The following is a 121,896-nucleotide window of genomic DNA, read 5'->3' as shown; positions in this document are numbered from 1 at the left end:
AACCCCGCATTTATATAATAAACCGAACCGGTCATCTGGTCAGCTGCAGGTGAACAGAGAAACGCTGACATCTCGCCAATCTGTGAAGACAGGAGAGTACAAATTCATCATATTATATTCACAAAGATGCCATTTAATAGACACAAACACTGCAATTTCTTTTTGATCGGTACATCATGGACACCCAACCCTGGAGAACTTTACCTTTCAAGTATAAAGTACTCTTGGTGACATTAATACACAACATGCAAACTCACTATATTGATTGTTGTGTAGTGAACACAGTTTCTGCCTCTTAACCGGAAGTGAATACTACAAAACAAATGTTGTGCTAAATAGGAACCTGTGGAAAAGAAGGGAACTGTTTTATGCTAAAGTGATCTCCATGGGATTTGACATTTGACGCGTACAGTTTTCATTGTTACATTTCAGCTGTAAGGCAACTCCACAAGAGGGTTATCTTACCTGATCAAGTTCAATCAGTTGATCAGAAGGGTTAAACGTCGCCAGTGTCCTTTTCTTGAATAAAAAAGAGAAAAAAATAGGTACCTTTTAATACGTAATGGTTAGAACACAAATTTAATGTCATGTCTAATCTTTAAACATTGAATACCATTCTTCAGCTTATTTTATATTGAATACCCTGATCGTTTCTATCTTCTCAAGTTTCGTGAAACATCAAATAAGAAACTATCACAGATCATCACAGACACAGTGAAAAGGAACAATTAAATAGGCATTTCTGTTTTATAAGTAATTTTTTGAAATTTATGATGTCTTCTTGTAAACGTTATACATTTTTACCAATATCTTTTTATACATAAGTGAATGATGAATTCGCAGACAATAATCAGTGGTAATTGTGATGGGAAATGTGTTAACTTTCCATCATAATTTGTCTACTTTAATTTCATGACAATCGTGTGACAGGCAGTCTAGCTGGACTCTTTTGAATCACCATTGGGAGTTTATTAAGGGAATACACTCATTGTTGCTCCAAAATCCCATTCTTACGTTCTCTTCCTGGCACTGACCAAAACAAATAGAAATGAGGAATGTAGTGTTCTAGTGGTTTAAAAACTCAGTCAATATTGTGAAATAGTAATTTGAACACATGTTTACCTTGACTTGACCTTTATGCATCTCCATTTGGACATATGTGGTGTTATCATCCAAGGGGAGCAATCTATACTATTACGTAACACACAGTCAACGTATCAATATTTCTTCAAAATATGCCATGATAAAAGTCTCTACAACACAATCTATTTATATGAAGTTATTTTAATAGTTGCTACCTTTGCTTCTTCTAAAGATACACCCCATTTTGCAGCCCTTGTTTTGATCACTTCTCGAACCACTATCAAAAAATTAAATAAACCAAAGTTAGTTCATATAAATAAGAAGATGCATTAAAATAATTGGATGATTGTCCCCTGCTTCCAAACAATAAGTCACTGAGTTAAGACAAGTCGCGTCTAATCATTTTGTCCATTGGCATTACAACTTTAAACATTAAAAAACTTCTGATATAGAATGGTGGTTATGTTGATTTTTGCACTTGAGAGTCTTTAAATATCTATAGAGCATTGCCAGGGTTAGTCATGTATACAACGATCATATCTCCACGTTTTTGGATGTACCCACCAAAAAGTATATTATCCATTCAAATATTTGGTTTACTTCTAAAGACAACTGCTATAAAACGATTGCTGCAGCTGGTAAATAAACATATTTCTGAATCAGTGAGTCAAATAAGTAAATAACACACGAAATTCTAAACTACACTATACTAAAAGTGGTAAAGCGTATTTTGGTATTGTCAATGTTTGCTGACGCCTAAGATGCACATTCATGGATTTTCCTTGTTGAACATAAACCTATAAATACATTGGATGAAATATTTTTTGGATGAAGGTTGGAAATATTACAAATAATGTACACTTATACTCTATTTCCATTCATTTTCAATTATCCATGATGCTAAACTAGTTCCATAATTGTAAAGGCTATGTTATGTGATGCCTCTCTAAATCATTCAAGTTGCAATTTGCCTTCACCGATCCGAGGGCGCTACTATTACTCACTTGCAGTTTCTGCCAAAGCAGGAGCTATGGAATTACAAGTCACTCCACTGCCAAGGGTTTCAAGTGCAGCCACCTGTGGGAAGAAAAGAAATATATGTCTATCTCATGGAAAGAAGATATTAGTAAAATGGGATGAAGTAGTTATATTTTGTGAACTGACGCTCGTTGTTGAAATACAATTGTTATTGTCGGAGAAAAAATGTCAAATTACTACAAAAATATTATCATTTGTTAAAAGAGGTAAGATGAAGCATTTAAGTGAAACTAATATTTTCAAACGGTACTTTTGCCATTCTGTACCCTCGACTCTATTACTTTCTGTGCTATTCCTATCCGGTAGTATAACACATCGTTTTCAGGCAACCTTCAGTGCTTGGCTTAGATCGCCTCTCACATGGTATGGTTTAGTATACACATGTTGACTGATGGCGAGGACACCAGCACACGTCAGTTTGTAGGTCACCCAAACACAAACTTTTGAGGGCGAAGCCTCAAAGGAAAATGTCTGTGTTGGGTTGACCCACAGGCACGAGGGAAACTGACGTATGTTGCACGAACATGATCAGTGAACATGTGTTTTGTAACACACCTATACTACATTCTCACTCTCTCAGTACAGTGTTCTGCACGTACGGTTAACACAAGACGACAGTTACAATAGTTCAGAAAACAACACAGGAACATGGAAAACAGAAGTTCTTTAATAATTACGAATTCGCAATTGTGTTTATTCCCAATCCTTTTCTGGCACAAGGATGGCAAGTTTGGCTTCAGAAATTTGTAAAAGAAAACATGAACCAACATTAAGAAGACGCCACGTTCGTTTGATTTGAAAGCATATACGCATGCACGTACATGGCATCATCAGTCAACAGCTGCTAGTGCTGCTGGCCAAACAGGCAACAGCGCTAGAAGTATTGACCAGCAAACGTCATTGGCAGTCAACAGGGCAAAAACTCTACATTCCACATGACCACGTATTCGTGAATCGGAACAAAGAAAGTCAGTGTGGTAGGTGTGTTACAATGAGCCATAGTGACCTCATTTTGCATGGAGTGGGCACTATCCATGTTCTATGTTATGGGCCTTTGACAACGCACAGAAGTCTATCGGCGATTTGCGATTTGCTGTGCCTATGAAAATAATATATTCCTGTGAATATGATGTATTATAAAACAATTATTTCCAGGCCTTATTCGAGCATTAGTATACCCCTCACTATATATATGTAACAACTGTTTCCCTTAACTTCCAGCCCCGGGAAATTGTTGCTACATAACAGCCCTGAGGGTAATAGATGTCTACTGATGCTCTCATACCCTGGGAGTAAGTGTAGATTATTCGTTATTACACCTCGACATTCTTACACAAGCTGTCATTGGTCAGAATCGAATCACATGATCTTCTTTAAATAGACTATTGCCCACGCATGCAAAGACTAATGCCCGGCACTATTGCGCGCTGAAGTTATTTCGACTGTTGCGCTTCACTTATGCACATGTTTTCCAGTGTTCCGCGTTTGAGGTGACAAAGTAACTAGGTGACAAAAGGAGGTGACAAAGGGAGATACAAAAGCTTATTTCTTGCAGAAATGTTAATAAATATAATTACAGATTAGCTGTGGGGACACTCGATCTCCTACAAATAATGCAGGCCACGTCCATATTAGATGCTTATATGTAAGTTCAATTTCGAAATGCATCATCAAAGAGAATAGTTTCTTCTATCGAATACGAGTGATGATGAATGAAGAGTAGCTATGTGAATGACTGGACCAAGTGTACAGTGTAATAAAATTAATAACACATGCGCTCGGACAATATCACAATTAGTGCCTGTCCTCGGGCTGGCACTTTTTACCAAAATTTTGGTAAAGAGTGCCAACCCTTGTGCATGCACTAAATTGTGATATTGCCCTCGCTGGCATGTATTATTATTTAAATCGAATTCTGGTCGGCACACAAAAGAATTTTGTATATCCCGATATCAAACTATTAACAGGAGTTTTGCCTAAAGTTGCAGAAGTTGGCTACTAGAAAATCACGACTTGTAGCACTTGTTGTGGACAATTCATGATCGAAATTAGCATCATCAATAACTGTTACTGCTATATTCATGCACACACCCCTATAAACAAACCAAACCAAAACAAAACAATAACGTCACATACCCATGGCACATAAAGTGCGTTAACTAAATTCAACACGTTGTGGTAAACTCACTAATTAATGACTATAAATGATGTGTACGTCATTAAATTATACTAGACTTAGAATAACAAACCTTTGTTAGACCATTTATTCCATGTTTGGTTGAACAATACGAAGCATATTGAAGAGTTGCCATTGAACCACACACCGAACTCATGTTGAGTATTCTTCCCCACCCTATATATAAATGCAAACATGTTGAAATAAATATTGATTAACTGTAATTGCTCCCATATTATCAAATAATTATTTTGAGTCTTAGACGATCGATGTCTGTAGTTTAGACTGTGACTGTGCCACCTTTCTGTAGTACGTAAAGGTTACTTGAAAGGTCTGGAGGTGCGTTTATATCTCTTCTTGTATGGGTATCGCTCGCTTTCATTAACTACCGACTTCTTTCTTTAAAAAGATGCACATTCCTAAAGTGGTCCTATGTATGAAGAACTATATTTATTCACTACCAAACCAGAAAGAGTACGTTTGCAGTTAGGCGCCATTAGGTTTTTTACATCCCACACAACGGTCTTTGTTACGAATTAAACACGATTGATTCAAATTTACTTGTTGAGTAACTTTATACTGAGAAATTGGGAGCAGTTTTGAATTGAGACGGACAGTGCGTCGACCAAATCGTGGATATATAATTGCTTAAAAGGTGTACTGGTGATATATAAATGTTTTAGACTACAATGCAAAGCGAATATTCGAAGCAATCCAAGATCTACCAAGTACTTACTGCAGAACGATTGACAGGGGTATCAGGTTTATAACATTTAATTATGTTCCCAACGACGATGAAAATCCTCTTCCTTTGAACTAACAAAGGCAAAACAGTAAGGACTGCATCTGTGTGTGTGTGTGTGTGTGTGTGTGTGTGTGTGTGTGTGTGTGTGTGTGTGTGTGTGTGTGTGTGTGTGTGTTTTCGCGACATTACACATGTTTGACAACTCGGTCAAAATTTTCAGATTTCAACATTTTACACGACGTAAAGTAGTTGTCAAACATGACTGTGTACTACGAATCCGACACAAGATCTGGTAATTGAAATTGTAAAATGCTTTGCAAAGTACAATTGAAATTGTAAAATGCTTTATAAAGTACAATTCTACGAAATTTTGGTTTGCATGCATCTGTACTTAGAGGTATGTCCAGATATCATTTGGCTACGTCCAGAGATAATATAACGACCGTACCAACAGGTTGTAAAGTTCGAGGCAGGATGGCAGAAAGCAGATAAGTCGATAGTGTATATTGTTTCTCTGCTCCTGATCGAATGGTAGTTGTACGTATCATTCCATTCCAACACATCGCCCTAGTTTACGATTTCTCTCTAAAGTAGCAACATTTGCAACTGTTGTTCTAAAACTATGCTCTGTTTGTACGGCGAAACACATGGAATTTTACACTTCAATAAACAGTTCAAGATAGTTATCAAACAACACACAGATAATGTGAGGGCTGGGGAGAGATGCATGTATGGTTGTGAGAGACTGCATCATATAACCAGAAGTGACATAAATGAAAAGTGATTGGACGACTGTATGCAAATGACTCCTACCTTTACGTTTCATATCTGGTAAACATAGTTTAGTGAGATAGAATGGAGCAGTCAGATTAACTCGAAGGTCTCTTTCCCAGGTTTCCAGTGGGAACTCTTCCATTGCATGAACACCAAGAATACCTGATAATTAGGAACGAGATAACCTCTCTGAATTTATTATGTTTTCTTTGTGTTCAAAATCATCCATATATCATTCATAAATATTCCATTTTTGTCAACCATGCAGTTAAATTATTTAAGGAGGGAGAAATCGAGATATTGTTTCAGTCACATTTGGGGGGAAAAGATATATGTATAAAAAGAGCATAATTTATGTAAACAAAAGCAGATGATTACGGTACATCACACATTCACGATGACATCATTATTCTCCCCATGATTTCAAGAATTCATGGTCTGCACTTAAAGGCGCACTTTGGATTAGGATCTTAACCTACGTGCGGAAAAGGTTGTTTAATACAGCAAAAGAACGACGTTGGTCCTTAACTAATGACCTAAATCTATGTAATCCTCATAACTCCACTGATAAGATATTTCTGAAAATTGGACTGTATAATGGGCCTTTAAGATTTGTCAGAGTCTTTAAATATGTCTGTGTTACGTATTAAAAGTGGTGTAATAATTTACCTGCATTATTGACAAGTATGTCCAATCCTTCAGCATATATATGCTTGACGTTGTCGTATAGTGTATTGATTGCAGCAAGAACGTTCAAATCAGCTTTGATGTAATGAGCTGGAACTTCATATTGTCTGAGAAGACATGTTGAAGGAAAGGATTCTAAGAAAATATTCTTTAGAATGCATATCTATCTCTTTTCAATTTCTTTTTAAATTCAATGCAAGAGTTGTGAATCGACTCTATCAAAATAGAGAAAGTTAGGCATGCAGCTAGCTTGCTCTTTCTGAACGAATACTAAGATACGTCCCACTTTTGAAATATACTTAATTATTTTGGTCAATAATGTTAGCATACTTCTCGTTACAGGGACATGGACCAATGTGTTACACGGTTTTATCTAGATTTGGAATATTTCCTTAAAACTCATCTTGTATATTATAGATATCGCTTTTTGCCACAGAGGAGCGCAATACACCTTCCATATATAACAATTACAGGTTTGGGCATGTGTGTTTTTTCTACGATCTTGAGGTAAGTGGTACTTGTTGAGTGCATCCAAAAAGTACCTGATTGAAGCATTCCATTAGTTTTCCTAAACGTTATGCTACAGACCTCAATGTTACTGGTTTTGATTACACATGTTTCAGTAATTATGATAAAGTGTGTAGCTCTCCATGTGAAACAAAAGTATATTGCAGAGAAAAATGGTAAGATCTGACCCATACCCCTTCATTTAGTTGCAATATAACACACCTCGGTAAACCACATACATGTACTACATTACAGTCAACCTCCAAAATACTTGCCTACAAATCCACTTACCCTTCTAATTCTTTCCTAAGAGATTCCACTTTATCGCTGTCTCGACTACCACTTAGGATAATACTACATCCCCTCTTTGCCAGACTCCTAGCTATAGCGAAGCCAATGCCCCCAGTGTCACTTGAACCGGTGATTAAGGCTACTTTGCCATAATGAATGCGAGATAAATCGTCCGTCTGTTGAGATGTCAATAAAGATAACAATACCACAACGATGGTGAACATGGCATATTCGTTGCTTGTGACAATGTATTATACAGGAAGTGACGCACCTCGTGAACTCTCCAGCCACAATGAATGTAAAATGCGTTGACGTCTAGCGTCAGTTTGGTAGCTATCAACAAGGGTACTATGTCCCGAATTGTGTCTTACATATGTGGATTGATGTCCATCACGTTGTCGCAATAAGTCACTTCCTTACCCTCTCGTCGGTTTGTTTCTATTTGGCTTATAGCTTTGGTCTATGTATTGGTAGCAACCTCGACATATTGCAAATATGTGTCATTCGTGAAGTACTTACCTTCGAACTAACCGTCCTGTTTGTCACGGACAGGCTTCGCAATACCATTAACGAGCTTATACGCCTCATGAGATACATTTTGACTTAATCAAGAAAGCTTGACGAAGTGGATATGCAGAGCTTATGTATGTTTGTATATATGTATGTATGTCCTACTTATGGCCTCAATCAGAACGCGCATAATCTCGTAATTTAATCAGTTGACCTTTTGCACAATGCAGTAGGGAGGGACGCCATATAAAGAGTCAAACGCTTTATATGGCTTTATCTAACGCTTTTATTTGCAATAAAGAGTCTAACCACCCTGATACTTGACTAATAGAATGCGAAAAGTGTGAAAAATGGGTATGTATTGACTGCTCACGTCTGTCTGAAGAAACGTCTGCAATCATCAGTAAAGAGGAATCGATTATACATAGGTATTGCTCTGAGTGTAACGCAGAAGCAGAGTCAGGCGTCATAACATCTCAGCGTATCAAAACAGATACTGTTGATGTATGCTTCATCACTGGCTTTTCTTATCAAGTTGTGTTTACCATTCTCCCAATAGTAACTCTAGATCTGAAAACAACTTGTTAGAATATTTTCATCAACGTCTGCTACTCATGTCATGATTGTTGGTGATTTCAACACTCCAGGAATAAATTGGAATGATTGTACTGTACAACCAGGCTCCAACACTAACGTATCACTATTACTTGAAAGAGCAAGAGACTGCATTATCGACCAGCATGTGAAAGAACTCACACATTTCAGACCAAACACTCAACCAAATATACTGGACTTAGTCCTTACCAATGAAGATGATATGGTAAATAGCCTTGAATTTATTTCACCATTGGGTAAGAGCCATCATGTAATCATCAAATTTTCCTTGAAATGTTATCCATCCAATGCAACAAGAAGATATGGTAATTTTATGTGTGATAAAGGACATTATTATGCAATGCGTCAGCATCTAGAACAACTTCCATGGGAGGAAGTTATTAATGGCAATGATACAGATGAAGCATGGCATACTTTTATGGACAAAATGGAACAATACTATTGATTCCTACATTCCCAAATCTACGTATACAGCATCATCCAACCATAGGAAGTCAGTGCAGTTTAACAGTATTGATAACACCAAGGAGAAAGAAAAACATAAAACATTTAATATATACAGTCAAGGGAAGAGATAGACTCTACACCATGGCAAGGAACCAACGTAAAGCTACATGGACATGCGAAGAGCAATAAGGGACTTTAAGAGACAAATATAGCAAAAGAAACAAAAGTCAACCCAAACTCATTCTACAAGGATGAAAACAGTCAATTACAGCACGTGATAGTATCAGTGATTTAAAGACCGATGATGGAATGGTTACTTATGATCATGAGAAAGCCTAAATACTGAACAATTTCATAAGCAGCGTTTTCACCAATTAAGATATCTCCACTATCCAATGTTTCCCACCCCGCCCAGTGCTATCCACATTGACTGGTATATTTTTTCAGCAAAGAGGGTATATCCAAGGAACTGTATGTTACAACTTAAGTGTAAGTCAGCTGGCCCTGATGCTCTACATCCCAGGATTCCCGGGGAGTTGGCTGGAGTAATTTGTGTTCCCCGCAGATCATTTTAGTGGTTCACTGACAAGCCTGGAGGGAGGCACACGTGACTCCCGTTTTTAAGAAAGGTCGGAAATATGAGGCCAGCAACTACAGACCAGTTCGTCATAAGAGTGTCATTTATAAGCTTATGGAAAAACTCACCCATGAAAACATTATCAAGAATATGGACACCAACAATTTGCTTTCAGTACATCAACATGGTTTTGTTTGTGGTCGTTCATGTACTTCAAATTTATTAGCTGCACTTGACCACTAGAGTCAAGCTTCTAATACCAACACCTCAACTGATATTGTGTATCTTGACTTTGCAAAACCATTTGACATTGTTCCCCATGTGAGATTAGTTACCAAACTCAAGGCGTATGGCATTGATGGTTACGCACTTTCATGGATACAGAACTGTTTATCTAATCGTCGCCAGAGAGCTTCTTTGAATGGAACACTATTGGTCTGGGCATCAGTAATAAGTGGTATCCCTCAGGGAAGTGTCCTCGGTCAGATTATGTTCATTTCTTTTATTAATGACTTACCTCACTCTGTTATCAATAGTTTCTGTTTAATGTTTGGTGATGACATCAAAATGTATACATCAGTACCAACCCCAGGTGACGTGCTAAGTTGCAGAATGGTATTGATAATTTGACAAACTGGTCTAACAAGTGGCTGAAGTTCAATGCTACGAAATGCAAAGTCATGCATCTTGGTCATAACAATACTACACCCCGAACGCAATGTATAGCAGCAATTTACAAATGCCACTACAAACCAATGAACTTGAGTAGGATCTTGGAGTAAACGTTGATACAGAACTGAAATTTACAAAGTACATTGAAAAAATAGGTCAACAAGGCAAAACCAGATTCTTGGATTGATAAGAACATCTTACACCCATCTTGAAAAATGACTCTCTGAAAAGATTATTTATTGTACCTGTACGTCCCTATTTGGAATATGCCAATCTTGTTTTATCACCTCGGTTTACTAAAGATACTAACTTAATTGAAAAAGTTTCAAGGAGAGCCACCAAGCAACTTGGAGAACTAAGTGACTTAAGTTATGAGGACCGGCTAGTACATCTGGAAATCCCAAGTATGTTGTATAGGAGAAAAAGAGGGGATGTGATTGAAATGTGGAAATATCTAAATGAAAAATATAATGTTAACCAGTATCTCCTACATAGCCCGACATATACAAAGTGTCACCAGAGGTCATTCACTGCTACTAGTACTGTACCTTGTATTGTACTCTAAAAGTAATTACTATGTTGAACTCTGCAAACAAACATGGACTTTGTGATGGACAATCGGACCATGAATAATTTACACACACACTTTGTTAAATGTTTTGGTGATTGTTTCTGGACAATTTGACACCGATCAGCTCATAGGTTATTAGCCTGTTTTAGCTGTAATTTGATATGATATGATATGATATGATACGATACGATACGATATACACGGTTAAGTCGAAAGAGTTATTTTCACTGTGGTCCAAAAGCAAATTAAAATTTAATATGCAATCAATTTGTTTAGTCTACCTTTCACAGTTGAAAGGCAGGGAACTCACTTTTGTTATAGTTCCTGTAGTCTATATACTGTTCCTTTTCCCTAACATGCACGCTCTCAGCATTACACTTTCATGAGTAAAATACTTGAATACTACAGTGAGTGGGAAGTTGATGATCAGTGACTCTGTATGTATATTCTCTGTTCTGAGAAAACATCACTGTCATTGCTTTTATATCTGAATCAAGTAATCAATGTTTGTTTTTGTTATACATCGTTTACTTAATATTGTTTTCTCAGTGTCTCAGGGTTCACCTTTGAAAAAAGAATGCTTTGTTTTACATTTGAGAGGAATTGCATGTAGAATATTGAGTCTTATCAGCATTTTTCGAGCATTTATTATACGTGGAATGGATAGCCTTTGAAGTCTCAAAACATTTATAACAATTACACGCATCATTTGCAATAATTAATGTTTTACACTTATGCATCTATGCTTTGAGGATTGTTTCATACATCCTAATACAAGTTCGCCTTGATTGAAATACATAGCTACATCAAGGCATTATTTTCTGGAACAGTTTGTGAAAAAATCATCTACTACAACGACCTCTACGGTCACTAGAGAAAAAATTGTTCTCTACCAAGTCAAAATGAATTAAAATCTTAGGAGAGGCATTCGGTTTGTATCTGGTTTAAACCAGCCTCACCAAGTGACCTTCAATAAAGAAAATATAGTTTGAAAAATAGTCTTTCTAAATCCCTCAAGTAAGGTACAATACAGCATGCAAATGATTGGTTCTCGACAATTGGTTTTTCATACTCGAATAACAGGCTATTCACCATGATTCTCATTGCACACCTCTATGATACTTTACCGCGCACTTAACCCCGCATCTATAGAATAAACCGAACCGGTCATCTGGTCAGCTGCAGGTGAACACAGGAACGCTGACAACTCGCCAATCTGTGAAAGCAGAAGACAGGACAGCAAAAATTCATCATATTATATTCACAATAGATGTCAATAAATAGACACAAACGCTGCAATTTCTTTTTGACAGTACATCACGGACACCCACCTCCGGACAGTTTTGCCTCTCAAGTATTAATTAACCTTGACACACAACATGCAGACTGATCATATTGATTACTGTGTAGTGAACACAGTTTCTGCTTCTTAACCAGAAGTGACTACTACAAGAACATGTTGTACTATTAAATACGAACCTGTGATAAAGAAGATTACTATTTTACGCTAAAGTGACCTCCATAGGGTTTGACATAAGACGCGTTGTCAATGTTACTTTTCAGCTGCAAAACAAACTCCCATTCAAGGGTTATCTTACCTGATCGAGTCCAACCATTTGACCAGAAGGGTTATACATCTCCAGGGACTTTTTCTTGAATTAAGAAGAGAAGTCAAAAAAGGTACCAATAATTAATGGCTAGAGAAAACGTGGTATTTAATCTTTAACTATGACAAATCATCACAGTGGAAAGGAACAATAAATAGGCATTTCTGGTTTATAAGGAATTGTTTGAAATTTATGTAAACGTTATACATTTTCTAACAATACGTTTTTATACATAAATGTATGACGAATTCACAGACAATAATCAGTGGTAATTGTGATGGGAAATGTGTTAACTTTCCATCATAATTTGTCTACTTTATAATTAATTTTACGACAATCGTGTGACAAGCAGTCTAGCTGGACTCTTTTGAATCACCATAGAGCGTTTATTAAGGGAATACACTTCTTGTCGCACCAAAATCCCATTCTCATGTTCTCTTCCTGGCACTGACCAAAACAAATGTGATGGTAAAGCATAGAAATGAGGAATGTAGTGGGCTAGTTGTTTAAAAACTCAGTTAATATTGTGAAATAGTAATTTGAACACGTGTTGACCTTGAACTTGATCGTTATGCATCTCCATTGGGTGCATATGTGGTGTTATCATCCAAGTGGAGCAACTTCTAATATTACACAGTCAAAGTATGAACATTTCTTCAAAATATGCCATGCTACAAGTCTCTTCATCACAATCTATTAGTAACATGAAGTTATTTTAATAGTTGCTACCTTTGCTTCTTCAAAAGATACGCCCCATTTTTTAGCCTTAGTTTCGATCATTTCTCGAACCACTATCAAAATATAAATAAACCAAAGTTAGTTCATACACATTAAAAGATGCATTAAAATAATTGGTTTTCGGAAAAAGAGGATTGTTCCCCAGCTTCCAAACAATAAGTCACTACGTTAAGACAAGTCGCGTGTAATCATTTTGTCTATTAACATTACAGCTTTAAAGATTTATATACAACTTATATAGAATGGTGTTTACGTGCAAAAGTGTTTAAATGTCTATAGCATTGACAGGGTTAGGCATGAGTACTTTTTATCACGATCCCGACGTCAATGCCACTTTTTGGTGTACTCAACGAAGTATAATATCCATTCAGATATTTGGTTTACTTCTAAAGCTAACTGCTATGCAGCAGATCTTACGATTACTGCAACTGGTAAATAAACACATTTCTGAATCAGTGATTCAAATGAGTAAATAACACATGAAATTCTAAAAAAAAAGAAGTGGTAATGCTTAGTTTGGTATTAATGTTTGTTGACGCCTCAAATGCACATGCATGGATTTTCCTTGTTGAAAACAAGATATAAATACATAGCACGAAATATTGTGTGTATGACAACACAGAAAATATTGTAAATATTACAAATAATGTATACTTTTACTCTATGTCCATTCATTTTGAAATACCCATGACGCTACAACTCGTTTCATTATTGTAAAGGCTATGTTATATGATGGCTCTGCAATCACGCAAAGTTGCAATTTGCCCTCACTGTATGCGCTACTATTACTCACATACAGTATCCGCCATAGCAGGAGCTATGGAGTTACAAGTCACTCCACTGCCAAGGGTTTCTAATGCAGTCACCTGTGAGAGGAAATTATAACAAATATATATCTATCTCACGGAAATAAGATATTAGTAAAATGAAGTAGTTATATATTTGTGAAGAGACCCTCGTTGTTGAAACACACTTGTCATTGTTGGAGTACAAAATATAAAATTAAATAAAACTCGTAAGATTGAGCATTTAAGTGAAACTACTATTGTCAAGTTCAACCCCTACTTTTGTACTCTCAACCCAGTATTACTTTCTGTGCTATTACTAAGCCTCGAGGGAAACAGTCTGTGTTGGGGTAACCCACAGGCACGAGGAAAACTGACGTATGATGTTGCACGAACATGATCAGTGAGCATGTGTTTTGTAACACACCTACACTACATTCTCACTCTCTCACTGTCTCAGTACAGTGTTCTGTACGTACATGAGGAAGTGACACTAATGACACTAGAGTGGGCATTATCCATGTTCTATTTTACGGGACTTGGACAATATTCATGTAGCACAGAAGTCTATCCGACTAGCGATTTGCCGTGCCTATGAAAAGAATGTGTGTCTGTTAATATGATGCGTTATAAAACAATAATTTCCAGGCCTTATTCGAGCACAATTATACCCCTCGTAATATATATGTAGCAACTGTTTTCCTTTTAGCTTCCAGCCTCGGGAAATTGTTGCAACATAACAGCCCTGAGGGTAATAGACGTATACTTGTGCCCCCATAGCCGGGTAATGAGAGTCTATTATTCTATGAAATTCTGGTCGGCACACAAAAGAATTTTGTTAATTTTATCTCGATATCAAACCATTCACAGGATATTTGCCTTGCAGATGCATATTAAGTTGGCTGGACATTTCTTAAATAAATTGTAAGTCGAAATTAGTATCATCAATAATTGTTACTGCTATATGCATGCACAATCCCCCATAAACAAACAAACAAACAAACAAACAAACAAACAAACAAACAAACAAACAAAACAAAAAACAAAACAGAACAATAAAGTGACATATCCATGTCACATAAAGAGAGATAACTAACCGCAATACAAATGGGTAAACTCATGCGTCTATATTTATGTTGTAATTAACGGCTACACATAGTTTGTATATCATTAAATTAGACTTTAGAATAACAAACCTTTGTTAGACCATTTATTCCATGTTTGGTTGAACAATACGAAGCATATTGAACACTTGCCATTGATCCACAACCCGAACTCATGTTTAGTATTCTTCCCCACCCTACATATAAAATCAAACATGTTGAAATGAATATTGATTAACTGTAATTGCCCTCATATTATCAAAGAGTTATTTTTATTTCTGTACTATGCAAAGGTTACATGAAGGGTGGAGAGGTGCTTTTATATATTTTCTTTCATGGGTATTGCTCGCTTTCATTAACTACTTATTTCTGTCTTTAAAAAAGCTATATATGAGGAATTATATTACTGCCAAACCAGAAAGAGTACGTTTGCAGTTAGGCACTATTAGGTTTTTTACATCCCACACAACGGTGACAGCAAATGACATAAATGACGTGTGATTGGACGACTGTATGCAAATGACTCCCACCTTTACGTTTCATATCTGGTAAACATAGTTTAGTGAGATAGAAAGGAGCAGTCAGATTAACTCGAAGGTCTCTTTCCCAGGTTTCCAGTGGGAACTCTTCCGTTGGATGAATACCAAGAATACCTGATAATTAGGAACGAGATAACCTGTCTGAATTTTGTTTTTCTTTTGTTCTAAATCATCTATCTATCATTCATAAATATTCCACTTTTTTGTCAACCATACAATTAAATTATATAAGGAGGGAGAAATCGAGATATTGTTTCAGTCACATTTGGGAAAAAAAGATACACGTATAAAAAGAGCATAATTTATGTAAACAAAAGCAGATGATTACGGTACATCACACATTCACGATGACATCATTATTCTCCACATGATTTCAAGTATTCATGCCCTGTACTTAAAGACACACTTTGGATTAGGATTTTAACCTACGTGCGAAAAAGGTTGTTTGATACAGCAAAAGAACGACGTTGGTCCTTAAAAAATGACCTACATGTATGTAATCCTCATAAATCCACTGATAAGAAATTTGTGAACATTGGACTGTATCATGGCCCTTTAAGATTTGTCAGCGTCTTTAAATATGTCTATGTATTACATATTAAAAGTGGTGTACTAATTTACCTGCATTATTGACAAGTATGTCCAACCCTTCAGCATATATATGTTTGACGTCGTCGTATAGTGTATTGATTGCAGCAAGAACGTTCAAATCAGCTTTGATGTAATGAATTGGAACTTCATATTGTCTGAGAAGACATGTTGAAGGAAAGGATTCTAAAAATAAATATTTTTTAGCATGCATATCTATCTCTTTTCAATTTCTTTTTTTAAATCCAATGCAAGAATCGTGAATCTACTCCATCAAAATGGAGGAAGTTAGGCATGCAGCTAACTTGCTGTTTCTGAACGAATACTAAGTTACGTCCCACTTTTGAAATATACTTCATTTTATTGGACAATACAGTTAGCATACTTCTCCGTGTTACAAGGACATGGAACAACTTGGTACACGGTTTTTATCTAAATTTGGAATATTTCCATAAAACTCATCTTGTATAATATAGATATCGATTTTCGCCATAGAGGAGCGCAATTCCATATATAACAATTACAGGTTTGGGCATGTGTGTTTTTTATACGATTTTGAGGTAATTGGTACTTGTTGAGTGCATCCAAAAAGTACCTGATTGAAGCATTCCATTAGTTTTCCTAACTGTTATGCTACATACCTCAAGGTTACTGGTTTTGATTAAACATGTTTCAGTAATCATGATAAAGTGTGTAACTCTCCATGTGAAACAAAAGTATATTGCAGAGGGAATGGTAAGATCTGACCCATACCCCTTCATTCAGTTGTAATATAACACACCTAGGTAAACCACATATATGTACTACATTACAGTCAACCTCCAAAATACTTGCCTACAAATTCCACTTACCCTTCTAATTCTTTCCTAAGAGATTCCACTTTATCGCTGTCTCGACCACCACTTAGGATAATACTACATCCCCTCTTTGCCAGACTCCTAGCTATAGCGAAGCCAATGCCTCCAGTGTCACTTGAACCGGTGACTAAGGCAACCTTGCCGTTGTGAATTCGGGATACATCGCCCGTCTGTTTGGATGTCAATAAAGATGTTCATGTCTCAACGGTGGTAAACATGTATGCAGATGTGTGTAACATACATATAACTATCTGATGGCATGATCGTTGCTCATGACAATATATGTTTAGGAAATGATGACGCCCAGCTTGATCTCTCCAGCCACAAAGAATATAATAATGCCTTGAAGTCTATCATCAGTTTTTTTAGCTATCACCAAGTGTACTATGTCCTAAATTGTATCAACGAGTAACTGATGTCAAATGTTTTCACTCATACATGGATTGATGTGCGTCACTTTCAATTACATATGTGGATTGATGTGCATCACGTTGTCGTTATAAGCCACTTCCTTACCCTCTCATAGGTTTGTACCTGTCTCACCCCATTATATGTTGGCTTATAGCTTTGGACTATATATATGTAACAACCTCAACATATTGCAAATATATGTCATTCGTGAAGTGCTTACCTTCGAACTCACCGTTCTGCTGGTCACTGACAGGCTTCGCAATACCGTTAACGAACTCATGCGTCTCATGAGATACATTTGACCTTAATCTACGCGTGACGAAGTGAAAATGATTTGGATATACAGAGCTTATTTACGTCTCTGTGTACTACAGTTGACCTAAGTCCAAAGTCGTAAACCTTGCTATTTTATCAGTTGACCTTTTGGACAATGCAGTAGGAAGGGGTGTCATATACACGATAAAGTCAAAAGATGTATTTCCACTGTGGTTCAAAAGCAAAGCAAAAGATTAATACGTAACCAATTTGATTAGAGTACCTGTCACGGCTGAAGGGTAGGGAACTCGGGTAGTGATTGATACTGCCTCAGAGGTGACTATAATTTCAGAGAAATTCTACGACCAATTTAATGCTACCCCCTCTCTGTTAAGCCTATCATTAATGCAACTACAGGACGCGGAATAGAAGAGAAATGTTTCTTAGTGGGTCCGATTGGCTTTAGATTGGGAGTGGGAGTTACAATATCAACAGCAAGTCTATGTTGCCCCAATTTCAGATCACACGTTGTTAGGATTAGATTTTCCAAAATCGAATAGGGCTAACTTAGATACTTTTGAAAGTATACTTCAGATAGAAGTTCAGAAATTGCAAATGACTAACCAGTCTGAGGGGGGCCTCTCAAAGTCACTAAGGTAACCATGGTAACTCAACCCAACAAATTATCCTGTAATTCTTAGAAATGGCAAAGTTATATCCCAAGCCACTGAGTCAACTGCAATGACAATGTCAACAGTACTGTTGGGGACTAACGTAATGTAAGTACGACGAGTCAAACTGCCATTGACACTTCAAGCTCCCCAGGGGATGTGGACAGGGCTAAGGACAATTTGAAACATCATTAGGTAATGGATAGCGATAACCTACCTGCATACTTAATTGATTTATCCGAAAGATTCAGTGTCAATTTAAATGAACATGACATTACACAAGTGAGAGAACTCCTTTTTCAATAACAAAATGTGTTTGCGAAAACTGAATAATTATGATCTTGGTGACTTAATAATTGAACACGACATGAATACGTCCAATTAAACAACGGGCAAAGAGAACCCCTATTCACTTTACAAATGAAGAGAAGACTTACTTAAAGAAAATGCTAGATGTAGGTGTTCTTGGGCCATTTGCTTCTGATTGGGCTGCTGCTCCAGTTCTCATTCGAAAAGGAGATGGCAGTGGGTGATTAACTTGGTATTTAGAAAGCTAACCTGGAACACAATGCTAGTATTTATTGATGACATACTTGTTCTGAAAACTAATTTGAAGATCAATCACACAATCTAAGAACTGTCTTTGATAGACTAACAAGACAAAACTAAATTAAATCTACGAAAATGTGATCTTTTCCAAAACACTAGTCCTTTTAGGACGCACTACTGTTGAATAATGATGAAGTTAGAGGAAGACTCTATACATGCAGCAGTGCACTGGTCATTTCCCCTAAATTAGCTAGGCCTCTGTACCAAGTTATTGAGAAAAATCCTTCAACTGGTGAGACGAACTGCAGCATGCATTTGATACCATTAAACATGCAACACCTAAAACAGTATTGACTTTACCTAACAAATCCGATTCCTTTATCTTAGTCACAGATGCACCCGGCTTCGCCATTGGTGCAGGGCTGTCTTCAGTTGTCTTCATTGAAGTGGCAATTAATGTAGGGAGAGTTACTTTTTTGTTTTCCCTTTCATCTACAGACTGAATTGGATGGAAAAACATGAAAAGAAAATTGACTCGGTGGGGGGGGGGGGGGTATTTAAGTGATGCGTGCTGACCAGAAACAATTCTTTTTTTTGGCCTTTAAAACTCTTTCCACGGTGAATGCTATGCTACAACGTTCTATAAAGCTTCACATTACATGTTCTGGTTGGCCTGGAGATTGTTACAGCAAGGGGCAAGCAGCAATCAATGAGAACATGTAACTTATTGCATATGTTCTGTTGTATTCCAAAAATTGTCTGGAGGAACGAGAATCCCAAAACTTTGCCCTTACGGAAGGCATTCAGTTTAAATCAGGTACATATATGCTTTGGTGATTATTTATATCTTCATGTACGGATATTTTTATGTACGTATACACCATGATTGAAATACTCTAGCTACATCAAGGCATGGTTTGTGAAATAAAATCATATAATCATATATAATACAACGATTTGTACTGTCACTAGAGAAACGCTGGTTCTCTTCTTAGTCAACAAGAATTAAAGCCTTATGAGATGCTTTCAGTTTGCATCTGGGATTAAACCGGTCTTACCATGAGACCCTCAATAAACAAATACGGTATGGAAAATAATCTTTCTAAATCCCACAAGTAAGGTACAATACAGTATACAAATAATTGTTTTGGGGGAAATTGAGCCTTCATACTCGAATAACAGACTGATCACCATGTTTTGAATTGCGCAGCTCTGCGATACTTTACTGCGCAGTGAACCCCGCATCTATATAATAAACCGATCCGGTCATCTGGTCAGCTGCAGGTGAACACAGGAACGCCGACAACTCGCCAATCTATGAAGACAGAAGAGTACAAATTCATCATATTATATTCAAAATAGATGTCATTAAATAGACACAAACGCGCTGCAATTTCTTTTTGACCTGTATAACACGGACATCCAACTCTGGATAATTTTACCTCTCGAGGATTAAGTACCCTTGTATTGATGACATTAATACACAACATGCGAACTCACCATAGTGATTATTGTGTAGTGTAAACAGTTTCTGGTCTTTAAGTAGGGGTGGCTATATGGTTATCTTACCTGATCGAGTTCAACCATTTGACCAGAAGGGTTAAACGTCTCCAGTGACCTTTTCTTTAATAAAGCAGAAATTAAAGAAAACGAGCACACTGAAATTATTGATGGTTGGAACTCAAATATAATATTTGGTCTTCAATATGGAAATCATGTGACTACATGTATGTCTCAGCTTATTTTGTATTGAATACCCTGAATGTTTATTTTAATTGTTATCCTCTCATGAAACGTCAAATAAAAAACATATTACCTTTATCACAGTATATAAGAATACTTCACACGATCAGAGGCGTTTTAATTCTATAAGTTGATTGTTTTTATTCTGTCTCCTTGTAAAGAATTTACTATTTTCCACTAATACGGTTTGTATATAAATGAATAATGAACTAATAGTAAACTATATGACTGTATAAATGATATTTATAATGGGGAGTGTCCATGATGTGTCATCACCTTTCACTGTAAACGAAAAACCGTGATAGCACCTTTGCTGAAATCTCATGAACAGTGTGTGAAATGATCTTCCTAAACACCTAAGAACATTATTATAATCAAGCTACAGGCATTCTAGCTAGACTGTTTTGAAACAATATCAGGAGTTTATAAAAGGGAAAACCTTCTTATCACAACATAGGGTCTATGGTCACACCAACATCACATTCTCACTTTGACTTTCAGGGACCCACGGGTTAGTGGTTAAAAACTTATTCATATTTCGGAAAGGATCATTTGAATACATTGAACTTGACATTTTGTGCATCTTCCCCTAAAGGCTTACGTAAATATGTGCTGCTATAATCCAAGGTAAGCGATCTCTTATATATATTACATACAGTCAAGGTATGAATATTTCTTCAAATATCCCCATGCCAAAATTCTCTTCAAAACTATCAAAAGATGTTGTTCTTACCTTTGCCTCTTCTAAAGATACGCCCCAGTTTTTAGCATTGGTTTGGATCATTTCTCGAACCACTAGTTACAAATAGCAAAACAATATGAATCAAAGTCAGTTCATATATACATTAAAAGATGCATGATTAAAAGAATTTGGTTCCGGGAAAAGACGATTATTTCCCTGCTTCCAAACAATAACAGTGCCCAAGTTATAAGACAAGTCGCGTCCAATCATTTTGGATCTAGACATTATGGGGATATAGATCAACTTGAGGAACCAATGTAATCTAACTTTAATAATTTGCATTCAACTCATATAAAATGGTATTGATGTTGATTATTTTTATACTCAAACGTGTCAAAATATCAATGGAGCCTTGACAGGCTTATTCATGCCACATATGCATGTTTTATCACGATCCCAACATCAATGTCACTTTTTGCGGTGTACCCAACAATTTGGAAGTACATCATCTACTCAAATATTTGGTTTACTTAGCAAACTGCTATGCAACATATCCCTTGGTTACAGCTGGTAAATAAACACGTCTCAGTACTATGTCAAATAAGTAAACAGCATGCGAAATTCATAATTTTGAACAAGTATTCAATTGCAAAAAGACACGTTTAGATCTGTCCTTTAATTTTAGAGGAAAATATGCTAGAAGTGGTAATTCAAAAGACAGTAAAATTAGTGTATTTTTGATATTGTAAATGTTTGTTGACGCCTAAGATGCACATTCATGGACGCTCCTGGTTGAACACAAACTATAAGTACATTACATACATGCTTCTATCTGCAATCACGTAAGTTGCAATTTGCCTTCACTGAGGGCCCTAAGGCACTACTATTACTCACTAACAGTATCTGTTATAGCAGGAGCTATGGCGTTACTAGTCACTCCACTGCCAAGAGCTTCTAGTGCAGTCACCTGTGGGAAGGAATTAAAACAGATATTTTATCTCATAGAAATAAGATATTATCGAATAAAAGTTGTAGTTTTATATCTGAACAGATCTTCGGTGGTTAAAACACACTTGTCATTGTCGGAGTACAAATGTCAAAATACTACAATTTGAAAAATCTTAAACTTTGTTGAATGACACTTGTAAGATCATGGCATTAAAGTTTACAGGCGTCTACTAGTATCCTCGTAGCCATGTAGTACGTGATACATTATTCTATAAAATTCTTATCGACACGCAAAAGAATTTCATATATCCCGATGTCAAACTATTCACAGGCTTTTTTGCATAGGTTGGCTACTAGGAAACCACTACTTGTAGCATATGTTTTGAACATTTCATAAAAAAATTGACATATCAAAATTGATATTATCAGTGATTGCAACTGTTGTGATAATATTCATACACCCCCCTCCCCCCAAAATAAAGAAAGAAAGAAAGAAAAACAGCCGTCGCATATCCATGTCACATTAAGTGCGATAACTGACCTCAATACAAAGGGTGCAAATCCATGGGTCTGTATTTATGTTTAAAGTGCCGAGCTAGTTAATTACTAGAAATGGTTTATAGTTCATCAAAACATTAATTATAGAGTTAGAATAACAAACCTTTGTTAGACCATTTAATCCATGTTTAGCTGAAGCATACGAAGCAAGATGAACAGATCCCCGTACACCACACAATGAGCTAATGTTGACGATTCTTCCCCACCCTATAAATAAATGCAAAGATGTTGAAGTGTAAATATTGATTTACTGTGATTACCATCATATCACAGGATCAAGCAGGAATGGATATTATATTTTTTTCTTGATTGTCCGGATTTCTAATATTATTGTGTTATTTTTCTCGGTCCTTATTTCAAATAAAAGTTTTCAAATATTACCATCAAAACTATCATTTCCTTTGAGACACAGTATCACATGACTAGAAGTGGCATACATGTAAATGAAGTGAAATGTGATTTGACGACTATACGCAAAGGATGCTCACCTTTCCGTTTCATATCTGGTAAACTTAGTTTAGTGAGATAAAATGGAGCAGTCAGATTGACTCGAAGGTCTCTTTCCCAGGTTTCCAATGGTATCTCTTCCATTCGATGAATACTAAGAATACCTGATAATTAGGAACGAGATAACCTATCTGAATTTGTTCTTGTTATTGTTGTTGTTGTTGCTGTTGTTGTTGTTGTTGTTGTTTTTGTTCGAAATCATCGATCTATCATTCATTAATATTTCGTTTTGTCAACGCTAACCGTGCAGTTAGATTGCATAAATAAGCAAGGAAGCATAAATCGATCGTGCGAGATATTGTTTCAACCACATTTGAAGACAAAAAAAGACGACACCTTTAAAAGAAGCATGACTGTGTAAACATAGTTCTAAAACAATTGTGGTACATCACACATTCATGACGACGTCATCATGCTCCCCATGATTTCAAGAATTCATGCCCAGAATTTAAAGATCCTCTCCGGATTACAATTAAAACCAAGGTGAGAAAAAACCGTTGTTTGGTAGAGCAAAAGAGAAAGCGCTGGTCCTGAACAAATGACATGTATGTAATCGTCATAACTCCATTGATAAGATATTTCTGAAAATTGGACTGTATAATGGGCCTTTAAGATTTGTCAGAGTCTTTCAATATGTCTGTGTTACGTATTAAAAGTGGTGTAATAATTTACCTGCATTATTGACAAGTATGTCCACTCCTTCAGCATATATATGCTTGATGTCGTCGTATAGTGTATTGATTGCAGCAAGAACGTTCAAATCAGCTTTGATGTAATGAGCTGGAACTTCATATTGTCTAGAAAAGACATGTTGAAGGAAAGGATTTTAAAATTCTTAAGCCTGTGTATCTATTTCTTTTCAATTCTGTTTTCAACTCAAACGGACGATCGTGAATTAATTGTAATGTTACATACGGTAATACATCTCAGCAAACTACAGGTACCGTATTACACAGTTCAAAGTACATACATTCCACTTACCCTTCCAGTTCTTTCCTAAGAGAGTCCGCTTTATCGCTGTCTCTACTACCACTTAGAATTATGCTACATCCCCTCTTTGCCAGACTCCTTGCTATAGCGAAGCCAATACCTCCAGTGTCACTTGAACCGGTGACTAAGGCAACTTTGCCCTGGTGAATGCGGGATACATCGCGTGTCTGTTGTATTAATGTCAATAAAGATGTCCATGTACAATTTAGGTTATTGACTACAGTGTGCATGGTTAAGGTTGACGTGTGTGTCGATATGTGTAACCGATATATTACTGTCTTGTATAGCATAATTGTTGCTCGTGACAATGAACATGTACATGTAGGAAGTGACGTCCCATGTGACCTCTCCAGCCATAAGAATGTAACAATGCGTTGACGTCTAGCGTCAGTTTGGTAGCTATCAACAGGGTACCAACTCTCAAATTGTGGCAGCGCTTAACACATGTTAATGTTTCCAATCTGTCTTACATATGTGCATTGATGTGCGTCATTTTGTCATTACCTTCTCAGGCATCGGGTTGTCTCTATTTGTCCGACTGCAATTTTCATTATCTGGTCTGCATATATGGCTAACGGCCATGACACATTAATGTTAACCGGTCGTTCGTGAACATAAAAGTGGAGTGCTTACCTTTGAACTAGCCCCTCTGTTTCTCACAAACAAAGTTCGCAAAACCGTTGACGAGCTTATACGTCTCATGGAATACATTTTGACTTAATCTAGAAAACGTAAAGAAGTGAAAATAATTTGGATATGCCGAGCTTATTTAGGTGTCTATATGTCTTACCCTTGACCTCAATCCACAGACGTGTCATGGCATATCCTTAAGACTTAATCAGTTGACCTTCTGTACAATGTAATAGGGAGGGGTGCAATATACACGGTAAAGTCGAAAGATTTATTTCCACAAGTGTCAAAAGCAAAGCAACACATTATGCAAAACAAGTTTACATATCAATGTTATATGTATACAGACATACAAACAGGTAGACTGTAAAATATACGCTACAGATATGCGCTCTCAGCCTTTCTAATAAAATAATGCAGATATGAGGATGTTTGTTTACCTTGGTTTTCAAGCTCCTATGTCATGTATATTACAAGGCAAAACATTCCGTAATTTACTTCTAGAACACTAGAAGCCTAATTGATATGTCTTGGCTCGGCTTGATGACTTACTCAACCTAACACATTAAATATGTTGTCTCGTGGGTTTTGACGATGACGGATGAGAAGGAAGTTGACCATGCATAATTTCATACATGAAATTAATTTAAAATATGCAACCATCCCAGTCGTTCAATTGTCTGTAAGAACAACAACAACCTCAAAACTTTGCCCTTACGGACGGCATTCAGTTTAAATCAGGTACATTTAAGCATCTATGCTTTGGTGATTATTTCACATATCTTTATGTACGTATACGCCATGATTGAAATACTCTAGCTACATCAAGGCATGATTTGTGAAATAAAATCATATATAGTACAACGATTTGTACTGTCACCGTGAGATCCTCAATAAACAAATACTGTATGGAAAACAATATTCCTACATCCCTCAAGTAAGGTACAATACAGTATACAAATAATTGTTTTCGGAGTTGGTCCTTCACACTCGATTAACAGACTGATCACCATGTTTTGAATTGCACAGCTCTGCGATACTTTACTGCGCAGTGAACCCCGCATCTATAGAATAAACCGAACCGGTCATCTGGTCAGCTGCAGGTGAACACAGGAACGCTGACAACTCGCCAATCTGTGAAAGCAGAAGATAGGACAGCAAAAATTCATCATATTATATTCACAATAGATGTCATTAAATAGACACAAACGCTGCAATTTCTGTTTGACCTGTAATTGTAACAAATTGGGGGGTTACCTCTACTCTTAAGGTAACCCTCCTCCATGTTACTCTCTCTCTCTCTCTCTCTCTCTCTCTCTCTCTCTCTCTCTCTCTCTCTCTCTCTCTCTCTCTCGCTCTCTCTCTCCACTCTGTACACGGGATCGACTAGGACTTTTAGGGAATTAGCTCAGACTAAACACAATGTTCATGGTTAACCTGGATCATTCAGAAGTGGCCACGGAGCAGATCGAAGCTCCTGACCTCAAACCGTCTCTTCCAAAAGAATGAATCCATAATTTATTTCATTAAATTCTTATAAACAATGTGATCACGTCATTGTTCTTCCAACTGTCTGTAATTAGTCATTATTTGACATCAACGATCGTTTAATAACTTAATGTTGTCATCTTAGAAGAATACTATTCGCGAAATGCAAACATTTGTTCTAAGTATTAATTCATGACAGCTGAGAGTTCACGGTGACCTCGCAAAACATCAAAACTTAGCGAATATTAAAATGTTGTATTCTCTCATCCGTAACAATATCACGGACATCCAACTCTGGATAATTTTACCTCTCAAGGATTAAGTACCCTTGTATTGATGACATTAATACACATCATGCAAACTCACCATATTGATTGTCGTGTAGTGTAAACAGTTTATGGTCTTTAAGTAGAAGAGTGGCTATATGGTTATCTTACCTGATCGACTTCAACCAGTTGACCAGAAAGGCTATAGGTCTCCACTGACCTTTTCTTTAATAAATCAGAAAGTAAAGAAAACGAGCACACTGAAATTATTGATGGTTTAAACTCAAATATGATATTTGGTCTGTAATATTGAAATCATGTGACTATGTCTCAGCTTATTTTGTATTGAACCTTAATGTTAATTGTTCTCCTTTCAAGTTTCAAGAAACGTCAAATAAAGAAAATATGCCTTTATCACAGTATATAAGAATACTTCACACGATCAGAGGCGTTTATATTCTATGAATATATATTTGTTATTCTGTCTCCTATATGACTGTATAAGTGATAATTATAATGGGAAGTGTCCATGAACTTTCCATAATGTGTCATCACCTTTCATTGTGTACTGGCTGTAAACGTGTACTGGCGATAGCACCTTTGCTGAAAACACATCAATGAATAATGAACTAATAGTAAACTATATGACTCCATAAATGATAATTATAATGGGAAGTTTACATGATGTGTCATCGTAAACAAAAAAACCGTGATAGCACCTTTGCTGAAAACACTTGAATAGTGTGTGAAATGATCTTCCCAAACACCTAAGAACATTATTATAATCAAGCTACAGGCAGTCTAGCTAGACTGTTTTGAAACAACACCAGGACTTCATAAAAGGGAAAACCTTCTTTTTACACCATGAGATTAATGGTCACACCAACATCACATTCTCTATATATATTACGTACAGTCAAGGTATAAGTATTTCTTCAATTTTAATATCCCCATGCCACAATTCTCTTCAAAACTATCAAAAGAGGAAGTTATTTTATGTTGTTCTTACCTTTGCCTCTTCTAAAGATACGCCCCAGTTTTCAGCATTGGTTTGGATCATTTCTCGAACCACTAGTTACAAAAAGCAAAAAAATATAACTAAAGTCATATATACATTAAAAGATGCACGATTAAATGAACTTGGTTCCGGGAAAAATACGATTATTTCCCTTTTTCCAAACAATAACAGTCCCTAAGTTATAAGACAAGTCGCGTCCAATCATTTTGGATTTAGACATTAAGGGGGTACGGGCCAACTTGAGAAACCAATGTAATCTAACTTTAATAATTTGCATTCAACTCATATAAAATGGTATTTTTAATGTTGATTTTTATACTTAAACGTGTTGAAATATCTATAGAGCCTTGACAGGCTTATTCATGACACATATGCATGTTTTATCACGATACCAACATCAATGCCACATTTTGGGATGTTCCCAACAAAGTACACCATCTACTCAAATATTTGATTTTCTTAGCTAACTGCTATGCAACAGATCTCTTGGTTACTGCTGGTAAATAAACACGTCTCAGTACTATGTCAAATAAGTAAACAACATGCGAAATTCTTCATTTTGAACAAGTATTGCATGTAAACACATATCTAAACACATGTTCATATCTGTCCTTTAATTTGGAGGGAAATATGCTCATTTAAAAGTGTATTTTTGATATTGCAAATGTTTGTTGACGACTAAGATGCACATTCTTGGATGTTGCTGGTTGAACTATACGTACATTATATGATGCTGCTATCTGCAGTCACGTAAGTTGCACTTTGCCTTCACTGAGGGACCTAAGGAGCTACTATTACTCACTAACAGTATCTGTCAATCCAGGGGCTATGGCGTTACTAGTCACTCCACTGCCAAGGGTTTCTAGTGCAGTCACCTGTGGGAAGGAATTAAAACAGATATTCTATCTCATGGAAATAAGATATTATCAAATAAAAGTTGTAGTTTTATATCTGAACAGATCCTCGGTGGTTAAAACACACTTGTCATTGTCGGATTACAAATGTCAAAATACTACAATTTGAAAAATCTTAAACTTTTGAATGACACTTGTAAGATCATAGCATTTAAAGTTTACGGGCGTCTACTAGTATCCTCGTAGCCAGGTAGTAAGTGGTACATTATTCTATAAAATTCTTATCGGCACGCAAAAGAATTTCAAAGATCTCGATGTCAAACTATTCACAGGATGTTTCGCCTGAAGTTGTATAGGTTGGCTACTAGGAAACTAGTACTTGTAGCATGTGTTTTGGACATTTCATCAAAAGAATTGATATCTCAAAATTGATATTATCAGTGATTGCAACTGTTGTGATAATATGCATACACCCCCCAAAAAAACAAAGAAAGAAAGAAAGAAAAACAGCCGTCGCATATCCATGTCACATTAAGTGGGATAACTAACCTCAATACAAAGGGGATAAATCCATGGGTCTGTATTTATGTTTAAAGTGCCAAGCTAATTAATTACTAGAAATGGTTTATAGTTCATCAAAACATTAATTATAGAGTTAGAATAACAAACCTTTGTTAGACCATGTAATCCGTGTTTAGCTGAACAATAGGACGCAAGTTGAACAGATCCCCGTACACCACACAATGAGCTAATGTTGACGATTCTTCCCCACCCTATACATAAATGCAAAGATGTTGAGGTAAATGTTGATTAACTGTGATTGCCATCATATCACAGGGTCAAGCAGGAATAAAAAAAATGTTTCGTGATTTTCCGGATTTCTAATATTATTGTGTTATTTTTCTCGGTCCTTATTTCAAATAAAAGTTTTAAATATTACCATCAAAAATGTCATTTCCTTTGAGACACAGTATCACATGACTAGAAGTGACATACATGTAAATGAAGTGAAATGTGATTTGGCGACTATACGCAAAGGATACTCACCTTTCCGTTTCATATTTGGTAAACATAGTTTAGTGAGATAAAATGGAGCAGTCAAATTGACTCGAAGGTCTCTTTCCCAGGTTTCCAGTGGGAACTCTTCCATTGGATGAATACTAAGAATAGCTGATAATTAGGAACGAGATAACCTATCTGAATTTGTTACTGTTACTGTGGCAGTTGTTGTTGTTGTTGTTGTTGTTGTTGTTGTTGTTGTTGTTATTGTTGTTTTTGTTTTTGTTCGAAATCATCGATCTATCATTCATTAATATTTCGTTGTGTCAACGTTAACCGTGCAGTTATTAGATTACACAAATAAGCAAGGAAGGATAAATCGAGATATTGTTTCAACCAAATTTGAAGACAAAAAAAAGACGATGCACGTTTAAAAAGAGCATGACTGTGTAAACATAGTTCTAAAACAAATGTTGGCGATTGTGGTACATCACACATTCATGATGACGTCATTATTCTCCCCATGATTTCAAGAATTTAAATTAAACATCCACTCCACATTAGGATAGAAAAAACATGTTTGGTAGAGCAAAAGAGAAAGCGCTGGTCCTGAACTAATGACCTAAATCTATGTAATCCTCATAACTCCACTATTAAGATATTTATGAACACTGGACTGTATAATGGGCCTTTAAGATTTGTCAGAGTCTGTAAATATGTCTGTGTGTTACATATTAAAAGTGGTGTAATAATTTACCTGCATTATTGACAAGTATGTCCACTCCTTCAGCATATATATGCCTGACGTTGTCGTATAATGTATTGATTGCAGCAAGAACGTTCAAATCAGCTTTGATATAATGAGCTGGAACTTCATATTGTCTGAGAAGACATGTTGAAGGAAAGGGTTCTAAAATTCTTAAGCCTGTGTATCTATTTCTTTTCAATTCTGTTTTCAATGCAAACGGACGACCGTGAATTAATTGTAACGTTACATACGGTAATACATCTAATATAAGCAAACTACAAGTACCGTATTACTCAGTTCAAAATACATACCTATACATTCCACTTACCCTTCTAGTTCTGTCCTAAGAGAGTCCATTTCATCGCTGTCTCTAATACCACTTAGAATTATACTACATCCCCTCTTTGCCAGACTCCTTGCTATAGCGAAGCCAATACCTCCAGTGTCACTTGAACCGGTGACTAAGGCAACTTTGCCCTGGTGAATGCGGGATACATCGCCCGTCTGTTGTATTAATATCAAATAAAGATGTCCGTATACAATTTAGGTTAATGCCTACAGTGTGCATGGTCGACGTGTATGTCGATATGTGTAACCGATATATTACTGTCTTATAGTATTATTGTTGCTCGTGACAATGTATTACATGTACATATAGGAAGTGACGCCCCATGAGACCTGTCCAACCACAAGTATGTAATAATGAGTTGACGTCTAGCATCAGCTTTGTAGTTATCAACATAGTACAAAGTCCCAAATTGTGGCAGCGTTTAACACACGTTGAATGTTTCCAATCTGTCTTACATATGTGCATTGATGTGCGTCATTTTGTCGTTACCTTCTCAGGCATCGGATTGTCTCTATCTGTCGTACTGCAATTTTCATTATCTGGTCTGTATATTGCTAACGCCCGTGACACATTGCAAATGTTAACCTGTCATTCCTGAACTTACGAGTGGAGTGCTTACCTTCGAACGAGCCCCTCTGTTTGTCATAAACAAAGTTCGCAAAACCGTTGACGAGCTTATACGTCTCATGGAATACATTTTGACTTATACCTAGAAAACTTCATGAAGTGAAAATAATGTGGAAACACAGATCTTATTTACGTGTCTGTATGTCTTGCCGCTGACCTCAACTCACAAACGTGTCATGGCATATCCTTACAATTTAATCAGTTGAACTTTTGTACACTGCGTTCTGTGCTCATGTATTGATTTCTTTGAAGTACGCAGGAATCTGGCGGCTGGGCCTATTGTAATGTAGTACGCACAACATATATCCGAAAGAGCATTGCAATAGTTTACGTCTGACAGACAGACAGACAGACAGACAGACAGACAGACACGCATCATATCTATATTATGAATTAGAAAATCCATTTAGCCTACGGGTTGCAAGGTTTTTCTTTGCTGTATATTTCAATTGTTTATTGCAATTATGTACGCAAGACTTTATAGAGTTTTGCGTAATTCTGTTCAATTTTGGCCACCGATGACAGGGTACCTCGATATAAGAGTAACGGTGGACGTGGGCTCGAATGAAACAATGACAAGGTGTTTCAATGTACTGAACATAAATGGACTATGTACTGAAATAAAGTGCAACGCCACAGATGTTTCAATGTTTTACGAATACGATAAATACTGGATTCGCCAAGTAAATTGTTATCATTCCACTGAAATACTAATTGAAAGTATTATAATATACATTCAAAGGGGTCACCTTTACAAATTCAACACTCTCCTTACCTCTCCAGTCCCAAATAATGCAACATTGCGCTACAGTCTAATGTTACCTTGATAGTTGTTTACAGGGGCACGGCTTCACAAAGTCGAAATTGTTTTTAAAACGTGTCCACACTTATATATCAGTGGCTTATTACGTGTGTCACTATAAACCACCTCTTACCCTCTCTCATCGGGTTGTCTCCATATATCGTTTTCACCCCCATTCTTATTTAAGCTTATAACGCCGGGCTGTGGCTATAATAACAACTTTGACGTATTATAAGCGTTCATGAGCCCATCATAAACATATATCTTACGAGTAGAACACTTACCGTAGAAGTAACCCCTCGTTTAGTCACGAAAAGGCTTTGTGAAACTTTTACCGAGCGTATGTGTCTCGAGAGAAACATCTTGATTCGGGTATACGCATAACGTATCTGCTCATGCGTACTTCCAACTGTCGCCGCCAGTCCAAAGTTTAACCTTGCAATTAGTTACGGGTACTTGACTTCTTGCACGACGCAGCACTAGGTCAGAAAGTTTCCTTCTCCTGGCTGAGAATTGAAACATAACTGACATAACTACCACACAGGTTTTCTTCATCTCACTCATAAGTTTTCTCTCGTAATGAATCAACTCAAATAAATTTAGGTTTAAACTACATTTCAAGATATATCTAATCAAGAAAATAGGGGGGGGGGGGGTCACAAAAGTTGTGACAAATGCTCATTTTCAATGTTTCGATTGGACCAACCTTATCTATTATTTTGCCAAACCATACATTTTTCCTCGTCCGATTTCATGATTTCAACTATTATTATCATCATCATATAATAAATATTCTTAAGCAATTTATTGCCAAGAAATGATGGAAATCAACAGTTATCAAAGTTATGTATAAAGCAGGGCTTCCGTATAATCTTTCCTTTATCAAAACTTCACCGACGTTTTGGTCTCACATAAGAGACCTTCTCCAGGGATCTAGGAATGATACGACGAAACCAATGACCAGTACTGCCCTGAACTTTACGTCCCTGAAAGTGTGTTATACAAATGAATTCCGTATGTATATGTTCTACATATATGTATAAGGACGAAAATCTGCACCATCATTCTTTCACAGTGCCCTTCGTCAGGTATATAGATCTGGTGCCCTACTGGATAATGTGCTCTTAGACCTTTTGAATAAACTAATATAAAATATACATTTGTATGATGGAAATTTGCTTGTTTGTATCAAAGGAATTCGGAAATCGTAATAATTTCGTTGTAGTTTTTACTTGCCAATTTGTGGCCTATGTATTGGTATATTGCACGGCAACCCTTTGAAATGTTACTCAAATCAAAATTAGCAAATTGTCTTAATTTCTCTACAGGCTGAAGAAAGCCGAAAAGAGACAGCGCGAACAGAAACAGAAAATTTAAAGACAGAGACGGGGGCACGGGAAGAAGAAACACAGACAGCGAATGGGACACAGAAATCGGAAGAAGAGACAGAGACACAGAAAGAGGTAGAGAAAGGGCCAGGGAAAGAGGCAGATTCAGATATCGAGAAAGGGAAGGAGACAGTGAAAGAGACAGAGAAAATGACAGAAACAGAGAAAGAGAACGAGAAAGTGACAGGACAGGACAGGGAAAGGAACAGAGACTCGAGAATCAGGGACAGTAAGGACAAGACAGAGAAAGAGTCATGGAAGGAGAAGCAAAGGTCAAAAGTAACAGAGTAATAATTCTTGATAATGTCATTGAACTGCATGGTACCATTATTTGTCATAATATACCAAAAGCTCTTAACATATACTAATTAGAAGTTCAAAATTTAAGGCTGTAGTCATGTAAATGCAAGCAAGTAATGTAAAAATGGCAAATGACGATTCAAAAGGAGTATCATAGTTATATAATAATAGTTCAAATCGATAAATGATATACATTTTTGCAAATATTCAAACTGCAAATATTCATTATGCAAGAGCTTGTATACATAAAATGCATTATACATTTCTGTGCAGACCCCTTATTTCTTTAAACTGACTTTAGGTTGGAGTTGTCTTAAACAAAGTAACAGTGTCAGTTTAAAACTTTTATTTCCAAGATATTGGGAACACTATTAAATAGCGCAATATGCCACCAGGGGGCGCTATTCACATGTTACTATATTAGAAAACATTTACATACAAAAGATATACAAGCATGCTAAATTTCAAAATTCAACTATCTAACTGGGTGATTTTTAAACGTAATCTGGGGGAAGGTAAATTACTGAAATGGTGAACAGTATCCATTATTAAACAGAAACCTACAAATATATAGAAAGAGGAAGAATTCAACTGAAAATCTGAAATTGTCCAACTTGCAAATAAAATATGATGAAATGGGAAAGATATCATGAATATTTAAGTTTTCAAAGTGATAATAATTTTCCTTTTGGAACTCAGGTACAAATGTTTGGGAATTCGAGATATAATATACTTACAAAAAAAGGGCAAAATACAAAAACACTGTTGCTAAACGTTTTGTCCAGACACAAAAACTCTCAAAAGACTTTATATCACTATGGAAAAACGAAATTTGATTGTTTGTAATTCCTCAGAAAGGTAAAACTCCAATATACAAACTTTTATATTAAAAATACAACGTGTAAATTACCATCTAAAAGATGTATATTTTATGTCACTTAGTTCATGTTTAGAAATTATAGAATATAGTTCCAGAAAATATGTACATCACAAATAATCATTTGTGGTGACATTAAGGAATCATTTCAATAAACTTTTACATGCAAGACTTTTACACATAGATATTTACAAAATGTTATTTGTATAAGTCATTTACAAACTCCCATCCTTACAGCTTTTACAGAATAAAATAAATATTTGTATGATATATATGGGGTTTGAAAACTGTCCATTCTATTATCTCTGTATGTTTTCAAAAGGATCAATGCACCATGGCCAAATCAATCTGTCAATCCATCAATCTATTTATCTATCTATCTATCTATCCATCATCCATCCATCCATCAAACCTCCCATCTACCTATCTCTCAAAGTGAGTATCTATCTATCTGTCCGTCCGTCCATCCATCCATCCATCTACCAACCTCTGTATCTGTACTATTTATGTTTATTTATGAATAAATCAGTTGCTGTAATATGTTAATACTTGTCACTCATCATATGTAGCGTATCAGGTGACACACACAGTACATGATAGTTTTCATTTTGATCTAAGTTCTCAGGGAATCATGCATAGAGTGTTCTATGGGTACAGAGCATTGGTCAAGCGAGTCCAGACACTTCAATAAAGAGTGTGTGATCTTTATAACTTGGTATACAAAACCTGTAACTCCTTACAATACATATTACATGTACACTACACTCATACATTGTAATATTTGGCTACAGAAGATTCTTCACACAATTTTATTTGCTAAAAAAGAGTTGTCATTTATTTCCAAGGTTGTCATGGATATTTTTCTCAAGAATGATTTAGAAAGCAGAGACAGACTTTCAGGATGAGTCCAATACAAAAGTACATGACAACATATATCTACAGAAGATGAATACAAAAATGACTTGAATGTTCAACTAACTATGATGAAAATATAATCTATAGAACAATGACATGTGGTATAGTATATGTGATACAAAGCTAGTCTGTGTTAGAGCATCTAACTTTAGCAAATATCTAGCCTTGTAAGGTTAGGGTTCTAATTTTTCCCTCACATTTCTGATCTTTTTACAGAATAAAATTTGACATCTCAAGAGTGTTTGCCAAAATCCCAACTTGCAAGCCATGAAAGGTTGGCATTTAAGGTTCCGTATACATGACACTCACACAATGGACTTGCAGTGAATCCAGAACTGTTGCAATTCTGTTGTGTGACCATGTATATGGAACCGAAAATGCCACCCTTGCATGTAGTGGTGATGGCCTTGTATAAGTGCTCTCCTGCAGTAGACCACCATAACTGTTTTATTTTCTATTTGAAACAGTAACTTAAATTATAACAACAGAAACTTAAGAGGTAAAATAAAGCTTCTACAAAATAGTTACTTCTTTCAAATGGTTGGTCCACAAGACTAGTCTACCCCCCCCCCCTCCCCCCTTCATCCAACATGTATCATTGACAGTTTCCGCATGTAAAGTATCTAGTTAAAGGGGAACACCACTTCAGGAAATAAACTTTGGTTTCTGGAGACTCATTTTATGATTTTACATCACATAAACATCACTTAATTGATTCCCGAGAAACACAAAATTGAAACTCATTTTCATCTCTGTCATTTCATTGGTGATACATGTACTATAGAGCCTAATCGACGCCAAATGTCGAACTCGTCAATTAGTAGGTCAGGAATATCAATTGATAAGTCAGGTCCGTCAAATGACAAGTCAGGAATGTCATAACTTCTAAGTGTTTATATCCTTCAGAAAATTTAGTCATGAATGTGCATTATTATGTGATGTGAAATCATGAGAAATGACTTTCCAGAACCCAAAGTTTATGAAATACCTTTATTTCCTAAAATGATGTTTTGATATAATAATATATTTTCAATGTTCATACATGTATAAAGTCATGACAATAAAGACTGCTTTATTTTATCCCTTAGATTCAAATTCTATATTTTCACTTGATTCATTTTGCACTGTATATGAATTGAGTTGGTCATCTGTTGTTTCCTCCTCTATGGAATCATCACTGTCATCTGATGACGATATGTCGTCTTCGTAGCCAAAGTTATCTCCAAAGTCACTCGTTTGGTCCAATTTGAGGAACGATTTGATCAGGTCACATAATGTCACGTGTGAACTAGAATTGAGAATGTTTGCAAACCTAAATTAATTAAAGGCTAAATAACAATAACTGTGCTTGGTGAAGTCGGTGATTAGAAAAGTACCACAAGAGGGTGCTATTGATTAGAAAAATGTATTCTCTTCACCTTTTATCATCTAAAGAACAAGTCAGTGATTGAAAAGTGTACCACTAGAGGGTGCTATTCTTTAGATAGTATGTTATTCTTGCCTTGTTTTCATTAACAAATACAAGCTGTTGTCGGTGCCTACAATATGTACCACTAGAGGGCGCTATTTGTTAGAAAGGTTTATTGTTTTAACCTTTTATTATCTTCAGAGCTTGAGTCAGTGATTGGAAAGTGTACTAGTGGGTGCTATTCATTAGAAATGTATGTATTCTAAGCTTTCATCACCAAGAAACAAAGGAGTCAGTAATTTAAAACTATACCACTAGGTGGCGCTATACATTAGAAAGGTATATTTGTCTTACCTTTTATCACCAACAAAGCAGGAGTCAGTGATTGGAAGAACAAAACCAGACTCGCATACCAAAACAATAAAGAATCCTTTGCCAGTATATTTTACCTCTTCTTCCTTCACTTTGACACTGACAATCTCAGACAAACCTACCACCACTGTAATGTAATTATCAAACATAAAAGTGGTACATAGACACATATTTTCTCTTTCATTTTGCTTTCCTTCCTTGGACAGAAGTCTTTTCAGAATAATAACTCTTTTTGTAAAATGGACACACCTTTTTCATTTAGCCACTTCCTAAAAAGTGGTTCAAACTGTAAATAGTCCCAGTTACCCAGTCTCAGAGGCTACACTCACTTAGCAGGTGTAGCCCACAATGATGAAAGGCTGGGTAACTGAGATGAGACAATAAAGTGAGTTAAAATATTGTGTTCAAAGTTAAAATGAGAAAAATACATGACTACTGACTAGTCTACCATGCAACATAAAATGTCGATTTGACCACAAAACAAAGAAATTATTAGAGAGAAAAAACAGGTGCTAATGACACTGTAGCACAAGTACTGAATCTAGTTTAAATGTTATTATCATCTGTGTGACCACAACACCAAGAAAACAACTCTGTTGAACCCTAGTTCAGCCATGCTAAAAAATGCAATCACCAGTGTATATTGTGTCTTTTCGAATAGGAAGTTTCATTGCAGACAAACCTAATGAAATTTTATCATTTCTGTATGTCGATCTTTCCTGAAAAGTCTATCAATTCTAAACAATAGTATATTCTACTCTGGCCAGTGGTGGCACTCTAACAAATGAATCACAGATTTCTTACCTTGTCTTTGTTCTCTAAATGGCAACAATATTTTATGCATAAGATTAAATTTCTTCATTCTGGCTTCCTGTTTGTCCTTGTCAAAAATGCAATCCTGTGAAACGAAAGTGGCATTTTATTTCAGAAAAATGCTAAAGATAAAGTGAACATCTGTGTCTTGTTATTATTATTATTGAATAGGTTATCACTGTTGAAATAGCAATTTTTACAGTAATAAAGGTGAGGAGACATTTTTTATATGATACATACCTGGAGTCAGAGTGAAATTAAAACATAACTTTTGTGGACTTTTTTTGGCAAATTTCTCATAATTTCATTATTAATGAACGAGTATAAAATTGATACATCATGATCTGTAGTCAGATTAAACTTTGTGTTATTTTTTCTGAACAATTAATATTTGCATCAGAAAACCGAATAGAAAGTTATACCCACTGAAGATAGAACATAAATCACATTTTGTGTTACAAATCATCTTTTTTTTTGTTCATAACATTTCCTTAAATAAAAGCCTACCAAATAGAAAAAATTAATAACAATGCTGACATCCAATAGCTTAGATATGCAATCTGCTTCTGATTATGACACCAACTTTTAAATGAACATATTTTAAAATTTGGCATTACAATCAGAATCAGATTGAAGGTCACAGCGAAACAAATCCTGATAGGCTGGCATCATATCTGACATAGATGTTTTTGTGATTGTGGATTCAGGTTATCAGAATTTTCAAGATCATGATGCTCCAATGATCAGATGTTGTATATCGCAAGTAAAATCTGACTCTCTTTTGAAACCTTAGACCTTCAATATACTTGAATGTTGACAAATTTAGTAACAGCCATTGAAGGAGTACTAGCCAAGAGAGTTAGTTGTCTTGGTGTCACCTACAAGCTGTAGGTGGTAATTTCAAATTAAGAATAGCTTCCTGAGTTTGCGAAAGGCAAAAGCCTTGCCTTGGTGTAGGAAGCTTCTTGAGATAGTTGTAACACCAAGACAAGTCTCTGGGCTGGAGAGCTTCTTGGGATAGAAACACTGGGGTAACACCAAGACTAGTCTCAGGGCAACTAAATATGCACCAAGTCAATAATATCACTACTGTAATACATCAGCTGTCTAGCACAATAGTGTACCATAACCCGTCACTTCCAAAATTGTGGGTCAGGTCCAAAAAATGTGTGTCAAATGAACCAAAAAAAACCTCTGGCTGCAACACTGTATATGTGCTGATACAAAACATTTTCTAATACTTGGTATGTGTAGGGAACAAGACTGATTTGTTTACTTACTTCCCATTCTTCTAGGTTTGTAGCAGCGATAATTAAACAGCCGACAATGTAGCTTAAACTCCACAGAAAACTATCAACACTGAAATAAGCTGCTCCTAGGCCGACTGATAAAATACCTATAAAGGAGAAGACAGTCATAATCACTTGCTGGATTGGATATAAATGTCTGTCTTCTGACCAAATTAGTAACAAATATTACAACAAATTTCATTGGTCTAGAACTTTCACTTGGTTGATCTTGACTATACATGTGTCCTAGACAGACAAGGAAGAAACTGTGGTTGAGACCACCAATATGAGGTCAGGTCTTATATTACAGCTTCCAGCACACCCAGTTTCACTTACTTATAAGTTATATAACTTCTGCAAATTTCGTTGTATGATTGAATTCCGAGGACTTTTATCTGGTATCCACTGATACGACTACGAGGATTTTGGTACAAGACTGTTGGCAACCATGTTGACATGGATTAATTTTTTTCAAAAAAGAGAAATATCAGGAAAAACTAGTATAAATTGAGAACATAAATGTCCAGTTTTGCAGCTCACAGACACTGTTCCGTGACACATAATAAATGCGACCTAAACAATACAACTTAATATTGAAATGACATTCTTACCCACGAAAATACTCCATGATCTTACACTTGGTTCTCTCGCAAGGTGTAAAATTCTGTCATTCTTCGTCACAACTTTCATGTAAGTCATCTCCAATTCGTATAGTATTTCACTTCTACTCCAGAGAGAAGTCTTTTCAGCCACTTCCTTTTAATCAATGGTCTCTTTCGTTCCATGAATATATTACAAAACGCGGAAGAAGAAAAATGAAAATAGGCGGCTCATCCAACTAGAACGCTTATTGGTTCATTTCGTGACCCACGGTCAAAGGTTAAAGTTTATAAACATGGCGTCACATTTTAGTGGAGCTCTACAGATCACCGATTTAGACGATTTTATTACCCCTTCTCAGGTGAGAATCGTAATTATTTTGTGGATGTAAACAATTTATATTCACAAGTTTTTCCTGTAAAATTATTATATAATTTAGAGAAGATTTTGATGATAAAACGTCGATACAAATAAAATGTGGAGTAATCGACCCTTGGCACACGTTACAATGTTACATGCACGCTCTTGTATGTTATATACTTTTGTATTGCGAACACTTGAACGTACGGATCACCAATCTAGCTTTTATGTATTATATCATGTATATTATGTTTTATGTTATATATGACTTTTTATCAGATGGAGTTAGCTATATATACTAGAACTATCAATATCAATGTTGATGTCATGATATGTCCAGTCACATTTTTACAACATAACGTGTAGATCATACTAGATCATGTATGTAAAATTATGAAAATTATTGTGATATTGATAATGTAAATGTGTGTTGTTTTAATGCAAATTATTATGATTTATTATTATTAAATACACAACAGGAATGCATCAAGCCAGTGAAAGTGGAAAGGAAAGCTGGAGGTATTGCAAAAATTAAGATAGAAGATGATGGGAGTTACTTTCAAATATCAGGGGTAAAAACAGTTTGAATTTCATTTGTCAATTATTTTCATCTCATACGTGTTAATTTTTCTTACTGTGATTGCATTCAATGTATCATTAGTTCATTTCAAAACACTTCTTGGGTTATAAGTTTGAAAGTCAATGATATCAGCCAGTCTTGCAAAATGCACAAGACCAATGTATTAACCTTTTTATGAAGATTGTTAAAAAAAAAAATATCTGGGAAATTCAAATAGAGATTTTTTTTTTTTACTTTAACCCTTTGAAGCCTGGCACCGTATATTTAGGGTGTAACAATTACATAAACTTACAGAAACCAAGTCATTAGAGTGTTTCACCTAATGAGGGTTTGTTTTCACTGCACTTATACATGTATTAATTCATATGTGTGAAATATTCATGACACGTGTTTACTATAAGCTTTCATCACAAAACATGAAAACTGTTTTTATATTATCTATCACTTATCAGGATGGCAGTGCGACTAAACTGGAGAAAGCCAAGATAACATTAGATGACTGTCTTGCTTGTAGTGGATGCATTACATCAGCTGAGAGTGTTCTGATAACTCAACAAAGTCAGGATGAGTTGTATAAGGTACTGGTAGAAAACAAAACACAGGTTCAGGTGAGAACTACTGCTATAGTTCAAGAACGGGGTCTGAGGGCATAAGAAGAAAATATACAAATCAAAGTGACACAGAAGCTGCTTTTTTATTTGGTTGATAATACTTAGTACCTGGAACCTCAATTAATGTAATATGGCATTAATCATGTCAGTGTGTACCTTTAGTGAGCATTGAAAATCGTCTTCTGGCATTGTTGGTACTATTGATGGCATAGTAGGGGTTTCTTTGAAATTTTAATCATAACCTGTAAAAAAATTTCAATATAAAATTGAAATGATAAGGTCAGCAGCCATACATTTGTAGGATAATATCCTGAAAGGAACACCAAAAATTAAACATGTATTAGTATACATACATACATACATGCATTTGTAAACTGGAAATGCACATACAGTAAAAATTGAAAACTTTGTGATTGGTGATTAGTGAAAGTGATTCGTAATTTGTGAATTTATGAATATGGTTTTATCATGATTTGTTTTGTTTTTAAAATTAAATGTAACATAAATGAAAGTTATTTTCATACTCTGAAAATCACTGATATGTTAGCTTTTAGCTCTTTGATTGGAGTTGTGCCTGATATATAAGTAAATAGTTACAAATTCTGTGTTGAATGCTTCATGTCATTTACAGAATGGAAATCCAGAGAAACAAAAATTAGTTGTTGTGTCGGTTTCACCACAGTCAAGGGCATCACTAGCTGCAAAATATAAATTGTCAATCCAAGATGCTGCTGAGAAACTTACAGGGTTCTTGAAGAAACTTGGTAAGACAAGATCTTTAAGAAACAAAAGATGTATGTGTCATATTTATAGACTTGGTTTCAATTCTTCTTCAACTCTGACAAGGAGGAATTTTTGTAATTTCTGACATTTGTCTCTGTATGTATGTATGTATGTATGTATGTATGTATGTATGTATGTATGTATGTATGTATGTATGTATGTATGTATGTATGTATGTATGTATGTATGTATGTATGTATGTATGTATGTATGTATGTATGTATGTATGTATGTATGTATGTATGTATGTGTGTGTGTGTGTGTGTGTATGTTTGTTTGTTTGTTTGTTCGGTTGTTTGGTTGTTTGTCTGTTTGACCATCTGTCTGTTCAAGAAACAGTTTTAAAGTTTTTGATAAAAACTACAATTTGGTGACTTTAAAAGCTGGTCTAAAAAGGATTTTTTTTTCTTACATTTTAAAAAAAGCCATCATGCATTTTCTTGATTTTGTAGATGTGCATTATGTCTTTGATACAACATTTTCAAGAGATTTTAGCCTTATGGAAAGTGGTAGAGAATTTGTAAGAAGATACAAGAATAGTTCACAGAAAGGCAGTTTTCCAATGTTGGCATCTGCATGTCCAGGTAAGTTATAAAAATTAATACTCAAAGTTTGAGTTTTAGAATGGTACATTGAAGGGCGCCCTCTAGTGTTCTATGGTATGTTTCTTCTGAGGTGAACCTGTGTCAAGCTCCGAACTACCACTGATTAATATGTTCATGTAAATTTTTATTTGTTTGTAATGAATTTGAATAGTTTAGGCATGATATGAAATAAACAATGGTAAGAATTTCACACTCCTTGAAATAATGCCCATTTAAATGCTGTGAGAACCAAAAGAAACTCCTAATATTGCTCATTTCCCATAATGCCTCACCCACAGATTTGCCAATTTTTATAAGTGTATTTTAGAAAGATCACGTGATGTAGAATTGATGAAAATTACTTTCCTGGGTCGATAAGCATGATAAAGAAATATACCTTGGATAAAATCATCCTTGCCTTTATTCCATCTCAGGTTGGATCTGTTATGCTGAAAAGACCCATGGAAGTTACATACTACCATACATCAGTACCACCAAGTCTCCACAACAAATCATGGGATCTCTAGTCAAAGATTACTTTGCTAAACAACACAACAAGACAGGTGATCAAATCTACCATGTTGCTGTCATGCCGTGTTATGATAAGAAGTTAGAAGCATCACGTCAAGATTTCTATGACGATATTTACAGTACTAGAGATGTGGATTGTGTTATTACCTCAGGTTTGTATTGTCATAACAAGAATTTTTTTAGGACAAAATGATGATTGATTTCTCAGTTGTTATAGAATTGTAGTAATATGACAGGACTCCTTGATGCATGAATGCAAGTTTCAGAATAGTTGCACAAGTTCTTGCCATGTTCTGTATCGTCGTACTTTCACAAGCGTAGCCAGTGAAAATGCAGCAGAAAACACTAAAAGCCTGAATGCATATACCCCTGAAAACCACACTGGCACTTAAATGGCCTTGGGTTCTCTGTTATCATTACATATATTTAACAAAAACAGTAAATTTCTGTTAAAATCTTATTGTGTGATCAAGCAAAGTGCAAGGAATGATCATATCCTTATTTGCATATCATTTACATGTAGGTATACAATAGTGGTGTTTTTTTCGGTATTGCACTGCAATGTAAATACCACTAGAATGCCCATTCACCAGTTCAAGTGAAGTAATCACCGGTACATGTTCAATAATTAATTTTCTTCTATTTATTGCAGGGGAAATTGAAGTCATGTTACAGAAAGAGGGCATTTCATTGGCTGACGTGGAGTCACATGATCTAGATTCAGTGTAAGTTCTTAAATCATCACCAGTCATTATCATCTTGGATAATAATGATTAAATAGATATATACCAATTTATTTTAGCTGAATTGAACTATGTAATGTGAATTGGAAGAGAGTTCCAAATCAAAGCTGCCTTGCATCATAAAGGGACAATGAGTGTGGATGCAGATGATCACAAATGAAAGTGGATGGCAGATAAAGCAAATTTTGTTTAGAAAACTGTTCTTGCAGTATAAAGTAAGATGAAATTATAATAATGTGATGTTTGTGTTTTGCCTTAGATTTACAAGTTTGTCAGGAGGTCAGATTGTTAGTCACAGTGGAACCGGATCAGGTGGATATATAGAGTATGTACTGAAATATGCTGCCAAGGAACTCTACGGTCATAATGTTGAAGGTATTCAGTACAAAACACTTAGGTGAGTTGAGGTGTGTGTGTGTGTGTGTGGGGGGGGGGGGGGGGTTGATTAGGCCATAGACCCACCACCCACGTGGGTGGAGGGTCAATGTTTAGACAGGGGTAATGTAAGATGGGTTGTAGTTGTTGGTAATGATTTGTGATACTGGATGCTGTACTTTAATAGTGTATATACTGAAATATGCTGTCAATGAATTGTGTGGTCATAGTGTAGACAGTATTTAGTACAAGACATTTAGTTGAGTTGAAGGGGAGTGGTGGTGGTGGTGGTGGTGGTGGTGGTGGTGGTGGTGGTGGTGGTGGTAATGTATTAAGTAAGGGTAGTGAGTTGTTGGTAATGATCACGATATTGGATGTTGTGGCGAAATAGTTTACATACTGAAATATACGGCCAAGGAATTATGTGATCAGAATAAAGGAAACATAGATATTTTTATGAGTTGAGGAGAATGACAGGGGTTATCAGTTAGGGACATTATGTGAAGGGCAGTCTTGGTAGCATGATACAAATAGTAAGTTTGACATGATTCAACAGGGGCACGTACTTTGGGTAGCGTGAGAGGGGGTTGTTTGATGTGGTTGTTTAGTAATGTGATGTGATGTATCTCTTTACATTGTGATGTATATAGTACAGAGTTCCTTGAAACTAATTGAGTACACTTCAGTAAAAAAAGACTTGCACAGAAAACTTGACAATGTATACATGCAGATATTTTGAGCCAAGTCTGTAGATTTAGGAACTTTGTTGTTTTGCTTGACATCAAATTATTCAAAACAATATTTTTGTTTACAGGAATAAAGATTTCAAAGAAGTCACTTTAGAAATAAACGGGAAACCCGAATTGAAATTTGCAATTGCCAACGGATTTAGAAACATACAGAATCTTGTACAGAAAGTGAAGAGAGGAAAAAGTCCATATCATTTTGTAGAAGTTATGGCATGCCCTGCAGGTATAGATAGACTATTTGACTAGTACATACACACATCATATAGAGCCTGCAAGCTGACTTTGGTGTCACACATTTAGTAGTTATTGCTGGTTGTAGCAGACACCTCTCTGGGTTAATGACCAGTTGATGTAATGGAAACTACGAACTGTTACATGATAAATGCTTTACCTGATGATTAAATGTGATACTTACATGTCAATGTAAAGTTTGTAATCTCCTGGGAATTATCAATTAGGGGTGAAAGTTACTGCCTGATGTACTGTTATGGTCAAGATCAAAGACATAATAAACTCAATAGGATGCTTTAATTCTACAATTAATATAGTAGTTATTTATACAACTATGGTTACTCTATGTAGATTTTTAAAAAGTTGCCTAGGTCTACAATGCAAATGCTATGGCAAGCTTGCCAGCTGTGTGCATTTTTGGGCATGAATGTAGCACAAGTGGACCAACTGTGCAAAGACACTTATTTGTATCAAGCTAGGGAGTCAGAATTGGTTATCAGAGATTCTGTATTTCTCATCTCGAAATCCATGCTATGTTTTGATTATTTTCATTTCATCTCAGTTATGCATGCAATCCCAACATCATCCCCCATCTTAAAATCTCACAGCTTGAGTTCTCCGCAGAAGGTACACAGTATTTCAGTCTGATATCTTCAGTAATTTTGATACATTTGTTTTTCTCATCAAAGTACCACTAACTTTAATTTTGCTGGATTTCATCTTTCAGGGTGTGTAAATGGAGGTGGCCAGATCAAGGCTGAGGATGGCGAAAATGCAAAAGATCTCCTTGTCAGGGTGGAAGAGTTGTACCACTGTGTACAGCATAGAGAACCACAGGACAATACACTAGTCAGGCAACTGTATACTGAATGGCTAGAGGGGGAGGACTCTGATAAAGCCAGGACTATGTTACACACACAGTACCATGAGATTGAGAAAATATCAACGGCATTAAATATCAAATGGTAGACAATACAAATGAGGAACAAGTCTGCAGAATGCAAGATAATGTATGTCATTGCCCAATATCAACCTTTGCATTTGCGGATGGGATAGTAATATCCCGACGTGATGCCACAAACATGTACCAAAAATTAGGCCTGTAATATTTCATTACATACCAAGTCACTGTTTATATGTATATGTTGGGTAATGTATAATGATTTTGTAATTGTGATTTTCATTCATCCAAAATCGCAAATGACAAATCTTTGTGAGATACTTCTTTCAATTTTGTCTCATGTTGTCCATGGGCAATATGAGCTTCACCTGTCTGATAAGTTTCTCTGGTGTTTCTATTTGGAATAATGACAAGGTTGCATGTGTTTATAGAGGCATGGCCATGTATGTAATAACAGTTAGAAGGGACTCTATGCTTTCTAGGTGGATTCATGGATTTTAGTGAAAGGAAGAGCGATATTAGCTAGGTTTATGGTTAGGCAAAGAGACACAGGATATATGTAGAACAATATTTACTCATTGCCAACAATATACACCAACTATATATTAGGAGGTCTCTTCCCATTTCTATTGCTAACCTAACCCAAACTCTAACTCCCTAGCTTGGCATCAAATATAAATCTCCCGGTGACTGTACAATAGCCTACATTTTTCCAACCCAGATGTAACTTTGTGATCTTTCAGATTTGTTTCACCAGTGACAAAATCAGCCAATTCATCTCCAGAAACCTCAACTCCTTTCTAAGATGCTCTCTCCTTTCAGAAATACTGTGATATTCTCCAAGTGCTGATAATAAATGTAAATGAATAAAAATGTTCTGTAAAGTCTTGTTTTGTACCCTTTTTTATGGACGAGGGGTGAGTGAGTGTCCACCATGTGAAATCATCACAAATGTATATCAGTGAGATCTTTAGCCTTACAAACCAAAGTTTTTTCTTAGTGCCAGAAACTGCAAACCCCCCACACCTACACTTCCAACCAAAAAGAAGAAAGACACCCTAGGTCCATAATGAGAAAAAAATAAAGATGTGGAATCGCTCTACAAGTCTGCATGGAAATTTACAAGAATCTAAAACATCAAAAGTGTGTAACTACAGATTGAATAGAAAATTCTTTTAATGTATGAATTACTATTATTCTGCAATTTCTTGACGAATCAGAGAGTTCCTTTTATAGTAGTAGCATCCAGCACTATTTTGAAGTTGTAACGACACATACATGACAACTACCTTGAATCAAAGTGTGAGTACCAAATCACCATATTAGGCAATATGTTATAGATTTGCTTAGGGGTGGATTGGCTTAGGGATGTGCTACTGCTTTCAGTGTTTTTTTCAAAGGTTGAGAATGACTTGCAACATACAGAGAGGAAAGCCTTCATAATACAAGATCTAGCTAGTTTGCCCAACTCATTATGTCTGCATTCAAAATATCATCTCCTGTTTCAATTATGAGTGGTTATAATGAAGGTTGCTATGAGCAAATTCATTAATAACAAACAACAAAGTTTCATGACCATGGTGTTTTAAATCAGGGCTGTCTCGGTTTATAGTGACCATTACTGGTGCAGAGGTGAACCAAATAGCGCCCCCTAGTGTCCAAATGTACAAACTCCTCAAATAATAACGACGTTAAATTTGAAATTTCCATACTGTGCTGAGAGTATTTTATAGGGACTATGGCGCAAATAAAATAAACCATTGCAACTACTATCGTCATTATTTTTATTACATATTTTCAAGGTGTATTGTATTGTATAAGTTCAAGTGGACATTACAGAGAGATAGACAAGTGATCAACAAGAATAAATTGTTTTGGTTTATAATTACTAACAATACAGTAATCAGCTTTACTGAAGTAAACTTTACCATCACTTGCCATTGGCAGAACTAACACCTGGTAAGCAGACATAATATGTAAACGATTTGCTGACATAATTTAATATATGTACATGTATATTAAAATGGCGAGAAAATGATACCAAGTGACATGCTAAGAAAAGATTACTGCCATTGAAGGTACATGTATGTATCCACAATAATGACACATGTAATACAAGAATAACTTAATCTAAGTTTTATGCGAGTCTTCTCACTCGACTGAAACAATACAAATGAAGTTTGTACCACTTTGATATCATCGCACATACAGGTACTTATACTTGGGCCATAATTACCACACTCCATGATAAACAAATAACAACAGACGCCTGATATTTGTGTACATTTCACAGGGAAAATTCACACTGATGTCTTTTCAAAGGAAATGTCAGGTTAGCCATATTTTTTTTCGATAGATTATCTGAAATATATCAAACATGTATCACTGTTTAAAAGCTAGCCTCCAAATGCATGCCATTGACATCTTTAAAGTGACGCAAAATGGCATATTGGCAGTTTTTCCTTTAAAAAAAATATATTGACACCCCTAATTCAGTGTGTAATTTTGCAACTGACATGACAAAATCCTTAACCTGACATGTAAATGTACAACACAGAATTTGTCCCTGATTTTTGTAGCGTTGTGGGTTCAACTATGATTTACTGAAAACAAAGGTGGATTAATAAACACAATATAATGTTCATTCTTGTTATGTACATTTCACATAACTCGGTCCTGAATTTTTGATAATACAATAACATCACAATACACTTTCATAAAAACAATAGGTGTATGTGGGCTTTGGTGTCGGAAGTTGACTAAAACCTATGTTGAATAATCACCTGCCTATTGAGATGTGGCAGAATTTCCATGCTTACCAATTGTACATTGACATTGCTTAGTGATGTCTTGTGCTTATCATAAAAATTATATTCAAAAACGTGCATGATACATGACATACATATATGATTTAGAAACAAATTCTTAATCAAATATTTCTCTACTGATATGCAACAATCCATTAGCCATTTTATGTTCAATTCTATACTCTACACCCAAACATTATATAATGGACGAGAATGACTGTTCATGACATGAGATAAATTTGAGTGATACAGCTGTAAAATCAATGAATACACGTGGGCTTTGATGTGAGAAATTGATTTAAACTGACAACAGGCACAGCAGATAAATGATATGGTGAATGTCAAAATCCTGGATCAGATGAACTGCATAGATGTAGAGTAAGGAAAGGAATAGACAGCAATCAAAGGGAACCACAATGTAAATTGAGATGGTGGTGTCTAGATCCAAGCTGTATCACTTCAAATCATTTCATGAGACACGCAATGACAGACACTTTTGTAGTACATCTTTGACAATGCTGATGAGATGACAGCTAAAATCCTTGAGATTCATTACAAAAATTTGGACTCTGTGAGTAGAACTGTTCAATTTATTATTTAATTTATTATGACAGAAGTTTCAGCAAATTTCACTGAAAGTTTAGTTGTACCCCCATTACTTTGTTTTCCCCTATACACAATGTGTTATCCAATTGGATCAATCTCAACTCATGGGGCAGAAGTCTGTAGGCAAATCCAAACAAAGTGGCAATCACATGACTTGTGGAGGACACAAACCCTGCTGATAAATACCAGACCTACAGTGATCGCATACACATCTCTCCTTCTACAATGGTCCAACTTGTATTTACTGATAACTTTACCAACTTTTTTGACTTTGACATTTTCTGGACATAATTGACAGATAAAATTCAATACCAAAAGATACTTTTGGTAGTCAGTCAAACGTTTAAAATAATCTATCTTTTTCAGCTGCCATGTATGTCACACACTGATAGTTCTAAAAATATTGAATCCATCATGTGCAGTGCTGATGATAAGTCCAGGAATCTGTGAATGCCAGTGAACCTCTTTAATATCAGTTTGACCCTGGTGAATAAACAAAAGTTGTGGAGGTACGTCCGGCTGTGCTGAATTTCCTTGTTCTGGGCGAGATGTTTCCTCGTCTTTCTCAACTGCTAAGTCCCACAGTGTGATTTGGTTGTCGGCACCTGACGCTGCAAACACTGTGCTGTCTTTGTGGTTCCATGCCACTGATGTGATGGGTGCCGTGTGATGTTTGAACTTGGCAACAGCTTGACCCTTCTGGAATTCAAAGGAGAATGATGGGTGTTTTTGTGAGTGAAGGTTTGGTAGTTCAATCAGACATCAATAAAGGCAACAGACATCCACACGGATAGCCAGACAGCAAGAAAGAGACAGACAGACATAGGGATTGACAGCCAAAGAGTAAATCAGACAGAGGCAGACAGATAGACAGACAGACAGACAGACAGAGACACACATATAGACAGACAGACAGACAGGTAGATGTATTTGAAACATGTCTGGTGTTCGATTTGGTATGGAAGAAATTGCATGCATATAAATTGTGTGATTATGGAACGTACATGCTATTACAAAGAAATATTTCAATTTAAAAATTCAGTTCTCCAAATTTGCTCTGATTTCATATATTTGCATATTTGAGAGGATATACTAAAATTGCAGGTGAAAAAGTATTTCAATGATGATTTCATTTTAGTAGGAAAAAGAGAAAGTGAAACTGATGAAATGAAAATGTCTAAAATTTGGGTACTCCATGGTATTTCACAGTCACTACATAAAACTTGCCTGGAACTGTCTAAGGTCCCACACTTTCAACATGCCATCATCCCCACCAGATACAATGAATGGTTCGTTCCTATTCCAGCTGATGACATTCACATCACTGTCATGCGCTGTGGTTGTCAACATACAGGCTTTACTTGGTGCTGCTCTGCTGTCCCAGACACGAACAGTTTTGTCCACCGAACATGATGCAAAGACCTAGGAGATCAAGTACACAAATTCATATTATTAGTAAACTATGAAGGGACTTAGTCACTAGGTATTTCTGCCTGGGTTTACACCTGATAAAACAAGATTATTTTCATAAGTCGAAACATGGCTAAAAGTTATCTAAGATTTGCATCTGGTAAAACATAGGTAAGACATGTACATGTATAGTATTTTCACTGGGTGAACATAGGTAAAAATTATCTTACGTTTACACCAGGTAATGCAAATACGGCAGTATTTTCCTTGGGAGAAAGTTAGACCTCTGCTTAGAGAAACCTTATGCGTACACCTGGAAACTCAGGTGAACATTAGGGAAGCAGAGCTTAGAATCTTTAGTTTACACCTGGTAACACAGGTGTACAAAACTTTCAGTATTTGCATTGGAGGACTCTTCGTTTACACCTGGTAACACAGGTGTACAAAAATTTACAGTATTCTCATTGGAGGACTCTACATTTACACCTGTTAACACAGGTGTACAAAACTTTTCAATATTTTCTTTGGAGGACTCTACGTTTACACCTGGTAACACAGGTGTACAAAACTTACAGTATTTTCATTGGGTGACCATTGTATATCTTCTACAGACTCTGTATGTGCTGTGTAAGGTCTCTGGTCTACATGCCAATCACCACCTTCCTTCATATTCCAAAGGTGAATATTCTTTTTACAGTCTCCTGTCGCTAGTCTTCCTAAAATATCAAAATAATAACGTACTAAAATAAGAAATCAATTTTTGAAGAAATGCTACATATGGTAAAATCTGAGTAAGTGCTACTGCACTCAATAAGGGCACACATCTTCATCTCTGCTATACAAGCCAAGATGTAGTCCCCCCCCCCCCTATTACTAACAAACAAATAATATTTTGTCGTTGGTTCTGACAATAAACAATATCAGAATACCCTGTAAATAATCACTTTCAAGTACATTTCTCACGATCTAACCTGTAAACTTTTCAACTAAAACTTTTTCATTTTCCATGAAATAATTTGCTCTGTTTGAATCTGAATGTCATCCAAACAATCGAATTTACATATAATTGAACATTTGAGTTTCAAAGGAAATCATTTCCAACACCCCAATCTCATTCTAACGATGTCATGGCAACAAAGTTTGCATGCCTATATATGGGGAAAAAGAAGCACTGACCAATCACAGTAGGTGACCAGTCTACAGCATAGCCTTCTGATTGGTGGCCACTGAATGTAAACAATGGTTTGGTCTTGTCTTGTTTGGCTAGTCTGGCTAGTGCTGCACTGTCTTCCAGGGCGTCTACATGTTGTTTCAAATCCCAGATGTGCACACTTCCTTTTTCTGACCAAGTAGCAACTAAGTGTCGTTCATTTATCACTGTACTCTATGATAGAAAACACAATGACAGTATACAGATTACGGGTGAATGTTGGCGGCAAAACTAATTACAGTCTGCAGTAAATGAATGCAAAAATACCTTGAATCTCTTATACCATAGTGGGACATTTTTGAGAAAGCAATAACAGGCTAGCATGAACAAGTGGTAATTGTGGCAAACAGGAATAATTAACGAATGAATTTGATTGATAACGCCTAGTACATGTACAACATGCTGGAAGTACAGAGACAATAATCCATCATTTGATAAGAACACTTTTATGGCCTCTTTTCACTATAGCTCACATTCACAAACAAATCTCAAGTTCCCCTGACAATTCATGTACATGTAAAGAGGTCATAAATCTGTTCGTATCAAACTATGAAATGTAATCTTTCATTTACAATTCTCCTAGTTCCCACATACATGTATATTAGCATGAACCAACAGAGATATCTCAATGCTCCAATTGATAACAAGGCAATGTTCTGCATTTGTGTGACCCATACCAGGAGAATTATAAGGGAGAAGTCAGAAAGTCCCTCTTGTCTTGAGATTAGTACACCCAAATACATCCCTTGTTTTCATACCTACCCTAATCCTATTGATAGATCCATTGTGTTTAATCATTGATGTTTCTAACTCTGCTTTCTCATCTTCATTTTCTTCACTACTATCATCATCATCATCATCTTCCTTCTCCTCCTCTTCCTCATCTTTTTTGGTTTTGTAGAGATTACTCATTTTCATTACAATGATGTTGTTGAGGTGTGTTTTCTCTGCCTGTGTTCCAGCCACAAGGTAGCATGTATGTGGATACTCTACACGATTCTCACCTAGATTATCCTTCAAGATGTCAAAACTCAAACAAGGTGCTCCTGAAATAAAATTAATAATAATAATTAAAAAAAATGAACAATTTTTTTTTTAAATCTCTGTAGCTCAACTTGCTCACTTTCATTTTGCCAGCAGACAGTAAGATGCATAATGACATTTTGCAGGCAATATTTGCCAGTGCATGTACACTGTAACTTGTTCCAAACAAACTGTCATGGAACACTGAATGAGTATACATATATCTCTAAAAAAACCAAAAAACCATTCTCACATGACTCTTCTAATTGATGACTAGCTATATCAACCATACAATCATTTTTCACAGAATTACAATACAAGTTATTTTGTGAATTTCATAAATATTGCTTAAAAGTGTGTAATAAAAAGTTTAATCATTTGTAATATCATTACTGTATCAAGAGTTGTTCGTTTACAGATGGGGTAAAAACCTTGGGTTCATATGTAGATTATATTGTGAAACATGTAGTTGGCAAGATGCCAACAGACAATGCTGTGATAATTAGCTAATGAAAGTCTCAGGTGGCATCTACAGGCCATCGATCTACACATGAGCTTGATAGATAGGCCTTTTACTAATGAAAGTAGAAAAAAAACTTATCTCCTCCCATGGCCTTTTGTATATGTTTATCACACCACAGATAAGTTGTATCACATAAAAGATGCATTAGTTAAAATATTAGATTTACATTTTAATATATTAAATTAATGTAAACAGTCCCTCTATACATGTACAGGGACCATTGTGATTGTACTTTCATGATAAATTACCACTTGCAAAATTTATCATGCTTATTCATGCTTGTAGTGACACAAAACATTAATAATGCAAGCATGTTGATATGCGATTCATTGACACCACTGCAGTATTGTCTCTTTTTTTCACGAATGATCGATCACTGCAAGAAACAAAGGACAGTTCAGTCCTTACTTCTGACAAAGTTACCCAAATTCTATTACGTTTACACTTTCAACATTTTCTTATTGCTACCAAAGCAAAGAGTATGTGGTGCAACGTTGCAAGATGCAAGTCTTCTCCACTCACCTGTTTGTGCCTGATGGTACATATGATAAGCCGATTCATCTCTCACTAGTTCCTCATCGTCCCCCATTTGTTCCCCAGGAAGAAAAGCCTTCGCCTCCCCCTTTTCCTCTTCCATTTCTTCCTCCTCGCCATCACTCTCTTCAGCTTCAATTACTTCCATTTCCTCCCCGGAAGAGTTACCTTCTATCTCCGCCATTTTCGCACATGTGTTTCACGAAATTAAAAAGGTCAGAGGTGGGCCACCTGTACAGCGCCCTCAAACATCCTTAAAGCAATTAATCGTTGCCTTTGTTTGTTTATTTGATCGCGCTCACTGATATACAAAGCTTTATTCACCTAATACTTTTGACAATAAATTTCTATCGATTTCTTTTTTCCTTAAAATTTTCTCATCTTTTAGCACTGCTAATTTGAATACTTTGTGTGACTATCCAGCAGCTGTATGTGTCAAACTAACGGGTTATCACCCCCTGACAAACCTTTTTATAGTACATGTATTTCCATATACTTTTCGCGGTTAATTCTTTAAAGTCATGCTGCATATTAGCACATGACCATGATCATATAATTATTTCATTATTTGAATGAGATATTTAGTCAGTTTATGGAAAAGTATTCTCTTTTGGTTCGAATTCAGGTATCGTAACTTTTGAACTCTCATTCAATATGAACTCCTGTGATCGATCGCGAATCGACATATCTTTAAAAGTTACAAGAGGCCTGCTAGGTGCCGTGTATGCGAATACTTAATTCTCATCTTACACGCCTTCATATTGAACTTACAATATTTTCCCTAGAGTAGTGATAAAATGAAAAAAGAAACAATATATGATCTACGACGCACGCAGTAAGTAACGTAGTAAACATAGTTAAAAACTGTTTATAAATTTTCCAAGAATTTCACCAGGTTACATTTTGTTGACACTGATAGGGACGAGGTTAATAAAAAAAATAAACTTCGCCTCCTTATGAGGCCTTTAACATGTTTAATAATGTTTTCAACTTGAAATGTATTCCGTCATATGTCGTTCACCATGCATGGTAGATAAAGATAGATAGATTTGCAATTTCTCTGCTTTTTTCTGCATATTCTATACGTGTACGTCGTATTTTTGGTATCAATAATATTTTAACTAGGTCTCTTTATAAGAAAGTATAAAACATTCCATTTGTAATTCATTTATTTTGAAAATTGACTATTTTTTATCAACTTGAATTTCACTGGTATCGTTCATACGCGCCTTTCATTGAATAGCCAATGAATTCAGCTTAACGTGTCCACCTGATTAATTGGACCAATCAGAATAAAGTATGTTACCTCGATACGAGATACACACACAACTGCACAAATGGACCATGACATCCTGACACCGCGAGATGGACTTCAGGTAGGATCCTGGAATTTTTCAAAAAATATCTCACCTTTTACAAAAATCAACGGTACTGTACAATTTAGATAGACCTGTGTTATAAATGCGCCACACAAAGAATACCGCCGCGATTTATATGGCTCCTGAATTTATTTTTATTGAGTACGGTGTTTGTTGGTATTTGGCCAATGCATTCATACAGTTTATTTGCCGAAGAATGACCTAGGCCAGACGTCATATTTTCTGTAAATCATGCCATTACTATACCCTAGTTCAATTTAACATTCCTTACGTCGAATAGTTTATAGAAACTGATTCACCCTTCACAACGTCACCGATATGGCGGTGGTATAACCATTGAGTTGTACAAAACATCGACGGCGAACGTTGTCAACTGGGGTTTCTACTTTCTTCGCTTGCTTGGTGGAGGTTGAAAACTCCTCCGAGGCATATTTTTATCTCGTCTTACCGATAACCCTTGCTCCCGTAGCAACAACCAAGCAGAAACCCTGATTATATATAGTCGGGCTGTCAGTTACACTGTTTGTTCACATATAATCAAAACAAAATGTCATTTTGAACTCTAAATCAAAGCAACATACGCTCTGTTCCGGGTGCTACTGACGAGTACGAGTAACGTTACAGTACAGGTAGGCTGAGGTCACGCTCTTATCGACAACACCTCTCGTGTGTTTGTGTTTGCGTGTGTCTCATGTGGTTTTTGTAAGCCGTGCATTCACGTTTAAAAGAGCTGAAAATACTTGCCAAATGACAAATTAGTCCGAATTAATACTAATTACAACGCCAGTTAATTTATAATTGTTCAGCCAGATTCAAGTTTAATTTTAACAAATTACAATTTTTATATGGAAAATGAAGTGCGGCATCATGAGAGCATAGCACATGTACAAAATGAAGTACGTGTATCGGTAGGTTAGTAACCATGGTAATTCTACATTGTAACAGAAGCCAAGTTGTAAAGTCTCTCAAGTGACGAGTTATAAAGAATTGTTATTAAAAAAAGACAATTCTAGAAGAAGAAGAAAGCCAATTGTTGTGGTTATATTATTAAATCATGTAACTCTGCCCAATCATCCTTAGTTTATTCCATATTGAGTGAATTATATTGTTAAACGTTTTTCATATTTTTTGCATTTTTTTTTCTAGTCATTGCGTACTTTCACAGACCATGATTATAGAACTAGTGTTATTTTGTTGAAAATTTACTTTATAATTCTGAATCAGATATAAAATGTACCATATGCGCATATTCATTTGTAGAGCAGCATTTGGTAAAGATTGAATATTTCGGAATAAATTCATTTTTTATTAAATTTGTATTTCAACAGGCAGAATCATGTTACCGAAATATTAGATATTTCTGTGATATGAAATTATTATAGATGATTTCATGTGGATTGTATTTAATACCTTTATCAGATTATTCCAGAAAATTACACCTGATTTTGAAAATAACATACCTTTTGGCTCAGTCATTGAAAGTAAAGTTTCTAATAAACACAAAATCAGTGCACAGCTGTGATGGGTACTGGCAATAGCATGCACAGATAACAAACTGAAAACATTTTTACTCAAAAACACTGATGACAACTCACATAATAAATGTTCAACTCTCAATTATATAAAAGTGATTGGACCGTCATTTGTAATGTCAAATTTAGGACTATTTGTAATATTATTTTGAATGCATTCTTGTGTTACGAATTACTTACTTTTAAAGTTGAAAGGCTGTATTAAATGCACAAATCAATATTTTGTTGTTGTCTCTGATTGGACAAATACAATAGTGTATTGTACTATTGTAGACAGGAAGGATATTCAGGTCATGCTGTAGAGGGTCAAAGAGTGGACACTGGTTAGAAATCAATAACAACAAATTAGGAACTACATAGTTTTTGTATATTTGTTTGTTTACTTTTACGGGATACTTCAGATGGTTCAAGTTGTTTTTTTGCTCTGGAGAATGACCAGCTATAGGCATTTGATGATTTGTGGACCTGATGTTGGCAAAAATAATTGTTGGCTGTGAAGTAAACTACATTATGTTGGTTGAAATCCATATTGTATTGTAAATATGACTGTTTTCCTACAATGTCACCCAAAATTGCCGATGTGTGACACCTCATTTCTACAATTTGTGTCAAACTGGAAACTCAATGAAACTTCACTAAGGCTGGCTAGGTGTTCAAATTTATATTTTCAGTTTTGTGATAACCAGCAAAATTCCAGTCAGTTTCAATTTATTTACAAATAATCCTGTTGCATGTAGTTGATTATACTATGTAGTTTCAGATTTTGATACAATGTACTTTCAGATTGCTTTCACTTCAGAAAATACAGCGCTCAATGAACTTAATTAATTTAATTTAAAACGTACAGACGGTGAATTCTCTGGGAATTTCACTGTGTTGTAACTTGTATTGTAACCAGACTACATTTGTACCTGCTTGAGGAAGCACAGGGGGAAATATAATACATTGTTTAAAATATCCAGTAGAGTTGGACTGTTTATTACTACATGTACCTAGGCATTCAAATTGATCTATAGAATATACAAATTTACACTGCCCGAAAATCGCCACATCCCTCTTTGCCGTTTCAATATAACTATGAACCAACATCCATATATCATATATCAGTGTCTATGGATGTCAAGTAGATACAATAAAAATCTGTCAAAGTTCCTCAGGTATTTTACTAACTCAGAAGTTTGGACTTCTTGCCAATTATAGCATAGAAAGGTAAATTTTACCAGAGATTTTACCCCAGCCCAGATGTACCATGGTTCCAAATTGTCATCCCTTAGCAAAACAAAAAACATTTAAAAAACTGGTCATGGCACATAAATTTTACATTTCACAACCCATTTATTTCTCAACAAGTGGCAAAAAGAAATGTAGAGTTATTTATGAGTTTTTGAGCGCTTGCCCTTTAATATAAAGCATACCTGTGATGCAGTGATCACAAAAAATGTAGCATACAATCATGAAATGGATTGAAATGAACGGTGGCATTCCATGAACACCTGAACAAGCATTCCTGGTATACAGGTACATTTTGCCGTAACTCACATACATGTGTGTACTTGTAGAAAAGAAAAGAGATCAAGATAGAATCCACTATAAGTCATTGTGCAGAGTTTGTTTTCTGTGCATGCAATGAATAAATTGTAGTGTCCAAGTTAGTAATTTGAAAATACAGACAGTTCTAATAATAACACATACTGCTAGGATGGTAAATACAAACGTACAATCTAGTATTGTGTATGAGCGTTGGAAAAACAGTCCCCATGCATAGTACCGATAATTCGTAAATACAGACTTTCTGAGTAACAAACACTTTAATTCATCAATGATAATATGTATACAGTATTACATATATGTATAACAAAAGTTCTCATTTCTATTCTAATGCTATCTAGCTAAAGTATACCGGTAATACATTGATGAGCAGTTTTGTGCGAACATCTGTATTTACTTATTAATAAAGCCTGAGGACCCTTTTCACCACTTCTCACATTCAATTACAATTGTACTCCATTTTAGCTAATTAATACAAATTTATCGTAGTTTGTTTTTGTAAAATACTTGTACATATTTACAATGTACAAGTATGTGTATGACTTTTAGTACTTTTTCAATGTATTACAATGCTGAAAACAAGTTTTCAGATGTCAAATTATCACAATGTTTTGTATCAAATTTGAAAAGAAAGTAAACACATAATGTATGTTGAGAAAACATTGCCCTGAATGTACATTTATAATATTATATAATACAATGTACATATGTATTTCAGTAGATTAGACAAACCATCAGGTTATACATACATGTACATTCTCTACTTCCATCTTGGCATACATTGATAATTGATTAATTGTGATACAGTTAGCAAAAGATAATTAAGAGGCCAGCGTTTTGACATTCATTTTAAATTAATCATTGTAGTTCCCAAAGCATTTGTTATGACAGGTAGGACTAAGCATGCCATGTCATGATTGATTAACAGAAGTACTTCAGACTCTTACATTTAATTGAAAAGTTAGCAGAATAATTGAGCTGTAATAATAGTTCGCAGCTGATGAAAACTTGCAACAGTACTGATAAAATGGTTTCCCTGAGGACAGAAATACTCACTGAAAACTTGAAATTCATCACCTTGGACATGTCATATGGGTGAGGATTTGGGTGAGGATTTTATTTTGGATTGAAACAATTTTATAACAGCTTCCTTCTTGAAAAATGAATGTCAAACATACACATTGACCAAGTCTGTGTTTGTAATGTAACTCAGTACATTGCAAAAAAGCTAAAAAAAAAAAAAAAAATTAAACGTTTGTTATTGTATTATTGTAATGTATTATGTACAATAACAAACATTTTACACATTTATTAATCTATTGCCGTGAGTTACAAACAAGGTCTTGACATATGTTGTTTCACATTGATTTTCAAGTAGGAAGTCAGGATAAAATTGTTTTATTTAACCAAAAAATCCAAAATCATCATCCATATTGCCACTTTAATAAAGGTATCACAGCACTTTTAAGATAGCCTCATTTGCCAAATGTTTTGTTCCTACTGGAATTTGTATGGCATGAACAGTTCACTTACCAAACATTGACCCTGCTTTTTGCTTGCATTGCATAGTAGGGAATTGATAAAATACACACAAACAATACCCTGTCTCATGTTTCTTGTACATTATATGTAAACTGCCTCAGTTTCATTTTGGCTACTCATGAAATTCTGTACATTCCATGGTTAGCACAACACAAGTTTTCATGAGTGAGTATCTTTTTGGAGACCTGTGTTGGTAATTTTGAGGAAAGTTATTAGTGGCAGTATGTACATGTAGTTTATAATTTGGATGTATGAAATAGAGGAACTATAAATATAGTCTAGTTTTATTTTCAATTTTTGGACAGAAAAGGTGTAATAGAGAAGAACCAAAGGAAAAGAAAATCAAAACTATACTAAAGACATACCAAAGATACATGTACATAACATAAAAAGAAATGACTTCTGCCTGTCTCTTATACCATCAGTGTCTAAGATCATCATTTTGGGACCTGTTATCATTTCAACTCATGCCTTGTGGTTTCCGAGTAGTAGTAAGAGTAGTATTTTGAAATACTTATACTACTTGCCAATACCGTTGTACTGTACAGTGTTATACCCTAAGTGTAAATTAATTTAATATAGATTTTTTAAAATGGAATTTAAAAAAACCCAAGCTGTAGAAAATCCATGACAGGTTCAGTGTGAATTCCTAATATTGATTGTAACATGTTTCCAATGTAAATATTAAGTTTGGGTTGAAAATAATTGTATACACTATTACAAAATGTACCTGAAAGATGGCAATAAATGTAGATCTTATTTCCCTATAATTTTCTTTATTCAACCAAGGAAAATATGAATGGCCTAAGGGGCCTTGTCAATAAGAGTTGCTAGACAGGTAGTGACAAACCGTTAACAAATCACTTGTATCTTCCAGCTGAATGAAGACAAATATTGGGGGAATAATATAACATGAATTCTAAAGCATAAGTTAAGAAAAAATTGGGGGGTGGGGGGGGGTGGAGATTTAGAACGTTTTGACTCATAATTTGAGCATCGCAGAATCAGTGACATACATACATGTACATGTAAGCACAGATATTCATGATGATAGAATGACCAGGGTATATAAATCCATATTTTAAGTTCAAAAACAATAACTAGGCTTGTGCATTGTATAATATGGCATGTTGCCAGTAAATGTTTAAGCACTGTGTTAAGTAAAATGTGTTTTAAAATACATGTATGTTGATGAAGAAGTGAAACATTTAGGTACATGTACATCATGTATAGTGTCATAATTTTGACCACACTACATTTGTACATGTAGATACCAATTCAGTCTGAAAAGTGTCTGTCAGTTTTGATTTATTCAGCAAGACCATTTTTTGAATGTCGCTGTGTTCCCAACAAGCACTTAAAATACATCAGTAAATTCTGAATATGACGAAATGATGGCGGTTTTGAAAATTGTTCATCATATCTCACAATAGATGCAATAAATTAAGGCAAGTAGACATTACTGTACTAATTACAGATGATTTATAAACTTGAATGTCTATTAAAATTCTGAGAGGCCCTCATTACCACAAATCATGCTGTTACTAATTTGACCCAGTTTGACCTTTATGGGGTCATTACCATGGCAGCAGCTATCAACATTCAACCAGTTTCATGGCACGAATTTCCGACAACTAAGCTGGCTTTTTTCAAGTAAGCTGTAGAAATGGTGATTACACCTGACACTTTAGCAAATGTAATTGAAATGTATTAGTTGTTGATCCTACGTAATTACAAATATGCCACATTTCAACGTCATTTGCAACACCCAATAAACACACCCGTACATAAGAATTATGTTTTACTACCGGAAACTCATACCTGGCAACTGTGTATAATTTCCAATGTTCTGCCATAAAAAATTAAGCGAAACAGTGACAAATTGTTTCCTTTGTACCCTTGCTCACTGTTAGTTCAGCTGCCAGTGTGAAAAGTACAATGTACATTTTAATAAGAAAAGCAGGTGAGTGGTAGTATTCTCATGGGAATTCATTTTTTTGAGAATTAGATTGGAACTTTGCATTCTGAATGCATGTCACCCTCTAACATGTAATGGATGTTGCATGTAAAGTTTACCTAATGTTTTAAAAACAGTCTTTCAAGTAGACAATGTAAATAAATATACATGTACAATATAAATGGACTGATTTAACTCAGTCTAGTTCCTATACAGTATCGTTACCATGTACACCTCCACTTGTGGTTCTAACTAAACCATGTTGGCATCCAGACTACATGTAGGTTTTTTAAACTTAATTGTCCAGTTGTTTTGTTGCACAGATTCAGATCCAAGTAGAATCAAAGTATTCTATAGAGAATATGGATTAAAAAGGAACTTCATACATATAGGTTCAAATAAACCAGAAAGAGAGAGAACGGCAGTATTATCTTTATTCTTCATAGCTTTTGATTCACACACATGACTGTACACGCACAACAGGGTAATTTATCAAATTGTTGGAAATTGCTCTTAAAGTTTAACTACCCAATGATAATTTCACATCGACAGAATATCTTTAGAAATTGCCTCAGTGCTCTCCTATACTCTTCTTGGTAATTGCTCATCACAATGTGGATTTGTGCAATGAGGCACTTTTCATTTTGAGGCATATGAATTATATGTATTCAGTATAATTTAGTTGCTTGAAGCTACATGTTTTGTATATCTTTGCCAAGTAGTTCATTTTATTTGAGAATAGAATGCCTACTACATGTAACCACATTTACATTCACTGATCTTTATGTCTATTCACATTGTATTGTAGAATTCACATACAAAATGTGGTACTATACATTTATACAAAAACAAGTATTAAGTAAAACAGGCATAAAACAAAATTGTTTATAATAGTATACATGTACATGTACATGTAGCGTAGACCTCGGCTATGGTCAGGAATTATGCTAAAAGCTGCAGATATAAAACATGTACATATATACATTGTATACATTGTGTGTATATGAACGTGGATACAAAAGTTAAATTTTAAAGGTACTGTCTAATCTCTAATCGTGAATATAGAATGCAGTTTGTAGTTTAATAAATTTGATTTTTCTTCTTAGAACATTGATTTGTGTAATTTCATCAACAATTTCATTATAATACAGGTACATAATGAAATAGAATCTAAACAAAGTACAAACCGTTGTACTGTACAGTGTTATACCCTAAGTGTAAATTAATTTAATATAGATTTTTTAAAATGGAATTTAAAAAAACCCAAGCTGTAGAAAATCCATGACAGGTTCAGTGTGAATTCCTAATATTGATTGTAACATGTTTCCAATGTAAATATTAAGTTTGGGTTGAAAATAATTGTATACACTATTACAAAATGTACCTGAAAGATGGCAATAAATGTAGATCTTATTTCCCTATAATTTTCTTTATTCAACCAAGGAAAATATGAATGGCCTAAGGGGCCTTGTCAATAAGAGTTGCTAGACAGGTAGTGACAAACCGTTAACAAATCACTTGTATCTTCCAGCTGAATGAAGACAAATATTGGGGGAATAATATAACATGAATTCTAAAGCATAAGTTAAGAAAAAATTGGGGGGGTGGGGGGGGGGTGGAGATTTAGAACGTTTTGACTCATAATTTGAGCATCGCAGAATCAGTGACATACATACATGTACATGTAAGCACAGATATTCATGATGATAGAATGACCAGGGTATATAAATCCATATTTTAAGTTCAAAAACAATAACTAGGCTTGTGCATTGTATAATATGGCATGTTGCCAGTAAATGTTTAAGCAGTGTGATAAGTATTATGTGTGTTAAAATATATTGATGAAGAAGTGAAACATTTAGGTATACATACATGTACTTCGTGAATAGTGTCATAATTTTGACACTACATGTACATGTACATACCAACTCAGTCTGTGAAAAGTGTCTGTCAGTTTTGATTTATTCAGCAAGACCATTTTTTGAATGTCGCTGTGTTCCCAACAAGCACTTAAAATACATCAGTAAATTCTGAATATGATGAAATGATGGCGGTATTGAAAATTGTTCATCATATCTCACAATAGGTGCAATAAATTAAGACAAGTAGACATTACTGTACTAATTACAGATGATTTATAAACTTGAATGTCTATTAAAATTCTGAGAGGCCCTCATTACCACAAATCATGCTGTTACTAATTTGACCCAGTTTGACCTTTATGGGGTCATTACCATGGCAGCAGCTATCAACATTCAACCAGTTTCATGGCATGAATTTCCGACAACTAAGCTGGCTTTTTTCAAGTAAGCTGTAGAAATGGTGATTACACCTGACACTTTAGCAAATGTAATTGAAATGTATTAGTTGTTGATCCTACGTAATTACAAATATGCCACATTTCAACGTCATTTGCAACACCCAATAAACACACCCGTACATAAGAATTATGTTTTACTACCGGAAACTCATACCTGGCAACTGTGTATAATTTCCAATGTTCTGCCATAAAAAATTAAGCGAAACAGTGACAAATTGTTTCCTTTGTACCCTTGCTCACTGTTAGTTCAGCTGCCAGTGTGAAAAGTACAATGTACATTTTAATAAGAAAAGCAGGTGAGTGGTAGTATTCTCATGGGAATTCATTTTTTTGAGAATTAGATTGGAACTTTGCATTCTGAATGCATGTCACCCTCTAACATGTAATGGATGTTGCATGTAAAGTTTACCTAATGTTTTAAAAACAGTCTTTCAAGTAGACAATGTAAATAAATATACATGTACAATATAAATGGACTGATTTAACTCAGTCTAGTTCCTATACAGTATCGTTACCATGTACACCTCCACTTGTGGTTCTAACTAAACCATGTTGGCATCCAGACTACATGTAGGTTTTTTAAACTTAATTGTCCAGTTGTTTTGTTGCACAGATTCAGATCCAAGTAGAATCAAAGTATTCTATAGAGAATATGGATTAAAAAGGAACTTCATACATATAGGTTCAAATAAACCAGAAAGAGAGAGAACGGCAGTATTATCTTTATTCTTCATAGCTTTTGATTCACACACATGACTGTACACGCACAACAGGGTAATTTATCAAATTGTTGGAAATTGCTCTTAAAGTTTAACTACCCAATGATAATTTCACATCGACAGAATATCTTTAGAAATTGCCTCAGTGCTCTCCTATACTCTTCTTGGTAATTGCTCATCACAATGTGGATTTGTGCAATGAGGCACTTTTCATTTTGAGGCATATGAATTATATGTATTCAGTATAATTTAGTTGCTTGAAGCTACATGTTTTGTATACCTTTGCCAAGTAGTTCATTTTGTTTGAGAATAGAATGCCTACTACATGTAACCACATTTACATTCACTGATCTTTATGTCTATTCACATTGTATTGTAGAATTCACATACAAAATGTGGTACTGTACATTTATACAACAAAAGTGTTAAGTACAAAACAGACATAAAACAAAATTACATGTACATTTAGCGTAGACCTAGGCTAGATCAGGAATTATGCTAAAAAGTACAGATGTACAACATGTACATATATGCATTGTGTGTATGAACGTGGATACAAAAGTTAAATTTTAAAGGTACTGTCTAATCTCAAATCGTGAATATAGAATGCAGTTTATAGTTTAATAAATTTGATTTTTCTTCTCAGAACATTGATTTGTGTAATTTCATCAACAATTTCATTATAAATTAATATAGGTACATAATGAAATAGAATCTAAACAACGTACAAACTGAATATTGTATGTGACACCAGTGTACATCATACATGTATTCTTTGTGTAAAAATAAAAGACTGGGGCACTACTAGAAAACCATGCGACAATCATTATTTAGTGAAGATTTGTGTTTTGTTTTTATACTTGTAATTACAACTTACAAGGATCAGTGAATAGTTACATTTGTACATGTGTATAATATGACCACACTAATCAAGTACTGTAAGTGAAAATTAACCTCTCAAATATTTGAAGTCATTTGGTCAAAAAAGAAAATACAGTGAGATACATGTAACAGAACAGGTACATGTACTGTACATAAATATGGGTAGTTAATGAAATTGAAAATGAAAACAATTACAAACAATATATTTACATGTATTTACCATTTATGTAAGTCTGTTACGTACATGTACATGTATGTTGTTGTGAAATAATCCTGAATTGAGATTTTACATTTTGTTGTCGAGAAGAAAAACAAGAGTGAACAGAATGAATGAGATGCTTTAGAACCATGTAGGAAATTGAAAAGGAGAACAAAAAACATTTGAAAACATGATATTAACATGTATAAATGTCTTTTGACTGAGGCTGATTTGATAATAGAGACACTGACAGTATACCCTGCATGGAGATTTTGAGATATCAACATTTGTCTCAAAGCTTGCTGTATGGAGTTAAAAGCACTTCTGTGTTGAACGAGGCAGATTACAGTATGCAAAGCAATCTACAAGTTGTTTGATGTGGAACAGCTCCCTGTATTTTTCAATTAAGGTTATCAAAATGAATTATTCCAAAATATATAATATTATTGAATTTGTACCTAAAATTAAACCTCTCGTGTGTCTTCAAATAGATGGTTTGTTAGTTGAAAAAAAGTGACTCTATTGTGCCTTGGCCGATAGATGGCAACATGTGTATTGTGTACAATGAAATAATATCTGGCAGTATCACTGTCACAGTCTGGATGTGGTTTCCATTGTACATTGTTGTCTCTGTTTTTACTTCAAATGAAAATAATCATTGAGGATAACTTTCACTAAATGTGGAAACAAACTTAGTGGAATTGCTGTTCATGTATTGACAAGAAAATACAATGTAAGTCTCTAGTCAACTGATAGTAATCCGGGGTCTCTGGCGAAATCTTTGAAATTTGAATATCTTCAGCTTAAATTGTACATGTACATGTAGGTAGGGTATATAAAATAAATGTACATGTATGAATTAAATTCTCAAATTATAATGCATGGGTGCAACTACATGTACAAGTCACACAGATCTGCAGGTCACTGAGGTGATAAGAACAATCAGGTTTATTATATATACATGTACATAATGTATATACAAAAAGACCACCTTTTGGCATTTGTATAAAGTAACTCCAAAATGATAGAGATGGACAGATACATTGTAAATTCAAAATGTACGGTCATGTGTTAGTTATTGTTATTGTGTTATTGTAAATTTGTAGTTCAACAGTATCTAGTGCAATGTTAGGTAGCAAATACCTGACCTCCTAGTAACACTAACAGCCTGTTTGTAGAGCTTTGTAACTATGCCCCCACTGGTATATTAAATGACATGATCACCAAGACAGATTACCTTTATAAAGTGTAGTAATAGTAGCAAGGGTATGTTACGACTTGGAGGTACATGTAAGAAGGATTACACCTCCATGGCTACATGTACAATGACTTGAATAAGATTGAAACATGTCAGAGGTCGGCTTGATGCATCGTTGTTTACAAACATGTACATTTACATGTATATTTGACTTGCAGCTCTAGAATGTGATTACATTTTAAGTGTTGATTGTGCATGAGCACTACATTTTCTCAACTACATTTTCTCACTGTATTACAAAAAGTGGATTCATATTGTAAGGTTTTTGAAAGCTCAAGAAAAATACATAATCCTATCCTGTAGATAAACTCGTTTCTGTATTCTTATAATTCAATACAGATGCAAATCTACATTAAGTTGTAATACCTGGTGAGTGATAGCACACCTTTTTACCTGCATTATCACGTCTTGAATTTTAAAGGAAAATAAGCAGCTTTCAAAACAACCAATCTGAGGTACAACGTACATTGTACTTGTAAGCATTTCATCTGAGTCCCTCAATTGTGCATCTTGTACACCTGCATAAAATGGTTTGTCCCACTAATGAGTACAATACATTAGCCTAATTAAAGATGCTAAGAATCAATAATAAACCTTAATAATTAATGGCATTGGAAGACCTCTAGGACTAGTGACAGTACACACAGATAACGAAAATAAAGAGAGACAAATTAAGGAAACTTTTTCTTGTACCTGTGACGGATGTTTACTGTAACATTTGTTCCTGGGGATGTGTTAAAACTGAGAGTAAACCTTGGTTGTCAACATGTTTACTAATGGGTTCTATGAGGATCCAGCCAGGACCAAAGAAATTGAGTAAGTAGACCCGCTATGTTTACTTTTGAAAATTTACCCTTCAAACGACTATGATGAGTCATGAGGTATTGCATTTATAAATTATATGTACATGTATGGTTCCTATAAAAATGTATTTCTTTTTAACACATTACGACATTCATCATTTTAGAAATGTACGTGTGTGGTCATTCATCAATTTACATGTACTCACTGTGTTGTGATAATATTACTAGTCTAGTAATACATTTTTTTAAAACACAGTTACATGTATGCAAATTCATATATTTACAAAATGTATTCATGTGCTTGTACAATGCTCATTTTCACTATGTAGGCAGCAAGCAGGGATGTTGTGTACGTGTTAGTCTATTACTGTATACTGTCTTTCACTCGTCATACGTTGTACAAAGTATTCCGAGCCCAAATTGTAGTTCTGTTCGAGGTATGGAAACTACAGTATCCAAGGATAACAAAATTTGCCTAACCTCCTTTACAAGTTTTCTCAATCTAAAAGTCAACACACTTAATATGTTTATTATTTATGATGTTGATTTCATATCTTTCCTGACAGCCTACAATGAATGAGGCAAGTTGGCTGATATTTTCTCAAAGGGATGATTTCCTATTTTATACACCGTAACACATCTACATACTACTATTACTAGTCTAGCTCTTTGGATTTTCCATATGTTAATTTAACTGATAATGAATCAATGATTCATGAAACATACATACATATGCATATATGTAGTTTTAAACAGTAAACTCATTTAAATTAGCAAGTGACTAGTGACCATCACGGGTCTGTCACTAACCAGAGGAAGTTGCAGAGATACAGGTGTACTTTGAAATTACAAGCTTTCATTTGATCCACTTGGGTGTATTTGCCATACCAAGAATTACAACTAATACAAGTTCCCATTTTTCATATCAAAATCACCATTATTTATGTTCATTTTACAAATTATCCACTTAGTGTTGTCACTGTGGGACTTACAAGTTAGAATTCTAGATATCAAAATCACCATAATATTATGTATACATAGATGTATATTTATATCTACATATATATTTATGACACATTATTTATCCTCTTTAGATTTACTTGTCACACATTTAGTAACCCGCCATTAGGGAGTATATTCACTATAGTTATGATATATCAATAAATGTAAATTATGATCACAGCCATATAAAAAAAATTCTGGTAGAGTGGTAGTAAAATTTTCAGCCAGAGGGCATTTTACCTACATGTACATGTACATCATATGAAATTTAAAGTGCACTGTTAAGAGTATCTCAATTTCTCCTTCCTACCCTAGTAGCATTGGTATTAAAATGGTCATTAAGTGATACTTCAACTAAACATTAGTTGTGATGTACTTGTGCTGTGGAGCAGGTGAGACTAAGGTTTAGAATTGGAAGGAGATTTAATTAAGAACTAAAACATAAACTTCATACTAAATGTAGTTACAAAATGTAGTACAAACATGTTAGTATTCCTACATGCAAGCTTAGTGTTTTCTTTTTTTGTTGTCTAAATTTGAGACATTTTGAAATAAGTATTATACAATGTACATTACAGTATGCAAAAGCCAAGTTGAAAAAAAAAAATATGGAATATACAAAAATGTATACTCTGGTCGTTCTATGTCATGACAACGTGATGTAGACAAAGTATGTTTACGTCACTGGTTCTGCTGTGTTCGAAATATGAGTCAAAACATTCAATACTGCCATTAGTTTCCCTGATTTTTCTTTTCATATTACTGGTGCTGGTGTAATTATGTTATTCTCCAATATTTTTCTTTATTCAGTCAGAAAATACTCGTGTCCAAAGGGTTGCCACTATGAGTCACTAGACAAGTAGGGATAAAGGCACCTTAAGTCACTTGTATTTTCCTTGGCTGAACGTAGAAAATATTGGGGAATAACATCGACACCCCAAATCTATCTTTTTGTGACTAAATGAACATATGCTGACTGATCATATATCTATCTTCCATGATGTTCCATCCTATTTCATTTCAATAAATTATTTATTTTACATATAATACTGCAATGGGGTACACTACAATGTAACTGTACAGTAGTAAGGAAGATCTTCAAATGTTTTACAGCAGCAAATGTAATAAATTAGTCTGTAGGTTTATTGCGCTGTTGAGATACATGTACAGTACATCATTGTTAGCTGGTCTTATCTCCTATATGTATCCCTCACATCAACAGCTTGTCTTGATGCGAGGGCTAGGAGGTACAACCAGCTACATGTACGATGTAGTGATGTACATCATGTACATGTATCTGAACAGTGCAGTGAACAGGCTAGTCATAAATGTCAATGTTCTTTTCATATATCCACAAATTTTAACAGCTGTAGAAGTCTTTTTGAAAGGAAAACCATTACTTCACAATATGCGTGTATTAAATATATACTCCAAGTCCAACGTATAAGATATTTGTTGATTAATATAAGTGCCATTGATGGTCGTGTTTATCCTCAATATAAAAGAACCATATTACATTATTCTGTTTGATACATCATCATGTACATGTACATGAAAATCCAGTGTTTTAGTCTTGCTTGATTTAGAGTGATTGTATATGAGGACGTACAGTTTTATCAACTGTTTGATTCTTGAAATTACAAGTTCCTTTTCATTCGTATCAGAATCACCATACTATAGTATTGTAGTTCGTTGTACCATTCTATTATATATTGTTATTTGAAGAAAAAAATATCTCCCATTTAAATTTTGTAGAAAGTTTGAAGACCCATAGAAAAATCATATACATGTAGTGTTGAGATATGTGGACATGTTAAGATCCATTTGTACATGTACATGTTTGATAGGGGAAAAACAGCCTTTTATTTAAGCAATATTTCAAATCATCATTCTGTTGAAATAAATACTTTCCAATTAAGTGTACAATAAAGAAACCCCGCTACATCATGTGCGTGTACACATATTCATGACATAGCAACCAACAACAGTATGTGGACATGTACATGTATTTCCCTTAATACAGTGTACATGTATATTGTATAAGGTACTTGTAGGAAAAACAGGACATCGCCATGAAAAGCTAGATAACTATGACATTATTGGTATTACTGTCACTATGTAACTAAAATTGCTCTAAATACTGACATACAATAACCCCCTCAAAATTTCAATAATGGCATATTATATTAACGTCAATGTGACATTGCGTGTATTGTTCACTTAGAGTTAGACTGTCTAGTCGGGGAAATTTCTGCCATTGACATGTCTGACACCATTAAATTTTGAATTCAATGTACCCTGAATAGTTGCTGTAGATACCATCGATCAATTAAGTAGCAAAATTTATATCAGTTTATGGGAAATTTGATCCCAAACAATGATATTAATTTCCTTGTAAGTCTTGTTTAAGGTTGTTATCTCAATTACTCTAAATTTTGTATTATTACAAAACTGTCAATAAGATGTAGATGAATAAAGAAATGTGACAGCCATGAACATATTTTGCCATCTTGGATTACATCAGGTGATGGCAATAAAATGAATGTCTAAGATTAGCAGAAAGAATGTGATAGGCGGGTATAGAAAAGTTATAGAATGACCAAACTAAAAAATGATATCAAAATCATTATAAAAAAAACTTGGAAATGAAAGTGTTCAAAGTGATATTTCTGCATACTGATATACATGCATTTATATAATGTACATGTATATTGTACACATACACATACATGTACATAATGATAGTACTAGTATTGTTTATAACAAATTATATTCAAAATTTCACCTAGATAGTTTACAATGTAACTTCATTTAGCACAAATCCGGTTACTATATATGTACATGAAGCCAATTTCAGAGCAATACATTTTTCAAGTTAACAAACTTCACCTTGAAAAACAGAAAACAAGTAATACAGCAGCACTCACTGCTGTAACTACATGTAATACATGATGTATGCATGTGCATTTAGAGAGTATGCATTATAATCACTGTTGACTTGGATGCAGTATACAGGTAATATCAACTACTTGGTTCGGCATTTTTGGTAACATTTTGGAACCTTGGTATAGAGACATGTACATAAATTTGCCTACACCCAAGTACATGTACAATGGTAGAGTTCCATACCTTGTTCCAAAGTACATGTACAAATGTACACTGTAGCTGGGTAACACTGGCCAGGCACAATTATGTAGTAGATTTTACCCCAGCTCTGGTTGTAGTGTGTGGCCAGTGTTGGAAACCCCATGCCCCATTTTAGACCCACTTTGACCAACAATCAATACCTCATTTTAGACCATTACAGGTTTTTAAAAGATGAAAGTTAAATACAAAATACATTTTCCTGAGGAGGCAACATTTCGGGGGCAATTAAATGGCGGTTATGATTCGGTAAAGGACAGTGGACCACATTTTAGACCAAGCAAAATCTAAAATAATGCAAAGTGGTCCCCAGGTTAGACTCTTCAGCTCGAAAAAAAACCAGACCCATTCATTTTGGACCAAAGGGCTAGAAAACACACCCCAAAGGGCAGCACATATACATTTTGTAACTACATACTCAAATATGGGGAGTAGCCATACATTTTGATTTTTGGAAACATTTCATGAAAATGGCTGATATAACATGTACATATGTTTTCTTTGTCAATATTTAGAAATATGTAGACAGCTAAGGGTTATTCTTACTGGATGAGAATTTGTAATTATGACAAACATTTATTTATTCATTTATTTATTTCAAACATTTCATCAAAGTTCACACATTAAAAAAAAAAAATGAAACTGGCCTCATGCAAAGTTGTACTTTTCCATTGAAAGCAAACCATTCCGCATGCATGTAGTCTCCATGGCAGCAAACAAACTAAGGTTAATATATTCATCGAGTTTTTTTTTTTTATAGTAAAACCACAATTAATCGAAAGACAAGCTGGATCAAACTAAACTATATTTATTGAATGGGATAGAAACTATGTATTCCATTGAACTAGATCTATGACATTATTATAGATATTATAATCATTGCTGTATTGATCACAGTCTATACAGCCTACTAGACACTCTAAGTGAGTGAAATGTATTGATCCCTACAGTTCCTTCTTCAGTACATTTTTCTACCTTCACCCACTGCCTTTCATGTCTTTGTTACATTATTGATTGTATAGATTCTGTAATTGGACACTTGTTGATTTGACAACTCAAATTGAGGTTGGGTAGTACCATTTGTGAGCAAAGGGGTGGTCAGCACTCCTGTACTTAGAAGTTAGAGTATGGGTATATCAACTTTAAGTTAAAGTTCTCATGTTGGCTTGGAAACAGAAGTTTCAACCTCCCCAAAAATGGTGACATTTTATAATGAATCATTTGAAGTAACTAGTGATCATCTACATTGTATACAAAATGTACCTTGCACAACAATATGAATAAGTCAAATGCAAAGATACATGTAAATATTATGAAACATTTAACCATGCAGCCTTGAAAGATTTAACTCCTTCATATTGATCCCTAGCCTAGAATGAATTCCTGTGGGAACTTTTTGCTCTTGCCTTTCCCCTACCATGCCTGGCATTTCACTCGCGGCTGTTTATTCAACCTGACATTATATTTATGATTTCCACAGTGACATTCAACATTTTACATTATATAGCTCAACCTAGTTGGCTCTAATCATGTGTTCCCACCATGACTTGATTCCAGGCACGAAAAAAAGTGGTTCCTGCTCCAGCTACTGCATGTACAATGTACATGTATAAAGCATTGTTGACAAAACCAGGCTTGCATACATGTATGTTGATTGAATATTACATCACTGCATACATTGTACATATGTACATGTACGAATATATTGTGTAATTATGGGAACTTCCAATTATATTGTTTTTTACCTGACAAAATTACATCATTTAATCATGATTCATTGATACATGTATCTCCTCAACATTAGTTATAAACAGTGTAAGTAATTAACCCCTTTCATAACTGTGTACACAAGATAAGTACATCTAAATGTTCCTGGCTGCCCCTCATGGCTTTAAAACTTATATCGAATCAATCATGCTGTCAAGCTTAATTCATTTTGATTCGTAACACATAATATTATATACAGCTGTATATAATATTATGTGTTAAGAATCAAAAACCCAAACGAAAAACTTAACAATTAGCTTACATGCAGTTACATGTACACTTCCGAACTTTGATATAAAAAATACAACATTTAATAGAGGAAAAATGACAAAACACTTAAAGATGTATTTATAGTTACGTGTACAGACCACCATTTTGACATAGAATTGTCTGATACAGAACGCCTGGGTTGCTTCGAATCAAGTGACTATGAATACTTTGCATATACAAATGTAGGACACAAGTAAATACGCCTATCTAAAACTCTCTAATGTCAAATTTAAAATGGGTTTGCCACTTCTACACTACTTGTTACATCTGTGAGAAGAAATAGTCAGTGAGTATAATACTTCAAATGAAAAGTGCTGAAAATTTTTTTTTTTCTAGCCTTGTTTGCTTTAGATTTGTGCTGACTGAATGTTGGCACTCCTATACTCTTTATTAGAATTTTCATTTCCTGGCTTAAAAAAATCTATGAGCAGCTTGTTGACATTTCTTCAGTATATCATATTGGATATCCAATATGACATGTAAATCAACCATATTTTAATATAACGCAAAGAAAACCATCCTTTTCCTGTTTTTCACTGCACTTCTAAAGTTTTAATAAAGAAAAGGAAGAAAACAATTTGCCACAGGAAATTACTACCACCCAAAAAATTGAGTTGCTGACATGAAAAACACAAATTGCTCCGATGTATAAATGTACATATAGCATTCCCTGTCAGGTGCTCTGAATTTTATAGTATAATGTTGACATGTGCTGAACAGTAACCTAAACAACTATACATGCTACATACATGTACATGTACATGCAGTATAGAGTAAACACATTTAGTTTTACTTTTGACGAGTGCGTACTGTACCTAGTATACATTGTACTGATCATTGCTGCAACTCCAGGGCATATTTATTAATTATTCAAATATTAAATGGTAAGAAAGCCAACTAATTACTTGTAAAATGTCATTTGTTATCTTCTGAACAACTGAGTGACCTTGTTGAAAATAATTTGTTCAGTTTTGGATATGTGAATGTTTACGTATATACCAAAATAGAATCATAATGATCAGTGTAATTGCTAGTCTTGCATGCCATTCGTGGGCAGATATTATTGCAGTTGTCATAGAAATAAGGAAATGAATGTAGCCTCACTTGAATAGACAGTACATACATACATGTGCATCATAGTGTGCATGTGTTCTTGAAATGTTAAAAATTAGTAGCTATGTTCTGTTCAAATGATTTATGACAAGAAAATTGATTACACTTACAGCGAAACTGGCAAGGAACTGTACTAATGTACAGATAGATTAGCACCAACTCTGGGAAAGCACGACACAAGATTATAAGTACAATCATATATTCAACAAAATGATCATAGTAAAGTCATTAATCATTTAGATGTATTATTATGATCAGTCCTCGCTCTTACATGTAGACCCCTTCGGAGTCATTCTATACACTTTTATTACTAAGGGTCTTTTAATCCCATGCTGTTTTATCAAAACCTATTGAGGTAGATCAGCGAAGGATATTCATATTTCTAAGAGAAGTTAATATTAGTTTTGTACACCACATGTATACATTAAGATTTGCAGGTCTTAATTTCACCAATTTCTGACTAATGTATCCTAAAATTAAATGGACAAAATGATTTTGCGGAAAACAAATCTACACAACATGAAAGAAATAAAATAATTCAAATTGAAGAGAACTTAGATAATAACAGACTGGCACAAAAATATCTTTAACATGTATTGACAAGTGAAATGTACATGTACACGTATATTGTATGTTTTTTAAGGAGCTCAGTGTAATGCCAGACTGTACAGCCACATTGTTTGGCCTACATTATGTAGCTATATAGCTCCTACAATGTACAATGTACATGGACCTGTTGGTCTGGTTAATGATGTACATATTGTACTAACCATATACATGTGTGTAATACAAAATAATCTAACATGAAATGACATGGTACAATGTAAACAGGCAGTCATGTGAAATGATGTATTCATGTGCATGTACGTATGTGCAAAAGAATACATGTGTATGTACATGTAGAACCCATCTGCAAGTTTATTTTTCCATAAGTTGAACAAAAACAGACAAAGTAAATGTAACATGTTATTGTTTTATGTACAAAATGTAATTATTAAGGTTGGCATATTGAGATCACCATGATAGTATAAAATATGGTATTGATAATTCCAGCATACATGTACATTGTATATATGCCATGTATAAGTCATTAGTACAATTTCAAGGAACTGTACATTAATCTTATTGATTGTATTGTTATGCCATATTTTATTTCAGGTAACTGTAATGTATACACTTTTGTAAATTTTCAAGACAAAATATTGATTGTACTGATAGCTTTTTTATGAGTTACATGTGAACTACAAAGTATTTTGATGAAAGTGGAAGTACATGTATAACACTGTAACCATACATCAGGCAGATCTTCTAAGTTCTATTCTGTACATGTATTTGCTCGATGACATGTATAAATAATTTTTTTTCTGTGTTGTGTACATCTATACATGTAAAGAACGTTGAATGAGGATGGGGGGGGGGGGGATGGAGAGGTTTGTACATTGATATTGTAATTATTCTTCTACACACATGTATATGTATATGTAATCTAGTGCGGTTTACAATTACATACATGTAGGTGTACATAATCTGTCTATAAGATATTTACTTGTTTGCCCTTGTTTTGATTTGTAGAATGGCATATGCAAATAGGACACTCCCACTGCCAGGTATCCAGGGAGGGACTGCCAGCCCACCTCCAATTGGAGAAAATCAACTTATTCCATACGGTGGCCGGAAATCACAACTATCAAGTCTTGGAAACGTACAGCCTTATGATTATGCAGACGGCGGTAGGATGCGACAATTAGAACAAAGACTTGGCGTTGCCGAACAATCTAACAGAGCACTTCTAGAAGAGGTGGTAAGGTTGCAAGGTGAGTGTGGAACAAATGAATTTCAATAAGTAATAACCTGCATAGTGCATTGATGGGTTTTGTGGACAAGGTTTTATGTGGACTGAACTGATGCATACAGATAAATTCTTCAAACTTCTTGTTCCTTCAACATCATAAAATTGCAGGCCTCTTTGTGGTATAAGATGTATCGTAATGAGCCATAATTTTGTTGTGCGCGCGAGATAAAAACTATGCCCTGGCTTGCCAGAATTCATATAACATTGTAGTATTTATTGACGTACTGGCAAAAATAATGATGTGTGTTTTGATTTCAAAATGAAAAGAATATTAAATATATTATATACACTATTAGTTCATATTTTAAAGGTGATAACAGCAGCTTGATTCCAAAAAACACTCAAGTGTGTTTCTCTATCATTTTACAACAAATTCTGTCTAAAAAATGGAATACTGGCCTTTCAAATAGTTTGTATGTCCACTTTGTGATACTGCCTGGAGTTCAGCTAGTATACTGCTTGGAGTTCAGCTACTGCTTTCATTTTTAAAAATTTAAAAGCCATTCTTATAATATTCAAAAATGATTCATTGCTACTCAGGTCTACTAATATTTTCTTTCCTAAGATATGTACATACATGTAAGTAGAGATTTATGATGAAATACTACTAGTAATCATTATTTATTTCTGATAAATTTGTCCTTGTGTCGTGAATGTACTTCTACCTTGTTGTTGAATGAAGGATTGTCCTAGAACAGCTTGTGTCCATTATTCAAACTTTTCACAATGCAAAATACAGATCGTGTCCTGTATTAATCATATTAATGTCTGCTTTCAGCTATTTCATGCCAATATATACTTTTTACATGTATTTTAAACTAAAGAGCTTATTTTGAATTATGTTAGGGTCTGAACTCATCATGATAAATCAATATAAAGTATCACAATCAGAGAATGCAAATAAACTTAGTTGGTACGAATACAAATAAAGTACTGAAGGAGAGAGCATTTACAGTTTTGGTCAAAAATTGGTCTGACTGTAATTGTTTGATGTTGATATCTCACAGTCACTAAAATTGGTAAACTCTTTAGTAATTTTATAATGCTAAATACAATGCATGACTCGAGGTCTATGAATAGAGGACAGTAAAATGTAGTTACTTTGCAACGGTAAATTGGAAACGAATGCGACATTTTGATCCATCATTACATTATCAATCTCCGTAGTAGACAGATCAAAACATTTTATTCGTTTTCCAATTTACCATTCTAAAGTAACAGTTTGCTATTCTCTCGAGTGTGCCCTCTAATGATAGCCAAATTTTGTTGTTGTGAGTCAAAATGATAAAACTGGGATTTCTTGTGAGTCACTACATAGTAAGAGATAGGAGAACATCATATTTTGGTGTGTCACTTAGAGGGTTGGCTGAGAGGGTACACTGGTTCTCTATAATAGTCCCTTGATAATACAGCATATACATGTAGCCACAATATTCATTCATATGAAGAAATGAATACTGATTGCCCTTGAATTGTGCACTAGATGGATCATGTTTTTTTGAGACTTTCCAACTCAAATTTCATTCTAGACAACTTCATGGCTGATCTTGTAATCTTTCCCTCATTTTTGTTAATCAGGAGATTTAAAACAATCCCACCGACGTACAGAAGATGCTATTGCTGCAGAAAGACAAGGACGTCAACATATCACAGAAAATTTACGAGCCAGCAATGATCTCATCGGTCAACTGGGAGCTCGGTTAAAACGAGCCGAAGAAAAAGTTCAAGACGAAAGGGCAGCGGTCGGTGCTTTAGTAAATCACACAAAACAAGTAGAACAAGCAGTTTTAGGTAGTCAACAAGAGATATTATCGAGGCGAGACCAACAGTATGCCAAGTGAGTATCTTTTAAATTAGATTTCCTACTCCTTTTTAATTAGCATTCATTTCTTTCATTTTGTCAGGGCAAAAAATTGTCAAAAGACATGTTCCATAATCTTTGAAATTGGCATTCCAGTATGGCAAGTGATGTGAAAATTCAAGATCTGAAGGTTTACTTCCTAAAATATTGAGTTTGGACTTTGCTTGCCAAATTGATTGGGGAGGTGGGGGTTGTTGTTGTTGTTGTTGTTATTGTTGTTGTTGTTGTAGTTGTTGTTGTTGTTGTTGTTGTTGTTGTTGTTGTTGTTGTTGTTGTTACAATCTCTGAAATTTCTATTGCAAAATTTTGGCAAGCAATATGAAAACTCAAGGTCTGACAATAAACACTTGGGTTTTCACATCACTTGACCACATTTGCCTACAGATGCCACGGATCCTTTTTGTAATGTTGACATAGACTATTAAAAGTGAGTGAAGTCAGCTTGCTCATTATTAAAATGACTTCGTAGGTGTAAGTTCTCAGCAATGGACCAATCCTTCTAATTAACTGAGTTACTTGTTTACTTGTCATTGATCGTACTATGTATACTAACTTGGCATCGATATGTAAATTGTATGAATACACAGTCAAGACCATTACTTGTTTCATCAACACATTCTAAATGTACATGTATGGGTATTAATTATGGCCAACATGCATTTCCTTAAACAGGATTAATGATAACTTAAAGTCAAAAAGAAAAGAAAAAAATAAATAAAAATTGTTCCCATTACACTTCTGAGGCTTTGTGTAACCAGATCATCTCCAAGTCTTTATTCAGAGTTTCAGTAATTGGTAGTATTTTGTTCAAACCTCTGCTTCACACTCCTGTTGTGAAGTAGAGATCAGAATGCTCCATTAACAATGTACCATATACATTCCACTTTAAGACATGTATAGTATCTAGGTGATAGTAATGTTGAAGTGATGGTTTTCAATTACAATAGAATTGTAATTACTACTGTACATCACAGCAAATATGTGTGTGTGTGTGTGTCTGTTGGATAATACTAATCAGGATTATGTTAGAGGGTCTAACCCTATTCCCATTCATTAGCAAACCCTAACCTTAAACTCCCTAGCTTGAATACAACTGAATGTTTTGCTTGTCGCTCCACTGTTCTACACTCTTCTTCAGTTGTCCATTCAAATTACTACATACTTTCTCACACTGATATTGAAAAGTGTGAGACCAGTTATTCCTCAAATGTCAGCTTTCATCAACTTGAGTTGATAGGAGACTTTGCTATTATAGTATTAGCATGGCTCTACATTGTACATCATGTACATTATTTGCCCGTAGTACATCCCATGAATGTGTCAAAATTTTTGCCTTTTATTCATCCATAGAATTGCAGAGTTGAGAAATGATCTCGATGAAGCTAACAGACTTAGAGACCAGATGGAGAGGGCAACAGCGACAATGGTTGATGAAATACGCACACTAAAGAGTAGAGTAGACACACAACAAATGGAATTTAATAGTATTTTACATGAATTAAAAGAACGTTCTAAAAGATTAGAAGAAGATAATAGGCAAGCTGTAAGTTATCATTTTACTCAATTTTATAGGTTTTTCAATAATCATAGTAACAATCACTATAATTTTTTTAATCTTTTGATTTTGGATAAAAATGAACAAAATGTAGTTTGTTGATGGAGTGCACTGTATTTCAGAATCATTTTTCGAAGCATTTGTTTTTAGCAATGCACAACTTAAGTAAGATGAACTTTGAACTTTCATTATTTCAAGTTAGATGAACAAATCTATTTCATGCGTACAATATCTTCTCCCATTATTCATTTTAAGTTAGTTACTGATGGACAGGAATTTTGCTCAACTATGCTGTGTGAGGGCAGTATTTGCCCATCACTCAGTTAAGTCAAACCGAAAACAAAATGTTGTGTGGTTTTGATCGCCAGACCCTGCTGAGTATTTCACATCTGACCTTAAACTGTGTTATGTATGCTAAGATATATAGTACTACCAAACCAGAAAGACTATAGTGTTTCAGTTAGACAGCACAATGCTTTTTAAAGTTTCAAAAAAGGTTATTTGTTACGAATTACACAGAAAAAAATACAGACACTGATAATGCACATGCAATAAAATGTGACAATTTATCTCACTTGGAACACAAAAAAACTTCTTTTGGGTGTAAATCTTCCTTCTCTCATCTGACTGATGTTGATTTATGTTCACAGTGAGATAAAAATTGTCAGGTATTTTGTTTTAGGTAATTTGTGACAAAAAACCATGTGTGAGACATAAAAACACCATGCTGCCTAATTGAAAGTCTATGCCCGCCCTTGTTTTGGTTGTATTAAACTACAATGTCATGAAAGTGAGAAATTCTGAAAAGAAAGGTCACAAATCCCCTATGCATCACCACCACCACCACCAATAAAATGTTAAAACATATTTTGAGGTTTTTATGCTAAACCATGTCTTTTTTGACTCGGCTCGTTAAATATTTTTCACTGCACATCACATCTAGTATGTAGAAATCTAGTATATCAAATTATTATAAACATATCAATTTTTGAATTTTTTCAAATGCATCTTTCTTTGGGAATAACAGAAGGTAATGGATTTGTAAGGAAATGTTTTCAAAGCTCTCTTGTTTTTTAAAAAAATACTATCTTTTGTTTCTCTCAATATTTTTCAAAAGGAAAGTCTCTGGCACAAGTTACTTTGTGAACACTTTACTGGATATTACCTCATTATGGTGAAATCTCATTTGTGCAAGGAGTGCCCTTCTGAAAAAATATTGTTTTTTCAAAAAAAAACTTGACTGTATCTTTGTCATAAATATGTACATTCGAGCAAATTTGCTCCTTTCTGTAAGTGTTCAACTTCTTTAATTTTGATAGCCATCTTATATTAAAATCAAAATCAAAGACTACATTCAACTTTAAACCCCAATGTTTGAACCCCATGATCTTGGATTACCTCTATTTTATCAGTGGCAACATAATGGAATCATGTGAAAAGAAATGACAGGGTAATGTGAGAGCCTGAGATTGAATCATGGGCCTTTAAACCCAAAGTTTGAATCCCATGGATCTGAATCAGACATTTTTTGACATTTTAAGATTCCAATATATTGTAACTTTTTTAATGATAAAAGATGGCTATCAAATGATTGGGTTTCAAATTGTGTATATGTGTTGGTATATTGTTTCCTATTAATTAGTCAGTGTTGGTTTATATGTTTGGTGTGTCTTTACTAATAACAGATTTATGAGTCTAGAAAGATCCATGACAATAGAAATTTTACAGAACAAGAAGTAGCACAACTTAGAATCCAAATGAACAGTAGGTAAGAAAACATGAAGTATACTTCAAGTGTTAGTTTGCATGGAATTGTACCACAGTCTCTAGGTGTCACATCAAAACTACCTACCTCCAAAGTGTATTTCCACTTATGTACGTGATTAGACTAGAGAGTTTAGCAATCTGACTTGACATACTGGCACAACTCTATATGTTCTGGCAAATGATATTTTCAAGCCTGGTATGACCAAGAATTTGGGCTAGTATTTGATAAAGTTGCATTAAATTACTGTAAAATGGCTGCCGAAATGTTTTAATGTGTAAAATACATCAGACTCGGTGAAAGGACAGCTAGGACAGTAGAAATTTGTGATAATAATGATACATTCAATCTATCCTACTTAGAGATTGTGTCGTTGAGGGCGCTCATGTAAGTCGTGACACACAAGTTTAGAAAATGATAGAGGGGTACCCACACCAAGAAACCTTTAGTCTGTATCGTACTGAATAAAGTATTTGCAAGAAAATGATAAAATTTCACCATGTATTAAATGCCTCAAATTTATATACGGTACATATGTTGGCGGTAGTATTGTTATTTATGTGACACACACAGAGAGACTTATGTTGAAAGAATTTGGTCAAAACTAAAGAAAAGTACTTTATTCTTCTGAAAGGTATGCTGTTTGTAATAAATGTAAATCTAAATATGTACAGGAGCAAAAAATCAATCGAAAAGTTTATTGAAATATATACTTATTTGTATATATATGATTATGCTAAATTCTTTCTCAGTATGTCTTCTATTGATTGATGGAACATGATGGATTATCACTAAATACACACTTTTGAATTTTGTATAAGTGCACATTTTTTCTTTCAGTTGTTCCTTCATGTTCACTCACGATAGCCATACTGACAGGAAAGGATTTGACATAAGTTCAATATATGAAAACAAACTATTCCAATTTAATACATCAATTTGTACTGGGGTTTCAAAATCTCAAACAATGTATCACTTCAAAATTCAGCTTTGCATATTTTGCAAAAAAAATCTTGCGAATAACAAAGTATCTTTTCTTTTTTAGTTATTTTGACCAGATTCTTATTTGATATAGTCATAATGACATTGCATGATTCTATATACGATTTGTTCTTTTATATCTCTTTCCAATGCATGCCTGCTTGGCTTGTTATACATACATATCACATTGACTAGATGGAGTACCAGCGTAAACATCATGAGAACCAAACAAGCACTGACCAAACCACTAATATGTTGCGAACACAAATTGACTCCAGGTACAGTCTCCCCCTCACCCCCTGTTATCATTCTGATGTGTTTTGCACAGTCACTTAACATGCTATTGTCTCGTCTGCTGCCCTCTGTGATGACGTTTAATGCATTGTGTACCACCACACTTGTACACTACACAAGCCAAGCAGCATTTGTTGTATAAGGTGCTCTTCAAACATTCAACACAATGACATTTTGTATTCTCTTGATCAAGAGTACATATGTTTGCTTTTTTGTGGGAAGCATGGCCTCTCATTTCTTCCAAATGGGAAGTGCACCCTCTCATTACTGCCAATAAGACTCATTGTTTTACAACAATTCATATTTTGTCCGATCACCACCATTCTGCACTCCAGTGTCAGTGTACCTTGAATTACTAAATACTGTAAACGCATTTACATTGACTACATTAAAAATTTGACAATATGGCAATGTAGGACACCAAGCATAAATTACACTACCTTCAACTAATCCAGACAACAAAATGAAGAAAAAAATTAAGGCTTGCCAATACATATTAGCATCAATTGGCAAGTGAGCTTACTCAGCTGATCAAATAAGATGGTCAGGAAGGATACACGTATTGCATATGTATTCAACATACATATAGTTTTCATTGTAACAGTCAACAACTTTCTTGAAAAGCACAGACCACTGTAGACTGAAAGATTCATCACTGAGGTAACTTCCTTATCACTCTGTCAGTTATACATACAACAGCAAAGTAATAAGGATCAAGAAACTTTCAGTCGAACACTATGACGAAACATTTCAAGATGACAAACACACTTGAGACATATGAACATGCAGTGTATCAAAAACTATAAAAAACAACAACCAAACAAACGTCTGTATTGTACAATCATCAAAGAAACCTGTGATAAGAACATTACCTTGATGTAAAACGCTGCTTGTACATTTATAAAACACATTGTCATTTTGAAAGGCTGCCTGCAGTGCTTAGCACTCAAAGTCAACATAATTTTGCAAAGAACAGAGATATCACATATATTTCTATTGCTAATCACCAATCATGCACTCAAATAATTAACAGCTAATTACTACTGTGGTTGAAGTATTATGTGCTACTTTCCACATTACTGTTACTAATTTCTTCTTTTTAAACGTATACAAACACTGCTATTAGATTTAATGCTGTAGTCATGGTAACTGTTAATACATGTACTAGGAAATAAACATTTTGAAGGGACTTCATAGTCATAAAAATGTCATTTAATAGTTTTACCTCACTTGTGATTGCAGTACAAACTATATCCAACAGATTAGCAAATCTTTGCTTTGCAATATCTTCAACTTTACTGCATTTTATTCCATAAATTCACAAAAATATAGATAAACTTATTTCAGTGAAAACAAGGTATTCAACAAAAAGTGTCCAAAAATATTTCGAATGTTTTGTACTAGTCCCAAATTTCAGAGCGTAATTAATTTACCAAGTAATGTTTTGGCTAAATCACTCAACCTTCAGATTTTATTGTGAACATTGTTTTGGTTTTACAACTAAATGTTATATGGTATACCCTAATGTGAAAGGGATATAGTGTCAAAACATGAAGGTAGTGTAGGTTGGACTTGGTAGGATTTCAAGTGAGGAAGGATTATGAGGGTGATGGTTAATTTCATACCCTGGCCACATATTGCTCATGACTTTGTAATATACATTGTAACACTAGATAGAATAACATTTTCACCTGGGACATCTCAAGATTGCATGGAATGTATTTCTAAGACTGTCTATGCATGTATCTTTTCTCTTCCCGGGAAATACACAAATTTGAGGGCTATTAAAGATACTTTTGTTTTTGTTTCTGTTTACTAGGCTAGGAGAAATTAGGGATGCGTTGATGGACATGAGAAATAGAGTACAGCAAGAAGAATCAGAAAGAAGACAGAATGAAAGTCAAATATCAATGAAGTAAGTATCCACCCCTCACCCCAACATATTGAGAAAGAGTTAATACCTCTGTGATCCTCTTAGTCAATATTTTAATAACCAGAGTAAATGTCCAACCAACTCCTATTTTATAACCGCAAAGTGTGATCATCCCCACGTATTGATAACCAAAATCATCCATGGAAACACACAGGCACATACACATACACTCATACATATAATTATGTACACTGAAAATCTGAGATACAATGTACACCAAAAACATTTTTTCCATATCCAGTTTTTGCATTGTAAAATATAAAGACAAAAGAATTTTGAAGTTCGGACATTGAGGTCTCTCTTCTCAAAATATAGATTATAAGGATAAGAGCTATTCTCTAGGGTCTGCAATCATGAAATTTAACCACATCAAATTGGCTGCTATTAGTTATTAGAATAGATAAACAGCTCCTCACAGGACAAAAATCATTTTTATAAATTGCTTGAAAATGTGTCTGGTTTTCAGAATGAGTGACATGCAGTCTCAAGTGCATGAACAAAGTCGTAAACGTGATGAAGCCATGCATGCATTGGATGTTATACAAAGAGAGAGGGAACATGCAGCTGACAATGAAAGGCTTAAAATGCAGGGAAAGATTGCTGAAATTGCTGAAGAAGTCAGTAAGAAAATTTTACACAAAGAAATCAGACTTCGTGAAGAAGCACAACAAAAATTTGCCAATATTGAAAAGGTAGGGTGGAAATTTCATTCGTTAATATATAGATGCAAATTCATGTTTCATTTTGACTGAAAATAATTTCAATTTAGCTAAATGAGAATGAAAAAAAAAGACAAGACATTGAAATTCTACAACAACGTAGTGTTTTATTCATCATTTAATTTACACATGATCTAGTGTACAATCTGTGTATGTTACTTACATTTGAGTGTTTTTGCAAATTTAATGATACAAAGTCATTATCATTGAAGAATATTCATTGGCCTTGGATTGTGGACTGTATATTCTTAACCACTTTAAGTTCATTCACTAAGTTTTATGCCTACTTTTCATTTTGCACTCAGTATTTACATGCTGAACAAGCTGCTAGAATAGCTCATGAACAAGCTATGAGAGAAGAAAATGAGAAGAGATGGAATGCTTTACAGAGACTTACAGAAGATGAAGTACTTACAGTTAGAGAAGGCCATAGGGTAAGTACAGTGTACTTATAATGCTAGCGTGATTGGTATGGACAGATAAAGTAAAAAAAAAAACAGTGCTCTTTAAGTTTGTAAGGGAATTAACAGTCCAGGGAAAAGACGTGGTATGATTAGTTTGGGTACAAGAAGGAACCATTCATCTATAGAAGTACCGATAGGGAATAAAACAGCACAGGGAAGAGATAGTTTCACCAGCAAGATGACGTGATTCTCGGGTTATTATTACTTCCCTAAATACTGTCATCTGGTGATACCAATACACAGTCATGCCAGTTAAGAGCAGCCCAACAAGTAGAACAGATTGAATGATGTCAAAATAGTTATTCTAAAAATCTTAGATATATTTGCCTTTGGACTGACTATTTGGGGAAAAGTACCTTTAATCGTACTGACTAAGTACCTTTCATAGTATATACTTTCATTTCCGAAAAAAGGTCAAAGAATATTCCAAGGCAAAGTATATGCTTTTACCTTTTTGTTGATGTTGTTTTGTGTGGTGATCATATTCCCTGATCTAATAGTGACAATCACTGCACTATTTATAGGTGGTATGTTTTGCATTCCTAAATTAAAATTATGAACTTTAATTTTTTGCAGATTGATAAACACAGACAAGTTGATGGTCTCAACAAAACAAATGATGCTATTGAAACAATAGAAAAACAACAAGCAGAAACCAAGAAGCAGCTAGAACAAGTTATGAAAGCAGAAATCAAATCAAGGTATGTTAGAGTTTTTATATGGTATTCATTTCATGATGACTTTCGTCTTTTCCAAAAGTGCTATGTTATCTAAAATCCAAGTTGTCATATTTGAACTAAACATACAGCCAGATCCTCAATACAATACAATGACAATTAAATTCATTCCCTTCATAATGAGATGAAAACACTCAAAAACCGTGGAAGTTATTGATGATTAAATGGTCTTCAAAATACGGTAATAAGTTGCTAACAGCTTTTTCTGTATAACTAGCTGATGATGTGACCCCTTCAAATCCTTTTTCACTGCAGTAATTGAATGAAAAACTTTGCATTTATTAAAGCAAGACAAAAAGTATAACGATTTCATACGTACATGGAACGAAAAAGTACAACCAAAAATGTGTCAAGAATAAACATAAGTTATGAAAAGGAAAGGTTTTCTCTCAATCTAAATGCCTTTTAAATATACATTGCAAGTTGTCGTAGGTGATGAGGATTTTTACTTGCCATTAAATGATAAAAATTATCTAGCGACGGATGAGTCCAAATATTGTATGGAAGGTATTGCTGTCTTAGAGGAGTACACAAATCACAAAGAAATGGAAATGATACTCGTTTTCAATAAAACTATGGTCGTTGATTAAACAAAATATTGCAAATTGTAATTGAATACATTTGAATTTCCAACTAATTTCATGCCTACGCAGACTTGCTGAGTGAGAAAAAATATACTGGTTACCTGTTTCTTTGACCCCCCCCCCCCCCCCCCCCCCTAGTTTTAAAATGTCATGTTTCTATGCTTTATCTCCAACAGACAATTGCAAGACAAACAAATAGAGGACAAGATTGAAGATGTTCAAGAAAAACTCGGTGTTGCTATTTCTACATTACAACAAGCAATAGGTGGTATCAATGAACAAGTTGGTGAAGCATCATTAGTGGTATGTAACAAGTCTCTGAGACTGTGTATGGCTAATGACAGAATTTTCAGTTCATCCAGAAGTTGCCCCTGAGTTCGCATCAAAATATGTAAATAATAAGTATGAGATTAGTTTTATGTATGTATATTTTTATTATGTATAGACTACTCCAAGGACAAAGTTATTCCCAATAAAGACTTGTACAAGTTATACACAAAACTCATGTAAATTTCATGTGATTTTCAGGCTCAAGACAAACTGAAGGAAGTACTTGATGAACGTAACCAGACTGGTTTACGTGGTTTAGCTGATCTTGATGCCAGGGTTATGGCACTCAATGCTAAAGTTACTAAACAAGAAGAAATTGTAGAGGAGAAGGTGTCAGAGGTAAGCTGTGTCACTTTAACATTGGTTTCCTACAATTTGTTTTTTTTTAAAGATTATTTCAAGTATGAGATTTTACACTTAGCTGGTAATAGTATAATTTTGACATTAAAACACAAACACTAAATGTTGTGATAATGAATGAAGAACTACTAACTTAAAGGAGGATTTGCTAAGTACTTTGAGATCCCACAGAGTTTGTTTATCATGTTGCTTGGTTACCATAAGCTTACACTCATACTTTAATCTTGCATTCACATCATTACAAGTTCATTGACCTATACAAAGTTGAATATAAAAAGAAGGAATGTGTTCTTGCATGTATTTTTTTTTCACTTATATTTTTTTACCTGTAACTAATTTGACATGTTTCTTGTATACAATTTTTAGTAACTTTTTTTGAGAGGGACTGTCGTAATTTTGTGTGTGTGAATTTTGCACGTGGCAGTAACGCAGTCGATTAGTGTGAATGCTGTACCTTTCAAGCATGTATCAGGGCTTTGGAATAACATTTTTCTATTATCTGTATTATGATACCCGTTATCATACCTAAAACTGCTTATCAAGAGAATGGCTTATGTCTCAATGTGTGTGACACTAACTACAGCATGTTATCTTTTTTTCTCTCTTTTTTTCCCCTAATCAAAATCATGTGTGACTGACATCTGTTCTTGTGACCTGTCTTCTGTCATCTGTGTCCGTTATGTGTTATCTTTGTTACAGGCAATGCGGGTATATATATCATACCTTTGTTTATATACTAATTGTTAACATAGTTGTAATACACTCGGTTAAGATTAATAGTAATGGTTAGATTGCTGACATTTGGGGGCATCATATGGCTGAAATATGATTTTTGTATGAGGAACCACAAACTTGGGATTACTTTCTATACAAATACATTTACTCTTATTTCACTTTTACTAACTTGTAATAACACCTTCTCTCTGTGATTACAAAGACTAACTTACATAATCACTATAAAGTTTAAACAGTGTCTTCCACATTTCTACATTTAGAATACCACTCATAATAGATCTTCATTTAAATAATGTAACCACTTTGTTTATATCATACATGTCTACTGATCAACCTAATTCTTCCAAAGACACTTCATGAATAGTTATATTTGTAATATACTTAACTTATTAAATATGTTCACTAAATCGGTAAAACGTAGTACAGTGTACTAAATATTTCATGTTACATGGCCAAGGGTTCTTGTTACGGCCTAGCTGTAAAGCCAGCAAACAATTTGACAAAGGCTGTCATCCTGTACAGGCGAAACATTACTCATAAGTAATTAGAAGTTGACCCAAAACGTTCATCAGCTTGTTAGATCAGATGATTTTAATACAAAGGTTATATAACACACAAGCAGTTCAAAGTTTTTAGCATTGAACTTTCAATCTGCTGAGGATCGTCGACCAAGACAGATCGAAAGTTGAATGATCAAAACTTTGAGCTGCTTGTGCGTTATAACCTTTGTAAATCTTTTAATTAGAAGTTGCTAAGAACTCTTGGTTGTGTAACAAAACTATTTATTTTAGTATTTGTAATATTATATGAGTTGTTGTCCACAATATCATTGACTACATATATCTTCATATCTCTTAATATAAAGCCATCAATTCTATGATGAATAATAATCTGATAGTTGAATTAGTGGCCGTACTTTGATATTATCATTGGCATAAATGTCTCTCTACACTCTACAGTCTGTGTATGGTCTTTTTGACTATCGTTTGTAAAATATCGTTGTTTTTTTACACCGAGCAAGACTAAAATATTGTTTTCCTCACAATGTGCAATATTTGAGATGTTTTGTAGTATGATTCAGTGATTGCTTTCCAGCAAACTATTGTCAGATTCCTCACTTGAATAACATTTCTTATGTACATTATCTCACTGTTTGAAATTTCCAAATAAATTTTTTTAAAAACCTTTGCCAAGGATACAACATATGATAAATTTATTGGTAGAAATACTTTCCAATCACCAATTGAAATACACACAAAGTCAATGATTGGCAAGTTTTCTGTTTCATTCAAATTTTCATGACTTACATGTAGTTTCAGACAGTGTTCTGTTTTTCAGCAACTATATCTTCCCTGTAGCATTATATACATTAGATTTTCTCAGCAGTTGCCCTGCCAATTTGAATGTGATATTTTCATGTGACAACTTTGCCACAGATAATCATATACATCTTCTACATCTGAAAATATTGCATATTGATTAGCTATTTGCATATTGATATTTCAATATTTATTATGTGTTTTCCTTTCCACTTTGTGTGGAATGAACAGCACTGAAGAGGTGTGCATTAGCACATTGTTCAGTTTACTTACAAGTTATCATTTTCCATTTCATGCTAACCAACAGACATTGGAGGCTCTCAAACAAGAGAGGGTAAACTTACTTTTATGTATTTTGTAGCACCTGCACTGTAATATTATTAGATGAACTGGAGTATTTTCAGTTTCCTTGGAGCTCAAAAGTTCTTTGTTGAAGAGTATAAAGACAGTTATTTTGTGTTTATTAAATGGGTATGAATGTTGATTGAAATCGGCATATTTCAATTAATATATTATTTCAGTGAAATTACAGAAGTAAAAAATGACAAACATGAGCTCCAAGGAAATATGAAATATTCACCTTTGCCACCTTTAGTGTTCACCTGTTGGAGCTGCACTTGTGCACTTGACATTATGCACTTAATAGCAGAAGTGTATACAATGTATTTTATATTTGCTGTCATTTGCACTTACTGTTGAATCCATACCCACACACTCACCACCATCATCTTATAAGAAACGATCACTGACTACCCAAATGATAACATGGTGTGACCCAGTCTGTGTGCAGCACTCACTTTGTTATGATCAACATACACTTGTTATCACACTCTGACCATTGGGGGCGCTCTACTACTTAATTGGACCACTCGAATAGTTTGGTGATTTCTGTCAATGAACTTTATTGTGGAATCACGTTCAGTAACCCAACTGTGGTGTCGTTACGCATAGTATATAGGTTACCCACAATGGTCAGAGTGTCTAGTATTATCTAACTCTGCAATCCACTAATTTAACCATTTATCATTTTGCTATGGTGTGAATTTATTTGGATTATAACTGATATTAACTTTAATAAGCACCTACTGCAATTCTTGAAGTTGATATATTTCTGCATTTTATGAATCCAGTATCTACACAAAAAATTAAATCAATTTTCAGAGCAAAGCTTGCCAAATTGTATTATGTAAATGAATTTGATGAGAATGTTTTAGAAAAAAAGTACAACTTGATCTATCAAAATACCCAAGAAGATAAGACTAACTTAATGTATTACTAAGTGTTTTGCACTAAGTTTGGTTTCTACTGTTTCATTGATTCCAATTTTATTCCATTTTTATTGCAACCATAAGGAGAGTAAAAAGGTACATTTTCCTTGTTTTGCTTTCAATTTCTGTAAATACTGTATTAAGATGTTTTCGTCCAGCTATTTGTACACAGGCATGACATCGACAAGGCTGCAAAGTTTTGATCTACTTTTAAAAAAGACCTGTCATTTGAAGTATTTGTATACACAAGTGATTCAGAAATAATGCTTGACATGCTAATATTTGACACATTTTTCATGCAACTCTTGCACCTGCTCTGGTCTCTATGCATGGAAATTACAAGATAAGGAATTATGGCCATGTTGATCATGGAGTGTAATATGTTATTCTGTAATAAGGGGATCTTTCGAATGTATTAGTATATTTTGAAAGCAGTTACGAAAAATCACCATGTCTTTGTGGGTGGAGAATTTTATTTCACCATTTCATTGAAGAGCTCCCTCTAACAAGAAACATAGCATAAGATAGTATCCTCTCCCTAGTGTCTGGTATAGTTTCTAGTCTTTCTTCATGTGTGTAGTGAAGACTAGCAGAGCATCATTCATAACTTTGCAGTTGAAATATTTGTTTTCCACTCTTTATGTACAAGTCATACAATTTTGAGATTTGCACTTTACATGTATGTCAATAAAATAGTAAAGCTCTCATTTGTATGTAGCTCTTCCACTACCCATGTAATAGTGCACAATGCAGTCAATGGTTGCACTTTATGTTTGGCCAATATCCTGTGAACATCTTTGGTTCTCATCATGGGAACAAAGTTAAATGAAAGTGTAGGGGAATTTTGATTCTCTATCAAACATTTCCAGCTTTGATTTACATAGGAGCAAAAGCAAAGCTGTGAAATTATTTTACTGTATTTTATTCTGTAGGGCCTAAAGAGACAGACTGAATCACAGGCTGAGGTGATAGAAGACATTGCTGACTGGAGGGACAGTACAGACAAGATTTTGAAAGATTTGAAGGAAAGGATGGACGATGTAGGACCAGAGGTAGGCTGTCTTTTTTGTAATATCTACATTCCGTACACCACTAATTAGTCCCCGCGGACGAAGTCCGGAACGGGGACTTATGGATTGGGTTCCGTCTGTCCGTCTGTCCGTCCGTCCGTCCGTCCGTGTGTCCGTGCGTCCGTGCGTCCGCAGCCGTTTCTTGGAGATGCCTGTACCAATTTTTTTCAAACTTGGTACAGGGGCAACATGCTATGGCATACATATGCACGTCAATTTGTTTTATGATACGATCCAATATGGCCGCCTAGCAGCCATTTTGTTTGCGAATTTTCCCTGTCTAAAGCCATAACTCAGACATGCTCACACAGATCTCATTCAGAGTTGGTATTAGGACAGTGTTCTATGGCATATATGTACATATTCATTGTTGTCATGATACGATCCAATATGGCCGCCTGGCAGCCATTTTGTTTGTGAATTTTCATGTCCAAAGCCATAACTTAGACATGCTTGAACAGATCTCATTCAAAGTTGGTATTGGGACAGTGTTCTATGACATACATGTGCATATCCATTTTCATTGTGATACGATCCAATATGGCTGCCTGGCAGCCATTTTGTTTGCAAATTTTCCATGTCCAAAGCCATAACTCAGACATGCTTGAACAGATCTCATTCAAAGTTGGTATTAGGACAGTGTTCTATGACATACATGTGCATATCCATTTTCATTGAGATACAATCCAATATGGCTGCCTGGCAGCCATTTTGTTTGCAAATTTTCCATGTCCAAAGCCATAACTCAGACATGCTTGAACAGATCTCATTCGAAGTTGGTATTAGGACAGTGTTCTATGACATACATGTTCATATCCATTTTCGTCATGATACGATCCAATATGGCTGCCTGGCAGCCATTTTGTTTGTGAACTTTCCATGTCCAAAGCCATAACTCAGACATGCTTGAACAGATCTCATTCAGAGTTGGTATTAGGACAGTGTTCTATGACATACATTTGCATATCCATTTTCATATTGATATGATCCCCCATACCCGACCAATCCTTTATTGTTGTAGGCATGTTCCATGCCCGACAAGCAGACACAACATATCTAAGTCTGTTTGATGTAGGTTCACAAGTGTTGTTGCGTGATCAGAGTAGTGCTAATTCCTTAAAACCCAATCATAGCGGGGACTATGTCATTCTCAATGGCTTGTTAAAGTGTGTACTTGGTAGTAGAGTAACTTATTTTATATGTACCTGTGATTTCTTGCATCAGTAAACACTCGTGCAATGCAGTTCAATGTTAACTGTATGTAAATAATAAAAACAATGATAAAGTGTATTTATAATGCACCTATCCTCCTGAAAGCTCCAGGCACTAACAATTATTATCCCTGGCAAGTATCCATGGCAGCGCAATAGCCCTTTATACTTCCTCAACTCCCTGCAGTGCATACAATCCATTGCAGCCTTTAAGTGTATAGGATTAAAGCATTCACATTGCAACCACTAGTCTAGCATGTCCCAGTTATGCAGCTGGGTTGACTGGGGCACAACCGTGGTTTAAATCTTGCCCAAAGACTTTAGCTTTTAAGAACAAATGGCAGTGATGGGGCTAGAACCTGCAACCTGCAGATTCCAAACTGGCCACTCTATAAACCGTGCAACCATCATGACTCCACAAATAAACACACAAGTATTCCAAGCTTACAAAAAGTGTATTATTTCGGATTAAAGTATAACAGAATCAAAGGCTGGACAGCGGCACTTGAACTTGGTGCACAGGTGAAATTATGGCCACATAGAACACCACATGCAAGCATTGATGCATACCCTAAGTATGCCACACTGGCACTTACCCATCATTAGGATTGTGGTATAAGAGTCTGTCCTGAATTTAACCAGCCCCCAATAAGTGAGCGATTGTTTCCGTAATTTAAACTATTTGTTAATGTACAAATGTAAAGTTTGTCAAACAAAGACGAGAAAAGTGTGATGTATAAAAACTATCATGATATGAGTTGGAAAAGTTTGAAGATTGTGACAGTGTATTATCATACTGATTGTATGTATTCACTATTAGATGCATTTTGACAAATAGTGATTCCATTCCATGAGTTTTCACTCATCTCTTTATCTTGTCATGTCTTGTCAGGTGTCTGAGATGAACAGAACTAATGAGAGAGTACAAGAAGACATGAAGGGATTAATGGAACAAGAGAGCAAAGACAGGTTAGAAAGACTAACAATGACATTCAATATACCACGCATAAGCCAAGTTGTACATGTTCAAACAGAAAATACAAGCCTAGATTTATTTTCTGGTTATTGTATATCATGGCAGCAGGCGTCTACATCACTGGTTCTGTGACACTTGAAATATAAGTCAAATCATTCAGGATCGCCATTATTTTCTTCTTAAATCAAGTTTGTGCAGCTGTGATTAAATTATACTCTGATATTTTACTTCATCGAGCTGCAAAATGACAAGAGTTTTGTCAGTATTTGTCTTCAACTCGTAGTGGCAAGGCCCCTTATGTTACTCATAATATGCTTTGGCAGAACAAAGAAAAATATTTGGGAATATGATACCCAAACGTAAATGGCAAGACCAGTCAGAAATATCGGTAGAATTTTGGGGCAAATATCAGATTACTTTCACCTACTTAACCTGTTAAACGAAAACATTGTTACAGTTATAAAAACTGTTATCAAAGTAATCTTTTTTAGTATAGTATAGTATAGTATAGTAATAGTTTATTATAGTGACATGCAGATTCACAATAATTGACAATAAATATATGTATACAGATATACATCTGCCCAGCCCCTTTGGACTTATAAGTCACTTTTTTTCAAAACAAATTAAACAAATAGAACTTCTATAAACTTACATACAATATGTGAACATAGAAGAAAAGTACAAAGAACATGTCTATGGCGATATTTATCGAAACAAAAAGTTGTTTCCTTCTCTCAAAAGCATTATACACATATAGCATTACATAGTAAGTAAATGGAGAAAAATATCTTTTCCTTGTTGAATCCCAGGTCCAGAGATGTTCAGATGGTAAAACTAGACTTGGAAACAAAGTACAAACAGTTGAAACAAGATATTGCCAAAATGGAAGACAAGTTGAAAACAGGTGGAGTGGCAGCTGCACCTGCTATACCAGTGTCACAGAAAGAGAAACTAGCTGCTGGTAAGAAAGGTGGTAAGGTGGACGAAGAAACTCTGGATAGAATTGACAACATGGAAACTGACATCAGGAAGGTATGAACTGTATACGTTGTTGTTTTATTTTCTGAAGTCTATCAAAAACATCAATGCAACAGATTTTGGTTACCTAGTTCACAGTCATTTTCGGTTGTAGTTTGTACATGGACATAATTAAAGAAAATTGAGGGTAAATATCACGTAGATGCAGATCCCATGGCAGTACGTGTTACAGTTAACAAAGTTTTTCAAATTTACATCACTAAAAAAGAAGCAAGCAACAATTGAACTAGTGTAGAAATTGAATGCTCTGCAGTGAACTACATGTATTTCAAAAGAATGGTTTTCAAAATGTGCTTCTGACTAGCACTCCTAGTGGCCAAACTATACCGTCTTTTGTTTTTTTCTAAAAACTGGAGTATGGCAATGTGTGCATATTGCAGTCTTAGCTCCTACTTTTGAAGTCCATTCCAAGGTATAATTTTTGCTTGATTATGAGCCCCACTTTGACTAATTTCATTTTTTCCAAAGCAATATAAAAGACCAGAAACTCAAATTGCAAATTGAATAGTGCCCATGGTACACAGATGGATTGTTGCTTGTCGTAACCAAGTTTTATGATTTATGAAACATGATAGCTTTTTGCCCATTGTGGTTGCAGTTGTGCCAAGTCTAGTGAGTCAGTACTTGTAATCAGATGTGTAAAGTATAAAAATACTAAATTGGCAAATGTATCACATCTTAAATTTTTGAATTGCGAGCATATTAAACAAAGATGAAAATGTTACAATTTATGTTTTGGAAAAGTGGCAACAAGTAATCAAGCATTTAAGTTGTTGTACCAATTACATGTCCATAAGAAATATTGTAAACATCTCAATTTTCTTTTCATTTTTTTTGTTTACAGGCAAATACCAAAATTGAAGAGGTAAGAATTATCTCACACCCTGCTTTCTAAAATCTTATATCCCAGTATCATTCCACTGGGTCTTACTTTTTTGCTCAAATGTGTTGAATAGATTAGTAATGATATGTTCTTGTACCATGACCAAAGATTCGCAACGTATTGTTTTGCCTAGCGGTAAAGCCAACATATGGATAGTTTGACAAAGCCTGTCGGCCTAAACAAGTGAAACGTTACTTGTAAGTAATAAGAACCCTTGATTGTGGTACAAGAATGTATTATTACTTTGTTTTACCGATCTGATGTTGGTGTTTTAGGATGTGCAATTGATTAATTTGGTTATTATATGGTACGTCGTAATATTTGTGTTTATATTTATTCATATAAGCTTGTGTTCGAAACTTGAACAGTGCTTAAATTTGTTTTGACCTATATTGGTGGGATGGGGATGGTGAAATAGTAATATCTGGCTTTATAAAGTTGAACACTTGAAGTCAATAAACTCTCAAAGTGGTTTGATGTCGATCTCGAAAGACCAAAGTATTTATTTGTTTAAACCAGAATGATAGGCTGTGTTTTTTAATATATCTCCTGACTTTATGTTGTAGATGACGGAAGAAATAACTAAAGCCAATGAGAGTGTACAGACAGTGAGATCACATCTTGGTATGAAGATACAGAATGAAACTAAACAGGTAAAGTCTCACTACTGGAAAATAGGAGTGACATGTCATTTGTTGATTTGTGAGGCAAACTGTCTTATCATTTTACAATTGTGTGTCTTTTGGGTATGGTGTAATAGTTGTCTTTTGAGTGTATCGCTGCAGTTTTGATGATTTTATCATTAATCAACCAATGTGTGTCTCAAGTATTATGTGATGGGTTGTGAGGCAAGATGTAAATTAGTTCTGATCATTATTGTGTGTGTGTGTGTCTGTCTGTCTGTCTGTCTGTCTGTCTGTCTGTCTGTCTGTCTGTTTGTGTGATATAGCCATACAATCATATGAAAGCCATTCACCAAATATGTACAGTCATTTAATTCATTGTCATTTCATAATTCATTTGCTTATAAATATTCTTTTTAATTTCAAGAAAATTCTTTTCTGATCCAAAAATAGATATGTGAAATAAATGGGCTACCAAAAATTCCTTGAGTTGATGTACAAGAGAATTACGTCATTATGTTTCTCATACATATTTCTAATGTTTGCACATTTCAATACCGATGTGTGTGGTACAAAATGAGTACACATGTACTACCAAAGTAGAGTGACTATAGAGTTTCAGTTACACAGCATGATATTTTTCATGTCTCACACAAGGTTTTTTGTGAGACATGACATAAACAAAATACAGACACTGATAGTGGGCAAGCATACTAAATGATACATTATATGTCATTATGAACAAAAATCAATATTGTCAATTGAGAGACAAGGAAGATTCAAACACAAAACTATTTATTTTTGTTCAAAGTGAGATAAAATGTAACATTTTACATGCTTGTGCGCTATCAGTGTTTGTATTTTGTTTTTGTAATTGTAACAAGGAAAACATTGTGTGAGATATAAAAATATCATGAGGTCCTAGTTGAAACTGTATACTCTCTCCAGTTTGGTAGTATTTATCAAATTGAGTTTTTGTGAGACGAGGTAAACAAACACTCCATTTTATGCATAGAGTTTTTCAACAGGAAAGAAAGTTAGAACATGCAGACAAGCAATTGTTACTTTGAAAGTTTTTTCCTTCTTTTCTATCATTGTTATTGTTAGTAATATTAAATAGCAGTGATCTAGTATGTCTTTTTTGTTTCATTTAAGTTTCATCGTTAATGATAATATAACAATTGATTCATCATTCTAATTCCAGCAACTGGAAGATGTAAGACTTCCAGATTTCAAAATTTGTCTGACTTTATACTTTAAAATGTGTGAAACTCTTGTTAATCAGCAGTGTGTGCATGTACAATTGTGTTATGTCTACATTGTATATAAAAGCTGCAATAACTGTAACTGGGAAGTTTTTGAGGACAATTTTACTACATAGTCTTGACGTTATACGTCTTGAAGTTTATTGAATTGTCTTCAGGTACACTTATTTGTGTTACTGAACACATTATGGTGAGCCTAAATGTGATAGAAAGTATAATTGGGTGTGTATATGAATTATATTTGCCTATGTACATTGTAACATACAACTGTGGTAATCCATCCTTCTGTGTACTAAGATAGGTGCAAACTAAAGCTATTGTTCTTCAATAAGGTAGATTACACAAGTGGGTGATAGCAGTTCCTCTGGTGTGCGATATCTAATCACCCTGTGATAAAGATAGTGTAAACATTGGAAGTCCCAAAACAGTACACTGCAATCTCATGGAACTCTGTCAATAAAACCCTGCAACACCTCCTTACTGAGACTATACTGAGAGCAACATGCATTCAATAGTGCCTCTCTGTTGCATCAATATGTTGTAACAATAGTTTTAGTTTGTGTCTATCTTAGTAAACTGAAGGCTCAATTACCAGAGAAATACATCAGAATGTACATCAAAAAGAGCAAGGTGCGATGTCTTTGGAGTAATGATAAATATAATAACGTTACTTGTTATATAGAACTTTGTGACACTGTAGTTAGGATTATTACCCCTAGCATACATACAGGGGCACAGCAGCTATATCTATACTTCAACTCCCTTGGAGCATACAAGTACTACAAAATATTGTCCAGTGTACAGCTATTGCAGCTTAAACCTGTTATGTTTTGAAATCTTGTCGTGTGTATCATCATCTATAATTGTCTTGCCACATTCTTTGTTTTCTGTTTTCTGTTTTCTCTCTCGTTCATTTGTATTTCAGTATCTGCTTGATTACTGTGTCACTATTGCTGATGTATGTCACCATTTCTGTATGTTATTTCTCTCCTCCAATTACTGTAGCGCAAGGAAGAGATTGAAGACCTGCAGACCCTGTTTGAGGAGCTTCAAGAGAAAGTTGATTCCATTACAGGGGGCAAGTCGGGAAACAAAAAAGATGATGATGATAATAAAAAAGATGATAAAGATAAAGATAAAGATAATAGTGATGACAAGGACAAGCAACAATCAGACAACAATAATGGAAATTAAAACATTACACTTTCTAAACATTCTGAAATATTTTTAAAACTTTTAAAAAACAAATATGTATATAAAAACTTGTACATTGTGTATTCATAATTGAGAATGAAATGAATTTGTCTATAAGAATGATTATGATTATAGTTACCTATGCTGTGACCTTTGGTCTTTGAACTTTCACCTCTCACACTGCATTCCAAACTTTCATAACTTTGCAGTTTATACTCCTTGATCCTATGTTTGCTCACTGTTTGCAGTTGACTAGACAGTGATTTGTGAAATAAATTGGCATGATTTGCATATTAAGGAATTCTGGAACTATGTACAGACCACTGATGTTTCATGGATCTTTCTGATCATGTGTTTTTGTGCATATCAGAGCCTGTACTTCACTCTGTATCACTTAAAACACATAAGCATGCACATCTACTCTTCACGTAAATGCCCTAAATCTTGAAAAGTTTGGAACATTTCACCAGAGTCTCTATACACATATGTGACATCTACTTGAATAGAGGTACTCATCTCACCCTCTGCATGCTTGTTTGGGAACTATCATCACAAACTCAGCTGGCACGAATATGAACTTGAATTCGCATGAATACTACATCGGAGACTGCAACACAAACTGCAACATTTTCATTGTCACCAGTTCTATTGCAACATTACCACTATGACCACAGTTTTACAGATTGCAACATGTCCACTTACCTTCTCTGAAATGATCATCACATTGGAATGCTGACTGCATCACAATCATGAACAGATACCGAGTGCTGCAACACAATTGCATTGACTGCATCATTTTCAAGAGCTAGCTGCAAGTTACATTCTACTCATGGTATTCCATTGCTCAGAAGACACATTGGCAAGAAATCCATTTTCATTTCAACAAAGTTTTGGAGAACAGTGGGTAACTCAAACTTTTCTTATTCAGTGATGGAATGATGAATTTTTGCTTGTCCAGTTTTTATCAGTGTAAAGACTTGTTGCCATGCATATTATGATTGTAATGCTGTAGATCAAAATTTGAGAAACCAATTTTGTTCAAAATCCAGCTCCGAGCAGATCTCCAGAAGGATATTGAACAACTGCAAGAGAAGATAAAAGAGATGGAGGACATCTTTGCTGAGGCGGAAAATGAAGATGAAGATGACGAGGATGGAGAGAGCGGTGATGAGAAAGATGATACTGAAGATAAAGATGACAAAAGTGATGCTGAGGATGAAGATGATAAAAATGACGATGAAGATAAGAAGAGTGATGCCGAGGATAAAGATGATAAGGATGGAGAAAATGATGATGATAATGATAAGAAAAGTGATGCTGAGGATAAAGATGGAGAAAATGATGATAAGAAAAGTGATGCAGGAGACAAGGATGAGAAAAGTGATGGAGGAGATGAAGATAAAAAGAGCGACAAAGGAGATAAAGATGACAAGGGGAAATCTTAAGATGATGATGATGATTGAACAACAACTTAAAAATGAAAAAAAAAAGATGCACATTTATGGAATTCAATAATCACAACTCACATTTTTATGAGTTTCCTACTTCTAATAGTAACAAAATCACCAAATAACTTCACAACTCGTTTGAAATAGGGTATTATGAACTTTGATTTAGCAATACAAAAATCAATACATTATCAGGTACCTTGCCAAATAGTAGTTTTTTATCGATCAACAGAATTTCATTCTGTAAACTTTGCTGTAAAATCAAAGCTAACAGATGTTCAAACTCACAGCATATAGTTCAGACCTAGTAATGGTTTTCAATCAATCAGTACTCCTGGGAAATCATCAAGCAGACTAAATAACTAGAGACTAAACACACAAGTTGAAGTAGCTACTGCACTAAGAGGAAAAACAACAATTGCATCACTTACAATAACATACCACAGAACTCGGTAAAAGACACCAACAAAGATACACTCCACAATGACTAATTTGCCTTCGCTACTAACACACCTATCAAGTCCATCTTGCACACTCTCTTCAACTAGTAGACTTGATCACATCTCAGAATGAAGACTAGTTGCTATGGAGATGGATGCTGTTACCATGGAAACAGTAAGAATATATACCACCTCTGTGTAACCACTGCAAGTGCAATATATACCTCAGAGTGTAACATTCAGTAATTTTACCTCATAATAATCGTATATCATTGTTAATTTTTCTTCATCCTGCATGCGTATATTTCACTGGAATTAATTGGTTGATAATATAGTGTATATTTCTTAATCAATTTCCTTGCATGATGACCATGTTTCTTAATTTTTTTTATTTTGCATGATGAGTGTTTTTTATCCATTTACATTTCTCCCTCTTTAGAATACAGGGCACTGTCAAGGTTGTTATATAACTTGGGTTTTATATAATAATTGTTGACTGTTTTTTGTCGTGTTTTTTGTGTTTGTGTACTTACCGGTGGTGTTATGTCAAAGTACTAAATGCATGTGTTGTGTTATGTTGTAAACTGTGGTGCATGGTAAAGTTAAATCTATCATCTCTCGTGAATTTCTGGAGTACTTCATATTTAGCACCTTATAGATGGTGTTCCATAAATTCAAATACTAATGTATGTGTAATGTTTGTTTGCAGTCACGCAAGAACATGGCTGACCTAAGAGCACAACATGAACATCTTAAGAAGAGAGTGGACCATGTAGAACAAGGCAAATCGCCACCCCCTAAAGCAGCCACCCCACCACCTGTAGAACCGACACCAGATTCAAAGACTGCATCCCGTGCCAAACGAGAAACGCCTGGCAGATCCAGGAAACCAAGTGTTGCATCTAAACGAGATAGAGAGACGCCAGCATCAAAACGAACCACTCCGAGATCAAAAGCAAGGACACCCCCAGCAGCAGCAGCAGCAACAGATGATGAGAAACCACCTGACAACGATGATGCAGCACCAAAACCAGATGAGGCTGCAACAGGTGAAAAGCCTGCAGATGAAGATGCAGCAAAATCTGAGGAGGAAAGTGCAGCTAAACCTGAAGAGAACGGTGATAAACCTGAGGGCGAGGGGGATAAACCTGAAGAAGGGGCAGCACAACCTGAGGACACTGCACAGCCTGATGAGGCTCCTGACAATCCGGGTGAGGGAGGAAGTGGGGAGAATTGATAAAATAACACTGTCTGTATAACTCTATGAGTGTGGTGCATGCGTGTGGATTCACCTCAAAACTATTTATATATTGAGGATTTTGGTGCATTTCAGTTATTTTTAACTTTATGACAAGAGAAGAACTATGGATAAACCATGTACTGTGACTTGTCTTAAATTAAAAAATGACAGTTCAAACTAATTTATTTGTATTGATCAAGCACAATATTAGAAATCAGGGAAATATGACTTTATGTGCCGATACAAAATATTTCAACAGAAAAAAGTTCCAGAATGTTGTACTGCTAGCAAATTTCATCCTAAGGTACACAATTAATAAACTTGATTCTTCATCTTGTACTATCTGAAATTGATGTATGATTATTTCACATACAAGTAAATAAAGTCTCAAAACAGTACATACACAAAAATAAAGGTATCATGGAAGTGTCAAAGTTAAGTATGCTTTTAGTAAAATTATAATCCATTCAAGATTTATATTGTGCCAACTTCAGTTGCAGATTATTTAGTTAAAGATACTAACATTGGAATTTTATTCGTGTCTATATTTATACTTTCCAACACTAAACTAAAATGTCTATGATGAATCTTTTTATATCAAAGTATCAAATATATAGGACCAGGAACTGTAACTGGATCACTATTTTCTTTTATTTTGGTTTATGCTTTCAATTTACTCAGTTTGTATCATTGATTGATGATCAACCCCTAACACCCACAGTTTTTACAATTTGTCGATAAACTATATAATCAGGTATGCGTCTGATTCATGAATGTTCACACACGGACATCTAGCCAGTGTACACAATACCATTATTGATTCGCAAAAAAGTACATCAGTGAATTTAAATGATTGAACTGTTTCCAGGAAAAAGTATGGTTTATTTTTGGATGAGTAAAAACTAACAAAAAATGATGTTACTATACAGCTACTAGTTCTTAAAGGGGTTGTATGGATGACAAGTGTGTATTAGGTTTTTATTCATAAAACAATTTTACTATGTTTTCCTCCTTGAAAAAAGGAATGTGAAACAACTTATACCAATATAAATTGCCAAATATTAAAAAGAAAAATGTGCAAAATATTTGTTATGTGTACAACAAATTTTTCATACACTTTGTAGCATTTTGCAATTTATTGAGTTACAAACACAGGCTGTGTATATGTTATTTCACATTCTCTGTTAATGTACAAAAACAATTTTTTCAGACACTAGCATTTTGCAATTGAACTTGGATTTAGTATATGTTCCAAAATACCTATTAGTCATCCATATGGCCACTTTAAAGAAACAACACCTGTTCTTCGGTGATAATCAAGTGCAACATGATGTAAATACGTTGAAACTAACACTTGAGGTACATACAAAAAAAAACAGATTTCATCGTATCAAAAGTTTCTTTTTCTCACAAAAGTTTAGCCTAAAGTCTATGCGGTATCACCAACATGAACAAAACTGGCAATATTGGAATTAGAAAACTATATATTACATACACACTTCTGCTGTAGTTTCAGTTTTAACACCCACCATGAATGTTGAGAGAGTTTTGATAACTATTAGTCACATACTATTGCTGTGTATACTACTTTAAACATCCATTCTTTTGATCTTAACTTGTGTAAATATATACGATACATATATATTTTTTCTTGCCATGCATACTTTGACTTGAAATTGTAAATACTGCTTCTCTGATTGCAAAGTTGTAGACCTTTATTGCACACTGTGTATGTATGATTGTACTAATTTCTGTATAGTTTTCATATTTGTAATCTTTTTTGTGCAGAGAGGAGTTCTATTTAAAGAATATATTGATTAAAAAGATACCGTCTGTGTAGTTGTCATTTCAGCAAACATAGCAAATTGATTTTAAAGTGGCACAAAGTGAGTTTATGATATTTTTCACCTGGGTAAATACAGTTGTATAAATCTTTGATTAAGATATTCGGGTGAAAAGTTGAAAGTTGATGCAGGCATTAGAAATAGTTTACTGCTGTTGAAGTACTACAGCTACTCTTTACCGTGGGTAATATGCAGCAAATATTATAAACCCACCATCACCACCATATTACTTATGAACTCAGCTTTATGGCCTTTGAGTCTCTATTCAAAGACAATAATTTGGCCTGTGAATTGTATACATGTCGTGTAAACAACGTGGAGCGGTGGGGGTTTATCTTTAAGTCCCACATTATTCATTATGAAAACCATATTGGTAAAGGTATAATCCCTTTATTGCTGTTTTATCTATTTTCTTGAATCGTACCATGGGGTACGTAGTATATATGAAACGTAAACTGGGTCTAAAAGTTCACAGTACGTGGCACCTGCCAAGAATCTGATATATTTTTGTGAAGATCCACCGACTATTTTTAACCAGCACAGAACAGAGTACAGGTGATCTCATCAACAACCGCTCGACTTTTTGCCATCATAAATGTTACATTTTCAGAAACAACACGTTGATGTCATAAATAAAAGCGTAATGCACACGTCACAAAACAAGTAAATATAAAAACAAATCAATATTTTTTTTAGTAGGTAGGGACCAAATCAACTGCTACCAGTGCTCGACTGATCCCGGACGTCAACTGTTACATACCACTAAGACTAAATTGTATACAAATAAACCAAAAACGCATGTAACAGAAACAGGAAGAATAACAAAAATTATCAACAGAATATTGTAAAAATATACAAAAACGTACTGCCGAGGGTAACCCAAGAAAACAATTAAAAACGTTCCCATTGTGATCTTCAGGGTGGAATTCAAAATGGCGATGGACAAAAAGTTGTTTTGTTGAACTTTGAGTACAAAATGAGAAAAGATTAAAATTACAATAAACAAAAATATGATAACTCGTGAATATATAGAATGATGTCGCTTTGTTTAAAAAATACTGGTTACGTTTGATGAAGTATTCACATTAAATGAGACTATATTCGTTCTGGAAAGTTGGGCTTTTCGAATTCAAGATGTCGAACAGAAGTAGTACTGTAACAATGAAATCACGGGATCCGAAACTAACACTGTTACATTTTATCGTCAGGCTCGGCAAAGACCTTTTGGTTAGCAATATTTTGTCGAGTCAGTCAGACGATATAAAATGTAGCACTGTTAGTAACATTTTTGTCAATCCATGGTGGTGATGGTGGTGGCGGCGGCGGCGGTGGTGGTAGAAACAGCAAGAACAGTGTATTGGCATCAGCAAGTGGTTATTGTAATACAGATAGTGCTTGTTTTCAAACATGTAGTTGCACTTGCTGCACTTACGATGAATACTGGAAAATATATACAAGAAAGTATGGTAAAAACCGCTACGAAGTACAGCTACAGAGTTGCACTGTACATTAAGCTTCTATAAACAGTGGCAGTAAAAAGGTTGTAGCTTGCTATTGGTGAAATGTTGTCGTATGTTACAGTATATATTGTGTGTATTTGCCAAAATGTCAATTCTGGCATGTCTCGCACCGTTCGAAAAAAAAAAAACTCCAAGAAAGGGCGCATTGACTGATGATGTACACGTGCCTTTATTTCCATGGAGATGGTATTTATCTGTTCCTTTCTCAAAGCTGCCACATTACGAAGTAGTACTCGGTACGAGGAAAAAATCGCTAGGAAATTTCTATTTACCAAATACTATGATTCAGGTACATTTTAGTCACTTTTAGATATCCTGCTTCTATCCACCAGCTGTGCGATTCACATATGATCCCCACTATGTGTAGTTTGACTAAAAACATGGTTTTTCGACTTCTGTCTGTTGCCAAGTTTGGATTTAAACTAAAGTCAACACTCACCGTGTTATCTATTTTTCACATCTTCGGGTACCAAAACATTTGGAGGTAATTGAAGTTATTTTTGTAACCGTGAGCTCGGTGGAAGTTGCACCCGCTGTTTTCGTTAACGTTACAAAAAAAGCCAGTAGACCTGTAACAAAACCCTTAACAGAACGTCATCTTGCTTGACAAATATTTTGCATTTTGCTACAAAATTTTGCTACATTTCATTGTCTGGCCAGACTCAAACTCAACTACTAGTATACTATCGCTACATTTCATCTCTGACTCGACAAAATTGCAACATTTTTTATTGTCTGACTCCTCTTATAATCTTAACAGTGCTACAATTTCTTTGCACTTGCTACCGCTATCTTGACATATCGTTACATTGTAAATGATTTGTTCTGATTAGGGTGTGACTGTTGTTTGTGATGTCGGAAACATACTTTGTTACACTGTAAATAGTTCAACCACAATGTGCTGATAAGATTTGAGTTGAACCAGATAATGAAATAAAGCAATATTGTTTTTGTTTTTTTAAATTGTTGAACCAGTCTATGATTGCAGTAAGGCTTCAAAAAATAATAGTTTGGTTCCGGTTACCCGACCAAACCTAGCTTTTCACTACCGACCTTTTTTAATTATTCGAGAGAAAAATAATAAAATCGATAAACATTGTGAAGTCTCACGAGAAATAGTGGATACGGACACTGCCTTCAACTTAAAAAGACACACTAAAACTGTTCTTCCAATCTGTAATGGCTGTACATCTGATAGGATGAAATGAACAACACAGAGACCATTTTGAAAACAATGGAAACCTGACCTAGACACTCGCACAGAAAAAATATATAATAAAAAACATCTACCTACTCCACTTATTCTAAAATTGAGCGTAACCGGAACCACACATTTTTTTATTAGGCCTAATATTGGTAAGATTATTTTGAGTCGGATAGTAATTTGTAACGGTGTCAGTAATATTCTTTATCTAGCCAGAAAATATAAAATGTAGAAAAATTATGATAATTAGTATGATTTGTGTCCATTCAGATGATCGTGATGAAATGAAGCAATGTTGGATTTCTGTCCAGCCAGACAATGCAATCTAGCAGTATTGATAAGATTTTTGTCGAGCAAGAACGGCAATCTGTTTCAGGTTTACCTGCTTCAATTGTGTTATTGAGGATCGTGAATGTGTTTTATGAAGCCTCGATTTTCTCTACAGAAAAGGACTACGTTAGAATTGGACACAGGAAGGACTACGTTAGAATTGGACACCGGACAATGTGTGTGTAATATGGAAAGCAAAGAAACAACATGACAAGATAAGGTGTACTACTACTAGTAGTAGTAGTAGCAGCAGCATGTTAAACTGTGTGTCACATAGTACAGTCTCTGTGGCAAAATTTTCTGACAAAAATAGTTTACTTCAAGGGTGTAGAATTGACTTTACGTGAATACAACATTAATTCGAATATTTAACTCGTTTTTACTCAATAACCCCCCCCCCGCTGCTCGCTAAAATGAAATTCATTTTTGGCCTTAACACCTTCATAAAGTGGATGAATGTAAACACAGTAACTAATAGTATATACAATATATCAGGCAATATATCATGATATGATAAAACACTGAAAAACTCATTATTACTTTATAATTTCCTTATTTACGACAATTATTTCTATAAAACAGCTGCAAATCAAGTAATTAACGTACTTGACTTTAAAGTGATGGCAATATTGGTTCTCTAGGTGGTGCGAAGTTTGTAGTATATGCAATTTAACTAATAAATTTCCGAGACTTTTCTCACCGAAAGTGTCTTGTTATCAATGAAAAGCAATTATGTTCTCATTTTGCACCATAGCAGCTGTAATGACTTTCTTATCATGTTTATAACTCAATGAAAGCTTCCCAAGGCCACCTCTTTAAACGTGCCGCCGTAATCTCTTAACGAGCTCTACAATTTTAATATTCGATAAATCTTTCAATTTTGTATATAACGCGATAAAATGTATGTACAATATAAGTGGAGGTGAATGTGTGAACGCTGTACGTAATTATGCAAAGTGTGACATGGTCACCTGTACTACATTGTTTTAGACAGCTAATGCTTCACGATTTTACTCATTTTGAACAGGTAAAATGCTCTAAAAAACAGTTGCCATAGTATCTTCATATTCTGTACTACTTATGATTGTATGATACCAATGATACCCCCATCAAAATGATGATCACATGTGTGCACGTATTATGATTGTGGTTGTAAACGTTTCCATTAACCAGTGATAATGTTACATCACAAGAACCATAGATGAGGGGGAAGGAGGGGGGGGGGGTTCGATATAAGTTGATAGTACATTCGAGCAAGTTTAAGAACTGCAAGGTAAATGGACTCTTTGTTTCAATATGCAATATAAGGTTTACTGCTAACTTACATTTCAAATTGAAAAGCAAGCGATTCCGCCAGCATATACGCCGAGTCTGATTGCTAGCAACAGCCTTTTAGGCGTGCATGGAGGACTGACTGTGAGCTGACAGTGTCTATGGCTGAACACAATTATGTTGATTTTTTATTATACTTTTACTTCTTCTCACCAGGATCCGATGTATTGAAAAATAATTCCATATTTGAATTCTATGTCAGAGTTGAACATCCAAGGTCACAAAGTTATAATCCAACACTTACATTAATTTTGTAACTAATAACAACAATAGTGTTTGCAGTTAATTATAATATAATCGTATGCACGTGTGTGTGTGTGTGTGTGTGTGTGTGTGTGTATGTGAGTGTATGTATGTATGTATGTATGTATGTATGTATGTATGTATGTATGTATGTATGTATGTATGTATGTATGTCTATTTATTTGTACACGCATATTTATGCATGCTCGTTTGTTTACTGTCTACCTAATCTATATCTATATAGTTACTTAGGAGACATTTAACAAACAAACACACATATCGCTATTCAAAAGGTATATATTACGCGATATGTGTGTTTGTTTGGTTGTGAAATGTCTCCTAAGTACCTCTCAATATGCCTCTTCATGTGTTTCAGTGATAGTACCCGTGACTGCATACATGTCTAAGCGTATAACGATGTATTTGATACTGACTTGTTCAAACATGACGTATGATCGATTGATATTGATTTTCTCTACACTGTTGTTGACATCCCGTGTCACATCTGTTATTTTCGTCCATTATCTTGGTCCACCTTGTCGAACTCTGCATACTCGGTGAAGTGTGTTTTGCTTTTAGACATTTCAAGTGTTATCATTTTAAGTAAAAACAATCTTGGACATGATGCAACAGGTGGTTGGTCTCCGGGCTTTGGTCCAAATGCTATATATCTACCGCTGTCACACTACTGCGTATTTATAGACATTATTTCATATAGATTTAAACTTTGTCGTTTTATCATATTTTTATAAACTTAGCATTGTACCGATATGTCACTGTATTTTGTCATCTGGGTTGGTTTTGTCAAATAATGCATTCGTAAAAGTGGGCAAAATAGTGTATGGGGGTGTATGTGTGTGTGTGTGTGTGTGTGTGTGTGTGTGTGTGTGTGTGTGTGTGTACGCATATTTCAATGGGGGTTTGATTGTAATTTGTATGTGCTAATTCATAACAAGTATGGTGATTTGTTTAATAGTCAAAATAGATTATACGGAAAGATGGTCAACTTGATATTCTAAAGAGGGATTCGAAAACCCTAATCTTCCTCACCCCCCCCCCCACCCAACACACACACATTTACACACCTCCAACCACACAACTAAAATTTCTGACGTCACCATCCCTTTAGTTCTTGTAATCTTAATATTCCCACTTTCTAATGGTACTAGGAAAAAAAGTGACATTCTCTTACTTCACACGTGACTCAAACAAGGAAAAGTATACGAGCATGAAAGTTCTGAAAGAAGGAAACTTGGCAAAACAAATCTAGTCTAAATATTTTAATTCTGTGGTATCTATATCAAATACAAACGAGCTGGAAACTTGGCAAAACATTCCAGTCTAAATGTTTGAATCTATGTGACATTAACAAATGTAGACGTCGAATATCAAGATTAAACCTGTTAAGTTCTAAATCCAGCAATGGCATGTTTTAGACTTCAAGATCGTTATCTTTGACACTTCGGACTTGTATCATTCCAATGTAAAGATTATTGTTTTTCTATGCCCACACACACTCAGCTGATAGGTCAAAAGGACGAAGGCAAATCGATTGTTAATGATCGTTAAAAATAAATTACAGCAAAAAATGTGACTTGGGTCAACTAGGGGTAATAATTAAAGTCTCCATAATTCGCTGTCAACTTTGAATGTGGCGAAGTAGACAGTCAGGTATAACCCGACAACGTTGGCCCAAATCATCCAGTGGCGTGGGTTGTTAGACATCATGTGACAATTCCATGCATTTTTAGGGCAAAGTGACTTCTTTCGTCCTCAAAAAGTTTGTACCCGCTGTACCTCTATCCTTATTCGGTGGTAGTTCTTAGTATGTAATAAAATTAAGCAATTCTGCGAATAAAAAATGACAGAGAATTAGTCTACATACGTTAGTTTCGCATTATCTGACCCAGTATTATACAGACAACATCTAATTTACAGCAATCATACGATATCGCGTTCTCATCGATTGTCTTTAACGCTTGGAAACTGCACGAGAAATTGTAATTTACTCTGAATTTGCATATAGCATTAGTAGTATTGGTACTCTGAACAAATAGTGTTATCAGGGTACGACAATAGGAGTTCCGTTCTCATGATTTGTTGTTTTGACACACATACATACATACAACAAACCTGGCTTTGGTATGCAGTACTTGATCAAAAGTAGAACATATTGCAGAGCCGGTCTATCTGGACGATTATCTCACCATCGACTTGGTCTTATAGACTTGTCAACGGTAAGTACATTTCACATTTCAAAGTTACTACCAGTTATTTCGTTTCAAGTTCTTCTATTTCATTTATCAACTTGGTGTAACAGTAACAGGTAAACTTTATAACATGTCTTTCTCCCTCCCTCCCTACCCCCCCCCCCCAAAAAAAAGGAAAAAAAAGAAAAGAAATCGTGGCTATATGATCAGGAATGAGGGAGAAAGACAACAAATGGGGATTGAAGTATTTTGTTTGGAATGAAAGATAAGACGAATGGTGCGAATAAAGACATTAGGACAAAAGATTAAGAACAGACAGATTGACATGAGATAAAAAGACAGATATATATAGAAATAGATGGACAGACAGATACGAAGAATGGTCGATCGTAAACATAGGTATAGGATGTTAGGTGGGGATGTAGGTAGGTTGGTTGGTAGGTAGGTAGGTTATGGATGGATGGATGGAAGGAAAGACGGATGAATGAATGAATGGATGGATGGATGGATGGATGAATGAATGGAGGGAGGAAGGGGCGGAAGGAGGGACGGACCGACCGACCGACCGACCATCCACTTGACGATATCCAAAAAGTTTGGAAGTCAAGTGTATCTCGGAAACATCCTGGCAAGTTTGAATTTACGAGCAAGAACAGTAGCTAAGAATTATGATAGCGCTATCTGTTTTGCCTAGTCGTACAACAAACATAACCAAAGCTATTGAATGTGGGATTAACTTGCCCTTGAATCGAATGCTACATCCGACTACTTCAAGTTTATGAGCAAGATTGCAATGTAGTAAACTATTGGTGAAGACTATTACATGTTCTATTAAAATAGCTGTAAATTGAAGCTATACTTGTTGCCACAAATGCACCGAATGATCACCTCACAGAAAAAAGTTGAATTGATTTTATAGAACGCTATATCTTACCCGCAAATAAGACCTGGTTGATAAATTAGCAAGCTGTAATATGTTCGCCTTCTAACTCGGACCTCGGCGTGTCCTTTGAGGCACGAGCACTGACCCGAACACTACAGGGGTATACTTGTCTACTACGGTACATACATGCGTAGTGACGTGTACCTTTGCAAGGGCAATGCGTTCATATCATGTACGTGTGCGTGTCCCAAATCCGGAACTGTTGTACAGTGGCAAGTAAATTACAATGTTGCCAGAATTGTCTCAGAATTATCAATAGATAATGAAGCTACATATTCATGCACTGAGAGGTTTGAAGATTTGTAAAATATGAATGTGTCTGTATTGTTCTTCGATCGACGATTTCCGGTGCGGACCTATTATATTGTTAGGGTTCAGTGCTTGGATGGCGTTGGTCTGTTCCTTCACAGGTTGTATATGGATATTTATAGCTGTCACTTGTTGGAAAATAAAGCATATTTTTACTGGAAAAAGCTTCAAAGCTCCTTATGAGCTAACCTAACTCGTTACATATAGTTGACGACACTAGTGTACACTGGTCTTTATGTCAGTGTATGTAAACAGTCATGGTCACGCAAATTTGTGGCATGTTGATAGTTGTTTGACAACTTGTCTATCCAAAAGACATCAATGCCAATGGGGGGTACAGGAACATGACATGTCAAAAATGTTACTTGAAAAGATCGTTCTAGTCACAGCCACTGGAGCTTTGCATTGATCATGTAGGTTGGTATGTACTCCGCAACCACGTTTTCAAGAAAAATGCCCACATATACTTACTTATAATTTATATGTACTTGTTGCAAAACCCCAAACACAATATAGTTGGGTTTGCAGATTGAAAATTCTCATAAGTTTCCGGTTCAGTTGTCGGTGTGGATCGAGATTCACCATGAACAGCTTTATTTGCGAATTCACATTCCTGAAAAATATATCAATAATTTGTGTACTATGGTTTTACTACCAAACTAAAGAGAGTATAGAGTTTCAGTTAGAGTTTCACTGGTGTGTGTTTTTACATTTCACATTATGTAGTCAAGCTATTTTGCTACAATGACACAACGAAATGCAAACAATGATAGCGCGCATGCACGTGAAATGATATATTTTATCTTACTGTGAACACAAATAAATAAACACCACTGTCAGGCGAGACAAAAGAAGATTAAAACCCAAAAAACCAGTGTTCACAGTTGGATAAAATGTGATATTTAGGTGTCAGCTGTTCACTGTGTTACATTTTATCGCAAATACACAGTTTTGAGTTTGAATCTTCTTGTTCCACCAGACAGTGAGATGTTGATTCGTGTTCATAGTGCGAAGAATTTCTAATTTGATGTGTTCATGTTATCAGCGTCAGCATTTTCTTTATTGTAATTACTAACAAAAAAAATATTGTGTGAGACGTAAGTAACATCCTTCCGCCTAATTCAAACTCTATACTCTCTCTAATGTGGTAGTCCCGAAACACACAGCTTGAATATTGCATAGTGCTATAAGTGCAGACATCATGCAATAACACCACCTTGCGTTTCTGAGGTGTATCATTGCATATGTGTCACGTAGGGATTAGCCTTTTTTTTTAAAATATCTACAAAGAATTCTTGTAGTAAGGGTTGTGAAAATTTGTAGGGACATGCAACAAATTTGGATGTACCCAAGAATTACGTCATTTGCGACTTTTGTCTGGTTTGCCTAGCTGTTAAATGAGGGATAAATCGTAGGGATATTTTTTAGTAACTATAGCAATACTTGTGTAATTCTTCCTATATAGAACACAGAGAAATGTTCTGATCCGGTTTTTATGAGTCTTCTTATTTTTGAGTTGTAGCACAATGGTACTCCCACGACCACATCAATCCACAGGTCAAACGAACTACCAAGGGACCTTTCAAATTGAAGTACTCCGTACTTTATACGTCAAATTTAACACTTACTCGTGACGTACAGTCAATTATGTTGACACCCAAAATCAAGAAAAATGTGTAGCCGTTTGTACTCGATCGTAAAACAGTGTCAAAATAAAGGCAGACAACGGCAAATTTAAAAAAAAAAAATCATACATCTATAATTATTGTGAGCATCGATAAGTTAGGACGTGCACGTACTGATTCGAAGGGGCTGGGGCCGCAATGCAAGGTTTATCATCCGATAAAAGATATGGCGATCAAGAGTTTATCACCCGTCCACACATTTTTCACTCTGTCTATCGTTATTTATTGTTTCAGGGGCTGTAATTTGTGATTTCTGACACCAGCAAGTTGTAAAAGGCGAGGAGTGGGTCGATACCTTTATCTATATCGATATGCTTGTGTCTGTTTAGTTCACCATACCGTAGGTATGTCTGAGTACATACACGTGAACTTTCTAACCCTTCTTCTAAATTGATTGTACAACTTGGAACAGTACTTTCAACTCTACAATTACACTTACATAGTTGTATATTAGTCAATAAAACAAAGAGTTGAACGTGTGGCAGTTATTGATTGTGGGCTTCGAGTACCAGCTTGAATTCTTTGCAGTGTTTGATCTTACATACACGCTAATAAATGCCAGTAGGACAGGCATATCAGGTTTCTTGTTTACACGTGACAAGACAAGGTACTCCCAACCTTAACAAAAATGACACGATTACTATGTGCACTCGTTGAATGATTTGTCATTCAGGTGAACATCTCAACCTTTTACTTAGGTTTACTTAGGTATCTTCTGATCGCAGGCTTTAAATTTGAGAGGTGGTCACAGCTGACCAACGCGTTCTGCTCGGTACACCCAAGTAACACCCGAGTCAAAAACAAAGATGTTTGTTGATTCGATGACTGCTATTAATTAAATTACGCTGAAAATTGCCAATTTATATGTGGACAGAATGTATAGCATCATCATTAGTGAGGGTCTGGGAATGCGCTACAATATTGTACCCACAATACTATCTGATTTGTATGCTTGGATGTTCCTTATTTTAAAACTTCTGAGATAAGCAATATGTCTTACTATTTAAAGCATAGCAATTACATTTGAATAATGTAAACCAAAAGTACGATTGAGAATTTAAAAAATAGAAATAGTTGCAAATTTCAGATAAAAATGATCAAATGAAACACGTGCTTAGAATATAATATTTTTAACATCAAGTAATCACACACTTGGGTAGTCAGTCATTATAGTGAGATTTAACCTGTAAATCTTTCTATTATAACTATTCAGAGAAATTCAATATCTCTGATGAGGTCATAACATGTGTAAATAGTTTTCCTTGGTTTCCCAGAAAATAGTCCATATGCCTTTCAAAATTTATTTTTAAAAAAAAAAAGATTCTATCTCCAACAAAAAATAATTGGTATTTAAACCGATGAAACGGGTTTTCAAAAACTCCTCAGTGACAAAAGTACGATTCGCAAATGACAAAAATGTATTCACAAAACCTTGTACAGCCGTGAAAAAAATAATCCAGACTCACTGACAAAATTGTTCTACATCATTATGAAGCAAAAATAATAAAATGTAGATTATCAAAACCCATTCATATTGAGTGCACCAACAGAACATTCAAATTGGGCATTTCCTAGCCTATTTCGTCTTTGAGTTTCGAACGCTTGTTGTGTACATAAAACGAAGCAGCTGACATTTACCGTTTTGTACAATTCGCAATTATAACATAGTGGTAGCTGAGTAAAGTTTCTTTTAATATGTTTAATTTGTGAAAATCTAGCCATAAGAATGCATTTCTAGGAATGAAGTACTGATCGCGAAATAAATTCGGGACAACTTTTCTTCTTCTTCTCAATCTTGGATACCTACTAGATTAATTTATTGGACAGTACCGAACACATATTTAGCTGATGACAAACACGGAACATTAAGAATTTTGTCACACAATTGTCTCATCAGTGTGAAACCCCTCGAACTCTGAACTCATTTATCATTTTAATTTGTTTCAAAAACAGAATATTCTAGAGGGATATTTTGATCACTAATACAGTATTCTATCTAATCATAACCATGGTACAGTAATGTCAATGTCTAGACCTGAAACCAACATGAACATAATGTTATTTTGTCTGAAACAAACAAACAAACAAACAAACAAACAAACAAACAAACAAACAAACAAAGACAGACAGACAGACAGACAGACAGACAGACAGACAGACAGACAGACAGACAATAAATCAATCAATCAATCAATCAATCAATCAATCAATCAATCAATCAATCGAAGAATCACACAAACGTGATACATGTATTATTAGATATTTATTTGCATTGAACAAACACACCGAGTATGTTGATAACTATGTATATGAACTCATATTTTGTTTGTAACCAACATGACGACTGTGTTATTTTGTCTGAAACCAACAGGTCGATTATGTTATTTTATCCGAAGCCATATACAGTGATCTGTGCTGATTTGTATGAATTAAACACAACAATAATTGCGTTATTTTGTCGGAAATCAACATAACGACTGTATTATTTTGTCTGAAACGAACATGACTGTTTTGTTATTTTGTCTGAAACCAACATAACGATTATGTTATTTTGTCTGAAACCAACATAACGATTATGTTATTTTGTCTGAAACCAACATGGCGATTGTGTTATTTTGTCTGAAACCAACATAACGATTGTTATTTTGTCTGAATACAACATAACGATTGTTATTTTGTCTGAATACAACATAACGAATATGCTACTTTGTCTGAAACCAACATGGCGATTGTGTTATTTTGTCTGAAACCAACATAACTAATGTTATTTCGTCTGAATCCAACATAGCAATTGTGTTATTTTGTCTGAAAACAACATGACGATTATCATGTTATTCTGTCTGAAAGCAACACACAGATTGTGTTATGTTATTTTGTCTGAAGCAAACATGACGATTGTATTAATTCGTCTGAAACCGTAACATAGCGTGATATTGTGTCTGAAACCATACACGTGAATATTGGTTTTGTCCCAAACATTGCATGGTCATTTATGAAACCAACATCATGCATTGTAAACTTTGTTGGAAGTTCACTAAGTTATGATTTGGAGCGGTGTAGGGTATAGTTAAAAACTATATCGTGCAAAACAATATTGCATGGCTGTTTACACGCTCTGGTCACAATAGGTGGGTGTTTTTGTTGTTGTTGTTTTTTGTGGGGGTTTTTTTGCGATCATTCCAACTCAGGGAACTGTCGGTTTTTTTCTCCGTGTATCGAAGTTGAAAAGTATTGACAGTGACTTCGAGTGGGAACAGCATTTCCAGATAACTTGAAAGAAATAAAGCATCTGTGCTCCAAAGGCTAACAAACTGTCACCATGTATATGTTTTCATTGTTTCAGTGTTTTAATCTCTTCGAAACAAAAGAATACATTTTTACAGCAAATCGCACAGGGCATTTTTCTTCGTTGAAGTGGTTGGCCCTGGAATCTCTGGACCCTGAGTGTTGTCCAATCACCGAATCGGTAACACTTTATTTATCGCATTCCATATTCGATGGAACTTCACCGCCCATTTTCGACACGATGAGTTTGGGTGGATGCTAATAATCACAAACTTTAGTAAACTCAGACGTTATCGTGTGATCTAAAGACTAAGTCAGACTAGAATCTGTGCAACTTTTTATCACTCAAGACTTTGTAAGACTTATGAAATTTGTAAGTTTCTCAAGAACTTGTCTTGCATTGGAAAATCGTCACTCTGGTCTGCTGGTAATGACATGTGCAATCTTACCAAACAAGCTCGTGGTAAGCGCCTAGCTAGCAATACATATCATCCGGTAAGCTAACATCACTGTTTTTATATATACACGCAGCTCGCTTACATGTACAGATCAATTAGCCACGCATATAGGTGAGGTGAGCGTCGATCGGCTGGATGGCCAAACAGACAGGTGCGTGTATGTTTACCCCGCGCATTGCATGTTGGTAGCGCTACCGTAGTTGTCGGAACGACACGACTGGATATCTACAGCGTGGAAGGAAGTGATCTATTAATTGAACTGAATGGTACATGACACACCGGAGTAAAGAAATATAAGGTAATACACATAAACACATTATGGTCGTTAAAATTGTGTTTTAGTGAGTGTTAAAATATAAAGTCGGGTGCAAACAACACCATACGCTGTTTGTGAAACAGACTGACCTTTACAATGCAGAAAATCATCCGCAAATCCAAAAGTCACATGCGTTTAATATTGACAAAGTTTAAAACAAGTACAGTGTATGTAGTCCTTCAAAATATCCCGAAACGTTTTCTGTTTCCCACAATTTGGATAATTTTAATTCGTTTTTACGTGTACTAACACGGCAAATTTGTCCTAAAATGGCCTTGGCCTAAATGTATCTCTGTGCACGATCTAAATCCGGATGGTTGCTGCGTTGTTTAAGCACTGTTTTTTAATTGTGTGCCTATTATAGAAAGATAACAAGCATAGCAGCGGTTGAGAGCTGAAGGCGTACCTTCTGTGACACAAGTCGTGCAAATAATCGCAAAATGGCACAGTGTCGAACCCAGGGCGCTAAAAATACCAACCTTTGCACATAATGATGGTGGAGTGGTTAATACAGATTTATCGAAATTAGGCTGCTACTCTTGTGTGTAGAAACTGCTAATGGCTGTGTAGTGTGCTTGAACCGAACTGATCGTTGCGTGTGTATGTTTTTTTAAATAACACTAACTGTATGTAGGCTTATAAGCATGACGCCATGTTTTGAAATCCAATTTGCATGCATGTTCAAACTTGGAGTTCATCAAGGTTTTGCTGTCATCTTCGAACAAAATCCCACCACACGAGTTAACGAATGTCTCACACATTTCAACGGTAGACAATAGTTACTGTGCTATTCTGAACGAACACATACCTTCATTAAAACATCAAGGGACACGGACTCTTGACTTCCACAGATAGAAACATAACACAATTGACCAATTTGTGTCACACACCGAACCTAGAGTGATTGCTTTATCAAAAATATGTACTCGGTAATCTGTCAAACGAAACTAAAGTTCACAAGTAGAAGTAAATTTACCTGGAGTTACTGACTGACATAATCTGTATGGAGATACAAACATTTTTAAGGCTAGAAAACCAGTTATTAAGTGGCAACGAAGTCGCTCGTCAAACCCTTGAACCGCGCTGTAATTTACAATTAAAAAACCATAAACGCTGTTGGTACATGGTACGCTCTCCATACTAAAGTATGTCCGTATAGCAGCTTGCTAGTACAAAATATAAAAAAACCTGAGTAGTTCAGTAAACAAGAAAATCGCAGTAATCTTGAGGTCACTTTGCTAGTTGAAACTGTTTTCACACACTGTTTACAACTTTCGTGTCGTTTGGAGGTGTCTGGGCAGACCTCTTAAATCTGAATGGTCATGAATTATACCACACACACACACACACACACACACACACACACACACACACACACACACACACATTTGGTTGGGATTTTTGAGTCCCTGTGCTACCGACTCTGCTCATTTTTTTGATACTCGTATTGACAGGATATTGATTATCAATCTAGTTAGGATTGTACCCTTCACAAAAACCATTATGTACCAAACCGTGTCCATTCTTGTCTGCATAACTTAAAGAGAAGAAATCGTTTTTTGAGAAACTGTGATAACCATTCTTCATACAGTGGTCATTTTCGGGAGTATTATTTTCTGTTGTCGTCGCGAGGCTAGCGTGTACTACGCTTCTTATGGTTGTCGTAAAAAGGACTGTTTTTTAACGACATTTGGAAGGATTGGGAAGGGATGAATTGGGTATAAGACGAGAGAACCTGTAAAAAACACATCCCCATCTTAGAATGAAATATGTTCTAGGGGTATTTTGGAACAAAGTTCACAGAGAACAGATCGAAAAGTGTCACCACATTGGATATAATTTTTGAGAAATGACTGAAAATGTTCGCCAGTGGCCCTTTCACTGAGTTTAACCATTTCCTTGTCAGAAAAGAAAACGGCAAAAAGATGACACACCGTTCAATAAAATCAAGCATTGTTATATGCCATACTTTAGAATCAGAAATCTTCACAACAACTTTATTGTTAATGTACCAAAGAAAACAGTTGTATGGGTCGATCGCCGAGTCCAGTTCTTTATTCGTAATTACAACTTTAGCACTACAGTTTGAGAGCCGATATGATTCGT

General features: G+C 35.0%; 6 protein-coding genes across 14 annotated transcripts; 2 read left to right on the top strand and 4 right to left on the bottom strand.

Moving 5' to 3' along the window:
• Positions 1-11,345: 11,345 nt before the first annotated feature.
• LOC144435380 (D-beta-hydroxybutyrate dehydrogenase-like) lies at positions 11,346-18,470 on the bottom strand. Its single transcript, XM_078123976.1, has 9 exons — positions 18,465-18,470; positions 16,905-17,080; positions 16,087-16,211; positions 15,457-15,579; positions 15,020-15,123; positions 13,832-13,904; positions 13,030-13,091; positions 12,292-12,345; positions 11,346-11,909 (listed from the first exon to the last, which is right to left on the bottom strand). The coding sequence occupies exons 1-9, from the start codon at positions 18,468-18,470 to the stop codon at positions 11,817-11,819; spliced, it is 816 nt and encodes a 271-aa protein (XP_077980102.1). The 3' UTR covers positions 11,346-11,816.
• Positions 18,471-18,776: 306 nt separating this feature from the next.
• On the bottom strand, positions 18,777-31,349 carry LOC144435172 (D-beta-hydroxybutyrate dehydrogenase-like). 5 transcript variants are annotated; one of them, XR_013480886.1, is made up of 12 exons: positions 25,295-25,886; positions 24,858-24,946; positions 24,216-24,391; positions 23,907-24,031; positions 23,216-23,338; positions 22,831-22,934; positions 22,116-22,188; positions 21,273-21,334; positions 20,366-20,419; positions 19,968-20,111; positions 19,157-19,295; positions 18,777-18,805 (listed from the first exon to the last, which is right to left on the bottom strand). XR_013480886.1 is itself a non-coding variant. In XM_078123744.1 (9 exons), exons 1-9 carry the CDS (start codon positions 31,271-31,273, stop codon positions 20,019-20,021), a joined length of 888 nt encoding a protein of 295 aa, XP_077979870.1. In that variant the 5' UTR covers positions 31,274-31,349; the 3' UTR covers positions 19,392-20,018. The 5 variants fall into 5 exon arrangements, 3 of the variants coding, with proteins under 3 accessions (XP_077979870.1, XP_077979871.1, XP_077979868.1); XR_013480885.1 differs by lacking the exons at positions 24,216-24,391; positions 24,858-24,946; positions 25,295-25,886 and adding exons at positions 30,556-30,731; positions 31,196-31,349; XM_078123744.1 differs by lacking the exons at positions 18,777-18,805; positions 19,157-19,295; positions 24,216-24,391; positions 24,858-24,946; positions 25,295-25,886 and adding exons at positions 30,556-30,731; positions 31,196-31,349 and having other exon boundaries at positions 19,392-20,111.
• Positions 31,350-35,421: 4,072 nt separating this feature from the next.
• LOC144435719 (cytochrome b-245 chaperone 1-like) lies at positions 35,422-40,154 on the bottom strand. The gene is made up of 5 exons (XM_078124327.1): positions 39,979-40,154; positions 39,359-39,474; positions 38,070-38,163; positions 37,248-37,392; positions 35,422-36,773 (listed from the first exon to the last, which is right to left on the bottom strand). Exons 1-5 carry the CDS (start codon positions 40,064-40,066, stop codon positions 36,563-36,565), a joined length of 654 nt encoding a protein of 217 aa, XP_077980453.1. The 5' UTR covers positions 40,067-40,154; the 3' UTR covers positions 35,422-36,562.
• A 108-nt stretch (positions 40,155-40,262) lies between these two features.
• LOC144435626 (cytosolic Fe-S cluster assembly factor narfl-like) lies at positions 40,263-47,257 on the top strand. Its single transcript, XM_078124221.1, has 10 exons — positions 40,263-40,328; positions 40,807-40,899; positions 41,360-41,509; positions 42,150-42,282; positions 42,754-42,885; positions 43,320-43,568; positions 44,069-44,141; positions 44,419-44,556; positions 45,349-45,506; positions 46,242-47,257. Exons 1-10 carry the CDS (start codon positions 40,263-40,265, stop codon positions 46,481-46,483), a joined length of 1,434 nt encoding a protein of 477 aa, XP_077980347.1. The 3' UTR covers positions 46,484-47,257.
• A 1,900-nt stretch (positions 47,258-49,157) lies between these two features.
• On the bottom strand, positions 49,158-54,712 carry LOC144435630 (glutamate-rich WD repeat-containing protein 1-like). Its single transcript, XM_078124226.1, has 6 exons — positions 54,517-54,712; positions 53,211-53,494; positions 52,415-52,622; positions 51,812-51,954; positions 51,056-51,250; positions 49,158-50,527 (listed from the first exon to the last, which is right to left on the bottom strand). Exons 1-6 carry the CDS (start codon positions 54,710-54,712, stop codon positions 50,207-50,209), a joined length of 1,347 nt encoding a protein of 448 aa, XP_077980352.1. The 3' UTR covers positions 49,158-50,206.
• Positions 54,713-55,866: 1,154 nt separating this feature from the next.
• On the top strand, positions 55,867-105,886 carry LOC144435997 (uncharacterized). Of its 5 annotated transcripts, none has more exons than XM_078124659.1 (19): positions 55,867-55,904; positions 77,536-77,777; positions 79,394-79,652; positions 81,027-81,219; positions 84,173-84,255; positions 86,091-86,186; positions 86,671-86,896; positions 87,229-87,357; positions 87,964-88,088; positions 88,885-89,011; positions 89,237-89,377; positions 91,760-91,786; positions 92,805-92,816; positions 93,653-93,772; positions 95,894-95,970; positions 96,790-97,012; positions 97,863-97,883; positions 98,468-98,554; positions 103,581-105,886. In XM_078124659.1, exons 1-19 carry the CDS (start codon positions 55,894-55,896, stop codon positions 104,106-104,108), a joined length of 2,727 nt encoding a protein of 908 aa, XP_077980785.1. In that variant the 5' UTR covers positions 55,867-55,893; the 3' UTR covers positions 104,109-105,886. The 5 variants fall into 5 exon arrangements, with proteins under 5 accessions (XP_077980785.1, XP_077980788.1, XP_077980790.1 ...); XM_078124662.1 differs by lacking the exon at positions 103,581-105,886 and adding an exon at positions 102,033-103,000; XM_078124664.1 differs by lacking the exon at positions 103,581-105,886 and adding an exon at positions 100,795-101,411.
• The last annotated feature ends 16,010 nt before the right edge of the window (positions 105,887-121,896 follow it).

Source organism: Glandiceps talaboti, chromosome 5 (assembly GCF_964340395.1).
Source record: "Glandiceps talaboti chromosome 5, keGlaTala1.1, whole genome shotgun sequence".
Lineage (NCBI taxonomy): Eukaryota > Metazoa > Hemichordata > Enteropneusta > Spengelidae > Glandiceps > Glandiceps talaboti.
Note: the sequence above shows the minus strand (reverse complement) of the source record. Positions and strands in the feature narration are given on the sequence as shown.

What these genes read in the sequence shown, in the direction of transcription:
- LOC144435172 (XM_078123744.1), bottom strand. Translation starts at nt 31,273, where the DNA reads ATGTATTCCATGAGACGTATAAGCTCGTCAACGGTTTTGCGAACTTTG. An exon ending in ACCAGATATGAAACGGAAAG is followed by an intron (nt 22,935 to 23,215) that starts GTGAGCATCCTT and finishes ATTTATTTATAG; the next exon opens with GGTGGGGAAGAATCGTCAAC. An exon ending in AAATGGTTGAACTCGATCAG is followed by an intron (nt 20,112 to 20,365) that starts GTAAGATAACCA and finishes CTGTCTTCATAG; the next exon opens with ATTGGCGAGTTGTCGGCGTT.
- LOC144435719 (XM_078124327.1), bottom strand. Translation starts at nt 40,066, where the DNA reads ATGACTTACATGAAAGTTGTGACGAAGAATGACAGAATTTTACACCTT. An exon ending in ATCATGGAGTATTTTCGTGG is followed by an intron (nt 39,475 to 39,978) that starts GTAAGAATGTCA and finishes TCTCCTTTATAG; the next exon opens with GTATTTTATCAGTCGGCCTA. An exon ending in TGCTTTGTTGGTGATAAAAG is followed by an intron (nt 36,774 to 37,247) that starts GTAAGACAAATA and finishes TCTCAATTCTAG; the next exon opens with TTCACACGTGACATTATGTG.
- LOC144435630 (XM_078124226.1), bottom strand. Translation starts at nt 54,712, where the DNA reads ATGGCGGAGATAGAAGGTAACTCTTCCGGGGAGGAAATGGAAGTAATT. An exon ending in GATCTATCAATAGGATTAGG is followed by an intron (nt 52,623 to 53,210) that starts GTAGGTATGAAA and finishes TTTCTATCATAG; the next exon opens with AGTACAGTGATAAATGAACG. An exon ending in GGTCACCCAATGAAAATACT is followed by an intron (nt 51,251 to 51,811) that starts GTAAGTTTTGTA and finishes TTGATCTCCTAG; the next exon opens with GTCTTTGCATCATGTTCGGT.
- LOC144435626 (XM_078124221.1), top strand. Translation starts at nt 40,263, where the DNA reads ATGGCGTCACATTTTAGTGGAGCTCTACAGATCACCGATTTAGACGAT. An exon ending in GTTACTTTCAAATATCAGGG is followed by an intron (nt 40,900 to 41,359) that starts GTAAAAACAGTT and finishes ATCACTTATCAG; the next exon opens with GATGGCAGTGCGACTAAACT. An exon ending in TGGTAGAAAACAAAACACAG is followed by an intron (nt 41,510 to 42,149) that starts GTTCAGGTGAGA and finishes TGTCATTTACAG; the next exon opens with AATGGAAATCCAGAGAAACA.
- LOC144435997 (XM_078124659.1), top strand. An exon ending in GAAAGTCAAATATCAATGAA is followed by an intron (nt 86,187 to 86,670) that starts GTAAGTATCCAC and finishes TCTGGTTTTCAG; the next exon opens with AATGAGTGACATGCAGTCTC. An exon ending in CAGTTAGAGAAGGCCATAGG is followed by an intron (nt 87,358 to 87,963) that starts GTAAGTACAGTG and finishes AATTTTTTGCAG; the next exon opens with ATTGATAAACACAGACAAGT.
- LOC144435380 (XM_078123976.1), bottom strand. An exon ending in GAATAAATGGTCTAACAAAG is followed by an intron (nt 13,905 to 15,019) that starts GTTTGTTATTCT and finishes TTCCTCTCACAG; the next exon opens with GTGACTGCATTAGAAACCCT. An exon ending in TGCTATGGCGGATACTGTAT is followed by an intron (nt 13,092 to 13,831) that starts GTGAGTAATAGT and finishes ATATTTTGATAG; the next exon opens with TGGTTCGAGAAATGATCGAA.